Raw genomic sequence first — 144,179 nt, forward strand, 5'->3', positions numbered from 1 at the left:
ATAAAATAATTTTTAACTATCAGTGTGATAACTTTTTGTCTCAAACATTTTTGTTTTCTCTTAGATCATTTATTTTCTCGCATTTAATAAAGAAAAAAACTCTAGCTCCATAATGCACCTGCATGCCCCAAATATACGTCAGGCGCTCCTGCTTCCTGTGTTTCCTTTTTCATCCTATTTTCATATAATTATCTATGGCATTCTGTCCCTGTTTTTATGGTCGTCTGCCAGTTTATGTCATGCTTTTTCCTCATTGTACGCCTACATTTTGCCTCATTTTTGTATAAATTTGTATTTATAAAAGTAATAATACTGCTTTTTGTTTTTTACAAATCATCAGAAATACCTGCAGACTCATTTCAGTGAGGCTTGGTAATTAGCTGCATGAGTTTCTTGCTTTACGAAGTTCTGTATCATGATTGATCATTACGCTACGGGCTCTAGCAAAAACAGCATTTGTCCATGTATTTCTCCCACATATAATGTTTGGAATAAAAAATCAACAACAAAATATGAACTGACTTTAGTTACTTTAGCCTACTGATTTTTCAGTAACATTTCAAACTATCAATTGTTTTTTTTTTTTAACTGTTTGTTAACACGCCAAAACCTAGGCTATTTATTCAATTTACCTTCTTTGGTCATCATACTGAATTTTCCCGCTTGTAGGTCTACATTACTGCCACCCATGGGTGTATTAGAGGACCTGCCACCGGATGTATTTTCTTGCACTAAATGCAGAACTGCAATGCATTGTGTGTGATATCTACCTTTCTAAAGACTCAGTGGTTGATAAAAACCTTTTCAGTTCCAACCCTGTGTCCTTGTCCTAATTGTGGTTATTTGCCAAAAATGTCCCAAACGTTTTTACATGTCAAAATGTTCTTTTTACTTGTTTTTGTTCTCAGGTTTCATTGTTTATATTGTCCTAACTTTGTCTTTTAGCAGTAAAATACTGCTCCCAGTCTTGGAGATATGGGCCTACCGTTTTTGTGGTTGTACTGTTCTTGCGGAAAATATGTGTAATATGATGAACTACATTACATGGAATCGACATAGATGCATTTTCATTTTCGCTGTCTCATACACCCCCACAGGCAGCTTTGAGGTGTCAGTGAATGATAAGCTGGTCTACTCCAAGCTTAAGACGGGATCCTTTCCTAATCCTGATGAGGTTAGTGAGATAGATACGGTGTATCTGTATAGTAAGTGTCATGTTATTTACCTTTAGGCATAAAAAGATAACCGGTTATTTAAGCAAACATATAAAGAATATTCTGTTTAAATCTAGTTTTATGTGTGTGTGTGTGTGTGTGTATTCTTATGTCTGTGTGAAGCACATTTGTTAAGAAAAACTTGCTTTTTAAAGTGCCATTTAAATGAAATAAATTTTAACTTTAAGAGACTGCTGGTAATTTGCTTGTGTAAACACATTAGTTGACTTTCTTGACTTATATTTTAGTGCTCTTCAACATCTTCCTTCATTGATAATTAACTGTTCAAATCATAACTTAAGGTCATAACATTTGTATCTCAATAACAATATTATTAAATCTAGAAAACGTATTTTTTGGTATAAAAAGCAGTCAACCAATACTTTCCATGTTGAACTCAATTGCGTTCTTCACAGCAGTCCGTCATACTGTCAGGTATTTTGGTTTGGGCTCCACACCAAAATACTTTAGACAAACATTACATATGTGAGTTAGTTTTTGTTTCGATATTACAAAGTTTCTATTTTGCAACGGAAGTTTCTGTCTACCAAAGTGGTCTGTTCAGACAGTGAAACAGGGGAATACCAGGATCAAGTCTCCATGTTCACCCTTCTGGCTAATTGATGGGACAGTGGGACACACATGAATATAGAGAATACATAAATCAAAGTAAACCTATTTTATTTTATATTCCATAATAAACAAGTCTGCTGCCATGTCAGCACCTCTGTAAGGCTTTATAATATTTACCATGTTCATCTTAGTTTACAGCGTCAGCATGCTAACATTTACTAATTAGCACTAATCACAAAGTCGAGCTGAGGCTCATTCAGTTGTAAACTGAAGTCTTGGACAGACGAAATGTCAGAGGATCACCAAAGTGATTACAATTCATCCTGAGGGGAATGTGTGTAGCAAATTTCATAGCAATTTATCTATCAATTGTTAAGATATTTTAGTTTGTACCAAAGCTGGGGCTGACAGATATAATGCCATCCCCAGAGCTACACTGCATGGTTAAAAATAAGTCAACAGACAAGAAAAATAAACCTGAAACTAAACACTTCAAAAATGTTCTTTCAGGTGGTGGAATTGGTGAAGAAGAACATGGGCCAAGGAGGAAAAGCTGGGAAGACCACTATGTTTTAGAAGATGGAGGCTAAAACAACAGCTGTATTCACACTGGAAGAACAATGGTCTGTTTTTTTATGGCTGCTTATCTGAATACAAAATTGACTTCAAACATAAATTTAGTTTTAACATAATTATGGCCCAAAAGCAAAATTCCTTAAAGTCTCACTGTCATCCATGAGAAGATCTGACCATATATCTTCACTGTGAATACAGACAAAGATGAGAAGATGATGAGAGCAACTCTCAGGAGCCAGGCACTGATCTGCTCTTCTGTTTATGAATGTACACACTAAAAATGATGTAGTGGGTACACGATGTCTAGAAGCTTTTCAGCTGACTGGAGCCTGATGAACTACTTTCATCATGTCCGTCTGGCATTTAATCACAAATAAAACGTCTTAGAGCTGCATTTATTCAGGAATAGAACAATTAAGAAATATAACTCTTCACCTAGACACATATATATTTTCCATGATTACTTGTTCTCTGTTTGGACTCCAAAAGTGTAAGGTCCGGAAGATAATTAGGCACACATTTTTAAGAATAGTTTGGCATTTTTGGACATATGCTTCTTCGCTTTCTTGCCAAGAGTTGGCTAGAAAAGATCGATACCACTCTTACGTTTGCACGATGAATATGGAGCTATCGTCAGCTTAGCATAAAGACTGGAAACATAGGGGGAAACAGCTATCCTGGCTCTGTCCTGTCAACACAGTCCATCAACCAGCACCTTTCAAGCTCACTAATTAACTTGTTATTTCTAGTTTGTTTAATCTGTACAAAAACCAGAGCGTAAAAATGGCAGCATACATTGACTGGGGGTTATGTGCTGGACTATTTCTTGGCTTGGACCAGTAACTTCCTGGAATCTCCACTACTGGTCCAGGCTAAGAAATAGTCCGGTACATAACCTCTCTGTAAAATGTTGAATTGTAATTCTTATACTTATGGTTTTTGTACAGATCAAACAAGACATACAGTAGCATGTTAATTAGTCTGCTTTAGGTTCTAGGCGGGTTCTGTTATCTCTGGACATAGCCAGGCTAGCTGTTCCCCCAGTTTCCAGTCTTTATGCTAAGCTAAACTAACCAGCTACCGGTTGTAGCTGTGTATTTACCATCCAGACGTTAGATTGGTATGCGATCAATCATCTCAACCAACTCTGTGCAAGAAAGGAAATAAGCGCCTTTCCAAAAATGTTGAACTACTTTTTTAATTTTTGGATGATCAGACATAATGTGATACTAATTTCCCCCCTGATTTGGAAAGATATATTGAGCTTTTAATTTTTTCAAAGCACTTTCCATCAACATTAAGGTGTTCATACAACTATCAATGTCTGTATTTTAAGATTGAAATGTAAACTCTTAAATACTTCATGAACACAGACTCATTCTTTTTTAACTGCTCTATTTAATATCCATACCTGCCATACAAGTCTTATCTTTTTAAATATATAAACAGACAATCACCTGGATGGTGTTTTGCTAGGCACTGCCATCTCTGTTACTATCATAGCGTTATAGCAACTAAGATAAACATTAAATCCATGACAAATGCTACATATAAGATACAGCTTTTTTATGTTGTTATAATGCTGTCTAATTTGTGATCAATTCCAACAAAACAGCTTTTCCTAAAATGCAATAAAATATCACTAAAAAAAAACTTGACAATGGTCACACTTCTTATTTAACAGTGCCTCGTTGTAGAAGGCTACGCAGGTCTGTAGTCAAATTCCTGTGTGTGTGGTGATCTGTGCTGACAGTACCGGCCGCGTCACAGTGACTGACGCAATCAACCAACGATCAGCCAGACTTCCTCAACTGTTCCTGTTCCCTTGCTCCACTGTTTTCACCAGATAGAATTGCTATGGGATGGAAACACAAACCATCGCTTCCTGTTTTAACAAATTCCTATAATGTTAGTTAGGTTAATGTACCTAAAAAACTGTTCATATTTTATACTCTCATCATAGGTTTAAAAACTTGAATCTGCAAAGTAACTTTTAGGTGTTAAATAAAAGTAGTTGAGGAAAAAGTATAATATTTGCCAATTCACAGTTAATTTAGACTTTTCCTGGGGTTTGTTGACAGTTAACACATCAATCCGTTTATGGAATGAAACCATTAAAAGCACATGTTGTGGCTCTAAACTTTAGCTCTGTAAGCCCTCTAGATTGAGTTTCAAAGCAGTTACAGAGGACTGCTGTCCATGTAATCTCTGCACCATATAAGCCATAAAATAAACATAACAATAAGAGATTTGTCTGATGTTTACGACACTGTTAGGGTTTCCCCCGTAAAGAAAAAACTATCAACAGGAAACACACATTTCCACATCATAAGTTGCCATGGTTCTTGTTTTCACTACGCGGTGTGTTGTGACCGTAATGGAGACAATACTTTATGAGGGCGAGTGCATTCTGTGGGAAATGATCAGTTTCAGTACTCCAACTGAATAAAAATATGAACACATGGGCTCTTTGTCTGTGTAAGATAAGTCAGAGATGCAGAAACACTCACCTCATTGCAGCATCATGGCACACACACATTTGTAATAGACAATTTTGTGACTGAAATAAAATATGTCTTTAACCACTGTTGAACAGACAAATTATGTTTTGGAATATAAAATTACCTCATATTTAACAAACTTAAAGGTGTGACTTGAAGACCAAGATATATTTAAAAGAATAGATTAAGTAAAAATAACAATTACTCAGTGTTCTTCAGTACAAGTATAGAAGTATAAGCAGCACATAGTAAAACAATCTGAAAAGGGCCTTTTTGCCAACTATTACTGTGCAAGCAGGACATTGTAGCTGGTCCAAGTAAAACTAATATGTTTATCTTATCTGTTTGAATAATCTTCAAATTAGCTGTCAAATATATTTGGTAGGGTTAATATGCAATATTATGAAGTTAATGTAAAAATAAGTATATGGTGCTTTTATATATATATATCTTTTTATTTAAAGTACAGTACTTGAATAATTGTACTGTATTTAAAATGTAAAGTACTGTAGCTTAATGGCAGTGTTAATGTAGTTGTATAGCTTATTCAGCAAAAAATATTCCAAAGGTTAGGTCTTAGACAGCCTTTATGTTTAGGACTCTCTTGACTCAGTTAGGCGTAACCGGAGCACTGGGATGGTCAGAGGTGCACAGAGGCAGACAGCCAAACATTTCTTATTTATGACAATATGTCTGCACATGAAAGGAGGGCAGATCCTTTAGTATTCATATTCACCAACACACTCCTGACACAAGAACCTCAAACTCCATGATTGCTTCTTTTTTATTATAAAAAAAGTGACTAATAAATAGACAAACAATGTAAAAAAAAAAATCATGTTTAATAGATCTGTGTGTGTGTGTGGGGGGGGGGATGCCATAACAACTGTTTGTTCTAATAGCAACATGTATGAAGTCAGATTGGTCCCTGGTTGGTTTAGATTGATATGAGAAACATTTCACAAAATATCTAGCACCACTGAGCTGTCTTGAGCTCTTTATTCAGCTCTGATAACTCTTGTAAATCACAAGATTTCACATGAATCCAGGACAGACTTGAAAACAATGAAACAACTGAATTAGCTGCGGATCAGTTAGAAAAAGGGGCCACTGCTTACAGTTTCATTTCATATAAATATAATATATTAATTTATACATTGTACACTAGCTCTATACCACATACACAACTTAGGTAAACACATGAATAAAAAGGCAGCTGACAATTTTAAAATCAAAACCAAAAGCTGTGGGGAAATTGAAATGAAGTGTTTCAGCTGCACATTTGAAAATACAAAACTTGAAAGAGCAAGATGATTCTGTGCATAAACCTGTGCTTTAGTACTTAAATATGCAAATAGATATGCAAGCTGATGTCACTCACTCCAAAATTTCTGAAGGCATTGAGATCATTTTTACAATCTTAAGGAGCAAGTGACAAATCGTCAGTATTGATGTGTTTGTGTGTGTGTGTGTGTGTGTGTGTGTGTGTGTGTGGGTGGGGGGGTTGTATGTGCAAACATTCAGTTGAAATCTTGAAATCACAACCCTGAATTCACTACAGATTAAGCCTATATTTGCAGCACTGATGTTAGAATTCAAATGTCTACTTAATTGTGCCACATGGAATGAGAACTTTGGAGAGAATGTGTTTAGGATGTCGAGGGCTAGCTAGCGCACCAGGAGGAAGGTGAGTCCAGCGAGGCCCACACCAGCAGCAGCAAACAGTGCTGTCTTCATGGACGAGTCCTGACTTCCCTCTCTGGCACTGAGGGAGAATTTACAGAACCCCTCCTACGAGACAAAAACAAGCAATGGTTAGAAACTTTATGTACTAGCAAGAGAGAATTGATATGCTACTTCCAGATTTCTGCATATACTTTAGTTTTTACAAAACAAAAAATTGTTAGCTTCCAAAATGATTTCCAACTAACAGGGGAATGGCTGACGGCAATTATACAATACATTTTGGGAAATATGTCCAGTATACAGGCCAGAGTTTCTCCACAAACAGAAAATAGTTGAGCCATATCGGCAACTTTTCAAATATCCTGACAGTGCAGGACAGTTCTCCGGTAAGGAAAAAAATTCTGTCAAAAGTGTCAACATTAAGTTATAGAAAACTGGGAAAGTTTGGCTAGGTTACGAAGGAATGATTAAATTTGGTAATTTTAATCATGAACCAATTCCGGCTCTTTCTGCTCCATTAGCAAGACAATAAAAATGGGTCAACTACATGCTGTTGAGACCATCCAGCAGGTAGCTGTATACTTCTGCAACTTGTTTTCAGACTGAAAGCCACACATTCGTCCAGCGAGTGCACCTGCTCTCAGCTCCAGGTGTTCGCTGCTTTGCAGCTGCTTGTTTTTCTGGTCATACCATGCTGACTTTCAATATGACTAATGCCAAATTCAACACACAGAAACTTTGATTACAAAGTCCATCTGGCTGAGGTGGTTATGTGTCTGTTGACGCCAGCTGCCAGCTGAAGAAAGGAGGGGTGTGTGTGTGTGTGTGTGTGTGTGTGAGGGGGCCAGGTTGAGCCTATTCACAAAAGCAGACATTCAACTGTTTGGTTTGGTAAGGCTTCTGGGATCTTAGTCTAACCAACAGCCATCCTAACTATCCCTTCAAGGTTTTTCCAGTTAAATAAGCCCCAATGAGCAGGTTCAAAATGATCTTTGCCCTTTTGATTTCCACTGGTTAAACAAGTGTTTCCAGTCCAATGTTGCCTGACAACACAGCTTTATTTTCACCATTACAGAACACTTTGATAAAGCGGTTTGATTATGCCCTGAATTAACACCGCTGAGGGTTGTCTTGTTAGAGAATACACTCCCCACAATCTGGCTTATTGCTACTCTACAATTCATATAGTCAAAGCAGCCATACAAGACATCTGATGTCTCATTGCAAAGCAGTAAAGTCAAAAAAAAGGCTGTGTCTACATTAAGCCCCGGCCATTTCTTTAAGCTACGTTTACACTAACATCTGAAGTTTAACCTAAGCAGGAAGCAATCTTGATCCTAACAAACTAGGTGGTTTCCAATGCCAAAAGTCATCGCATCACTTTCATTCTGATGTCTTAATGGGATTTTTTTTTTACAGTTCCGTTTCTAAACTGGGCTAGTGCTCAAGATCCGATCAAAATACTTCTTATCTTCAATGTTTGTGGTGACTCAGTTCTACAGTCTTTCATGCAATAGTCATCAGTTTAGAAGCAGACATGTTGTTATAACCTACCCATCCGTCATTCTCCAGGAGCCAGTCTTTCTTCTCCTCTCCAAGGTAATCAGCTATGGTCTCTGCCAGTGCCCTGCAGTTTCCGGGATCCTGTCCCAGGTCCTGCCCCTGTCCAGAGTCCAGCCCCGGCTTCATGTCCTTTTGCTCCATCAGCTGTCTGGCCAGCACCCCAGTAAAGGTGAAAAGGGAAACAACCCTTCCCCAGTTCAAGTGTCCATCACCCACCAACTCCTCCATCACCTTCCTGAGGCTGGGGCAGGGGTCCGGCCCACAGTGCTTCAGGAAGGTCTGAGCGAGGGTGTGGAAGCGAGCCTGGTGCTGCGTTTCCATGTCGTGGGCCAGTAATCTCATGGCAGCGGCTGACTCGCTGGGAGGTGGCGGGGCTGGCCGTGGGCTTGTGCAGCACAGGGACAGGTAGTCCTCTGCAAGAGCCAGAGTCTCTTTCCACAGCCCGTACATTTTCTACCAGGAAAAAAAAGAAAAGGGATTTCACTTAAGGAGCCTGCTGACGTGTGAGGTGCAAGTCATGGTATTGCTACATAGAACCATAAATATGGTTTGTTAATGTGAGAGGAAAAAAGAATAACCAGTTCATGTCATGTCAACTAACCAGTACTTAAGACAACTGTGGACATGCTCATCATGATTTCATAGGAAAGTTGGCATTTGTTTGGCTTTTTTTACACGACCTAAACAGTTAGTTGATTATATTGTTTAATTTTCTCCCAAATGATTTGGTTACCCATAAGCTCTGCCTAGTTCATAGTAATTACCTTCCCTTGGAATAACGTAGTAATGGTATTCTCATATTACCACACTGGTCATCTTCAGCTTTGGAAAACTAAAAATGTTTTATATATATATATATATATATATATATATATATATATATATATATATATATCAATCAATCATAGCTCATCGGGAGCTTCTGAAGCCCGCTGTATAATTTCAGCCAGGTGTCAAAATCAACTTGACAAAGTAACGTTATGTTACCAATAGTTGAAGGTTTAAGGGGCTTTTACGCCGCCACCTCCAGTCATTTCTAATGAGAGATTTTGATCAAGGCACTAGCGGTATGATTCGAAGCGGTTGCCGCCCATGTGAACGCGCACAGTTTCTGCTCTGCCGGTAACCGCAAGGCGGCAATAACCGCTTTAAAAAAACGCTTTGCTTTTTTGGGGAACCGCTCTTGCAGGTAGGAGCCTGCGGCTGACGGTTGCCGCACGCCGGTGTGAAACCCGCTTGGCAGCTAACAGCAACGCTAGCAACAAAGTAACCTAGCTGGCTTATGAACGGCAAAGAAACTGCCTGTGAGAACGCTAGCTCTCGGTAATGCAAGCCGGATGATGCTGGAGGCTAAATACAGCTACTTTAACGTAATAGCCTATCAAACTGGTTGCTATAATACCACTGTAATATGAGAGCCGCATATAATTAATTATCCGTTTATTAGGGTGAAATTCAGACCAGTTGTCTAGCTAGCGTAGCCGGCTGCCTTTGCTCCGCTTACTAACCGTTGATCTGTCACCAGAGCAATGGAGGACACAAAGGACCATATTCACACAGGCTATGATGAGCTAGCTAGCTCAACTACGAGAGCCTCATCAGCACATTACGCCGCTGTATGTCATTTTACAAACACCTCTGTGTGGTAAGAGTTGTACATGTCCAAAGCACACACATAAGTAGATAAAATATTGTTTTACGCACGTAAAAGAAAGAAAAGCTTACCCTCCCAGCGATATCAGACTGCTCTCTGCAGAATACAAACAGCGGAAGGAGAACCTTGCTACAGTAACCGCTTCCCTTTAACTGGCTTCACATTTATCATCTGACTCCGCCTCCGCATTGGTTGTATGCATAAAAAACCCCTCAAAAGTCCCATCATATTACACCGAACCGTTACTTCTCCCACAATAAAGCGAAACACACACCCTGTCAATATAATCTATCATAGTAAAAACCAACGGGGTTGCAATAATTGAAGCTAAATTAAGTTATTGAAATGAATTGTCTTTGTCACAATGTTTTTGGATTTTAAAAGCATTCTAGTGTTGAAAAGGTCTACGGATAAATAATAAACATTAAAAGGCACATAAGTCATCCTTCTTTGGAATTCTTTATTTTAAATGAACTGAGGTAGGCTACATGCAATCAGTTTCTATAGGATATAGGCTGTCCACTGACAGGCCTCCACTGACAAACGCTCTATTTGGATTATGTTTGCACATATTTACCTACAAACTACAAAAAATGTCTGCGTAGATCAATCTATTTTCATTGTGAAAATAACTGTTCTGCGGGCGGGCTGTAAATTGAATAACCTTTAACTGGTCTTACTATAGTTGAATGGAATATATATATATAGGCTATAACAGCAAATGTTGACAATCAACTAATTCTCAGAAAAACTGCCCCTTAAAAACAACCAGCAACTCGCATTATATGTAAATTAAGTATTTCTGTATTTTGGGCCAATTTTACTTGTCACTCTTCTATTTCTACCATTTTATAGACCAAGTAATTCATTGATTACTCCAAAAGTTAATCAGCAAAGAATGTAAAACAAAGATATTGGTTGACTTTCATTACAGCAAAACTTAATAATATATTCTCACACAAAGCATGTTTATGTAGGCTAAATTCTTAGATGTCATCTTCATTTGCCCACTAGGTCTTAGTTTAAACAACAGGTTCCACTTCTGCTTTGAAAAGGACTCAGGATTTTAAATTTCATTCGTCACAAAATAGTCACACACCTTTTAGTCTCAGTGGTAACAAAATTTGTAAACTACACACACAGAAACCAGTTCAGTGATTAGTGTGAGGAAGTGAAAAATGCAGAGTTTGTAATCAAACTGACAGTCAAAGAAAATGGTTCAGAAGTGTGTCACATCTGCAGATATGTTTGGCCACTTCCTCTGCATGGTAATACCCTTCTGACCTCTCATCCATCAGTCTCTTTTCTCTTCCTGTCTTTCACCAACCTGTGTCTTTAACTTGCTGTTTCCCTCCGGGTGTTTCCCTTATTGAATTCCATGAAAAACCTTTATTCATGCTGAAGTTCAAATAAAAAAAATAGATAACAAGCAAGATGAAAAAAAAAGAGAAATACAAACTGTAATGTACAAATCCCCAGATGAGATGTTTTCTGAGATGAGCTGCTGGGAAACATTAATCTGATCATTTGAAACTGAGAATTACGTCTGTTTCAGGTGCGTGTGTGTGTGGGGGGGGGGGGGGGGGGGGGGCAGACTATAGGGATATGATTTAAATGTAGAGTTTTTTTTTCTACAATAAAAGGAACAGGGATGCTGCAGTTCTTATACTGAAGACTCATATCCTCCTGTGCAGTTATTCAGTTATCTTTGGTAGGAGTTCCTTTCACCGCAGTTAAGTAATGATTTAAAAGAAGTTCATATTCTCAAAACTCAGGAAATGTTGTGTGCTATGTAAAGTGAAGATGTTGATAAGGATGGCTGACCTTTGACTGTTGCTAGAAAAAAATAAGTAAGACGGACAACATCTGATCAATAATGTTTTGAGGAAGGACACACACTTGGAAGAGCAGAATGAAAACACAGATACATACAGTGTATTATCCCACTCACTGGAGAGGTACAAAATAGCATTAAGGAGCTTGAGAAATTGAGTAATATATTGAGGTAATATAAGGCCTACCACGCTTGTACACAGCTTTTTTTAAATAATAAACTTTAGAAATAATGTGTTGGTTTTTATTAACTCAAGTAAGTTTGAAGTCTACTAATAGATTTCTATAAATGGAAACCATTGGATGCCTTGAATGGTAAAAAAAAACGATCCAGATACCTAAAACACACCAGCATGGTGTGTAAATGGATGTTAGCTGCAATAAAATATACACATGTTTTGCAGTAAATATTATAAAACACGATATGTTTTCTTAAATTAAGCAAGTGACTCGAAATGCAAGTTAAAGCCAGATTTAATGGATGTTTTGGTTATTCATTGTTGGAGAGTTCATTGTTCAAAGGAATAACCAAGGTTTTAACAGACGGCAAGAGACAGAGAGCACAGGAAGAAAGGACATCTCTTGTTAGGTCTTGTGAGTAATCCTCATAAATTTAACTAATGCCCTTTTTTCATTTTGTGTTTGTATCTGTTACAGTTGTCATGTGAAAAGCCTAATTTTTAAATCAGAAAGCCATAAAGTGTCAGAGTATTTTTTTTTGTCTTGTCAAGGCTGTTTTTTTTAGCTTCTGAAAGGTGACACGTTGGAGGTTTTCACCCAACAGCGAGACACACGTGTTACAATCTACATCAGGCAGAAGGGAGCCCATGTTGCTGTTGATAAGAGCAACAACGCACCTCCAGACATTCCTGTTACAGGTACGATGCATTTTAAAGCCCCCTGGTGGCACAGTACTCTACTGTTTTTCTTGAGCACATTTAGTTTAATTTAATCTAATACAATAACATCAGGATAACAGTTATTCCTGGGATGTCTTATTAAGAATATTGTCTTTAAAGCACACACACACAGAACGGTCTGTGGAAATCAGTAACTCAAGACCATAATGACAGAATCATCAGGTCGCATCCTATTTACATTTCTCCCCTCCAAAGAAAAGAAGAAATGCAAATGTAAATTCTTGGGATTGAATCTAGGTCATCCTCAGTGACATGAGGTTGCAGTTGGATGCAGCCTGTGCTGCATACACCAAACATCCATTTATATTTTGTTCATGCAGAAATTATGTCAAGTTACCTTTATCTGATTTTGGCTCCACCTGCATGGAGGCCTCCAGAGAGGTTGTCAGAAATGGAATGAATAAAAAGGCAGAAGAAAAACCACATACACACAAAAAAATCTTTAAAATCTTCTTTATTTTTTCACAGTAAAATTATCTAAGTTGGTGAGGTTTATGTATATTAAAATAAGAAAAATCTGTGGCCACAATTAAGTTGTCTTCCTTTGTATAATCACAACAATATCTACCGTATGGCAGGCTGCCACTGTAACAATGACCACAGTGTGTGTATAGTATGATTCTGGACAAGTTTGGTCCCCACAGCTAAGGTAAACCATTGATTTTGTCTGGAGATTTACATGGCAGAGCAGACACATGCCACTTACAATTATTTCCCACCATATTAGCAATAACAATTCATTACACAATCAGTCATGAAGCTACTAATAAAGATTAAAACTCCTAACTTCTATTTGTTCAACAAACATCCATCCTACAGTCGATGAAACAATGAGATATTCTCAGTCAGAAGAGACATTTTAGGTTTTGTGCTTGTGTGTATTTGTTACACTGAAGGTTTGGATGTACACACACTTCTGCAGTAGGGTTGCTTTCCGGCACGTAGTCTTGGCAGTCGCATAGTGCTGGTGCTGTTGTCACTGGATTACAGCTGTGATATCAGCTCTAGGACCAAATCTGTATGAGAGAACCACCATTTGTATGCACAGGGTACTAGCTCAAGAACCTCAACATAAGTGTAAGAAAATAAATGCATTGTGTTAAAATTAAACCATTACAATCAGAGCATTTAGACTGCCTTCCTCATCCAGTCACAAGTAGGTAGCCCAACCTAATTATTTACAAATATTACTATGATCCCAACTGGACTGGAACCTTTTTGACAAAAAATCAGAATCACAATTCACATGTTAATATAAATATTAGTTTCAGTGTTATCTTCCCAAATTAATTTATTTAACACAGCCGTTGTGATGTGATTTCACGCATAAATAAGGTATAAACAAATGAGCAAAATGTTAAAGGCATGATGTACATGGAAACTCCGGCTCACCCGTAAGGTGTTGTCCCAGGAGGCCGAGCAGAGCGCTGTGCCGTCAGGTGACATTCTGACTCTGCTGACGCGATTCTCATGGCCAAACAGGATGGAGGCACGAGTTCCTTTCAAAACGTCCCACACATTGATGGTGTAGTCATTATAACCAGCGAACAGTAGGCGACCTGGGGGCGCGGGTTAGGAGGTGAGGAAGAGAAAGTAAATGAGAAAGAGGAAGTGGGGAATTTGGAGTAAGGGGAAGTAGAGAGTAGTCAAACAAAGGGTTGGTGATATTGAGAGACAGACCTTTTCCTTGAATTTCCTTGAATGATTAACTTTCCTAGTAGATGCTGATAGGTAATTGATATTATTTATTACACCAACTCCTCACCACTCAGAGAGAAGTCCAGTGTGGAAGCACCAAATATGACGCTGTCCTTCTGGTAGACAGCTACCTCACGGTCAGCTCGCAGATCATAGAAACGGCACTGAGGGACACCAATAAACACGCAAGAACACAGACAGGACACACAATGGTAATTTGACAAGAGCAATTTAGTCTAAAGTAGGCACTGATACAGTATAGCATAGCAATAGAGTCAGGGTTACTTTTTAGCTCGTCAGTACTCATTGCTGATATTTGTATGTATTTGTTTCTGTTGACATTGACAGGTGAGAGGTAGCCTACCAGTAAAAAGTTCAGACAATGACCTGTTTACTGAGATCTCCCCATCATCAAATTAGGACATGAAAGTGATTCAGAGTGAATAAATCAATTGACACATGTCGACACATGCACTGAGGACGTCAATTAAACAATCTTGCGCAGGACACATATTGACATGACCAGCAGACACATCACAACTAACTGATAAGATATGACGTGACTCACTGTGGCATCGTCTGAAGCAGAAGCAAATGCATCTCCACTGGGGTAGTATCTAAACACACAGAGGGAAGAATTAGAAGTGCTGCACCAAAGAGCATTCTATATGAAAGAAACTTGATTAATCATTTTTAAATAAGTGAATAAATCTGCTGCTTGTACAGCATCACAGTGCTGAAACTTGATCTTTGTGTCACTCTAATGCAGACGATAAACACATCTTCTCAATGTAAAACAAAAACCAGGTCTGACGCTGACCTATGTCTAGTGTTTTGGCATATTTTGCCAAACTAACTCATAAGTTGGTCCCATATTGCCATCCCGTTGTTTTATCATATTTAAAACATGATTTACAATAAGGGCCCTACCATCTCTCAATCATCAAAGACAAATATATTAAAGGGTAGCAGAGGGCCTCAGATGTCTCATTGACATTACGCATGTGTGCAGGCACATGTAGGTAAAATGCCCTAGTTCATGATGCATTTTAATGATCTAGGGTAAAATCATATCATTTAGGTCTCTATTTGATGTAGTAGCATAAGTGTGAAAACAGTTTTCCGTCATCTCTATCTCATCTCCCACTTACTTAATAAAAGAGACACTGTGAGACTTTAGTTTTTTTTATCAAACAGCTGAACTCACTTTACACAGTTGATATCAGACTCGTGGCTCTCAAAAGACTGAATGTTCTGTCCAGAGCGCATGTCCCATATGTTGGCCTTCTTATCACAGCCCTGATAACACGCATGCACACACACACAAAAAAAAGACCATCAGTTACAGGCTGGGTTTTGCCACAACCACATGAATTACAAACAGACAAACACACAGACAAACACTATCTTTCTCTCACCCCAGAGACAAAAGTGTTTCCAGTCTCAGATGGGGCGAGGTCCAGGGACAAAACATCAGCTGTGTGACCATGGAAACTCTGCAGCAGCTGCCCGCTCTCCACATCCCACAAGGCACATGTGCCGTCACCGCTGGAGGTCAGGATCTAGCAGACACATGCACACATACACATGCCCACACACATGCATACAAGATCACATGCATGCAAAAACATACATACAGAAAACACAAAACAATGTGAAAAGTTAACTCCATGACATGTACGTCAGGCGTATTTTGCAACGTTTTCAAAAACTTCATCTGATCTTGAAATGTATTCTCTTTTTAAAAACAGTAGAGTGTGATTTAATAAGGGATCTGTGGATACCAACCTACAGCTTAGAAGCTGTGCAAACACTGAACTGGCATCACAGAGGAACTTTGATGGGTTAAGATCATATGGTTAAGATAGTTAAACTCTATATTCTAATGGAACCTCCACAGCGACTGTGCTGAAGGTTGAAAATAGGCTGAGTTGGGTGTAATATGGCACTGATGGTGGTTGTAGAATTAAATAAATTGGATAGAAAGGTGATAATAAAAATTAGTCTCAAATGAGAACATTTTACAAGGAAAAAAACAAAACTGCAGGCTTTGATTACAATTTAAAGAAGTATTAGCCTTTTTTCTCTTACAAACACCTACACAATGCATGTTACAGTAAAGTTTTGTTATTTGTTTTCTACTTTAAGGGTTATGGTTAGCGACTTCGGCTACAGGCTTTAAGGAATTTAAGGAAAAAGTCCAAGTCATAAGTACCGGACATGTGTTCATTTTGTCCTCACTGGTATCTTAATAAAACAGAACAGCGTCATCAACAGCCTCTTTCCAAAGTCTCTTCTAAGGAAAAAGGTCCACAGAACTTTCTAACAGACAACTATCACTGTGTATCATGTAGTCACATACAAACAAGCACACAACATGCTAAAATGTCAGTGATTCCTCTGATGAAAAGATATTATTAGCACTTAGAGACACATGCAGCCATCAGAGATCCCTGCTGGCTAGTGGTTTAGAGAGCTCCTGCTGGATGACCTCAGGCACCAAAAACAAACCATATCCTGCACTGAGAGGTAGGCCTAGTTTCTACATGAATGCATTTATCAGGAAACCACAAACACAAACAAATGAAATAATAGTAAACACACTTCCTGAGATCTCAATGTTCAGTAGTTCAGAGCTTTGTGCTCTGAGGTCTAGTATGAAGGCTGTGAGTGTCACAGTGTGCTAATGTGCATGTATGTTTCTTTGTGTGCGAAATGCAGTATGAGAGACAAAGTCAAGGAGGAGCCATGCATGTGTGTGTCTTTGTGTTAAATGTTCTGCACTCGGGTCAGTGTACTCCACTCTTTCCTAGATAAAGGCCACTCAGTGTCTATTAATACACCCAGGGTAAAGGACCATTCCCCCCCCAGTCTCTTTTCTGCCCCCTCCACTGCCCTGCCATCCATCTCCCTGTCCTCTGTCATTGTGAATCCTCTGCCTTGCTGATGTCCAGAGACGAGTAAATTATTAAAGCTACATATCTCTGCCCTCTCCTTTTGATTCTGTCCCTAACCTTGCTTCTATCATGTCAGGGAGTCAAGTAAACCTTTGAATAGAGGTGCAATGCAAAATCATAAAACATTCTAATGATTCTAAAATACAGTATTTGAAATATATGCACAAAAAAATAATCATATTTTTTATGTTCAGATCATTTTGTCACCAGTATTGGATGGAGAGCAGACAATAGGAAATGTGAAAAAGTTTGTAGCTCGTTGGTCTAGGGGTATGATTCTCGCATCGGGTGTGAGCGGTCCGGGGCTCAAATCCCGGACGAGCCCTGCTGTGGCTTGTGTATTACTGGGACAGTAACTCCTAACTTTCACCAGTGGCATATCGGCTCCGCTGTGTGTTGGCTCTGTGCTTCTCCTCCTGTCAATAACCACCAGATCTGGGTTTGTTGCGGAATAACCATGACTGACAGCTGAAGTCACAAGATCTTGCAAATTCTTGTAGATATAATCACAAAACCAACAACAGTATGTTTCCATCATTGGGGTCTATTTTAATTTGAAAATGAACCGGACGTCTTAATTTATTTCTGTGCTTGACTTCCTGTCCTGCACTGCGTCCAGCAAAAATAGAAGCTCTGCGTCTCTGCTCCAGAGGGCTGCGGAATGCCGGAGCTGGGACGGAGTCAGAACGCAGCCGTTCCTCAGTCAGTGAAAACATTGACTTTAGTGGAAACCTAATTGGCTCTATTGGTTTTAACTGGTCTATCATTTGCACAGATTATATACTGCAAAAAGACAATCTTGATGCAAATATAAATGTAGATAAACTCCATATATTTGCAAGAAATTGGCAAAATAAAGCAGCTGTGGCAAACATTCACTAACAATTGCAACACTGTGAATAGCAGCCAGCAGCTGCTTCATCTCATTGCATTTACATTAAATTAAAATGCATTTGATCATTGATAATAGATTACAAAAGTTTCATCTATAAAATTGTCTAATTTCCAGTTTATCACAAGACATTAAACTAGTGCCCACCTGCATGTCAGAGCTGGTGAAGGTGCATCCTGATACATAGTTTGTGTGCATGGCAACAGACTTCTTCTTTGCAGACAAGTTCTCATTTTTGTCCAGAGACAGCGGGAACACTGAGCACTTGTTATCCAATCCACTTTTGGGAGGAGATACAAAAATGTCAGAGGTTAAATATGGGTTACTCACTATTTAAGATGAAATAGTAGATCATTATTACGCAGGGTTTAGGGCAAGGATATAACCCTAATTGATCCAGGCTGACAGAGAAATGAAAATGTATTGATTATAGGAAATTAATGTTTTCCTTGGTGTCAGATTCAGTATATTGAATAAAACATATTCCAAGTAGAATCTCATTTAGCCCCACTGAGCAATCGCAGTTGCAGTCACCAAACAGACAATTTTTACACAATTGAAGTAGCTATCATATGCAAAAAGATTTTTTATTATACAATTTTTAAATACATTAGTGTAAATTCATTAAAAAAAGCAACCAAGGTCATTATTTGTGTTTTTATAATAATATAATATCTCAAGACTAAATATAATTTATCTTTTATAATAGTAAAAACTTTTTATTAAAACAATTCCAAATATATAATTTCACTTGAAAGTGTTGTTGATTTTCTACTGTTGGAAAGAGTAGTAGTTTATTCAATCTGGGCAATAAAAATAGAAATTCTTTGTACTCACCCACATGCCACAGCACAACCTGAGGGAGCATAGGCACACGCCATAACCCATGTACATGGCAGGGCTACCCCATGTTCCTATACCACACACACACACACACACACACACGCACACACACACACGGAAGAAAAACATGAAAAGAGTGTTTGTTATTGGTGAGATACATTCTCTTTAATAAGCCTAAACCAACTATTCTCTTACACATATACACAAACAGCCACACAGCTGCAGAAAAACTCTATTAGTAGGGATTATGTTCAGTGTGGTCATGTCTGCTCCATCAAGAGGCATCATGGTCATCTAAGTGCTCTCACACACACATGCACACACATACACACACACACACACACACACACACACACACACACACACACACACACACACACAGACAGTCATTACAGGGGACAGATGGATAGATAATCTTTAAACGCATAAGTGATCATGTAGCACCATCTCTCTCAGAGGAGTGTGGCAGCAGAGGATGATCCCCCCACTCACTAAACACAAGTACTTATAGTGAAAACTGGGAAACCAAGCTTCTAGAAGTAAAAGTCACATTCATTTTTTTCCCAAAGAAGGGCAAAGTCTTGCATTTTGTTCTCTTCTGTTGTCCACGCAGCAACTGCTTGATAGAAATTAGAGCCTGAGTTTCTAGAACCTGTTACTTTATTTTTGGATTATAGATCAATTCCCAACTCTGGAATCTTCTCAATGTTTGCCACGTCTCATGGGTATTGTAGTATTTAGTATTCTCTGACATCTCAAACTGATGGAGAAATGATTTCCTTAGACATGAAGGTAAAACGAGATAATAAGATCATCATTCAATATGTTTCAGAGTGTGCACCCCATGTACCAAGGCTCAGTCCTTAACGCAGCGGCCGGGGTTAGATTCCTCCCCTGTGGCCCCTTGCTGCATGTCGCCTCCCCTCTCTCCACCTTTCCTATCTGAAGGACTTGTCGTGTAATCCCTGACAATGTTGTATACATTTGTATTTTATTCCTACTGTATTTTAATTTTGACAAATACATTAAATTAAACTCTTCTACAGCATATCCATATATTTTTTCTCATTTTGGCTCCTGTCATAAAGGTAAAATCAACAGAGGAATAGCAAAACTTTAATTTCGATAAAGAATTTTTTTGCATATTTAAGCCTTTAATTTATATCTAAAAATAGATTTAATTTTCATTTTCAAAAAAATCTAAAGCTTTTGATATTAGCCTCCTTAATTCATGGTAATAATTGGTAATTATCTTACATTTGCTGAAAAGCACCACACAGACCTCTACTTACCTTATTAAGAGTGAATGCATCCCAGACAATCACTTTGCCATCCTAGATCAGAAAAAAAGATCTGCATTACATAAAAAAAGTACACCAAAAACAAATTGAGTCCATATATTATAGGGCTACATAACATAAAATGAACACTGTCCTTATTACTACTGTGTGTGTGTGTGTGTGTGTGTGTGTGTGTGTGTGTGTGTGTGTGTGTGTGTGTGTGTGTGTGCGTGTGTGTGTGTGTGTGCAGAGTATACCTGTGAAGAGCTGACGAGACGACGTTTGTCTTTACACCAGTCCATACACAGCACCTTGTTCCCATGACCCTTCAGTACACGTCTGGTCTTTATGGAGAGAGGACCCAACACCTCAATCTTCTCGGCCACTTGGTTCACTGAGGTACGCACGCACGCACGCGCGCACGCGCGCACACACACACACACACACACACACACACACACACACACACACACACACACACAGTTTATGAGAACTGGCAGTAGGAATACTTCAATGTAAAAATACTCCATCACACTGAAGGTGTTTCATTCAAAATCTGACTTGATTAAAAGTACAGGAATGTCAATAACATAATGCAGTATCAAAACTAAGTAAAAGTAGGAAAAGCAACAGAATGGTGCCCGTCTATGTTATATGCTCATATATTGTTATTATTAGAGATGCTTATGCATGTAAGCAGCATTTCACATTTCATTGGTAGTTATAGCCTCCATCCGCAGCCTGACTGGAGATGGACATTTACAGAAAATAAGCACCAGCTCATCATCGTCTGAATCGTATTAAAAACTATTTTATGAAAATGTCCCGTCACAGTGGGCATCTCTTAACTTAGGTAACCGTTATAATGACATGTTGAAAAAAACGAGTAAAGGCTGGTAGGCTACAGCAGATGTAATAGTTGTTGTTTTTGTCCAGGACACTTACACTCTACGTCGCTTAGTTTTTTCCGCTCCTCTTCTAGCTTCTTCTTCAGACCGTCGCTCTCCCTCTTCAGACTCGCCACGGTTTCCCCTTCTTGGAGCCCCTGACAGGCCATCTTTGGGAGAAAAACAACAAAAACACTGAGGAGGGCGCGGAAGGGGAAGATAAACACGGGAGGAACTGGGGAAATGTGAGGTTACGGGACGGTTGTTCGGGTTTGGTAAAATGGTCCTCGAGCACGACCAGTAGTAGTGATGCTGCGCCACGCGTGCCCCAGCTCGCCCTCGTCTGTCAGCCCCCCCCCCCCCCCCCCCCCCCCCCCCCCCCCCCCCCCCCTTCATCGTCCACATTCAAATACACACAGGCACCACTGGCATTTAGACACGCTGACACTGGGGCAGCTTTTAGCCTTCCACATATATACCCGTAGTACAATTACTCTAAAAGAGCTCGAATGAGTCAAGAATAAACACCTGACCCTCAAGCTTTTCATAATAAAGCCTAAAAGTTACACACTCTTTCTGTCTCTTTAACTGCGCTGCAACGGATAGGTTTTTATGTAGCATGTCAAATCACACCAAATTGTGATTAGCAACTTTTACATCATGTTAAACAAAGGCATTGTGATTAACATAATCAATTAACCTATAGCCTAACACTTGTTTAAAACCATAGAGGCGTAGACACATGGGCTACCTCAAACAGAAAAGAACCCCTTTTCCCCCCAACAAATGTAAGCATATTTAACTTTAATTGGCTTAATTTCCCCGAGGGACCATTCATTAAATCAAATCTAAAAGGTATTTGACAGAGATGATACATTATAAAAGAGTTGAAGGCGATGTGTTAGAAGGTTTATCTGCTTGATGAGTTTCAATCAAATTACAATTACTATTTTACCTTACTTATATCATTGCAAAAAAAAGGTTTCAGTATTTTCCTTAGAAACACTTACAAGCAACTCAAATTATTTTAGGACAGTTTTTGGTGTCCAGTTAGTTGATGACGAAGAGCCATTGCTTAGGAGGGAGCTCAGTGGCATGCATCATGACTTCCTCTGTCTCTCTGTGTGTGTGTGTGTGTGTGTGTTATTGTGTGTGTGTGTGTGTATAAACTACGTTAATCCACTTGCATGTTAAAAGGTGCTGCTGAGTGGTGTGTCTCCAGTTAAACAGATGTTGCACAGAGTGTTAGTGTGATCCTCACAAATTCAAAGATACCATATGTATGTGGAAGCTTGGCAGCTGCCTCACAGATTACTGTTATTATCATATACTCTGTTCATAGATACACACAAAAGTAGGACACCCCTGTAACTTCAGGGCCACAGGGTTAAAACAGTTTGCTGACCTTTAAAGAGTTTGTAGGGATTCAATCTCTTTTTATTAGATAAATATCTTTTTAGAGCTACACTACTACATCCACTCAAAATAAAAATAAAAATAAAACTGATGGGGTGCCTGGATAGCTCAGTTGGGAGAGTGAGCCCACACATACAGAGGTTTACTCCTCAACGCAGCAGGCCTGGGTTCGACTCCAACCTGCAGCCCTTTGCTGCAGGTCATTCTCCCGTTTAAGCTATTCTGTCAAGAAAGGCCCAAAAAGTTTTTTGTTTTTTTTTAAGATTCTTTTGGGCATTTTTCAGCCTTTATTTTGACGGGACAGATGAAGACAACCAACTGAGCTATCTGGGCGCCCACAGTAAACTTAAAGAAAATAAATTAAACAAGCTGCTGACATGAAGACACTTTAATGATGAGAAACTGAAAGAAAAACATACCACTTCCACACAGAAGGAGCAGTAGTTTATGGGCTCAGTCTTAATGTAGATGTTCATAAGAGGACTTGCAAGCCCACAGCTCTCACAGGGGCCAAAAGTGGCCGCCACAAACGTCTGGTCACACATGGCTGCAGATGACCACCAACACGCCCTGTGGAAAACAGGAACACAAACATAAAAGTGTGTGTGTGTGTGGGTGTGTGTGTGTGTATATGTGTCAGAAGATAAGTAGTTGGTAATCTACTCCAGCCTGATCCTTCTCTGAGCTCCAGAGGAAAGGCCTACAGCACAGCTATTCTGGGAACTGCACACATAACAGAATAACACAGTATAAAACAAATTACAACTGAATGGAACCTTTCACATCACAAATCCTCATTTCAGAATGGTCAGAAAGCATGCAGATTCAGAAAACCACAACCTTATTTAGAGATTGAAGTTAATTATCATCACATGTTCACTCCTTCCATCAGTACTGATACACGGTGTACAGATTGTAGAATAAAATGTGTTATGGAAGCCATTTGAACTCAAACTAAGCATCAGTGGGCTGCTATTATGTTCATTTAAGCTTCATAGATGACTCAACAGTCAACTTAATTAATAATTAAACTTGTAACTTTGGCTGTTGTTGGAGTAATCGGGTTCTTTGGTACGGAACAAACCTTAAAATAGCATAAACTGAAAAGACTTACCACAATCAACCTCCATACAGGCTGGTTCATCACAAGTTATAAACTCTACGTTCTACACCAATTTCATAACTTGAACTCAAACGTAAAAACAAAACACTTCAACATCAGTTTGCAAAACATTATTTCCACAAAAAGCAGCCAGATCAATAATACAATCTTACCTCACAAGAGAATGTTTTTTCCTCTCTGTACAGCAGGTATTTGTCTCTGGAGAACTAAATTGAGTTTTCGAGTGAAGGGGATTGTCTGCGAGGGAACAGTAAGCTTCTTAGTGAAGTGTTTAAGCTGTGACTCCGCTCTGCTGCATGTCCACCTGCGAGGCCGGGAAAGTTAAATTTACAGTCTAATCCAGTACACATTGTAGATTTTAATATAAAAAAAAGTAAACTGCATGATGTAACATTACTGTACATTACCTCCTTGTAATATCAGTAATCAGATTTGTGAAATCTCGATCGAATGTAATCCATTACACGTAGCTCTGATTACCTATAATCTTTTAGTCTTGTGCAGCCTCCGAAAAAGCAATAAATGACAGCAAAAAATCAACATGACACTTCACTAATGCAGATTAATACTGTAGATTTGGTTTATTCATTGGCGTGACCTTTGTTAACATGACTGAACAAATCTCATTCTTAAAAAGTGAAAATAAATCCCCCCAGAGACACTCCAACAGTGCTGAATTCTTTTATTTGACTTTTACAGATTTGACAATTTATTCCAAGTTTCTTAGTTTCTTAACGGTGAACACATTCACTAAGCACAGCTACCAGAAACTACAAACAGTACAGTTTGTCAAATGTACACGTGGGTCAGAGAGGGAACATGTGGCACTGGCTTCAGCATGTTCACACCAGTACCAAAACAGCCGGGGTGATGATGTACTGTTTGTTCCATTTGAACAATATTTAAAATGGCACAATCAACGCTAGTGCTCATAAGAACTATGGTCATTTATAATGTCTACATTGTATCATACAACCAACTCTCTCCTAAATGTAAAAATGCAGAGTGAAGGAATGACACTTTCTCCCATTTGAGAGCCCAAGAGAAGCCCAGGGCAAAAAGACTTTGCAGCTCTGCTCAAGAATACGACCCAATGAATGAACGTGTTTTTTATCCTCGAAACTAGGCCAGCATACCCACTCCGCACTCCTCTCAATACATCAGTCCACAAGGATAGTCTGACCGAGTCTGAGATGGCTGGTACATCACCGACATTCCCAAGAGATAGTTTTAATAAAACAGCAAGAAAAATCACTGATTAAGTGAAGCGCCCACTCGCACAGGGAATCTTGGAGAGGGGCTTTATGGGTTGCAGTTCAGTAGAAAGGTGGGAGTCAAAAGAAAAAAACAAACCTTATCCATCTAGCATTTATCTGAATTCCACCGCAATGTCTTAAAAGTGCATTTGGACTAATGGCTAAACAGTGCAACCAGACTCCCATAGTTCTGGTTAACTTATGGCATTAAACATAACAATTTATCTTCATTTTACTGACAGAAAAATGCCACAATGTTGATTATGTGTTTTAAGTCTTTCAGATAGGAAATCATTCCGATAAGGCTTTGTCCAACAATGTGCAGCTTATATGATGATACACTTCATTAACATGTAGAAACATTCAAATGGTTAATTATTCCTTCAGTTACCGTTTTCCTTCCCACAGATATGTAGTCTTTACACAAACCATACTTTAACTATCTACTAATCCAAACTATAACAAAAGGTAGATTGTTGTCATGATGAGAGCATGTGGATATAAAATTATTCTCAAATACAGGTGCAACACAAAACAATTACACATACTGTCTCTTTACTCCACTTACGTTTTGTGTTGGTTTGTAGCTAGTTCCTGTCAGATGGAGAGTGTTCTGCTTAATGTGGCATTTAATGAGATTCTTCAATTGATAAAATATTTGTAATTTCTCTCTTTCTTCATCAGAGCAAGTTCACTGATACATCCCCAGCTCTCTGTACTGCAAAAACATTTTGATATATACTTCCTTACATTAATGGTTTAGACTTGTCTAGACTTGTTTAGATTTGTCAGTAACCCTAAACTTAACCCTGATGTAGAAAAAGCACAAACATAATTGTTGTTTTTCTGTAAAGGCCCATGTTGTGCTATCCTGGCCACTAAACAGGAAGGCATAGGGTGGAATTGGTCCACAAAGCTGCAGTTAGTGTAAGTGTGGGAATAACGCAGAAAACATTGTTGTAAAGCTAAACAGATTTGACACAAACTCGCCAAAACCAACTTAAAAAAACTTTTTCTGTCCATTCTGCTCAGTGATAAATGGCTTCACGGTGTAAATACCTTTGATACTTGACAAATGACAATACTGAAATAAATAAATCCACATTGATAATAGTAAAACAATTTCAATGCTCTGACTAGAGCTGTGACCAGAGAAGACATGTCGAGAGAGGAAAGCTGTAGGAGTGCAAAACTCCTGGTGATACAGCAGTAAGCAAAGTGTAATGTGTGAGTAAATATCTTTGTGTTTCCTGTGATTCTCAGCTCTGGTCACAGCTGTAAACAGTATAGACCTTGTACCTCTGAAATCTCTTTTGAATTAAAACCTGTGCTACACTTAATCTGCCAGACATGCAGGATAAAACACAATATTGCGACACATCAAAATGAAGACATGACCGAACAAGTAATTGTCTGTGTGGGCACTCCTTAAAACTATACTGCATAATTGACCTGATGTTGACATAAATAGCCTACAATGGAACTAAAACTAAAACTGTCCTTAAGAAGCTGTTTATGGAAAATGGTCCCATCCTTCATACGTATTGGATCTGTTTTCTGCAAAGAGAAAGCTTCTAATCTAAAAAAAAGGAGGGGGGGGACAGAGGTAAATGCAATAAATAAAATACAAGTTATATATTATTCATATTTATATATGTATAAATAATATAGTACAGACGATGAGTTCTGTCTTGGCTTGACTGTGTTCAGAGAGTAAAATGTCAACATACAGAGTGAAGCCTGGTCCAGATTACCTCAACATGGGGTTGGAGAGAGCTAATTTTAGCACGATATCACTCAGCTGGCATCTGACTGGGACTAAGAATTCACTTTGCCTATGAAATAGAGACCTCCCATACCAAGCTACACTACAGCGTATCAAGTTATTCCTCTTTGTGAGGACTCCAAACCTGCTTTTGGACCCGCTCCTGTGTATTGATCTGTACATTCTCACCGGAGAACAAGATGATGACAACAATGACTATCTTATCAGCTAGTTAAAACATAGAGACGGGAGTTGGGGTAAACAGGGTCAAGACCAGTAGTACAGAGCCAGGTGTTGATGGAGAGCGAGTACTGGAGGTGTTGATCTGCTCCTGTGGCTTCTCTAAAAGGCAGGCGTTTTTACAAGCAGTGGAACGATGATGCCGTTTTTCAGCCAGGTTTAAATCGGTGCCTTTTGTAAGAGAGAAGGTGCAAGTGAGTGTAGGCGTGCATGTGTATGTTCAGAGGATGTGAGTTTTGTACAGATGCAGGTTGAAAGTTCAGCATGTGGTTGGGATTGTGTTTAATTTTATGTGTCAATTTACAGGTTCAAACCAGGGATAGTCCTGACTTTGAATCTCTTTGAGATTTAAATCTTGACTTTTCAGTTAATTAATTTATTATAGTTCTTCAAATTGTGACGCTCTGAATTTTAAGGATTCAAACGCTGAAGGGGAATAATGATTTATCATTTGTTGCTGCTGGGGGGGGGCACAAGGTGGAGGTTGGGGGTGGGGCCTTGACCAACTGCCACTTTGCTTGTTTGAAAGCCATGATGTCACTCTCTCATGGGTGGGCCAAGTTCTCTGCGCGGGCAAAGCAGAGAAAGGAGAGGTAACCTTGCCCCTTATGACCTCATAAGGAGCAAGATTCCAGATCGGCCGATCTAAGCTTTCGTTTTCTCAAAGGCAGAGAAGGATAACCAGGGCTCGGTTGATACCTATCGCCATTTCTCTTCAAAAAAGAGGGACCTTCTCGGGGACTAGAGGCAGGCTGGGGGAACGCTTATATTGATGATTGAAATTTAGCAAGAATATCCAGCTCAATGTGCTTTACAAAAAAGCCTCTTGGACCGTTAAAGTTTGCCTAACTAGTGCCTAACTGTTTTCTCTGTTTAACATTGGTGGAGTAGTCATACTAGAAGCAATAGGTGTGAACCTGCGATATATACTGTATATATTCTTTATTTCTCTTGTGACGATTGTGTCGTAGAAAGTCTTTTGAGCCAGTGAGGGTCACATGACTTGCAATTCCAACTGTAGCCACTACATCAAAATAGCCGCAGGGCTCAGAGCCGTCTTGTGGGGCCTTGGTTTAGACACGGGTGAGGAACGACAGGTTGAGTGAGCTGGGGATCTGGATGGTTTCCAGGGCGAGGGAGGAAGGGTTGAATGGGAAAGTGACCGGGTAAATCATCTTGGTGTCCATCAACAACTGGGGACTCTCACAACGGTCTCGTAAGCGGGTCTGAATGGAAAAAGAAGAGAGCAAATAAGATGGAAATAATTAATATGCACTCAAATTTACTGTACCACATCTGACTGCTTTGCATTTCCCCCCCACCAGGAAGGCAGGCACCTCTTTTTTTTGTTCCTTTCATTCAAGTCACAATGTGCAGAATTTTTTAGATTCACTCTGATGGGATAAGCTGTTGTAATGTTTGGAAACCAGCGACTGCTTGGAAGGTAGAGGGTTGAAGTTACTTACTATCACATTTAAAGAAACCTAACCTTTGTGCTTCAGCTTGGAAGGTATTACTGTTTCAGGCGTTGTTTTCCAGGAGCATTTATTTCCTTATTGTTTCTACTGCATGGTAAATAAAACAGTATGTCCAGTATCTTGTATTGATACATGTGGAGTTAATTACCTGTATGGTTCGTATGAATGCAACAGATACTCTCTCCTCAAACTCGTTGACTGGAGTGTAGAGGTTCAGGACCTTCACGATCTGAAAGAGACAAAACACAGAGAGGTAATCCCAACATCGAACACATTTTACCTACAATGACTGGGTTCCCTCAGCTTTTAGACTGATTGAAGTTGAGGGAAAAAATATTTAAAAAGCTTGTTTCTTTGAATGTGGTGTGATAAATGACAGGAAAGTTTACCTGAGCAGTGGTGAGGGCCAGGCACATGGAGCAGATGGCCTCGGCGTCCTCGTCAGTCTTTTTCTTCACCTGCAGCAGCTGAGCGGCCTGGATCAGAGGCTCCAGAGTCTCCTTGGCTCCGCATGTCATCAGACCTTTGTCTCTGAGCCACTCCTCCAGCTGGCTCACATTGTACCTGCACACATACAGAAACCATCATAAGTTTAATGGTCACAACAACAAAAAAACAACAAAATGGAGGACAAATACCGTACATGAAGCAAACCAGCCACACTCTGGAGCAGAAACACAACCTACCTGATCTGCATGCCTTTGCTCCAGGAACACATGTCCTTGCGTAACAGCAGGTTGTTGAGAGTGACGGCTCCGATAATGTAGAACTGCTGCTTCACAACCTGCTTGATGAGCTCGGGGTCGGTGCCGTGCTGGCACATAGTGGAGTGGAAGGCGCTGAGCTGGCGCAGGATGGAGTCCAGGGTGTAGGTGCCCTCGTCAACGATACTAGATGTCCTCTTACGCAGACCTGTGGGCTTCACCCCCGACACGCCCTGGATGGTCTCGTGTTCCAGCATGCCAGAGACTGATCAGAACACACACATACTGTAAGTTTGCCAACAAGTATTTAAAGAATACCATCAATACTACAGTAGTACTAGCTTGTAGGAATGCACACCCACACCCACACACACCTATCATGGGCTGGAGGATGTTCTCCATGCACTTGATTAGCTGCTGGTAGATCTGGATGGCCAGGTCACTGATCACCTGTCTGTACTCTGCCAGGTCGAAGTTGGACAGAATGTGTTCATTCTGCCTCTGCGTGTTGTGCTTAATGAAGGCCTGAGACACACGGACACAGGCAGACATAGGGTGACAAAAAAATAAATCGACTAAAGACTTTGTATGTGTGAAGGATTGGAAATATTCTGTCTATCTTTATGTCTAACAATTCTATTAAAACACTTCTATGATATTGCATATTGTATTATTTTTTGTGCATTTGTAGGCCTTTAATGACAGGACAGCTGTAGAAATGAAAGGGGACAGAGAGAGGCAGCAAAGGAGTAAATCTCTATATATGGGCGCCCGCTCTACCAACGGAGCTACAGTATATGTGCGCCCACTTTTCTATTTTCTATCACTAGAAACACCATAAGCAATCAAAACAATGGTGTTTTTTTAAATAATACAAAAAAACAATCTCCAGGTAATTTAAACTTTACTTAATATTTTCTGTCCACTGTCCAACTAAATTGTCTAACAAACCCTATTTATGAATGTGTACATTTTTGAGTGAGACAGTGTCAGTCCCACCTCATCACCGCTGTATTGTTTCAGACAGTGTAAGAAGCGGCAGGTGTTAGACAGCCAGAAGGAGACCGTCTCAAAGTCGTCTCCTCGTTTCTGACAGAAAGAGGGAGAACAAATTGGAGTCACTTGGTTCACTGAGGTACCAACACACATGCACACGCACACGCACACGCACACACACACACACACGCAGACACACAAACACACAACAGTGTTTCCCACAGATAAGAAAGAAATTTGTATGTGTATGTGTGTGTGTGTGTGTGTGTGTGTAGAGTGACAAAGAGATGGAGCAGCGAAAGGAAATGCAGCTGAACGAATGCGTGTTTTAAATAGCGTTATAATAATAATAATAATAATAAATAAACTATAATAATAACGAAACGCAATGTGTGCAAATTAGTCTATGTGTGGGAAAGACCGCACACACGCGCGCACGCGCACACACGCACACGCACACACACACACACACACACACACACACACACACACACACACACACACACACACACACACAAAATACATACCTTGAGGATCTTCTTAATACTGTTGATGGTTGAGGTGAGCAGGGTGCGGACCTTCTGGTCATCGTTGACATAGTCTGCATGTCTCAGACACATGAACAGGATGTAGGCTGGCAGACCTGGGATCAGATTCACGGCTACACCTCGAGGCTTCAGCTCTGGAGAGACAAGAGGAGGAATCAGTTCAGTGATGGACTGAGGAGAACATTAGAAGAGAAGTTTCCACAGTCATACAAAGTAGGGGTGGGAATTGGTTTGCACTCAAAGGCCAACGATTCAATTCAATAAATAATCTCTTTAAAATTAATAGATTTTTGATGACTATTTTTGAACTAATTTTCCACCTGTTACTTGCTCTTCATAATTAGCTCTTACCGAGGATGAGGTTCTTGACCAGTTTGAGCTCATCCTCCTTCTTGTACTCTAGCATTCCTTGGAAATCTTTCTCCCTGCGGGGAATGTTGACCGGGTGAATCGGCTCGTCCACCATCTGTCCTGGAGACGTCTGTCCCTCGGTTTGACCCGCTGAGAGATACACAAAACATGACAGTCAGGCAATGTCTTGTACTGTAGCACTCAATCACACATATGCACAGAGTGTTAACCCTTTGCTGATTTCTCCCGTACCTCCCATCTCTCCGATCCTCTTGGAGTAAACCTTCAGCTGCTTCTTGAGCTTGCGGATAGTTCGGTCCTGCTTCTCCAGCTGCTCCATTAGATCCTAAAACAGGCCGCGGGTTTACATTGTATAGAGAATCAGAAAAAAAAGAAAAGAGAGAGAATAGTGAGGACAAATGGCAAGCCCCTGAGTTCTTAGAATGCTTTTCACCAGTGCTAAAAAAAACACTTTTGTAAATCAGTTGTTGGCTTTGCTTTTGTAAAAGTCTTGGAATCAAACAAACAAATAGAAGGGGGGAGGGGTGGGGGTTATATCAATATAAGAGTTGGTGTGCTGATTGTTTTTTCAGAGGAAGAGAAGTTACAGGACTCGCTGGCTGTTAGAAACAAGTAAAATGTGCAGAGCAGAGCCGCTGTGAGTTAGAAGACGCCGCGGTGGAGAGTTAGAGCGCTGTTTCATCCAAAACACAAAACCCCAGTTAGTTCTTACAAATGCAAACACTCATGCACGCACGCACGCACGCACGCACATGCGCACTCTCTCTTTCTCTCTCTCTACATACAACCATCCTTCGTAAAATGATGACTCGAGCCTCTCGGGATGCTGTGGGATCTTCAGCCAGGAGTTCCTGTCAGGTGACACCATCCACACAAATGAGTGTGTGTGTGTGTGAGACTGTTTCAGTTGTTTTATGCGTCGCCCAAGCGGGAATGAAACCCGCAACCCAAACTGCTTTAGTGACATAATATACGCTTAATTAACTGTAGATATAGTGAATTAGCTAAATGATCTACCATTTACCATTCTTTATTTCTCATTCATAAATGCTGGTTGCCCAGCAGAACAACACAGCACTTCCCTTAAACCTGAAATTTATCATATTTATTTAACATATATTTTTCTTATATGCCACCTGAATGAAGGACAATGATAAACATTAATCTTGCCATAGCTGAACAAATTAGAGATGGTGCCCAGAGTCTTTCTGCTGTTAAGAAATGATGATCAATGTGTCGTGTCACACTGTCCTTGCTGTCAGCATTTCCTAAAATGACAAACTGCTGCTTTAAATGAGCCATACCCAACAAAAAATCTATCTGATGGTGGCGAAGGAATAAAAAATAAGAACAAACAAAACATGTCATGTTGCCATTCCTGCCATTTTGTTATTTTCCGCTGCAGAAAGCTTTGCCGTTGGTACGGTGCAACAACAAGGCTCAAATTTAGCAAAAAAATACATTTTGATTATTATTTCTTCTTTTTTTTAAAGCAAATCTCTTGTAATACGGATCATGTATATTGTAACTTGAAATCTTGATGTTATGTTATAAACCTTTATTTGACAAATAATTAATACAATTAATGTTCAATTTGAGACAGAAATTCTAAATAAATGTAGGCTTAAAATCTCAGTTTTTTCCTATGGTGTGATTACTCCTACACTGATACACTAATACAATAAACACATTTATGTAACATATATTACTTTCTTTTTTTTTATTGTTGTTCTATTAACATTTTTAATTCTTAACCTCAATCTTATTATATTAAGATTATTACCTGTATGGGGCTAAGACACGAGTGATTAGCACTTTACATAAACTTAAGATTGAAGTTTAAGTTACAGCTTTCCTCAGCGTGTATGCATCTGTTTGTTGCAGCGTACCAAGTTCTCGTTGGTGAGCCGGGTGATCTCGTGTTGCAAACTGGCTTCGATTCGGGCCTCTGGGGGCAGCTGGAGGTTTTGGGCCAAGAGCTGCTGCTGACGGTTGTTCTCCTCCTTGACATTCTGCAGCTCGCCGCGCAACGACTCCACCTCGCTATCGTAACCTCTCCGCTGAGTCTGCAGCTGGTGCTCCAGTAACCTGGGGGGAGGCGGGGGAGAGACACACCACGGGGGGAAGAAGAAGGGAGGAGGTGTGCCAAAGATGAAACAAGGAAGGAGGGTGGATAAGAGATGAAAATGATGCAAAAGAAACGGGTATGTGACAGGTGAGAGGAAGTGAGGGAAGACAGGTAGAAGACGGAGTGAGATAGAAGAAAGAATGGGGAATATCAAGAGAAAGGGCATACATGGGAGGAGAGGAAAATAAATCAGCATTATAATTTGAGTAAAAGAACAAAAGAAATTGTGAGAGAATGAGGTTTTCACCACAGCGTGGTGAAGCACAATAGCAGCATGCTGTGCAGACACTAGTTTGGTCTCTTCACACTCTGTCATATAAATCATTTGGCAATTAGTTATTCAGTGAGACTTCAATCTATTAATACAACCGTAGCAGCAAGAACATTTTCCAAATCCCCCAAAATACAGGTTCTTCTCTCCATTTATATACATAATAGGATAAAAGCATTATATTGCAAATACTTTTTAAAGGAAGCTCTGCGATGAATATTGAGTTACATGAAGCAGTCAACATCATTATAAGTGAGTAAAACAGATTAGTGGCAGGATGAAGAGAAATCCTGCTGCACTATGTTATAAATAAAAATGTGTATAAATGAGTATACATTATGCAACATCTATGGGGACTTTTAAAATCATTATATTATTTCATTAAATAATGTTATAGTGCCCACCGCCCAGTAAAGGACTGTGTGGGAATAGTGTGACAATAACATATCTTCTGTTGTTGCAAAAATATTGATAGCACCCAAGCAGACTACTATGATGTATTACCTCCATAACACAACACCAATCCACTTATTTACTGCCAGCTAACCTCGTAGGGAAAATCTAATGAGTCCTGAGGCCATACGCATAAAACATAAAGTAGGATTAGAGTAGCACCTATGTAGCTTTTATCAAAATAATTTTGTTCCTAATTTAAAATGTTTTTTTTAGGCACTAAAACCAGCTGCTGAATCTGTAAAAGAAAGTGTAGTCAAAAACCAAGGACCCCTTAACTAAAAGAGAGACCGAGCAGAGACCCCTTACTACTAATATTGTAAAATATTTGTTGCATATTAACCCTCATGTTGTCCTGGGGTCAAATTTGACCCATTTCAAAGATTTTTTTAATATCAGAAATAAGAGCGGTCAAAATGTCAAACAAGGCAACAAAATGTTGAAAAAAAAAAAAAACTTGAAGTAAAACAATACAAAAGTTGAAAAAAACAACAAGAAAGGTAATAGTTTTCTTTTGAAATCAACAAAACCATGAGATAGGGACAATAAAAGTATTTTTTCATGTTGAGGGAAAGACAACACAAAGTTTAAACTGGGCCTACAATAAAGTGTAGGGCGGCCTAAAGCCATTACATATAATTTTAGTGCAGAGTACACTAAGTAATTAAAGTAATAATTGTCGGCATGATTTAAGAAATCATCTTTTAATGTTAACCATACATGTGGCACAGTGAATTCTTGTTAACTGTCTCTCTGTATGGCTATCTTAGTGTCCCTACCTTACCCATAGGCCAGTAAGCCATATTATCATTGGGGATTTATATTTGCTAATAATATGTTGGATTCATGTTAAGACATTTTTAAGTTTTGAAAAAACCATAAAATATAAACAATAATTTGGAGGCCCGCCTATAGTAACTCTCCGGACCCCTAGGGGTCCCAGACCCCCTGTTGAAGATCTCAGGTCTAGAGGACCCCATAAGTAACAACAACCAAATCACAAGCAGTCTTACAGGTCCTAAAACTGGCTAACTGGAAAAACTAAACTGAAAGATAGATGTGAGGGAAAACTAAAAAGGCTGATAAAGCGTGAGAGAGAGAAAAGAGGTGAAGAAAGAAAAACAGCAGAACACATCCTTTCCTGTGAAAAGGCAAATGTATCATGCTCAATAAAGACACTTGTGTTTAAAACACAGATACACCTGATGGTTTCCTTTAAGCCCTGATTAACCAGCCACAGCTCTCCGTCCTCATTCAGCTTATGGAAGTCTGGAGCGGCAGATCTGACCGACACACAACACAAAAGGAACATAAACAACACAACAACAAACAAAAAAATGCGGGATGGTTTGGGGAGAGGTGTGCAAGACAACAACAATATGCCTTCTTCTCTTTATCTGAAGTGTCTGCGTGAGTGCATGTAGAAACACTCTCCAAATTAAAACTAGATTATCTGGAGTTTGAGATGTACTGAATGGGACTTTGGAGGAGAACCTGCATCTATCTTCCTTTTTGTGGCACTTAATTTATTTGCTTTAACCATGGGACTTTTCACTAAAGTGGCGACTTTCTATGCCATTAGGATACAGACTGTGATGTAAAACTATGTGAAATTTTTTTTAGTTTCAAAACCAATTTCAATAATTCTTATCTTCCTCGGATTCAGGTTTTCTTTGTCATTGCACTGCTGACTGCTACAGTGGAGGAGCCCTCTGTTGTCTATCACGTGTAGCCCGCAGTGTAAATATTAAATGTAAATAAATATTCCCTACTCATGTCAGTGTTTGAGCAAAAAAGGTCACACGCAACAAAAGGGAGCAACATGGGGTAATAGAGGGATAAAGACAGTGATGCAGAGTGCAACTTTTTGGGCAACTCTGATACGTAACAATGTGCACTGACAACAAACAAAGTAAACAAGGGGCTCTCATGCAAGATTTATGCCAAACTCATTCAATAAAGCTGAGACAGGAGGCCTCCTACAACAACATCCAACCGTACACAAGGTCAGTGTGTGAGGAAGGTGTGTTGTAAATCTGTGTTAATAAAGGTGAAACTACAAGTGAAGATGACAGATGTATCTTTTAGCTTAGACATGTTCATGCTTTCATGCCGCACATTTTGTAAACACTGCACTGTAAGTATGAAATTCTGCAGCATCTCCAAAAACAGAGCGGAGCTGTTGAAACCACTGAATCTTTGCTTTAAGGGAAAGAAACTACCTTCAGTTTAAGAGACTCTGCTCTTGTTCATGCTGAACTATGAACTCCCATGCAGCTTATGTATCCTAAAACTTGACTCCAAAGCCAAAGACACACTCCTTGACTTCAAATACTGGTAGACACAGTTTGTTAGAGCACAAGTAAGAACTAAACTGTAGCTAGAGCTACATTACTCAACATGCTGTTAAGAGCAGAAAATGACACGCAAAGCTACCCAAGCTTTCATCAGCGCTACAACCTGCAGTAGAATGAGCTGTTTTAGCTTCAGTAATATCAGTCATCTGTAACATTTTCAACCCGGTGTGGCATGAGCTTGGCCATGCATGCTCTGTTCCATGATGCATAGGCCAGGTGTCATGGGTTACCTCAGCCTACTCAGGAGATCACTGACTTCCAGTGGTTTACGCATGAACCTAGGAGATCTGCACAGGACAAGGCAGTGTTCACAAACACGAATTTCTTGCACATACTGTATATCACAGTAAGATGAATAATGGTGCAAGAGCTCTATTAGATACAACATTTGGAAAAAAGATGGATGATTGTGTTGGGTGCTTGGAGTGAATTCAACACTGATGAATGTGAGAAGCTGGAGATTGGGGGGAGCAGAGGCTGTAGCAAAGTACCTGTTGGTGTCTTTGAGGCCTATGTAAGCTTGCTTGAGTTCACCAGCGTCCTTCAGTTTGGACACATCCTCAACATAGGCGGAAGGCTCGGTCATGGTCTCCTTTAGAAAAGGTAAACAAGAGGGACAAATGAGAAAGAGTAACACCACATTCAAAAGAGAGACCTGGCTCCTACAACTGCTTGCAGAGCTGCACCATGAACTATTTTCATACAGTTTAGGTGTATGAATGAAGACAAGTAATTCAATTATTCCATCAAATGGGAGTCCACACTGCTGTGGGCAGTCAGCATGCTTGTTGTTGACTCCCTGCCAGCATCACTTTAGCTGCTGGCTACGATTGTCCTTTTACTACTCATATATGACAATCATCAGCTTCAGTTGGAGCCTCAAACTCAAACAGTGACAAGCCATCAAGTGCAACAACAACAGCCCTATATCTACACGCAAACGTCAAATTACAGTGTTATCTTTTTCTAACTTTCAATAGTCAAGGGGTGCTGAGCATCAGATAATAAGCAGCAGGGGATTGAGGTGAACAAAATGTTTGAGCAGGGTTGTGGCTGATGTGTGACAGTTTGATATGAAGACAAGGCTCAATTCTGAATGAAGAGGGACAGAATCAGACAAACTGTTTATTTCTTTAGTGAGTCAACAGCAACATGAATAATTAAACGCCACCTACGTTTACTTTTAGTAGACACAAGCCACCACTGCCAAGCACTGAAGTAAGCCCCCTTGTCTATTTCACTACTTTTTCAAGCACTGCTTAAGAGTTGGATTATTAATCAAATATTCAAATGAACTTGAATATTATGTTCCATATTTAAATGTTGTGTTCTGAATGTGCATTTCAGGAATTGAGTGCCATCAATTTGTTGTGTTAACAGAAATCTACAGGCAACAATTTCATATTCAACTTGCAGTTTTACATTTGTAGTAACATCCATCCTTGGGTTGTGAACGTATTTCAGGTGTTCACAAGGACATATGTAAAATGGCCACTTAGCCGAACTCTCAGTGACTTTCAGTAAATTACACATAAATACATTTAGCCAGACAACGGACGAGACAGATGAGATAATCATACTCCTGCCTGCAGAGGACAGAGTGAGTATAAAAAGCCTCTTAATGTAAGAATGCTGATCTAGTGTATCCTCCGTGATTTTATGTCAGCTGTGCTTTGGGGCTTAATAAATTTGTCTTCCACATTGGACCATAATATGGTCCCCTGTGATGGTTCCAATGCAAGTTGTTGTCATACTTCAGAGGGTAATTCCACCCTCGGATGCTCTCACACCGATACATTCCATTAATTTAATTTTCGAAACATTTAAAGAGTCTTTGTTGTAACTACTTCCCTCAACCTGCTATGTTTACTTTAGTCCTGTAATTGAGTTATTGATTGCCCACATTTCCCAGAGAAGCTTGTTTCATTCAGTATGTGGAAGTGGAAAAACTAATATTGGTGGTGACAGAGAGGAGCAAGTTAAAGTAAAGCCTGTTAGAAATTACAATTTTCTACTTTTACAGAAATGAAGAAAGCCAAGTTTGGTACTGACACTAAAAAGCTGATGTTATGAAACCTTTTCTTTCAACAAACTCTCTATGGAACTCTATAATTGTGTTGGAACCTACTACGAGCTATATTTGGACAGCTGTTAGTGAAAAACGTATAAGTCCACCACTGAACAATAACTAGAAATAGAATTGTTTAAAGGGCCCATGACATGTTTTTTTTTGGATGCTTCTATATAGACCTTAGTGTTCCCTAACACCATATCTGAAGTCGCTTTCCCAAAAAATCTGCCTTGGTGTCATTTCTGAGTCTGTAGCTTTTGAGGAGGGCAAGGTGGTGGCTGGGGGTGTGGCCTTGACCAACTGACACTTTGCTTGTTGGAAAGCCATGATGTCTTTCTCTTTCTTAAGGGCAGGCCAAATTCTCTGGGTGGACAAAGCAGAGAAAAGTGAGGTCATAAGGAGCCAGATTCCAGATCGACCCATCTGAACAAGATTCCAGATCGGCCCATCTGAGCTTTCATTTTCTCAAAGGCAGAACAGGATACCCAGGACTCGGTTTACACCTATCACAATTTCTAGCAAGTGGGGGGCCATATGCAGGCTGGGGGGACGCATATTAATGTTAAAAAACCTCATTAAGTGAAATTTTCATGTCATGGGACCTTTAAGTATCTAAGAGTATATTTTAAATTTATTTTTCTAGCAGTGGCCGTACGAGCTGCACTTCTTTTCACACGTCTGCAGAGCAAACAGAGTGGACTGCTGCTATGATAACATAATGTTGATAGTTGGATCAGACTTCTTACATTAGAAGGTTTTACATGCAAACACTGGGACAAAAAGAGTCAAATACTTATGCGTTATGCTGTTTTTTAACTGTACCTTCTCATCCTGTGGGAAAGCATGGATGGAGGAGAGAAGGTGGAGACAGGAGAGTTAGACACACTGAAGGTGCAGTGAAAGAAAGCTACATACAGTGTGAAAAATGTGATTTAATAATAATATTGACCACAAAGTAACTAAATCAAGGAATGTTCAAGTCATGTTTTGCCATTAAGATGCAAATGAAACAGATTTTTAAACTGCTATAAGTTATTTATGATAACTTATTTATGACATAGTAAAAACAAATAATCTCAGATAAAGATCACTGGCAAAGTGATCTTTAGGCCATGATAGATTTGAACTGATCCCTTTGTCTTGTCAGGGGATATTGTGCTAAGAAATGAAACAAAACAAACAGAGAAGCAGACATGGGCGAAAACATAACACAGGTGTAAAGTGGATGCAAGCAAGAAGGGTACCATCCACCGAAATCTAGCTTCATTTTGTGAGAGAACAACAGCGCCGTGTGGAGCCTAAATGTTTATTTACATGCGGATGATTACAGGCTAAATACTAGGATTTCCAGGATCCTTGGATCTTTTCCAGTTGGGCAGTGGTGATGGATGTACTTTCCCTCTTTGAATACTGAGAAAACAGAGTGAGTAAAATCTTCCTCTACCTTGTGGTGCATGGCTTCCTTCTGGCTGACCAGCTGGGAGCGCAGGATCAGCACCTCCTCCTTCCGGACCTCCAGCTCCTCACAGGAGGCATTGAGCTGCTCCAAGACCACCTTGTAAGCCGGGGAGCCCGGGGCCCCGGCGCCTGTAGCTGCATTACCCAGCAGGCTTCGCCTAATCTCCACCAGGTCATGTTTCAGTTTCTTGTTCTCCGACTCCAGCTCCTGACGCTGAGAAGTGAAAAGATTCAGTGTCTGGGGTGGGGTCATCGTTATAATTACAAGTGGCAAATGAGGCTTTGAAGCTATGGCAGTAGTTACTGTTGTAAAAGACTTTGTCTGGCTTTGGATAAAGTCATTCTCTGAAACAGTGAGTGAAAATGTGCTCATGTGGGACCCCCTCAACAATGCTTTTATCCTAATGAACAAACTTCAATATATAGTGTAGTGTTACATTTTTACTTCATACTCCTCTGACAGATTACCTTAAGGGACTCGTACTCCAGCTCTGCCCCGCGAGCCTTTTTAAACTCAACGTCATCCTGAAACATGGAGCAAAACGTGTTGATGAAGAAGTGTTTGGGACAGTGTAAATGACATATGACGCAGTTCAGTTTGACACAGGGCCGAATAAGAACATGGCCTGATAAGAAGTTTGTTCTTGATCAATTTTTTCTGCGTAATAACCTATGTATCATCTAATGACACACTTATATAATGCACATACAAAATTATGTACAGCCCTCAATGATGAAAAGCCTCTTATTATATTTAGGGAGTCATGAAAAGTGTAAATAGGTAATCGTTTGTATTTACACTGGGCTGTTACATTTTTACGTATGTATATTACTGTTAGAAAACTTTTCATTAGGTACTACACGAGTATTACTGTATGTTTACAATCCTTTACCATGGGTTTTCACACTAGAATGAGGCTTATAACTTTTAATGTTTTATCCATTGTTAATAAAAGTGATGTATTTCAGAGTCCAGTGTGGGCGTCGGTACCCTGGCTCTAGCCCGTTGGAACTGGTCCTCTCGGTTTTCCAGTTCGTTGCGCAGCGACTGCTTTTCTTGCTCCAGTTCTGTGAGACGTTTCTGCAGCTTGAGGGTCAGCGAGGTGTCCATTCCTCGTGTCACATCCTGCAGAACAAAGAAATATTAGGACGGAGCACATGCCCTAGGAAAATTATTCAAATGGCAATGGTTATATGAAAGTCTAATTTAACGTCAGCAACTATTTTGTGACAGTAGAAACCATGTGTGAGAGACCAATTAAAGGGGTAAAGAGAAAAAACGGAACATTTAAAGTCTGACAATGCTGTAAGAGCCTTTTGTCTCGTTAGGATTACAAATTTGCCACGACGCCATGCCTCTTGACTTCTCTTCTTATTTAATGTGACCGTCCTTAATAAAAATAACATTCTTACTTCGGCAGCACGGGAACCTTCTTCCAATTCGGCGTACTCTGAGTTGTAGGTGTACTCTGATTCGTTGCTGCTGTGCGTAGAATCTGTTCTCCTGTGGCCAGGCTTGGACACGTTCTACAGATGAGAGAGAAAACAAGCCTTTTAAGTTTTTTTTAAACAACAGACTCCAGTTTAAAGTAGAGCGTCACTAAAATAAATAAATAAGGTAAACCTCTTATAAGTTTTGAATGGGTGTGTGCATGTGTTTCTCACCGAAGAAACCATCGCCTCCTTCAGGTCGTCATATTTCTCCTCGAGGCGGCGGTGTTCTGTCAGCAGATTCTGGTAGCGAGATCGCTCCTCGTTCAGATCCGTCTCCAGCTGCTGAGTCTTCTCTACAATAGCACGGGCCATTTTCTCTGACGGGACAAAACGTAAAGAAGACGCAGTTAAAAAAAAAACTAGAACATATGTGTATTAGGTCTGTCCATCAATTCAAATATGTAATTGTCCATAGTTAACTTGTAATTAATAAAAAAGATGTGTTCTAAATGTACTTAAAAATTATAGCTTTCGAAGTTTTAATGCTCTTAACACCATGGGAACGGATAAATATGCTTGACAAATCCTGTCTACAATATGCTCCAGAAAAACCTCAAAGGTACAGTATGTTTACAAAATATTCTGAAACATAACGTGGCAAAGTGGAGCCCATCACGCAACAGCAGATGGTCACATATGACCACATGACATAATATCCAGCATGGCCTGCCTTTGGCCAGGGGGAGGAGGGTTCTCTGCATCCGTTGTAAGATTGGCCAGCAAGTGGTTTTTGAGACTCAACCTACTCCGGTGGTAATGTAATTCACAAAGACAGTACGTGCAAATAACTTGAGTCTTGTCGAAAGAACTTGCCAATTCAAAAGGCAGACCTGCCAGAACTTTTGAATTTGCCATTCAAAAGACAGTTTTTATATCCAGTTTGTTTCTGTTAGTCATTCACAACATTACTGCTTCATTGCTTCCTGATTTCCCAAACTACGGAGTGGCTTAAGGCCCAAATCCAGGAACAAGCTTGCATTAATCACCTGTCAAAAACAAGCCAAATGCCATTTAGTCCCTGCATATTTAAGAGACTGCAGACATCTACGGCCGATATCCAACACTGGGCAACTCACAACAAAACAATCTAGATTGATAAATAACAATAAAGGTATAATGAAAAATATGTATTTCTGAATTGGGTGTGAACTATTTCTAAGTTTATTTTTGGTGAAACATGGATGATTTACACACATCTTAAACACAGCAGCACAGACATTCTATACTGATTGTAAAGATCAGACCAGTGGACACCCAAGATTAGTGTCACCAATTCAGTATCCAACCAAACATGAAATATAACCACAACCTCCCCTTCTGTTAAGAGTTAAACGTCAAGTTATGGCATTTAATAATGGTCAGAAAAGCGTTTTTGTTTTTTGCATACCAAAATAATGTCACAGTGAAGTTGACCTTTGACATTTTGGTTAGAAATTATGGCTGAAAACATTTTTGTTAGGTCACAAAAACCTTTGACCACCCAAATCTAATCAGTTCAGTTGAGTTTTTGCCAAATTTGAAGAATTTCCCTCTGGGTGTTCTTGAGAATGGGACAAATGGACAAACCGACAGACAACATAAAACCATTTTGCCTCCGGCCACGGCTGTTGCCAGCGCAAAGCCAGAAAAAAGAAAAAAAAGCTGTATGGTTTAAAAGATATTAACTATGGCTATATGTAAAACAGTATGTGGTTATGTATGCATACCTGTCATCTGCTGACTCTGTTCCTGAATCAACCTGTTCAAGTCGTCCTTCTCTTTCTTCAGGGAGCAATTCTGATCCTTCAGCTCCGAGACCATCTACACGCACACACACAATCTTTAAATCACTTTGTGTGAAGGAGCAGTGACTGTCAGCATCTTGATGATGTGAAATGAAGTCCATGTCACAACTAAATGTGACTGATCCGTATATTTTGCACATCCTAACGCATTACTGTAACTCCTAACTCTAAAAAGAAGTGCTTCTTTAAAAAAACCTCCTGGGTTATTTGAAGGCAAACTAGGACAAAATACTTGACAAAAACACTTGAATAATAAATAAAAAACACAGAATACACACTTACACAGTTCAGTGGCTACCTCACTGGCACACTACTCTATCACCTGTGCTCATCTGCCCCAGAGCAACACCGCCCTCTCAGCCCAACATGCACCCATCTCCACCTGGTTTGCTTTGGCTCATAAATTGGAGAAAATCTTTTTTCCTCTGCTGGCAAAAGTATTTTGTGAAAAAAAATTATATATATATATATATATAGTTCCAGGAAACTATAGGCGGTTGTTCTCATAGGGAGCAATATCTATTAAACTTAGTTTTAAACTAATAGGACTTCTGACAGCCACAGTTTCACTAAAACTTGAAAACTAAGGAAAGAAGACAGAGGAGGTTTTAGTTTTTTGAGTAAATAAAAAAAAAGTGAATTTTCCTTGAAATTCAAAACCTCCATATTATTCTCTAAAAAAGGTCCAAATATGCGATCAACATCCAAGGAAACAACTGCAAACTACAACCAAGAATAGGGAACCACATCTACTGTTCTACAGAAGACACGTAAGTCTACTGTATATTCACTGTGCATGGGGAGACGGAGGATCAGGACAAATACAGGAGAACGGACAGATACGGATGTGGATCCTGTCTTACTTTCTCCATTTCGTCCCTGTAGGTTTGTGCCCAGTCCTCGATGGTCTTCTTCTCCTTCTGTGTGGAACTCAGCTCCTTCCTTAGCTTCTCCAGCTGCTCCAGCAGCGAGGTCACCTGGTTGCCTTTGTTCTTGGCGTCCTCCTCCACCCCGCGCAGCCGGCTCAGCTCGCCACGCATCCGCTCCCTCTCTGCTGTGGAGGAAGTCTCCAGACTGACTAGCTTCTCGTTGATAGACCTGTTGTCCTTGCTCTGGAGGCATGCGACAGATCATATAACAGGGAAATTAAACATCCAAATGACAAAAGTGAATCAATACATAAAGCCACAAAAATTGAGAAAATAGGGTAACTCACCTGCTCGTCGATTCTCCTCTGCAGCTGCATGATCTTGTTCTCCATGCCTTTGTTGAGCTTCTTGAAGTGCTCCACTGAGCGAGCCTCGATCTTCAATTTCTTCAACTCGCGTCTGGCCTTCATCCTGCGGAAGCAGCACTGCAGGTACACGAGGGAGACAAGGCAGCGCTTGTACCAGCACCGAGCCAACCAGCCGCGAACGCGCTTCTGAATGATAACTGCATTGTGCTCCCGCACCAACTACAGACAGACGAAGAAACGGAAAAGGGGAAGCAGAGAGAAATAAGACCACATGTGAATATTATACACAGTCACAATTTTATTCCTTGTTTTTCTTCTTACGGGTTGTTTGTATAAGTAAGGCAGAATAGGTCAGTAACTTCATCACAAGTATCAGAGATGTTTTATTGATTTCTTTTTGCAGGTATGCAGGAGTCCTGAAGTTAAATTTAAAACATTTTAATACCTTTTTTAAGACCCTTTCCATATATTTTAAGACTTCATTGCCAATTCAAGAATTGACTCCCCTCTATGTCAGACCAGGTGAGTTTTAAATGTATAAAATTCCTCATTGAGCCAAAACCGCACAACATATGAGTTGGCAACAATGTCTGTGCTCCGGCGAGGTGCATTCGTGACACAAAATAAATTTACATTTGGTAACTGCAGTACTAGTTGTATATTATAGGTTGAGGAATAAATGATTGAACTGGATATTCAGCACGTCACAGTGTGTTTATCATCTCTCAGTGTTAAGTCCCTCGCGGCATTTGTTTGGACTGCTTACAGCCACAACACCTACATTTCCCTATTAGCTATGTAGCACCCATGTATAAAGGGACCTACAGTACTGTAAAAAGTAGCAGCAGTCAGTGGGTCAGTACATGTGTTATCCTTTTCAGATGACATCAAGTTAAGCACAATTCCATAAATAAACTACACAGAATCGCACTGACAACGCAAACTTAAGCATTCAACCTCTTTGGAAAAATATACATTTTGAAGCAAGCTACAAAATTGAACACATTGGCAAAAAGGTGTTTATGACTTTTTCATACTTTTTAAGGGCCTTCATTTTCACTGAATTGATTCTTAATAAGAAACAGACTTGTTAGGATGAGTATAGTTTTGAAAAAGGTTGTGCAATGTGTGTCTTACCCCCTGGTACTTCTGCCGGGCCATATAAGCTCTGAGGATGGTCTGCATGACCAGAGCAGCAGCCTGCTTCTGCTTGTAGCGTTTCCTCTCCATGTACATCCTCTGGTACTTCTGGATGATGGTGGCCGCCTGCGTGCGACGCATGAACTTGGCCAGGCTGAGGAGACCCGAGATTTAAACGTCTCAACTAACACCCATTTAAAATTTTAATCTAACTTTAGACCTTAGGTATTTCAGACTGACTTATTTAACTGCAATAATACTCAAAATAAACCATTTTACCCAGTATTATCTTATAAAACAAACTCATAATAGACCAAAAGGAGTCAAATGTCTTTGTGCAAATTATCTGTTTTAGTGGCTGAAGGGAGGTGCATATCATGTTCAACTGACTCACCAGCGAGCCTGGTATCCTCTGGTGAACCTCTGGATGGTGATGGCAGCGCTGCGCTTGCGCAGGTACTTCTTGCGCGCCAACCAGCAACGAATGGTTTTTTGGATGCGAATGCAGGCGACACGCAACTTGTCCGCCCTCAACTTCTCCAGGTAGGCAACCTGGCCGGCCCTGAAAAAGATCTTAGTCTTACCAAACTGGTACTTATCCTGGTCCTGAAGGAAGACAAAAGCAGAGATCAGGAGTTAAGACATGATTAAGTGCTCAAAAAGAGAAATGTAATATGTGTGGAACATTCGCTAGTTTTTTACAGAAAGAGGCAAAACAAAGGTAATGCAAAACTAAACGGAAATCAGATAACATGATAAAAGGGAATTCAAGATTTATATGCCATAAGCAATGGAAATCTTTCTATAACAATATTTTTTGCTTTTTAAGAAAAAAAGGAAAGGTAAAAACTCAGATAGTCTGACCTCCACCAGTTTCTCCAAAACGTTTCTGCAGGTCAACTTCTTGTCGGATAACACATCCTTCTGCTTCATCAGCACTCTGTAACGGCTGAAGAATTCCTGATACGTCCATCTGAGACACACACACATTTTTTTCTTTTAGGTTCTGCTCAAACTGTTTTTCAGGATTAGTATAAACTGCAGGTAAAAAGTTTGGGGTCACTTAGAAACTTCCATTGTAGACAGACTACCAGCTGAGAGCAGTTGCATTGTTTTTTTTTAACAGGGCATCAGTACTCAAATTACACTATGCAAAAGGGTTCTCCAATGTTTAGTCTAGTCAGTTTTTTAAAATATTAGATTATTAAACAGAATGTGCCTTTGGAACATTGGATGAATGGTTTCTGATAATGGGCAGTGTAGATATTGAATTAAAGATCAGCCACCCACTCAGCTGGTATTTTGTCTATAATGGAGATGCATTGAAATTTGTAAACCCAAACTTTTGACCGGTAGTATATACTAGTAACGCCAGGAAGCCAGACAAAACTCGACAGGGAGAAAGCTAATCACCTGTGCAAACTGAGTTAGGTTAGATAGAGACACTGATCAGATCAATGTGGTACTGAGCTGGCTGGCTGCATAACTTTAAGGATGTATTTCGACACAATGTATGTACAGCCTATTCTATTTTTGATTTTTAAGGTTATTTGTTGGACATTTTAAGTGCTTTATTTGACAGGACAGCTGAAGCCATGATGGATGAGAGAGAAGGAGGAATGACATGCAGCAAACGGCTGCAGGTCAGAGTCAAACTGGGCCCGCTGCGTTGAGGAGTAAACCTCTATGGGGATATATATGATATGATATATATGGCCCCTATATGGGCATTCCGCGTCACCAACTGAGCTATCCGTTCAATTTTCAATCAATTTGCGTCTTTCTTCTGCTCAAAAAACTTTAGAAAACATTTAAGGATACAACAAATATCAAACAAAGGAGAGTCTCTGGCAAACAGTAGAAGTGTTATTGGGATGCATCTGTACCTGGATGGGAAACCTGCGGCAGAGATGCGGATGGTTTCCAGGACACCACAGGCTCTGAGCTGCTGCACTGCACGTTTAGGATCAAACCTGCATACAACAAATAACCACAATCAATATGACTACAATGATTTACACCTGATCTAAGATGGTAGCGTAGAGAATGTGAACACATCTGGAGAACAGAAAACAAAAAAAAACTAAAAACAATCATATCATACAACAATTTACCTGAAAACATGCCTAAGAGTTTTTCATAAACAGAGAAGAGGAAGACTCACGAGAAGGCCAACTTGAAGTCATTGGGTTTGATGCAGCGGACATAGTGGGGAGTGGTTGCATTCAAAGTATCCATCAGCATTTGCAGAGAGTTACGAAACTACAAGAAAAGACCATAATCATCATCCTCATCATCCTAACCATTACTTCTTTAGTAGTTTCAAACTAGGCTAAGTGCATCTGTAAAATGGATCTTTATGATCACATTCTGCTGTTGTTTGTAGCATTATAATCCATATGAAGAAAAAAAACTTTTAAACAGAGATAATGTACTTCAATCTATAGATTGAATAAAAAAAGGATCCCTCATAACCTACTAAAAACTTAAGTTGTCTTTCTTTCCTGTTTTTTATGTAGCTGCAATTCACAACTGGCAGTAATAAAAACCATTGATAATGAATTCCGACAAAAAAAGGCATTGACAACACGCACTATATCTACCAAAATGCACTGGATCTGATCTCATTTTGTGAAATTAGATTTGAATGAGCACCTGTGTAAACACCAACACTGAGTATGCAGGTAACATAAAAAATAAACACTGGAAAGAGATATTAACCTGGCAGCCGACAGTCTTCTTGTGCTCCTTACTGCTCTTGTCACGACCCTTGTCAGGTTTGATGCTGAGGCGGGTCCGGCCTCCGGTGCCAGGGACCTGACCAGTAGGACTGGTGGCTTTCTCCTCGTCCTGGAACAGCTCCACCAGCAGGTCAAACTGGGAACAACAGCCCATTTACAGTCACGAACATGCAGGCAATATTGATTTACCGAAAAATAAGTTAACCACCATGCGTTTTATTCTGGACCTACTGTTAAATTAACCTTCAGACTAACAGTCTCTCCTTACAGTACATGGCATGCTTAAAGAATCTCTTACCTGTTGCATACAGACTTACCAAGCATGACAGCTTTCATTTTAGCCTTTATAATTTGAGCTGAGTGTTAAAATCCATTATGTTGATGACTTAATTTTTACAATGTATGAAGTAATCAACAAATCTAATCTAGTAATCCAATATAGGGACAGTTGACACAAAAGTTAATTTACCTCAACAGTTTCATACAAAGATCACTTGATAGTTTGAATAGATGAGTGAGGAAATGTTGCTTGATTTGTTTATTAGCGTTTGTTAAATTCGTTCATAGATAGTTATTATAATGTTTCTTAAAGCCAATGAAAACAATAAAATGTTAGGTTTTATCATATATGACAGTAGGCAGCGGCCATATATGATGCATGGCATTATTTTGCCATGGTGTTATGAGATAAATGGTATCATGTATGATGCACACAGACATCATTCATGTTACATATAACACTGAGGTTATATGAGGAGGATGTTTGTTATGTGCAGCTTCAGGTCCTCCTGATGTGCTCAAAGCGTTGCCATGCTGCTTCTCTCGCCAGCATCATTAAGCAGGACAGCCAAGGCCACAAAGGCTTTATGTGCCGCTCGCTCTCAGCATCATTCTGAAAAAATCCTTTATCCTTTATCATGTTTTAATGTTCTATCCCCCTTTCTCCTCCCAGAGTGCATTTAGTGCTCCCCATGCAGCAAACTACAGGCACACACAACTTCAATCTCGTCAGTTCCTTTAGAGTGATAACAACTCGGTGCCAGAGAGAGAGAGAGAAAGAGAGAGACAGGGAAAGAGAAAATAAAGTAAAATAAATGAAGAAAGAGCTACAGGCGGACCAGCGTTGTAAGAACGCCTCTGTTTACCTTCTGTTGGCAGGGAAGGGTTGTCATGATGAGGATAGAACCAAACACACATGGACAACATACGGAGACACAGTGAAAAAAGGAGACAATGACATTAAAAGGAAAGAAAACCCACAGTTCAAGTTCAAAATCATTTTGACCCCCACCAAAAACTATAACACACATCTACAATTCAAACTGAAAAGTAAATAAAGCCAGGCAGACTAACGATGAGGCTGAAATGGATGGAAGGAACGTGATGGAATGAAGATTTCTTCCCAGAACACTTTGGGATGCGTGTCCCCTGAGCTCTGAGCCTGCATGAAGTCTAAAGCATGTCTGTGGTTTGCAGACCGCCACACGGCGGAATTGTATCTGTTGTAATTCTGATCACAATCCTAAAATGTAATGCATTATGGGAAAGCTCTGCATTAGGCATTTCTCAAATGCACTCTATTGATTTGATCTGAAAGCAGATGCCGGCATGAATGCCTGTGTGTCTCGCAGGTCCAGATGCAGTTTTTAGCATTGCAGACATTTGGAGCCCTTACCATGCTGGGGTATTTAACTGCATACGCATGAAAGAAAGTTCCTGTTTTAGACAACCTGGGTTTTCTTTTCATAGTTTTTTGCCAATTGCTAAGATCTGAGATTTAAGTGACACTGCTAAAAAAAAAGGTTGATTACAAGCTCCGTGATCGATTACTGAATGTTTCCTAACCCAGTTTGTTGTAGTGATGTCGCCCAGTTCCCAGATGTCAAGCAATTACTTTGGCGAGTACAATTTGATCAATTTATCAATTCATTAGACTACAAAGAAGAAAACCTAAGTGTTACTGAACAAGAATTCTTCTCTGTTCAGTTAAGGGGAATCACAAAGACAGTACTTCTTTCATGCCTCATTGAGAGCATACTCTACATTCCTTCTTTTGTATTTCGCATATTAATGTGTTACTGTACATGGTGATGTAATAAAAACAGTAAGCAGCTTAATGTTTACAGAATACAATTTCAGTCATTTAGGACCTATTCTTTGTGGCGGAAGGTTGCGTACCAGATTTGGCTTGTATAAAAAATAAGAATTATGTTGAAGCAACATTTTACAGCTCTACTCCTCATAGGCCAATCAACTAGATGGAAAACATGGCCACTAGGGGTGTATGATTCAGAAAATGTCTCGATTCGATTTGATTCAGATTTTTAGGCTCACATCCATTTTTGATTCAAAAACAATACTTGATTAAAAAAAAGATTCAAAGAATGTAAATGTAGTTACTTTTCCCATGTATGTATGTATGTATGTATGTATGTATGTATGTATGTATGTATGTATGTATGTATGTATGTATGTATATATACACATTATTCATGTGGATTTATTCATTTAATATTTTAACAATAAATAAAAGTATCTATCTATCTATCTATCTATATATCATGTGATTGATGTAGACATACAATAAAAAATAAAAAAAGAAAATAAAAAAAAATATGAATTGATTTTTGGAATTCTATGGATCGATTTTGAATCATAGAGCTTGAATCAAGATTCAAATACAAATCAATTAATCAATTTTCCCACACAAAAGCACACACACACACACACACACACACACACACACACACACACACACACACACACACACACACACACACACACACACACACACACACACACACACACACACACACACATACTGTTTAATTCCAAATGTGTGAAGCTCACTGATTTTCATGGCAACAATAAGACTATACAGTGTGTGTGCGGGTGTGTATTTATGTTAAGTGATTGTGTTAAAGGCACACAGTACTTTAACCCTTACCTAAATCTGTTCTTGTTGAAGTCTATAAGAAAACAGTTGATGATCACTTCAAGCATTTTGAATAACGCACAATTTAGGCCCCATTCTACCCAACTGGGGTTTACACACAAAAACAAGACTAAAAAACACCCACAGTCAGGCTTCTCTGAAAGTCATTAAATACATATTTGGACAAGCTAGGAAATGTAATATGCAGCTAAAGAAAATGATAATAAAAAAAATATTCAAATATTATTCTAATGAATCACATTCATATTTTCCTCTGTGAGGCATGTTCAGCCAATGACCCAACTTACTGTGTGTGTGTGTGTGTGTGTGTGTGTGTGTGTGTAAGTTCAGATTTGTCTGTTATGTGTAAATACCATAAAACCTAAACCTTTCTGACTATAAATCTCCTGGATCGAGCATTTGTCATCACTTCTTGACGTCAACACTACCTCCACAAGGCCTGAAGAGGGCGCTGCTTCCATGAGCCTTCAGGTTAGACTTCCTCTCATAAAACAGTGGTCTAATTTTCACACAAAGACCAGGTGCAGCACCAGCTCTCCATGAGGCGTCTAGGCTTTGATCTCAGTGGATGCCACATAATGCTTTGAGTTGTACATTGATGTATTCAAATAGCTCTTTGCACATAAATCTTTTTAAGATCTGCTTTTAACTGATTGTGTCCATATCATTTATGTACTGTGTGTCTGCACTCCTCACCTTGCTGGCCTTCAGCACGTTTATCTGGTCTTCGTTCACTGTGTCCTTGTTCTTTTCCAGGAAACCTTCACACTGGTATTCCACCTGCTCGACAAAAACAGAGCATAATACCTTTAAGGGACATTTCACTGGAAATTATAGTTAACCTACTCTACCTTGCAGTTCTGTGTTCATAATCACATCACATCACTGCAGGTGTGTTAATACAAATAATCTGACCCAAAAAAACATGTGTATTCACACTGTCCTAATGCTTAGGGTACATAGATAACAACAAAAAATGTTTCATTGCCTTTTTCTCCTGTCAGAGTGCTTTTAGTGCTCCCCATGCAGCAAACAAAAGGCACACACAACCTCAATGTCCTTTTAGTTTAGTTAGGCTGGCTACACATTGGCTGCGTCGCGTAAGCAAAGAGTTTCTGTTGCGTGTCAGCTGCGTGAATTTTTCTATGTCCTACACCAGAAATATGTCTGACACGGCGCTGCTGCTGCTAGGTGATGTAAAGGGAGGGCTGTCTCGGGACACAGCGCCAACAGATTCAAACTCTAAAAAATGGGTAAATGGGCTGTCTTTTTATTTCCATAACATTAACAACTTTTTGTAGCTGTACAGAGCCTATATGGCAAGCCTACCTGATGTTTTTTTTTTTTAGGCCTACATTTATATCTGTATTGATGTCAAAACCTAGAGACTTTTAAACATCAATATGCGTTTTATTAATTAATGTATTCATATCAAAATGACATACAAACATCTTTTTTTGTTATTCTATTTAGCCTGGAAACGCTTCCAACACGCTCGTGTGTTGCGTGGAAAATAGGTGTTGGTTCTATTTCTAGTAGGCATGTGTTAGTTAGCGTGGCGCGAGCCGCGCGTGAGACGTGTGTATCACGCAGACAGCGTCTAAGCTCTAACCTGTTAACATGTGAGCCGAAATAAAAACGGACACTCCATGCAGCTGATACATACAGTGTGTAGCCAGACTTAGAATGATAATAACTCAGTGCCAAAGAGAGGGAGAGACAGGGAAAGAGGAAAGAGAAAAGGAGTTAAAGAGAGAGCTACAGGCGGACCAGCGTTTTAAGAACACATCTGTTTACCTCCTGTTGGCAGGGAAGGGTTGTCATGATGAGGACAGAACCAAACACACATGGACAACATACGGAGACACAGTGACAAAAAGATACAATGACATTAAAATGAAAGAAAACCCACAGTTAAAGTTCAAAATCATTTTGACCCCCACCAAAAACTATAACACACATCTACACTGCATTTCAAACTGAAAAGTAAATAAAACCAGGCAGACTAACGATGAGGCTGAAATAGATGGAAAAAAACGGGATGGAATGATGATTTTGTTCCAGAACACTTTGGGATGCATTTCCCCTGAGCTCTGAGCCTGCATGAAGTATAAAACATGTCTGTGGTTTGAAGGCCGCCACACGGTGGACTTGTTGTAATTTCAATCAAATTCCTGGACTGCAATGCATCATGGGAAAGCTCTATATCAAGCATTTCTTGAGTGCCCTGTATTGATTAGACCTGCAAGCAGACGTAGGCATGAATACGAGATTCCTTTGTGTCTCGCAAGTCCCAAGGCAGCTTTGAGCATTGCAGGTACTTGGAGCTATTTCATGGCTGGAATATTTAACTGCATACGCTTGAAATGAAGTTCCTGTTTTAGACAACCTGAGTTTTCTTTTCACAGTTTTTAGCCAATTGCTAAGATCTGGGATTTAAGTGACACTGCTAAAAAAAAGTGACAAGTGCATATTTTAAACAAACTTATTTGGGAGAAAAAACGAAGGCAAACGGTAAAATGTAAACGTTGATCATAGTTCTCTTGGTTTTGCGTCAAACTGAGGTTGCCAGTGATAGCTACAAGGCACACAGTAAAGCCTTGACAGTTGCTCAGGAACATACAATGATGCAAGTGTATTTAAATACAACAACATCCATCTTTGCAAATGTCTGGTCCAAAGTATCCCCAAGGATCCCATTTTATTATCAGTGGACCTCACGGAAAAGCCTGCTTTAGTCCTTGGCCCAGTTTATCTCTACCTGATAGTGAGGATCTAAAAAAAAACATTAAAAATAACACGCCATCACACAGCACCTTATTACACAATTGGAAACCTATTAAACTGGACTGGATTACACTAGTCAAACACACACACTCTACAGTTGCAGAACCAATTTCTTGTGTAAAAACAAAAATAACATTATTACATCCATCCATCCATACCATTCATCCTCCAGCAAAGCTAAAAAATAACTCCAGCACTGCAGCAGCTGCTGCAGCCAATCTGTGTTGTTTGTGTAACTAAAAAAAAAGGCTTTTCTAGCCAAAAAATAGAATGTCAAACTTCCAAAATAATGAATTTTACTAATCTCATATAATAACAAACACTATGCCAACATAAAGCAAACACATCAGTCAAGCCCACCTTGTCAGCAAAATGTTGAATGATGAAGGCGCGGTTGGACATGCGTGGCTTCTCGAAGAGGGAGCAGGTCTTTAGGTGGGTGTTGTAGAGTTTCTGAGCCCACGAATCATCCGAGCCTTTGGGCATCTGGTATAGAAAGGGAGAAGCAAAGTGGAAACCATCAGTAAGAAAACGTACATGTAACCATCTGCTTAAAAATACACAGAGAGACAAAGAACTGATCATTTCAAGCAATCTAAGGTATCGAGTTATTAGATTGGATTACAAGTGTCTTTTTAGTTTCACACAGTGCAATGCAAAATCTTTACTGATATTTCTTTGCCAAGAAGTCAAACGAAATGTCGATTTTGTGTTTGCTATAGGCTGCAATTATGTGAGCAATGTGGACCACCTCAAATGTCAACAACTTGTAAAATGACCTCGCAGTGGAACCACAGAGAGATAAGTCCACAGCATTGTTAGTGAACTGGCTTAGCTGTGAAAGTGTAGATGGTACTGATATGAGCACCGCCTTTACACTGCCTGCAACCTTAACATTAAATGGAATATTTAATAATAAATTCAACCAAAGCTTAGCTCAACATCTGTGTGAAGTGTGAGACGTTTATCCACAACCCACAAGCCTCTGATCAATACTCAGCACTTTACTTCTCCTGCTTGTTTACATTTTTGAGCAAGATTTTATTCCACTAACAGTAGTCATAACTCATCAAATCTCATGTTTATGTGTGCTTAGCTTGTGTGCTAATGCAGACTTTTGTTAAAGATGCTTTGTGGTAATGTCTGAAGTTTTAACATGGACTCTAACATTTCTTTGTAGAAAAAATGCCTTGGTTACTTTGTTTCAAGCCATTCTAGTGTGGTTTAAAAGACTTGCAGGAAGACTCAATTTGTGCCAGTTCTCATTAATATTCAACGAGCTAAGCTGCTTGACTCCGACTGGCTAACAGCTAACCAATGAGAGCCTGGCTTTCAGCATCCTTTACCCAGTGCAACTGGGTGAGCTCATGAAATGTAATGAGTTCAGGCAACATGATGTCAGACTGACCAGTTTTTTTTTTTTTTGTTTGTTTTTGGCCTAATTTCTCCACTTATTTCTTTTTAGTGGCTGGAGCTGACCGAGGAGGTAGCAGTTAATTCTCACAATTACGACATAACACAAACACATATGGACCTAACATATTTCGAAAAACGAAAGTAAAAACAATTTTGTGTGACAGGCACCTTTAAAAGACAGATCTATGATTAGAAGACTTATGATTAGTCATATTTTTTATTTTTGTCCAAGAAAAGCAGGATAAAATGTGTTCTTTTGGACAGAGCTTTGAAAAAGATCAGCATAAACAGTAAGCTGCTTCAAATAGTGACCAAGGAGTAAAATCTTGTTCTGTCTGTCGTGTGATGGAAACAATTCTATCATCCTAAGTGTATTTTAATAATGGGGACATACCAGAAAAGTAAATGCAATATAAACTATTTAAAAAATTGTTTAGTAGGCTAGATAAAAAAGTACCTTGCACTCCTCGTCTAACAGGTCCAGGATGCCCATCTTGGCTTCTATGAGGTTGATGCAGGGCTGATTGTCGTAGAAGTCAATCAGAGTCCAGGGGATCTGCTCCTTCATGTACTCCTCTTGCTCCAGCTTGAACACATGCTGCACAAAAACACAGGTTTAGATTTAGCTGTATACTTGCATCAAAAAATTATAACTGTTTCCCATCTGTAAATACAAAGTTCAATCCAACAGGTAAAACACATGCTGCCCACCATGTTGAACTGCTGCTGGAGTTTCTCATTAGCGTAGTTGATACAGAACTGCTCAAAGCTGTTGATCTCAAATGTCTCAAACCTTGAGAGGAAGAACAGAGTAGTCATGCTGCTTGTACGGTGCTGAGGAAGGTCAGTGTAATTCACTGTATTTAGCCATGATGCAGACGTACCCGTAGATGTCGAGGACCCCGATGAAGGAGTGCTGTTTGATATTGGTGATTAGGGCTTTGTTAACATGCTCCACAATCCAGTTAAAAAGCTTGGCGTAGATGTGTTTGGCAAGCGCATCACGGGCGTTGGTGGCCTGCAGGCAGGGGAGGGTCTTGACATAGGTCTCCGTGGCTGTCTTCAGCTTCCTGTGGCACAGCCACTGAGTCATGTCCTGATACGTCACGCCTACCAACTCGCAGAATGCCGTCAGGTGGCGATTGTTGGGCTGCAGAGAAAAGAGGAGATTTTAATTCGTGGATTATATTTTGTGTTAAAAAAAAACATTATATATTTATATGTTTCAACTTGTCTGACAATTAGGACTGGAGTATAAATATTATCCTCACAGGAATGAGGCTGCTGTCTGAGTCTTTGTCCTTTATCTCCACGTTTCCCAGATGAAGAATAGCAGCCAAAACCTGGAACAATCCCATCTGATAGGACTCATTAATACCTGCAAGACACACACACACACACACACACACACACACAGAAACAGACACACGCGCAAACACACAAAGAGAGATTTACAATGTGTACATTTTCCCGACACATATGAATGTGTATTTATTTTTGCATGTGAGGGTGTGCATGTTACCGAGCAATGTGAAGGCATTGCGAGTTGTGGACAGCTCCTTGGTGTCGTCCACACCCTGGATGACGGGGCTGCGGCCCTGCCTGGTGTACAAAAAGTCGTTTGCACTGCCTGGGTGGAGAAACAGAGAGGCCAAATACATTGGACCTTGTGTAATTTGGGTACAAATGTGCTATTACAGCATCTCCCTTTATCATGCAAAGCTGCATTGGAAATGTACATGTATCTGACTTAAAATTTAGATTTATTTTTGTAAACCTTTAGTTTCTACTTAGTTATGAGGCACTGTCTGTTATATTCACACATTGTGACCTCAGTGGACCATAATCACAATTTTGCAGATGGTTAAGGTTTATTAAAAAAAAGTTGAATCCAGAACACTTTTGTGTAAGAATGATGTTAGCTCAACTTTCCCACAATCAGTTTCTTTAAACACACTTTACACAGAGTTAAGGCATGGCCTGTTGCCTGGCAATGAGAGGCCCTGACACGAATGTGACAACCACTCCATTTACTGAGCAAGGAAGTCAGCAGGAAAAGACAGCAGCTGTGTGTGTGTGAGTGTGTGTGTGTTTGTGTGTGTGTGTGTGTGTGTCCAATGACTAGGATGACCAGGTGCAGGTCCACAGTGGGAGTGCTCTGTGTGAGGGCCTGTTCAGAGTTTTTTATATGCAGATTGTATTCTGAGCTGTATCAGTTCCAGTAGATGTTGGAGGTAAAAGCGGTTCTTATTTACTGCAGATTAAACTTTAATTTTTTGTTTGGTTAAGCCAAACCAAAGCAGCTAAACACAATTCTCTTACAATAACTTACTCGGTGTTCACTATTGGTTCTGAATAGCTGTTGCTAATGTAAGTGCTCTAGGTTAGATCATATACACAGTACAGTATGTGTCTGAGTGTTGCTCACTGAAAAATAAAAAATTATGAGTTCCTGGGCGCCCGGATAACTCAGTTGGAGCGGACGCCCATTTATAGAGGTTTACTCCTTGACGCAGCAGGCCCGGGTTCGACTTCAACTTGCAAACCTGTGCTGCATGTCATTCCCAACTCTCTCTCCCCATTTATTTATTCAGCTGTCCTGTCAATAAAAGCCTAAAAATGCCCCAAAAAATATTTACAAAAATAATTATGAGTTCCTTCCAATGCAAGAAAGTGAACGGATTTTTAAACTATTGTTTTTGTAATTGCTTATGGTGTAACCAGTTAAGCCAGTCACATTAGGGTGTGAAGCTCTGAGCGTGCGTGCGTGCGTGTGTGTGTGTATGTATGTGTGTGTGTGTGTGTGTGGTGGATATATGAGACTTACTCAGCTTCAGAGTCTTGAACTCAGGCAGATGGGATGATGCACAGAGCTGATAGAAAATATGATAATTTCTTTCCTCGTCCGCCTAGAAGAAAGCATAAAGATCGTATGTGAGGGAAATGCTACATGTACACCTATGCTCAATTCATTCGAATATATCACATGAAGAACTATATGATCTAAACTTTTATTGAACGTGTTAATGCGGGGAACATCACGTTTGTCTGCGTCACTGTATATACATATGTGCTTTACAATTATACAGTTTTGACAGCTGGAACATCTGGAATGGAACAGTTGGTAATTTAGTGCCTTGCATATCAACAGATGTTATTGAATTAGATGATAATATTACATGTATATTTTTTACACTCACATTTCACCAGACATACCAGAAAGCAAACAAATAATGTGGCTCACCACCCGTGCATGCTTTGGCATAAATACTACAACTGGCAAATAACTGTGCACACGCACAAACACACACGAGGAATGAGAATGTTGGCAGAACACGCAATCACCTTCCTCCTCACATTTTTCACATGCTTGACTCCATTACCGCCCATCTTTAGGTGTGTGTGTGTGTCTGTGTGCAAAGTTAAAATATCCTTCCTACACTGTCCTACTGGCAAGCACAAAACAGCAAACACACCCACTGAATTTACAATAAAGTTGTAGAAGTGAAAAAGCAAGTAAACTTTATACAAATGAATAAAACTTGAAGACAAATTATCAAATATTAAGTTATAAGATTATAAAAAGTCCAAGAAAACTATTTTTAAATTGTTATGCTTGTTAAACATGTGCACTGATTTTGCCTCTCTCAGACTTTGGTTTGAGTGGAGAGAGGGGAAAAAGATATCTAAAGACAAGTTCTAGACAAGTAACGGACACAAATGAAATCATTGCTTGGGCAAGAGTGTCTTTCACAATGAAGAGAGAGAAACAGGGGGAGAGGAAAGGAGTGCCACACTATAACCCGGGGTGACGGATGGATTGTATGCTTGTTTCCTCCTACTTGTCTTTGTTGAGAAGTAAATTATTGCCGCAAACTTCTTCAGCGCTAGAGGACATTCATTGTTGGTTGAGTTATACTGGTGGACTGACTGCTTGTGTGTGTTTGTGTTGCATGCACACTTTCATGCTTGGGAGGATTTTAAACATAGCAAGAGCACTGAAATCTTCAAAAGGGAGAACATTTTGACCAGGGTTAGCATTATTGTTGAATTGTAAAGGTTTGACACATGCGACATCCTTACAGTTAGTGAGAGCTGATGCCTTTTGAATGAGAGGTAAAAAATCCAATTATATAAAAACATACATTTTTGCATTTTTTGCCTTTATTTGATAATGAAAATATGCCTAAAATTGGTGACGTAGTAGCTCAGAGGTCAGACATGCACCATCCCACAGTGAGACATCTAACTCATTCTATTCAGAGAACCAGGGTTACACATTGTTTGTTTTTGCGCATGTTGCCAGCCAGTAGAGTTTGATACTTCACCATATGACACAAGGCAAAGTATTTGCTGTTTGTGTGTATATGCATGTGTGCGTGCAGCAACACATGAGTCATGTTTAGGCCAATGGAGGCCAATTAACAACTGAGTCGTGGTTCAAGTGGGCTTGTAGCTGTGTGTGTTTAGGTGCGTGTGTTGTAATTACAAATGTAACAAATGTGTAATTACAAATTTGGGAGCGAGTCTACCTTTTTATTGTGACATTTTAAGATTGGGGTGCCGAACACACACAACAATAAATATTATACAAATAAAAAGTTTACATCAATTTAAAGGTAGTTTTATTTTAATGTTTGAAGCGGTTATAAGATTCCAGAATAATATTATTCCTGATAGGTTTTTCCCAGTATTTTTCAACTAGGCAGTAAGCTGTTACTTATAGACTTTGCCTACCATGAGATCATTTTATTGCCAGCCAACAAACTCTAAATGTGTTAAATTATGGTTGTAGCACACACCTTTAATGTCCTGGAAACAAGCTAAAGTAGTGTAGTCATGCTATAAGGCTATGACAAATCACAGATGCTACTTCAGGAAATTCTCTTTTGCCTGTAACCTTGTAAGACAGTGTAAGGTCAGCTAAAGAACTGAGTGCAGAACAACAGGACCGTTTAGCAGGAACAAAATTTGCTCTAAGGAATCCAGTTAAAATGATTGAAGGACACATCAATGCCTCCTGGACATTTGGCTGTGCTTAACAAAAGATTGACTTGAACTAAAGCTTAAAAATATATAATGTAGAGAAATGTAAAATTGTAAAAAAGTCAACTTAGAGCATGGGCTGAGGCTGCAAAGAGTGCCAGTCAATTAAATATCCACACAAGTGGGGCGCCTGGGTGGCTCGCCTGGTGGAGCGTGCGCCCCATGTACAAAGGCTTGGTCCTCACCACAGTGGCTGCAGGTTTGGTTTCGGCCTGCAACCCTTTGCTGCATGTCATACCCCCACTCTCTCCTGTTTAAAAAATCTAAGCTATCCTGTCAAATAAAGGCCTAAAAACGGCACCAAAAAAAGTACAAACTTGAGTGTGCGTTTGAGCGCTCACCTGAAACACCACTCGTGATTTCTCCAGCAGATATGTTCTCATGTTGGCACCGATGATACGGTAGCGGGTGTCAAAGCCGATCTCGATGTATTTCCCAAAGCGACTGCTGTTGTCGTTTCGGGTTGTCTTTGCATTTCCAATGGCCTAAGAAAAACAAATTGCAAAAAGAGAGACCACTTATGATGTTGGTAAGTGTTTCAATTTAAATAAAGCAGATGGTGCAGCAGTACATTTCTATTTCAACGCCATTTGACTAAATCTAGTATGCACAAATAGTAGCTACAATTGTCCCAGGATACCAAAACAGCGGAGTGAAACATCATTTTTCCTAAGGTTACTGATACTCTCGTGAAGCAGAAAGTACAAGGAGGCAACAAAGTACCTGTTTTTAGGATGAAAACATACGGGGCAAATATGGCTCAAGCATTTTGGGAAATACGCTTATTTACTTTCTTATTCAATTTCTTTCCAAGAGTTAAATCTTCAGATTGATACCACTCTCATATCTGTGCAGCTGGTTAGCTTTGCTTAGCACAAAGACTGGAAACAGGGGGAAACAGCTAGCCTGGCTCTTAAAGTACTATACATCTGATCTTAAAACTAGTACGGCAGAACATTGAAAACTATGTTTAAAAACATGAATCCCTGCTGAGCTTATGAGAAAATAAATCAACTGAAGTCAGCAGCCTTAGGTCAATATACTGGATTTATTAATGGCCCTAAAAGGAATTGTCAGGCGGGGCTACCTACAAACACACACAAACACATCCCAGCTATACAACCAGTCGGCTTGAACCGAGTTAAGTCGTGTGCCAGCCCGGAGGGCTCTTGCTGAGTTAAGGCCAAACACAGAGTCTTTCACTGCAGACAAGGAGTCTTTCAGCAGAGCAGGTATGCCCGTCTCTGCCTGCATCAAGCAAACCTGTATAAACACCACACACACAAACACTCTCCTTCTCATGTACACGCAGGTTTTGTAATGTCAAAAAGGCTGATGCAACCATCTAGTCTGCATCCAGGGTTAGAGGCTGACATCATCACTGCGATGAAAGAAAGCTTTATATTCATTGTGTCAGCTTGTCTCTGATTGGCTTGAGGTGAAAGTGATGGCTGTTGGGACGAGAGGGATGTTAGCAGAGTGGTTGGAAAGGAATGGACAGAGTGGCAAGAGGAGGGGGAGGAGGGGTGACATATGGGCACCAGGGAGCTCGCCAACCCCCCCTGTCCTTATGACTCTACAGGAAGAAATACAAAACACACACACACACACACACACAAACCCACACACACACACACACACACTTAAGAATAAGAACTGTGCAGCAGAGAGCAGAGGCACTGAAGGGAAGGGAATAAGTAAAAGCCAGTGGAAAAGAGAGAGCTAAGAGATGAGAAGGACAAACAGAAGGACATTCAGCCATTATCATCCATATTTAAGCTAAGTGTGTAAACATCCTAAATGGGCAAGGGAAACAAACGTCTATACACACATTTTTTCCAGTCCTTCACACCCACAAACCTTGACCTGAAATGTACACCTTTTTTAGTATACAGGTGGCACAGGAATGCATTAAGTGAGTTCACGGTGGAAAAATCTATGAGTAAGTCTAGATAGTGATTCTGCATCTAATGAGGTATGTTAGAAAACAAAACGCTCGCAAAAGCTTTAAAATATGGTTATAATTTCATATTCATTCAGTGGGAAACAGTTTCTATTTTAAGATACAACTGGAAGTGATCCAAGGACTTTCTCAACAGGCAGCCTGCAGTTCTCACCTCCATGATAGGGTTGGAAGCCAAGACTTTCTGCTCTACGTTGGCCTCGCTGGTGGAGCCGCTGACGGTAGCAAAGTATCTCATGGCGTATTTGGCTGATACCGTCTTTCCTGCTCCGGACTCTCCACTTACAATGATCGACTGGTTCCTCTCATCCCTGATACATTGAACAATAAAAAAAACATAAGGAAACTGTCTACATATATCACATTTTAGTGTGCTTCTAAAGGATTGAGGCCTTCTGGAAAAAAGAAGTTAAGTACTGGAAAAAAAAGTGTTTTTAATGTTATTTTAATCAATGATGTTGAAGATAGGGCTAGAGGTTAAGGTTGATGATGTGTACTGATCCTGTGAAGTTTAATAACTAGAGTGTGACACAAACAATGACAGAGTTTGGACTTGGGCTGATAGACGCTAGTCTCAGATGCTATTATCAACAAACATTTTCAGTGCCTGCAGGCAGAGCAGGTGCTAACACACCTTATTGAAGCAGCACTGACTCGTCCTACTGAGCCTCCCAGTGGCTGTCAATTTCCTCCGATGGCTTCTATCGCATCCCTAATCCTTCAATTTCATCTGTCTTTCTTGGATTTTTTTTGTCTTATACTGTAAAGTGTTTGGGAGGTTTCTTTGTCTTCCTGTGTCAGGGGCCATTGTTGTTGTGGGCATGTGACGCCTATTGAGATAGTCTAGGTCAAACTGGGCTATAGAACTGGGCCCAAGTAGATCTGAGAGAGAGCCCCACACACTGGACACTGTTTTAAAGCAGGCTCTCTAACTTCTTAATGTCTGTGTGTATGTGTGTGTGTATAAATGTGTCTTGTATATCTTGGCATTTGTATACTCTTCACTGATTGTTTTTGCACTTGCAGTGACTTGTTTCACTATTACGTACGTCATTTTTATGTAATGCACATTGGGTTGCATTTTATTATGTATGAAATGTGCTACATAAATAAAGTTGACTTAAATGTACTTGGTCTTAAACATTTAATTGATTTACTGATGGCTTATGAGCCCTGCTAGTATGGAATGACGTTTAATTCAATATTTAAAAAAATGAATAAATACATAAATAAATGTATTCATGAAAAATATGCCTTTGAAATACATGAAATCATGAAATAAATAAATGAGGCAATAAATACATAAATAATTAAATATTCAAATGAAAATGAATCAATAGGATAATTAATATATTTATTGAACTAACTGATGCAATTTCATATGAATATTTACCTCTATATAATTATTTATGTATGTATTGCCTCATTTATTTATTTCATGATGTATTTCAAAGGCATAGTTATTTATTTAACATTAAATAAATCAGCATTCCATATACTGGGGCTCTGTTGGTCATTGCCAGGTTTTGGCTGGTGACAAAAGGTGGCCGGGCCTTAAAACCCCCTGACTGAAACTATCTTTCCACTGAGATTCAACAGGCTACATCTGTAACGTCTTATTCATTTTGAAGCCCAAGACTGCATACATGGAGTATGCCCACAGTGCTATGTTATGCTGACTACAGCCAGCCTCAACTAAAACTGCCCTGCATTCGGGAAGGAAGCAAGGAGGGAGATCTGAGTAAACTTGCTATACAACAGCCTTAGTATTCATGTGTATGTTAATGCCCTAAACAACCAGAGACGGTCTAAAGTGATCTACTGGTTGGCGTTTGGCAGAAAAAAGCAGTGTGTGTATGATTTTAAGAGCAAGGAAGGGAGAGAGGGTGAGACCACCACAAGCCTATTTCTGGCTCAGCTTTGACCTACAAAACCAAAAGAGAGAGGGAGGCCTGCGCAACAAGGAGACTTCATACTCAGGTAACACACACACACACACACACACACACACACACACACACCTTGCCATCTGTTTGTAAGCCTCCTCTGCCACAGCGAAGATATGTGGGTCCATGTCTCCCATGTTCTGACCGCTGTAGGCATTGATGATGTCTGTCCCGTAGATTCCCAGAGTCTCATACGGGTTGATGGCCACCAGAACAATTCCTACAGAGCACAGAGGGAAAGTATGACACAGGTGAAACAGGTGAAACACTGAGATGCTTCTTTCAAAAACAAGGTTGAGAATTGTAATTTATATACAGCATGTTGTTCATTACCCAGTGTGTATTATCAAAATTGAATGTGTTAGGGCCCACATTGTTCTTAATATGTTAGATAGAAAGTAAAAAGGGATGTTGTATAGTACATGTGCATATGGCTTGCATACAATCTGTCACATTAACCTAATTCTATATTTGTAGAAAAAACAAAACTTAAAAATAAAAATATAGTGCAAGTGGGAATTTGAGGGATTAAAAAACAAAATGACCATTTGACTGAAAAAACCTAGATTATCACTATATGAAACTAATGTCATACCTAGTATTTATGCTCTTTAATGAAGACTAGCTGCAAACAACACTTAATACACACAATACAATAGTATAGTGATATTTATATATATATATATATATATATATGTTTACAGCTAATAAGGGACACATTGTATCAATTAGTGTAAACACAATAAATGATGCTTGAATTGTTGTATAAATACAATAGAGGATATTGAAAGTCACAGACACCAAGGCAGTGCTTAACTAATAAACCGTAAATAATCATCCACTTTGAAACATTCAGCTGACTAGCATGCCATAATAAGTACTAAAAGATAAATGGGGTATCTATTGTTTTCAGTGACTAAGCTGAGGAAATCAATGACACTGTACAACTGTATTGGACAATCTTAATTTCACAGATTGATTGTGAAGTGTTTTCATGTTGTTTGATCACACAGACATAGCATGTACAGCATGTGTTAAAGTGCCACCTACCGCAGTAAGTGTAGATGAGCTTGGAGTCGATGAAGCGGACTTTGAGGTTGTGCAGCACGGCTGGCTCGTGGAGGTAGCTGAGTGCCGTGAGGTCATTCTCGCCCACCAAGATGTCGGGGTTTCGCAGGTAAGGCAGGTTCTTCGTCTTGGGGTCCAGCTTGTGCTCAATGCTCTAAAGATAACCAGGAGAGTTATAACACAGTTACATTTAAAACAAAAGATGTTGGATGAGAATTGCAAATATGAAAGTGAACCATATTAAGATCGTATTACTTATTGTACATATTAAGATATTAATACCCTTATCCAGCAGCAACATCATGTTTAACACCCGGGTCTTCAACAGATCATATATCAACATGTAAACTCACATGAAAACCTACTCAATCCAAGGGCTGAAACTTTTTTTTAATGATTTTAGCCAACATTTGCTAAGCACCAATAAAGTAAGTAAGATACGTAATGTGACTTACATGTAATGTGAAATTACAGTTGTATTGCAGAGTATATATATTTATATATACTATATAATTTGACTGTAATGTGTTGATTTCTCAAAAGCAAGATCAGTCTGCTTTCTTTGTTTATACTTTCCAGATGATGAGAGAGAAACATGCCTTTTTCATTGCTAAAACATTAGCCTAAATCGAGTGCAAAATCCATTCAGGGCGTTCTTCTGGACGCTCCTTTACATGTTTAGTTGTTGCAGGTTTTCAGGTCGGTTGCCTGTAGCTGACTAACAGTGGAGTGCCCATTGTTTAATCAAAGACAGAGGTCCACTCCCATTAAAATTATTCTTACAGTTTTTCATGCATATGTTCTCAAAAATATCATGAGACAGGCTACTGATTTGGCATGGCTGTAGAACAAAACCACCAGTCAGTTGTGTTTCCAGCTTGTTGCCGTCACGCTGTGTGGAAAAAAAATGTATATGCCTTTTAAATGGATCTGTTTCTCTTGCTGATGTGTGTTTAATAAGTATAGTTGATTCTGTTACTGGAAGTCTCTTAGCAGACAACATCAGGAAAGAATTCGATAATCGGAGTGCTTGACTGACTAATTATGTGTCTTTGATCATATTCAGCAGCAGCGATCTACTAAAACAGAGAGAAATCAGAGGCTGCACAATCATCTAAATGTGTTATTTTTATTTATTTTTAAATTGAAATTGTGTAGAATTTTAATGTGCACATGAATTAGCAGCAAAACCCACAATGAGAGTCATTGCTGCATCATTCCATAAAAAAAACTGCAAAAACGTGTAAATGCCTTATTTCATTATTGAAAGAAACCATTTTATTGCGGGGGCTTGAATTTTTCCCCTTCCTCTTTGAAAAATTGATGCTTAAAACTTTTGCTGCTGTAAGCCTACTGATGCAAGCTATGTGATATTTAGCTACGCAAATAACCTTGACAGCTTAAAACATAACAAAAATCCTCTGTTTTCCACTGTGCTCATGTCTTAACTTTCCACCCAATGTCATTGAAAACTGTTTATTTAACAACCAGGACCAGAAACATATAGTAACCAAGTCAATGGTGCAAGCTACACTACATGTACATATGTGATTAAATTATAAAGAGAAATATGGCAAATGGTCTTGCCAGTAGCATGCTTTCATTAACAAGAGTACTGTGTGCTGTAAGCGGTTTGTATTCTAAACTGAGGAATTAAATGTACTGCCATACATTTGAAATGCTCCCTGGGGCATCTTTGCAAGCAGGTCTCATTTGTAGAAAGTGCTAACGCTGAAACCAATAACCACTAATGAGACCCAGCACTCTGAAGTGTCTTTGAGGCAGAGAGAGAGAGAGAGAGAGAGAGAGAGAGAGAGAGAGACAGAGAGAGAGAGAGAGAGAGAGAGAGAGACAGAGGACGCAACAAAAAGAGCTGAGAAGAGGAAAAAAATAAATAAAGAGAGAAGGATTTCTCTGCATTGAGCCTCACCGTTCCATCCTCCAACATGAGCTGCAGGGAGGCGTCGCCATTTTTGAAGTCCTTGGTCAGCTCAGCCGACTTCCACACCTCCTCTGCATCGGGTATCCAAACCCGAGCACACTGAGGGAGAAAAAAAATTAAGAAAGGTAAATAAACACGTGTCATAACATGAGAGGAATACAAATTATACCAAGAGCCAGGGTTGCTGACATTTTACATTGCCATCTAAAGCCCATCTTTATTTAAGACTTTGATGCCTTCTTTAAATTTTGATTTAGTATATACGCAGCTGACAGCTTTGTCATATCTCGGTTTACCATGGACCGGGTTCGAGCAGGATGTCTGGAGCTGTGGTGTCCTTTCGCCGTGACTCGGATGGATCCTAAAGTGCCGTTGCCATTGAACCGGGACAAATAAAAGATTTCACTGATATGTGACTAAATTTGAGGAGGCCCTGTGCAATAAACCAACATCACAAGGTTTTTCAAATCGGCTTAAGTCATTATTATTATTATTATTATTATTTGGAGATACTTATATTATACAAGTTTGCCCCATCTTCAACTAAAATCCCCCAAAAAGGGCCGACAAAACACTGGGTTCTATGTTTTCAGTCATGAGCTCATGGCTCGTAATGATCAGTTAAGTTGTGGGAACAAAATGAGGCAACCCTAACCCTAACAAATAGAGACTCCTAATATTTATTTTTTACAATATTGTGTGGCCTTAAATCACACACACACACACACACACACACACACAAAAAGTTCACTATAATAGTGTTTTAGGCCTTACAGACTTGTAACCGGAGGCAATCAGCTGATCACAGACGTGGAAAAACAGTGATGAACACTGGCAGTCACATGGCTGAAGAATCTAGCGCTAGCAAGCACACACGCACACACACACACACGCACACACACACGCACACGCACACACGCACGCACGCACGCACAAGCCTTACTTCTAATGGTGTAAGAGTTTGCTGGATGACTTTAAAACCCCAGACAGATGAGGTTACTAAAGTGAGGACATAAGTCGGGGGTCAAACAACATAGAGGTTGTTCCTACAGTACATTTGATATTACACGGGGGGGGGGGGATGGGAGGACATTAATAGGTCTAAGAGGTTCAACATAGAAGTTATTTGCAGCTGTATCATACAAATAAATAGTTTAAAAAATCATACATTGTGATTTCTGGATTTTTTTTTTTAATTATGTCTGTCTCAGTGGACATGCACCTACGATGAGAATTTCAGACCCCTCCATGATTTCTAAGTGGGAGAACTTGCAAAGTAGCAGGGTGTTCAAATACTTATTTTCCTCACTGTATGTGTCGGTCTTGTGCTGGATCCATCACCACGTCACAAATATAGTTTTTTACTCTTTAAATGAGATAAGATTAAATATACTCCTGGTCTTCTTGTCTTTGTCTCATCTTTGTCATATTTGTCTGTTAGTGTCTATTAAGGACACAAGTAGAAAGACTAAAAGAAACCCACATTCACACACACATTACCACAAATCCCGTGATGGGATTTAGACATTAAAACCTTTGAGTGTTATAATCTCAACATGAATGGGGATTTCCACTTCGCTAAGACTCATTTATTTTAAATACTTGGTAAATATGAACACACACAGTCAACTATTAATACAGGAGTATCTGAATGGCACTTTTAATACTTCTTCAGAACTTTGGGCTTTTTTTTTTTACATAAACTGCACATAAACTCTCAAAGACGCGAGAGAGAAAGACCTCATTGTAGAAGAGCACAACGGGAGAGATCCTGATAAATTTGGTCTGCTATTTCACTACCGATCATCTGAATCATGACATCATTGTCACACAAACCCCGGGCCTCCCTCTCTCCCTCTGTCTGTCTCTCGCTCCCCATATTAAAAGTCCCATGGCATGACAATTTCACTTTATGAGGATTTTTTTTAAACATTAATATGAGTTCCTCTAGCCTGCCTAGGCTGCCCTGGGTATCCTGCTCCGCCTTTGAGAAAATAAAAGCTCAGATGGACCAATCTGGAATATTCCCTATATGTCATCATAAGGGGAAAGGTTAGGCCTACCTCCCCGTTCTCTGCTTTGCCTGCTGAGAGAATTTAGCCCGCCCATGAGAAAGAGAGAGACATCCTGGCTTGCATAAGAGAAAAGCATGGCAGTTGGTCAAGGCCACACCGCCACCCTCCACCTAGCCCCTTCTCTCTCATCCTCAATAGCATTTAAAGGTACAGACACAGAAATGTCATGTCCTAAGGAAAGCTTATTTTTTATGACAGCTGCGCCAACACAATGAGCGTCATTGTTTGCAGCAGGTACTACAAATAGGACCTGCTCATTTGTTAGAGTTCGTTTTTATCTCATGCAATTTTATGGCTGGTAGAAAATATTTTAGATGGTACTTTTTCAGTGTACCAGCTATTGGCAATCAGACAAAAAAGTTCATTTTAGACCTTGATTAACTTTCAACAAATTAAATCAAATCTATATGTCATTTGTGAACAAAGAGCTTTACTGGATGTGTTCAAAGTGTTAAACAAGTGTTTTTTCTTTGAAACTCCACCCCCACAAACCCCCAGGTTGTCCCATTTATTTCTTTTCTAGAATCCTTTTTTCTCATAACCACTGCAAGAACACCAAACTGTGTGATCAGTGTTGTTAAATAGTATGCGTTACATAAACCAATGTGTCCCTGAGCAAGACACTTAACCCCTAGTTGCTTCAGAGGTGTGCGACCTCTGATATATAGCAACTGTAAGTCGCTTTGGATAAAAGCCCCAGTTAAATGACATGTAGTGTAAAAATGCCGTGACGTTTAGGCCTTTGAGTGACACATTAAAAAAATTATATATAAAATTATAAAAAAATGTTTTGATAAAACACCCTTAAATTTGTTATTGTTTTCAAGAATTGTGACCAATATACAGTTTGTACGTGAGAAATTGTACATTTAAGAAATAAACTTGTTAGTAACCTGTTGGACTGTGTAATGGTGACATTGTGTCAGGAGAATTGTATTTTAAATGGTAGTGATGTTTCTAAAGATATAAAATACGTCAGGCTTCAAATTTAGAAAAATGTACCTAAAACTTAGACTGGGTAAACCCCGCCCACTGTGCCGGCAACTGGATTTTGCCCAACAGCTCGGCCTGGACGTTTCATCCTCCAGCTTCAGTTCACAATTTTGCGGGAACCAATCACAAACCAGCTTATCTACCTTGGAAGCTATTGGCAGGCTTGCAATGATGACGAGAGAGAAGCAACCAATCAGCTTCTTGTTAACATTCAACATAGCGGCGGCCACCGAACGCCACAAAGCGCAGCTGAGCGCAGCAACCCATTGATGGCAATGTCGCTTCTACGTCACCCGGATCATTTGTCTGATTGGTTGAAGGACTATTATGCATACAGAGTCATTTGAACTCCGCCCATTGGTCACGTTTCTTGTGCAGAGAAAATACAGAGCAGACTCCCCAGACCAACTCTCAATCATAAAGCTATTGGGCTTGGATTGATCTGGTGATAGCCAGACTACCGAAAAGGGACTTAAAGTGGAAACAAAATAGGTAATACTGTGTTAAATGTTCAACTTCAGGCACACCTCTGTTCCTGCCTCTCTCCAATTCAACCATTTTGTTAATGTTTTCAACTTTTTGGTCCCTACTGGAGACCATCCTAGCAGCCAGCCTCCTAGCAACAAGGAAGAGAGACAGTGAGGAAGAGATGTGGAGAATAATGTAGAGAGAGAGAGAGAGGGAGGAGGCCAGAGGCTAAAAATAGCAACAGCGAGTTTTGAGCAGCATCACACCTCACGGACATATCCCTGCACTACTGAGCACACTTCCTGATTCTCATAATCATCACCATCACACACGTTTCACATGTCAGTAGGTGTCAAGTCAAATTATCCTGAATTAATTAACGTTGAAATATGCTGATGCACACGCACACACATACACACACACACACACACACACACACACACACACACACACACACATACGAGTATTGGACGAACAGACAGAGCACTACAATGCAGCTGCAGAGGCAATGAATTATATTTATAGAGCAACAAATTCCCCTGGGTTCAGAAAACAGAGGAGAGATGAAGGACAAAACTCAACTACACATGCACACTGACAGACATGTTTCAAGGACATTATCCTCCACAATAAAACACTAGCTGGAAAAAAGGAAAGTGTGAAAGCTTGAGAGAAAAACGTGAGTAGTCAGAACCTGTCCATCTTCCTTACAGAGGAATGGTAAGTTAAGGGCAGCAGACGAAGAGAGAGAGAGAAAAAGAGAGACGGTAACAACACAGGATCAAAAGACGTCAGAGCACCTGTGATGTCAGAAATCACATGACTAAAGTGTCTCTGCATTGAACTTGCCCCACATATTGCTGCATGCATGAGTGTACACACTCTGCCGATGATCTCCTGCTGCTGTGTTTGTATCTGCCATTTCCTGTTCTTCTTCTTTACCTCAGGGCACTGGCTGTGGTAACACTGATGTGAGGGTCACATGCTGTCTATGTGATGTATGTTGCTTTTTTCAGATAATATTTGGGCATTTTAGGCCTTAGTTTTAAAGGACAGCTGAAGACATGAAAGGGGAAAGAGAGGAGGAATGACATACAGCAAAGGGCCGCAGGTCGGAATCCCGTGGTTGCTGCATTGAGGATTTAACCTCTATACATGTGAACGTGCTCTATCAGGTGAGCTACCCAGGCGCCCATGTGTGTTTTGCTTTTAAAGGTGCAAAACCCAAGAAGGACAGGGAGCATAAAAAAAAAAGGTTAGCAGTGAAACTAAAAAAGTAGATAATACGAATTGAATACAACAACGCCACACCTTCTTCTGCCATTTGCATCCAGTCAGTAACAAATGCACTCATTTGAAATGAAAGGTGACATATCCAATGTATTCAGTGTGATCCAGCCCTGAGCATACGTATAATTGATTTTCTTCAACTCCAGAAAAAAGGCAGTGAAGATCCAGTCAAGTGACATCTGATTTGGTTGTTGCACTAGATTAAAGGGGTACCCTAACACTTTAGCATTGGACTTCCATATGGTTAATTAATTCATACGTAAGAGAAAGATTATTGAAGAACGGTCAAAATTTAAGCAGCATTGGCGGAGATATCCTGACTTTAAGTCCTTAGTCCTAAACAACTGGCTCCTACATTTCCTATAGCCTAATAAAACTGGAAACATCGTTTGTATTTTCATTTGAAACAGTGATACAATAGAGTTTATATTCTCTTTCAAAATGCGGGATAATAAAACAATTACTTGATACTACTGGAATTACAACAATGTATATGAGATTAGGATACTATTCAAGTCATAAGGGATTCCCATTGAGTGTACTATGGTGTACTATTTACCAATAACAGGAAATGGCAGCTAGCTCCTGAAAGTGTTGAGAGTAGCAGCCATACAGCACGATGGCCGATGGACCTAGAGCAGATAACAGGCTTGAAATCATAAGAACTGTGCTTGGTCTTTTTTCACCCGGCTCATCCTCACTGCTAACAATAACTTAACATCCTTTTACTGTCTGCTTTGACAATGATGGAAAATTATATGCAAATGATGTGCTGTATAATAATAATACATTTTATTTAAAGGCGCCTTTCTTGTCACTCAAGGATGCCAAAGACCCCTGTCCATAATCCATAATATGGATTTTTGTAAACAGGATATTGGGAATGTCATAATGCCTGGCTGGCAATGATGTTGTTATTCTATGCTACAGTTTTTGACATAAAAAAAGATCTAAGAAAATCAAAGTGTAGAAAAAAAACAAACATGAACAACATGCATCATGTGGATCATATTGAAGGACAACCATGATCTAGCAACACCAGTGTTCTTGTAGCAATGTACTGTGTTTCTGACACATCCATTATTTAAAGATAGATATTTCTTTTATATCAAATAATTAACTAGTCTACCCTTTCCCCTCACAGGAGCTAACAGCAGATCAGTTTACCGTAGGGAAAGGCTGCTCTTGAAGGCTGGTCTGATAATCCTGGTTTAACTGAGACAAAAGGATCAGGGCTGATTATGATAATTAAACACCAGCTAATCTCATTTCAGTCAACTACACCGAGATTTCATTACATTGACATATGGCAACAGGTTGCCACTGAACTGCTAACACGATGATAAAAGCTTCTACTTTTCTTAATTCTTGTCCTAAACCACACACAGAAACACAGGTATGGATGTTTTGCCATTAATAAAGACTCTGAATTAAACAGACAGTTGCCGTGGTATGCAAAAAAGTCTTTTGCTCACATATTCTAAGAAAAGCAGTCAATGGAGTCCCAGACTGCAGAAGCCTCGTCACAATAATTATGATTCTGGATTAAACCCATTTCATCCAAAACTGTGTGTTTTCATAGATGAAGTTAGCTCATTTTGGCAGATGCCGTGAAAGTCCTGTTGGTCTATTTGGTTCCCTTTTTAAGTATTTAAGCATTATCTGGCAACGCCGCTAGAGTTGAGATCAGCCGGGGTCAGGAGGGGTTACCATAGTTACACGTCTCCAACTGGCTCATAGGAAGTGAAGTTGAAAATCACTCTTTTGTTCTGTTCGTGCCCTTTAAACTGTATAGAAGACTGTGAGGCATTAAGTGATGGGCACATCATAAGAATGAATCGAGTAAACATAGATTAAAACCTGAAGACATATGACAACCCGGTCTGGCAGAGACAACTACCTAGACGGCTGCCATGCTATGCAAAAAAAGTGTTTTGCTCACATTTTCTCAGCAAAGCATTCAATGGAGTCCCAGACTGCAGAAGCTTCGTCACATGATGCCACTCATGTGAGAATCTGCTGTTTTTCTGCTCAGCTGGGCAGACACAGCATGAAGCCAAGATACAGAGATCTCAGTGCTGGTGGAGGCTTTGGCTGGAAAGAAACTGGGATTGTTTCGCAACACCCGATGGTGCTCCCTAACTAGACCCTTGGCACAAATAGCGTGCCAATGTCCAGTGAAAGATCAGGCTCCCTTACTAAGACGCTGTGACGATGCCCAGTATCTAATCCCGTTAGTTTAGTCAGTGCTGACTCTTGGAGAAGTGTAGTTCCCTTATGTCAGAGCAGGAGAATCAGTGCCCAGCTGTGCTTTTGCTTTATGTTTATACCAGATCATGGACTTGGAAGAGACAGTGGTGTTGTCTATGTGATACGCACGCAGTATACCCACAAGGAAAGCTCCAGGATTTCCATATACAAACTTAAAAATGCTCAATGACACGCAACAGCATACTTCGCATTATATTTTTTATATATTTTGAATTGTCATGTGTTATTCTTCTTGAAAAAGGCTAAATAAAAAGGTATTTCATTTCATAAATTGGTGCATAAAAGTGTATGCGAATACAGGAAAGGAAGTCGTTGATGCTCACAACTAGACTACACCCCTGGAAAGACATAAAAAAACTAAAAAACTGAAAATGGTGCGACGCTAAGCTAACCAGCTCATCAGAAACACTATTTTTATTATTGACTAAAAATGTCCTCCCCTTGCTGCTACATACAACAGTCAACATGTTGGGAAATTATTTATATGGCCTGTAAATCTATCAATTATAATTCAAAAGGAAAACATATTACTTCTCCATCTAGTCACATAGGTTGTATTCTAGACTGTAAACCCAGAAATGCAGCCCTGTACCTTTGTAACGTTGGGACAAACTAAATCCAGTGATTACATTTTGATCTGAATCAACAAATGGCATTCAGATATCAAAACACAGCTCTAGATTACATGTAATTTGTTGCTACTCTGGAGTTATTCCCTCCCTAACGATTTCACTGACATAACTAGGCTGGGAAGGATGTGTCCAGACCGGGGCTCCATGTTGCACATCAAAGAGCTTGCTGATCATTTATCAAAAAACATCATGTAGCTAAAAAGAGAAGGCAACTTCTCCTTCAACAGATCAGACAGTTTAATTTGATTGAAAGTTGATTCAAACAATTTCACAAGATCTTTTTAGGCTAGGCCTATGTTTCTACTTGATCAATGAATGGAGGTATGAGGTGAAAATTGAAAGCTTAAAAGAAGCAAAAAACTTACTTGGACAAACATATACTCCAACTCCCGGTTCATGTTCATCTTGTCTCTCTATCAAGTCTGTAGCTCATGCTGTGAGTCTGGTTTTCTGGGTGCCTCCAGCCAAACGCGCCACAAGACCAGACACTAAAAGATTGAGCACTGAACTCCAGAGCTCACTGGTGGATGAAACCTACCCGGTGAGTCTGCAGACACAGGCAGTGTTTACCGACGCCCCCCAAATTTCCTTGCCCTGTGACAGATGACTGGCCATCCCTACTGCCTAGCAGACATCCCGGCTTCCTTTCTCCGTCACATGATTTGGGGGGGGGGGGGGGGGGGGGGGGGGGGGGGGGGGGGGGGGGGGGGGGGGCAGACAGACTCTCAGAGGGAGAAAAACTGACTTTCCTTCCTACAAACAGGGCTCAACCGTAGTCTTGTTCCTAAACGCTGGATTAAAAGTGTCCTCTTGTTTTAGATTAGCACTATTTAGTAAAATACAAACATTAATCCGTAGTTCTCTAAGCATGTTGTATATTTATGTATGTGTTGTTCAACATTTAATTGACTTTAAGATGCCAGCTGAAAATTGAAACAAAGTGTTGAAATAAGATGCTAAAGGTTTGTTTCCTCAAATCATTGCAAGAAATAATTGTTGCACCGTCACAGTGAACATAACAGTCAGTCATTATGCCTCCCCCCCCCCGTACATATCTGCCCTTGGTGTGTTTGTCTGTGTTGGACAACACTGCAATGGCTACATGCCAGAGAATACAACATGACACAATTACTTTAACTAGGTTATCTCCGTAATCTAATGCACATGCTCTCTCAAATAGAGCTGGGCAGAAAGAAAATGAGCCACTGATATTTGCGCATGTAAAATTTTGCCACCTGATGGAGTTAAGGTACGGTAATCGGATGGTTGAGATATTTGAGTCCGGACCAAAGCGATTGACCAACATTGCCTCCAATAGAGCCATGCTATTATCGTGCCAAAAGATGAGGGATATGGGTAAATCAGAAATGATCACAGAAAAGAAACGTTAAATCACAATATACCACTGCTGCACCACTTTTTAATGGTTGGAAACATTCAAGCATGCTGTTTGAAACACCCATTGACAAGTGATGCGCCGGGTGTTCTCCTTTTCATCAGCTGTTGATGACAATACTCTCTCCCTCACAATCACTGAGTGGCGTGGGGCCATAGTGGTCAACCTGCTGCAAAGTTTCAACTTACCTCTGTTTTCTGACCCACATCATTCTACCCTCAAGGCTCAATCCTTGGACCTCTTCTTTTTATCATTTATACAAACAACCACTGCAATAATATAAAAAATGCAAACTATCCTTGCTATGCTGATGACAGTGTTCTCTATTGTTCTTGATCCACATTAGGTCAAGCAATCACAAATTTACAGTCCGCTGTTAACATCTTGCAACTTAATCTGGCTACTTTAAAATTGGTTCTAAACTCTTAAAAAAAACTAAAGTCATGACTTTCACTCTGGGAAAATCTAATAAAAACAATGTCCCAACCATTTGTACACTTTCTGGTAAAGAAAATGAAGAAGTGTCACATTACAAATACTTGGGTATTACCATTGACATTGTATGTCCAAGATTTAGTTAAAAAAACTGAAATTGAGTTTGTTTTTTTCTTTAGAATCAAGTCCTGTTTATCAATTGAAGCGAAAAAACAACTTGTAAATGCAACATTCTTGTCTGTCTTGGATATAGTGATATTTTATACAAGCATTCAACCTCCCAGTGTCTTCCTGCTTTGGACACTGTGTTTCATGGAGCCTTGAGATTTATCACAAACTTAAAATCTCTCACTCATCACTGTTTGCAGTATTCTCGGGTCGGGTGGTTTTCCCTCTTCATTCGGCGTTGGATGCACTGGCATCTTTTTATTTATAGGGCAGTATTAGGACTTCTTCCTCCTTATCTGAACACTTACATCCTCCAGAGGTCTGTAGGGACATATCACCTGCGCTCACAGGATCTGTTTTTATTGACAGTCCCTAAAGCCTGCACTGACTTTGGCAAAAAGGCTTTTAATTTTGCAACACCATCTGCATGGAATCAGCTTCAGAATGAACTGCAGTTGAAGGAGTTGGTCTCACTTTGTTCTTTTAAAGGCTTGTTAAAGGACCTTGCAGAAGGGCAGTCTGTATGTCACTGTTTTTAAATTGATTTAGGATCCAGGTATTTTATGATGAAATTGTCGTTTGAAGATTGAGTGAAAGTGTGTTTATGTATTTATCTGTAAGTGTCTCTGTGTCTATTTGAAACCTTGCCGCTGCCACTTGCCAGGACACTCTTGTAAAAGAGATTTTTAATCTCAAGGAGTTTTTTATCCTTGTTAAATAAAGGTTTGAATGAATGAATCATTCCTTTGCTGCCAGCATTTCAAGTGTTTTTGCCTGTTGAAAACAGAATAATGGCACATGTGTAACAGTAGGAGTAAAGACTCCTGAATGCACCACACACAATGCATGAATGCAGAATACATTGTATGAATGATTCCTGATTTCTGAAAACATGTATATTGTATGTTATACTGATAAGTTATTCAAAGATTGTGTAATGTATTAAAAATTTAATTCTCTTACCGTATAGTCACATCATTTAAAAGTGTGTTTTGTAATACACAGTAGAGCTCGGCATTATATCAATATTATTTTGATATCGTGATATGAGACTTGATATCGTCTATGATTTTGGATATCGTAATATCGTGATTTGCCAAAAGGGGTGTCTCTTACTGGTTTTAAAGGCTGGATTACAGTAAAGTGATGTACTTTTCTGAACTTACCAAACTGTTCAATTATTTGCTTTTTCTCCCACTTATTATGTCCACAATACTGATGATTGTTTGTCTAAAATCTAATTGTAAAGATATTTTGTTAAAGCACCAATTGTCAACCTTAGAATATCCCCGCAATATTGATATCAAGGTATTGGGTCAAGAATATTGTGATATCTGATTTTCTCCTTATTGTCCAGCCCTAGCTCACAGGCAAGAAACCATTATAGAATCGTGATTTAACTGATGCTTCCCACCCCTGCTTTTTCTAGAATACTAGTATATTATATATTATACTATAGTATATATTGGTATATTATATAGTCTGGATAGACTACAGTTCATTTTTAGCATAATCGCTGATGTGTGTTGCCGTTGTCTAACTCCGTTATCTTTCGGGAAACAACAACAAACTTGGAGCTAGCAAGCTACAAGCTGAAAATGGCAAGTTTTAAAGAACATTTGGATCGTGCAACAAGGCAGGTCCGATTGGTTCTTTCAATGATGTAAAGATTTACAAAAGTAAAAAAAATATCTACTATCCAACTGGGACATCTAACTGTTGGAACTGATTGGCTGAGATTTGCCACTGACAAAGTACATACAGTGCTACACTGGTAAGAGCAAACTATGTTTAACCATGTACCCAGCTAATTTAACAGTTAACTTCCGTTAATATTGTATGTGAAGTTTTCTTTTGTGGGGTGCAAATCTTCTCTATCAAAACAAGTTCCTTCCTAAGACCATTTTGCAGAAGCACCATCTTAGCTTAGCGCCGCCCAAGACAATTGTGATTGGTCTAAAAAAATGCAAAAAGCCAGAGTGTTTTTTTCCCCTATCCAGGAGTGTATTAGTAGAGGAGCCAGACCTTACTCCGCAGCACTTTGAGAAAGGTTCGGCAATGGGAGACTAGTAGTAGAGTAATAAAACAGCTTTCTGGTATTGTCTTTTTAATAAAAGTCCAAATGGCTCAGTTTTCCACAGTAGGTTACCTCTGTTCCCCTGTGTTCCCCTTATCTGATCCTTCCTTATCTCCCCTTGAATTGGAACAAAATAAAAACCACTGTCCTGAACATGGTGAGCATAGTTCATTACTGCCTCACTGCTGTGGATTGACAGCCAACCACAGCCTTGCTAAAGTCACTGACACATACAGAGCAAGGTTGTCTGACCTGCAATTGGAGGCAATGCTCTGTATCTTCTACACTGTAAGCTCACAGGGAAATCTGCAGAAGCAGTAGTTCTTGTCTCAGTTAAGCTTCATGAATCGATGCCCAGTCTAGTATATATAAAAAGATGCTCTTGTTGCAGCAGAGCAAAATGCTTGCGTATTTTTGCAACTCTAGGTAGTGCATTGAATAGCCTTTCCATCTCTGAGTCATCTAATGGGAGCGCCGCCTCACTTCCTTTTCCATGACAATATCCTCCCTCTCTTCCATCTCTGCTTCTAGAACACAGCACTGTTTCATTCACATTCGCCACCTCTTGCTAGGTTTCATCCTGATTTGTTTCACTTTGCTACATCTAATAAAACAAACAGATTGCATATTTTTGGTTTAAAACTTTAGCTTTGTCCAGGTCCACCAACTCACAATATCTGCCTTCACCTCTCTGTATACTGGAGGTCAGGTCAGACAGGAGCCAAACGTAGATTGGAGCACAATCGGATGCTGTGTGTGTGTGTATGAGTGTGTGTGTGTCTATGTTTGGATATGTTAAACAAGCAGCTCAGAGCTACTCAAAACACTTCTATAAAGCTTATCCATACACAAAAAGGGCTAAGTATTTTCCAACCCTGTGTTGGAAAAGTAAGTAACAGAGAGGCTCTGACATCAGAGGTGGACTTCAAAAGCAGACTGTACCATTCAAAACAGAACAGGACTTTGTTTCCCAGTCACACTGACACTACATTCAATGTTTCCCCTACTCCTTTGCAATTAAAACCAGATTCCTATGGAAACCGTTTCCTATGGTATAAGACTACAAGCCAAATCCTGCTGGCAGAGGAAACTAATTAAGCAGCCTCAGCCACAATCTACTAAGTTCTCACCTAGGTGCTGTTTAACCAGACCCAACACATTAATAGAATAGTTGCTGAAAGATTGTGAAAGCAAGCAGCAACCCTTATTTGTCTTGATGTAAAATGCAATGTGATATCATACTGCATGTAAGACCAGCATATTCATTTAAAGCCGCCTCCACTACTGAAAAGATGCGTTTTCCTGTAGCAACATTCAAACCTATCTATAACATGTCAGAAAAATATTAAATATTTACATTATAAGAAGCTGAATCTCATTAATTTTGATTTTCTATGAAAAATGATCGGCAAATAATTTCATCACTAAACAAAACAAGACACGTTTTGTGTGGCCCTCTCCTTAACGATCAGAGGTCAGGATCAGCTACAGAACAGCCAAGGAGACAGCAGGGACACAAACATTTCAGCAGAGTCTCTTTTGATTCAAAAGCACCGTCTTTGGCGACTTGTCCAACACACTTAAGAGGGAACACATTTCTATCAACACAAGGGCTCCAACTGAAAGTAGAACGGTTTAAATTACAAATACACAGCAGTGCTGCTGTTCTGTGCGGATTTTAAAACGGAATTTCAATAGCAATCATCATCATGATCGCACACACTGTCACGTTTCCTCAGCACCACGAAGCTGAAAACACCAGCTGTCAAAGTAGGGGGGTGGGTGACTCATCTTCTCCCTCACACACACAATTTCTTATTTTGGTTTCACATTTGCAAAGAACAAATACGGCAACAGCACTTATGATCTCGTGAGTCCTCCTTAGCAGCAGTGTCATATTCTTTTCAGTGAGCATCTGAAGCTGTAAAGCTGGAGTGCTGCTCCAGGGCCTCTACTAGTAACATCCTGGATGCTAAAGGATGCTAAACCGTCCGGATGCAGCTGCCATCGCAGCATCTCAGCGGTACCCAACCTGCAGGACTCGGTTCACAACCAAAAGATCCGAGTCATACATCTAAGACCCAGGCCCACATCAAAATAAAACACTAACACGGGGCCACGTAGATGCACAGGTTTGAGCAAACGCCAACTGTTATGGTTTAAAATACCAGTAGGTAAAACCAGAGCCTCCATATATAATGGCACCGCCTTTGCATCATCCCAACCCCTCTAACCACCAGAGGGGATATGATGTATATGAAGGCCCGGGACAATAAAGCTATCTTGTTCAGGGGAACAAACAAGGTCACAAAAGACAAAACAATATTAATAAAAAGTGATTTTGAATGATGTAGCTACGTATATGAAGAGGACAACTGTGGGGACACCAACGATTCTGCCGCATCTTTAACGTTATGTTTTTGTCAGCTGCTGCACCCATTTCAGCGCTGAACTGACATCTATATTTAAACACTAAAAACACATCTCACTGCGTGTCAGACCAGCAGGTTTTTTTGTGGTTTCAACATCATTTTCATTCATTTAACCAACACCAAGTGTGCTGTTATAAATACACATTCTTTTCCGCAGTGAAATTTTAACTGTCAGCATGTTTACAGGGTGAACATCTTGAAAATGTGATGCCACTTAGCATGACGCTAAACCTGCGACTATGATTGATTTATCTAGCGTTAGCCGACATGCTAGCACCGAGTTGAATACATATAAATATATGCTTGTTTTACCTTTGTGTACAGCTCCGACGCTGCCATGACGGTTACACACGCTATGTCCTTTCTCCAATCTGGGCTAAAACTCCGGCAGATCTCCGCTGCGCATGGAACTCGGGCTGTGTTTCCATGTAGAGGAGGAAGAAATCCTTTGTTGCTGCTGCAGGGACTCAAGGGGAAGATGTGTCTGTTATCGCCATGATAACCAACCTGGAAAGCTCAAAGCTTCTTAGGTTTCGGTGTCTCACTTTGCATTCTGGGTACGATGGATGAAATGATTCAGGCAACCGGGGAGGACTGTCACCGCGTGGAAAACTGCGCCCCCCGCTGGCCACGAGATGAACATACACCAACAAAATAATTTTTGGTGCGCCTGAAATCCTAGAAACTGAATGGTTTCGGAAGGACAACTCTACATCTTTTTTTTTTTTTCACATCGTTTCATTGTAAATATACTTAGTTTTCCGTGGCTGTCTTACATGGCTGCAAACTCCACCCTCTCCTAAATATATCAAATGATTGAACTATACTACTATTTGTTGTTATTTGAATAAGATACGGTAATAATAATATGCAAACTAATATTTTTGTTCATTTTGCAATTGTATTTGATATATGTCCATGCTGGGATAGCATTATTTGCAATTAATTACTTCATGTATGTGTGTACAAACATAAACATTTGCATTTATTTATGCACTGAATAGACAACTGAAATTTCCTTATACATACTTCCTAAACATAAGGCAACATAACACACAAACACAGCAATTAAACATTTGTCCAAAACTATTTTATTTACAAAACAAAATGGCAGAGTAACTGAAGGACAGCCATAAACATGCGCAGCTCAGACTGACGTTGTGCTAGCTTTGATTTAACACAGGTTAACTTCATCCAGTCTAGAGAAGCAGTTTACATGGCCAAGGACATTTTTAAAATAAACGTCTTTAACTGATGAGTATAGAAGCTTTTCCCAAGTCTGAACACAATTCCCAACATTATTTATTCCTTGCCAAGAGCTTCAAGTAAAAAAAATGTTATACCATACAGGACACTAGACTGGTCCTTACTGACAGAAACCTATCTTTTAGGTCCCATATATTCCTCTACCTCATCTGCTAGCATGGTTATGTTCCTGTGTCAGACTGTTTCATAATCAGATGCTGAAATGAATGGCCGACCACAAATAAAATACAAACTTTCAACATTTCAGTTGAACAACGTTTTCAAACTGAAGCAACAGCTCATCCTCTTTCACTCTTTGTTTCAACATGTCTTGAACGCATTATCTGCATGATCACCCAGTGCTTATACGCTGCACCTGAGCATTTCACCATGTGTAAATGTCTGTGTTCAGTACACCTTGATACATTTAAAATGGAGCTCAGTGAGGTTCACCTTCGGGAGCCCCTGCAACACACATGCAGTTGTATATCACACTCTGGCCTTCGTTGTGTGGTCCTTTAGTACAGCTTCCTTCCATGGCTCACAATCAAAGTGTAAACAACACTGAGCTTGGCCTCTGGATTACTATAATCAGTAAATCACAAGCATATTGACAGCATAATTTCGAATAAGGACATACAGTGAATGATACAAATCTGACATAAAACATTGTAAAATGCTGATATCTGCCTCTGTGCCAAACAAAAGGACACACACACACACACACACACACACACACACACACACACACACACACACACACACACACACACACACACACACACACACACACACACACACACACACACACACACACACACACACTTAGATGACCATAGTAAAGCCCTCTAAACACGTAAGGGCTGCTCGCCACTCTCTTTAACCAGTAAAAACTGTGGTATCAGTCGTCCATTAGTTGCAGACAGGCGTCACAAATCGCTCATCACACTCACACTTGGATGTCCTGTCTTTCAGCATATCTTACATTGAAGTAAAGAGAAAATAAAAAGGAAACATGGAAAAGTAAGAATAAACTAACAGAAGGGCAATCAGTTTAGAGAAGTAGTGGGGGGGGAAACAAGGAAGGAGGCAGTAGATGAGGCCAGATGGCGTGAAAACAAAATTAAACAGGATTTGAAGGTATCAGCTAGCCAGTTTGCTAGGTGCGGGACCCTGGGGAGGGGGTACAGGCAGGGGACAGGTACTGTGAGGGGTGGGAGAGGTAATGTTACAGCTCTGAGATGTGAGTGGAGAGGGTCAGAGCGGGGAGGTGCTCCAGGGGACTGTTGAGGCTGTGAGTGCATCAGCCTGCAAGTTTACTGGCCACTAGAGAAGGTTTCCTCTGGGGCAGGTCCTGGGGGGTGGGGATGTGGTCCCCTGTGATCTCAGTCTTCTCCGGCGCAGCTGTCGGCAACTGCTTGTTCTTTATCTTGGCTTTAGCCATGTTGTAGTCTCCAGAGTCAAAGTACTTTTGCTGTAGAGAGACATAAGATTCACATCTTAAAGTGTGACCTATGAAAAATGAACACTTCAATCATTGCAAAAATAAATGAACTATTTTGAGTATGCAACATACACAGATTTACCGATTTCAATAAAATAGTACATTGCTTAAATCAATTTTAAAAGACTAATTTATTTTAGGCAGATGATAAAGAGAGCAAATGCCTAAAATAGTGATCTTTTTTTAAGGATACCCTGTGGAGTTTTTCAGCACCAGTAGTGCTATGCACTGGAGCAGCGTTTTTATGAGTAGGTCCTCATTTTTCTGTAGGAGGCACACGCACAAACAAGCATGCGTGCCACGTGATTCGATAATTTTTCAGTTGGTTCTGTTATCCTGCTCACTGACAGTTGGTAGAGGTAGTCTGGCTCAACGGATGAACATTGCTGGAATAAAGCCTTACATCTGGCACAGGATGTCTCTCCCCTCTCGTAATCTCTGCTATTGTGGCTGAAATGTAAATAAAGAAAATATTATTTGTGTTGTGATGCCCCGTCCTAAGCCGCCTGCCTGTCTTGTTCTGCAGGTACTAGGAGTGGGCGGGTAGGTGAAGCTGGGACGGTTGTCTGTACCAGGCCATCAGGGCGTGGTTTACAGAAGGCAAAACGGACTGCCCTCCTGGGAATGTTATTAGGCTTCGAGATGAACTGCGCCTGCATGTAAAGTGGACCAGAGCAGCTGGCAGCAGCCAGGGCAGTGACAAAAATCTGCGGTAAAGTCGGACAGTTTCCAGTCGATTCCTGCAGCCTTTAGGCTGAACAGGAAGTGACATAACCCCTGTGATCCGATTAAGATGGACACAAATCAAACCGGCATGCAACGGGCAGCAATTGCCGTGACCGATTCTGCGCAGACATGGCTCATCTTGAACAAGCCTTTTCTCTCAGCTGGGCCTTCTGCATCCATCTGAACGTTTTGTCCTTTGTTTCGTTTTCTACGAAATACAACACACCATACATTCACCCATCTACATGCTGCAAACCCGACTGATGTCTTTCACAGTAACATATTCCACCATTAAGCTTATATTTAGTAAGGTTGTGTTAATATGTCTAGTTAGTTTAAATGAACAACTTTTTGACTTATCTTGTGTGTGACCTCCCTTATGTTGCCGGCCTTAAGCCAGGTGGTAAGAGTGTTTTAGTTTTTTTTTTATTAATTTAATTGCAGATTATTCCACCGATTACTTAATCTAACAAAATGTCCAAAAAGGATGGCAAGTGCGCGTCAGAAAATATTCCAGAAACCTAAAGTGATAACTTCAAATTGCCTGTTTACTTTGGCCAGCAAAGAGGCTGCAAACTGTTGTAATGTTTTTTCCTAATTTCTCTTTGATAAATTAAGTGTTTACCACAATGGTCCACATGTCTATATATGTATAATCAATCATTCCAGCATACCAATATTATATCTTAAAATATATGGAGACAGTGTAATTATACACTCATGCTTACTTGAAACTGTCAGCAGGTGATGATTCAACGTTAGTCATTTGAGACTGTAGTTTGTGGTGTTGTTGATTTGTGTTGTGGTGTTTCTACAATGTTGGTTCTCAGTGATATAAATGCTATACTGCGGAAACCTCCAAAAAAGTGGACCTTGAGTTAATATTAATTTGGCAAACTGCTTTAGTTTAGGTACCATATCAAATGGAAACTGAATGTAAGTGCACTGCTACAAACAAAACATGACAATAGGTTTTAGAGACTAACTAAGCAAACTAAAAGTTTTGCAGAAAAAAAAAAGAGGAAATAACTCACCCCTTTCTGGAGCCGTTTGCGAAGCAGGTCAGAGCCCCCAGGTTTATTTCCTAAATTTGGGTATCTGGCCTTCAGTTTAGCCTCCTCTGACTTCTCAGGATTGATCACGTTGTCCGGAATCTGCTGAAAACAAGGAGAAGCATAAGGCATTCAAAGTTGGGGGAAACGTTATGCTCACATGCAGCGCCGCAAGAGCATTCTCCAGGCTACACTGAAACTATTCTCAGATGATGGCATGGCATAGAGAAAATCAGAATCAGCTTTAATGGATAAGTGAGTGTGAATACATAATTACAGGGGATTTGACTCTGGCTTTTATTGCTCTTAAAGTAAACAGACAAAAATAGACACAGCTAACAACAAATACAACGCTGAACAAGGTTAACTAGTTAACGTATACAGACATTTGATAACACTGTTGGATAAGAACCAAGCAATAGTTGTTAACTGCCTATTTCTAATAAAACTGGTTAAAACAACGTTAGCACCGAAGTAACGTTAATTAGATTTAAATATTCACCTGCCAGGGACAGTGTAAAACTAAAATTTGCTAGCTACAGGTTCAAATTACCGCTACTGCGTTTAATTGCGATCTGATTTCCAAAGTGACATAGCTGAACATAAAAGGAAATATTGGCTTTTGTTTTCTCGACAACAGTAGCCTCACAAAAGAGTAAAACGTAGACACCGTAGAGCTAACATGTTAACATGCTAACATGTCCCAACAGTTGAGTGGGTTGGAAAATTGGTTGGATTTGCAGTTAGCTAGCTAGCTAATGTGCTGTAACCGTAAAACACGGCAACAGTTTGTTGACAGTTGGGACAATAAGCTAGGTACCAAGCTAGCAGCACACGAAACGTCGGTAACGTTAGCTAAAGTTGAATACAATGACATTAGCTAACGGTACTATAACTAGCTAACGTTGGGCTTCAGGCCAGAGTAACGTTACTGCAATCTGTTGTTGCGCTCTAACGTCAACACATCCATGGTTACGCAAAGCTAACGTTAGCAGCTAAGCTAACTGTTACCCATTTTCCAGTGTGTGTGAATGTCATGATTTCGCTCGCCTAGCTTAGCATTTGCTAACAGAAGCTAGCGTCATCTCTTGACATTCACACAGACCATCCGAAACATTCATTATATTAGCAACCGAAACGGCTGGCCACCTAACCGTTAACGTAGCTAGCTTGTCGTTACGAAGTTTGACAGATAAAAATATAGCTGCATAGCTAGCTATCTAGCTCTATCAAGGGCTTCGCTAGTCGCCGGCTTCGGTTGTCATGTCAACAATAACGAGCGCGGATGAAGAAGCTAACGTTCAGCTATAAAACGTAGCATTAGCTATCTATGGCAAAGTCAGTGGTGCTGCAGCATAGATGTGGTGCTACAGCTGCTGCTAAACTGCTAACATTACCTTCTCGTCCACTGTTGTGATCTCGGTCGTCTGTGTTTCTTCGTTCTCCCCCGACATTTCTATGTTATCGTGACCTAAGACAAGAGAGATTGTTCAATAATTGAACAAGTGATCCACAAATCCCCTGCTCTTACTTTCCGTAACCATACGAGTCCTATCGAGCTCGCACTCCGCACAAGCAGCTATTACGTCACATGCGGAGACACCATGCGCGCCCACGTTCGGGCACTCCTGTAGTGCACATAGTCAGATTTTTTTTTTCTACCAGGCATACAGAACGATCAGCTGACGCATGTGCTGTAACACAAATCCTGATTGCAGAAAGATAATCCTTAGATCTTGAGGATGATTAATGCTGCACTGATGACCACAGTGTAGTTCAAGTTATGTGTTCCCTAACTGTTTTATTTATATTGTTCATTTGTTATTGCTCGCCGTTACCGTTTTTGGTCTTCTTTTAAGATCCCAATGACCATAATTGCAATTGCAGCTTTGTATGCCAAACTGACAGCAGTGCTCACCTACTTTTGTCAGCTGTTGTAGATTGCTGTGTGAAGTCTTGATGAGTGTGAAGTATGGCTGCTTTTAAGCTGCACCTCCCAGTAGTCAGGTTACATGCTGTGCTATGCAGAGACTACTATTCCTCTAAATATTCTTAAAACACTTTTGGGGGATGCAGTTTTGTCAAGTAAGCTTTTCCCCTCACATTTAAGCATACTATTTTGGACAAAACATTGTCATCTATAAGCATTTGCTACTGTAAAACATACTTTTTATGATGAACATTACTCCCACTTGCCATCATTGTTGGTCCACTTGTGTTAATTATGATAAAACCTATAACAATGTTGTAACTGTTATTAACATATGACCTATAGACAAAGGTGTCACTGGTAACATGCCTCACAACAGAAATAATATTGAGTCTTTGTTTACCAAAATGCTTCATGTAAGAATGTAGCTTTGCATTTAGAAATGTTATTTTTGTTGAAATACTCCCATGATTTCAAGTTTCAAGTTCTTTATTGTCATATAAAGATGTATCCATAAGATATTTCTGACTGGTATGTCATTTCAAAAACAACAGCTGAGCCACAGCTTTGTCGTTTTTGATCATATTGAGCAGTTTAGGAGAAGCAAAAATCTGTTGTGTTTTGTACCTTTCATTCCAGGATGTGACAGTATGGAGATGTAGTGGTCAGAAAAAACAATGGGGAAAAATAATAAACACAAAGAGACAGAGCATCTCTCAAGATTGCTTTAGCAGAGGTATAGTTTTTTTTTTCTTCAGATTTGAATATTAATGTCAAAAATACATACTATGATATACAGTTTGCACTACATCATCTTAGCATGACAGACGTCACAGGTAGTAACTGAAAATATTAATTTAAATATTAAATAAACCAATGGTAAGTAAACTAAAAGTGAATGTGTAAACACTAAACTAAGGTTACTCTTTCTATTGCGACACTTCCAATAAAGTGGTTCTGTAACAGTACAAAAGTATTAGAATATTACTATTTTCTGTTTCATTTCCAGTTATGAGAAAACAAATCCACAGTGCTCTTCTGATGTTCTGCTGTGATGACCACCCACGTTTTCTTCCAAAGGTGCTCCCTCTGCTCCGAGCTCACAGGAGAATCACAGGGTCAAAGGTAAATTCACTTTCAGTTCAATAAATCTAATCTTTTAGGATTTGAAACAAAATCTTTTACCATTAACTGGGCCTTGTATTGCATTTATGATGAAACTGAGGTTGAAAATGACTTCATTATGTTGAGTACAAGTCCAATCAAGATTTTTAATTTTAGTAAAAAGAGTCAAGTAGCCTAAACTTTGCTGAAATAATTTAAGTGTCTAACTTCTTCTGTAGATGATCACTGGTCTCTACTCTCCTGCCAGACGCTGGAGGGGATACACACAACAGCATGACAAAGATTGACCGATTATATCTGGTAAGGCCTTCTTAACCAGGAGAACAGGATCTGACACATACTCTACAACCATAACCTTTGACCCAACCTCTTTAATCCAGGGTTGTGCACTTAACAAAGAACATCATCTCTGGCGAGTCTCCCAGGCTCTTGGCCCCACCTTGTCAGTTCTGGGGTGACAGAAGGGATGAAACTTGAGATTTTGGGCACATGCCAGGTAAGTCCTGTTGACTGCAGTCCTTAAATTGCTTCTCTTTTAGGAGCCATTTATCTAGCCATGGGCTGCATAAGAGTCTATCGCTGGCATCACGGTGTGATTGAAGCTTCGGTGGTCGCCTGCCGGGTGGAGGAGGGAGGGAGTCAGGCCTCAGCAGCGTGGAGAGAATGGTGGGTCAATAGGGGATTCTGTGGTGGACTGGAGCTCATAGGCAGCTCCACTGTCCACCTCCATGGACTTCCTGGAAAACAGCAGACGGATGTCTCTATGGAGGTAGATCTTTCCAGACTTAGAACTCTGGAACCTGGTCAAAATAGGTGAGGAAGATAAAAGACAGAGAAGATAAATAATAGAGGGGAAACACCCCCCCTATAGAATATATAATTTAGTTTAGTGTGCACCAAAAATGACATAATGATAGCCAACTTACCTCAGATGAACGAGGTAGCGCAAGGTGCGTCCCTGGCCGAGGGGCTTCCTGCTGGTATGATTGTTTGTGTCACGGCGGACGGGAACAGAGAAGGTCCTCTGGCGAAGGAAGGTCTGGTGTCCAGCAGGCATGGCTCGTAGGTCGTACATCACAACAAACATCTTTACCACTGTCTTGTTGGGATTAAATAAGGTCTGAAAGGTATAACCAGAGAGCATAAGATGATTTAGACCACTTTCTGACTCTTTGTGGCCTGACTTTATCAGTCTATAACAAGAAAAAACCTTACAGGCTGTGAAAGATACATCGAAATGAAAACCACACTGTGCATATCATCCTTATAATGTATATAGAGGAAAATGGCTTTCAAATTCAGAAGTGTAAGCGAAAACATGCCCAAATTAGATGACTCTTTAACCACTAGGGGGTGTCCCTTTTCTTTAATCACTTGGTGTGATTTTTACCCCAGCCATGTGTACACAATGAAGCAGATGTTTAACAGAAGTACAAATTCATTCATAGATTCATACATCTATAATTTGTACAAAAAAAAACAACTATGGGGTTTCTTTACCACTTGAATGGTTCCTGATGGAGGTACACGGTAGCCCCTTTTGCCCAGGGACTCCAGGTTGATCACACCCTGTAAAAACACATTGGGACCACTGAATGTCACAAGCAGGCACACAAAGGTAATACACAGTTGAGCTCATACACACGTAAGAGGACAGTTGCAGCTTTCAGGCCAAGGCTTAGTCAGACAGGCTAGCAAAAACATAATTATTGATTGTATAACTAAAAAACTAAAACATCTCACCATATATGGTGAGGGAGCATTGTCGTCGGATACACTGTAGAATGACACCTCGACAGGCAAGGTCAGGTGACTAGGGCAGAAGGACCCGCTCGCTCCAACTTCTGCTGTGAAACCCTCCACTAACCCTAAAGGTTCTAGGCGGTAGTTCAGCACACACTCCTAGGGAAACACAATTTAATATCTTAATGTCATTTAATTTTTGTTTAAGTTGATAATTGAATTATGCAGATAAAAAACAGAATGAGAGAAAGTATGCTATTCTCAAACATGACGAATGGAAGACATGATTCTGAGTGCGTTTGTGTGTTATACCTCAAAGTTTCCCAGCAGACTGAGACTGGCAGGTGGAGCGCTGGCAATGAACAGCTGCTGTGACTCATCTATGTACCCCTCTTTCTTAAGACACACCCTGAAGCGTTAAAACACACACACACTTGATCAACTTGTTTTCAAGGCGACGTGTTTGAAAGAACATCTTCAGATGTTTACATGACAAGGATTCCTGGTATGTCTGAATAGACCTGCAATCAGGGCAAGATCAAATGATCTCAGACTGAATTCCATTTGTGTGTAACAAAGGAAACAAAATCTCAAAACGTTGGTAACTCTGAAGGAATGATAAAATCATGTATGGGTATGACATGTACTGGCATGACAATGGCTTTTACCAGCCACAGCCAAATTGACCAGAATTTGTCTAGTGGCTAAAATTAACTTTACACCCTGACAGACAAACTTTTTTGTGAAAACATTTTATTTTAATTAACCCTGATGGTCAAACTTTAAAACATCTGGTTTGTGCAGGTGGTGCCATGAAGCCGGTTCAGTTGTTGCTGCCATTTTGAGCAGAATGTGTGATTCTAGATGCAGCCGCAGTACAGAGAGCTTCAGCAGGTGGCAGCTTGAGAGGAGTAGTCAGCAGAACCGGGACCTAAACTCACCACCCAGAACAACACTCATTTTCTGATCTCTTAACCAGGGATGCACTGAATCCAGGATTCGGCCGAATAATGGGCTTTTTGACAGGTTTCGGCAGAACCTTAGAATTCTTTTCCCATCGAACCAAACCCTTTGCTGGTTGACGTAATGACGCCGCCGTTGATTACGGGAAGGTGTACGTACGTGTAGTGCTCAATGCAGTAGACTGTGAGAAAGTGAAAATGGAACTTGTGAGTAGAAAAAAGTACTGTTTGGCAGTACTTTCAGTCAAAAGAAGGCGTTTCAAGTCAAGCTACATGTTCAATTTGCAATGCTGTCTCGTGGTGGCAAGAACCCTAAACAACACACAACATGGCCGCTGTTAAAACATTTGTGTGTGAAACATCCGTAAGAATATGAGTTGTGGATGAATGAATTTACAGACAAGTTCAGGTATGGCAAAGGAAGGACAGTCCCAGTTGTTTACTTCATTCATGTGTTTACTGTGTTAATGGACTGATGGTTGGAGTAGGATTCGGTGTTCGGTGTCGGCAGAATCTTAACCAGTGGATTTGGTATTCGGCCAAACCCCCCAAAAATCTGGATTCGGTGCATCCCTACTCTTAACACACTGACAATAACAACATATCAAAACCAGATTGCCTTATTGGCACTCACATATAGTAACAGCTGAAATGTTGCATTGTGAGAAAAACACGTTTTAAAATGATAATGCATAGCGTGAGTAACTTTATCCAGATGGCACTATCATAAACAGATGGTGTGGGAGGTGGCTGCAAAACAAACACAACTCTTTCTCCAACTGTTACTACCATGGCATTAAACATGTCAAGTATCCTAACCTTATCCCCATGGACAAGTGGAAGAGTCATGAGTAAGAGTCTGGTAACTATAGTAAGACAAATGCCACTTGAGAAAATGTGTACCTTTTCCCAGAGGCCCAAGGCAAACCCTTGCAGCCAACCAGAGAGGTGTCCAGGTGAAAATAGCCCGTTTGATTCTTCCTCTGAGGAACCTGCATCACACACACACACACAGGACATGGACATGATTAACACAGAGCAACTGGCATAGTATCCAAGTTTAGAGCTTGGAGGACAAGATATCCGTTTCTTTTTTAAAGTATAAGACTCTTAAATAGAAATTTACAAGCATATGTTTGAGTTTTTAATGACAGGAAAAATAAATTTAACATCTCTCACTAAAACTATATTATCAAAATAGTTTCATCTATTGTAAACAAAAATAAAATAATGCATCATGAAGATACTCTGATTTCATCATATTAGCATGATTATATCTTGAGCAATCTGTATCATGATATGTACAGTATGTCAAAATACAGTATGTGTAGGGTTTCAGTGTGTGAGCGAGACCAATAGGAAGGCAGGAAACTGTGATGATCTGGGAGTGTGGCAATCTGAAAAACTTAATGAAACAGCCACATGATAAGGCAGGGATGATTAACGTGACTCATCTGTTGATGTGTGTGTGTTTCTGTGTGTACATTAACCTCTGCAAACAACTCAGCGGACAGGAAACAGCAATAAAAACAGCTGCAAGATATTTTAAAGTCTCTTGACAACAAACATTCACAGGCCCACTTCTTACACTTGTTAAAGTAATCTGAGTAATTCTTCAGATGGCTTGAAATAAAGGGTAGGTAGTGTGATGTTATGACAAACACAACTGCATGGACAATGACTGAGTCAGTGAGTGTTTGTGACTGTGAGCCTCTAGGTAGAAAGTTTTATCTCAACATTAATCACTGGGAAGATGAGAGTGTGTTTCTTACAGGGCTGGAGAGCAGAGGCAGGCCAGTACATGGGTGGAAGGCCTTGGTCGCCGTGGCGTCTAATGAGTGGCGATTCTGTTTCTTACAGCTGTTGCAGGGGCGCAGCGGGGAGGGGCTGTGAGCTCTCTGGAGCACAGAGATGGACAGAGATTTGGACAGTTATCAAACTAAATAATCTGTTCTCATATATCATACGCCGTCTGGAGTACCACCTGCTCCCAGTAAAACACGCAATAAAACTAAGCAGTGTCTAAATGAGGAGGTCCATTCCAGTTTGACATGTTACATTTGAAAACATGTTTTGACTGTAGTTACACAATTAATTGCAAACCGTAGTTTAGAATATGCCTTAAAATATTAGCATTTTGGGCTACTGCAAGTAGCTGGTTGTCTTTGCTTGGCACAAACACTGAAAATAGCAGACTAAAAGAAATCCCTGCTCCCAGACACAAAAATGTCCCTTTGTAAAAAGATTATTTTGTAAAGAGTTAACAAACAAGATGTTACATTATTTTTCTGAGCTTTAGGGATGGGGAGGAATCAGAGGATTTCAGACAGAGCCAGGCCAGCTTTTTCACCGTTTCCAGTCTTTGTGCTAAGCTAACTGGCTGCTGGCTGTAGCTTCATATTTACAGACATGAGAGTGGTATCCGTCTTCTCTTAACTAAATACAGCAAATATGCATATTTGCTAAAATGGTGAACAATTTGTTTTGTTAATGATGCAGTTGAAACGCGCCTCTTTTAAACCGGGCATGACAAACAAAAAATTAGTAAATTGTCTATCACTCGAAGGTTTATGGGCAAAAATAACCCTTTAAAATGTCCTTACCAGGACAGTAGAAGGGGGGGTCATGTCCGGAGTCAGGTCTGGAATGGAGGTGTTAGAGCACCCAGACAACGAAGGTGCCTGGTTCTCATCCTGCAGGGCAGAGGCCTGGGCTGATGCACAGGACTGCATCTGGGACTGAAGCTGAGGCTGAGGCTTGCTGTGGTTGTGGCTTATGTTACAGTTCATTGCTGGGCTACCATCATTGCAAGTCCAACTAAAGATCTGGGCATTCCTTGGGCTGTTCTCAAGGACAGTGGAGGCCGATTGGGCTTCATGGCTGCTGGGTGTCCGGACTCCAAGCTTTTCCTGTGGGGGAGTTCGTAAACAGTGACCAGCCTGGGCATAGGACTGGCCTTTGAATGAGGGTTCTTCAAGTGTAAAGTAAGCACCATTTTGGGCCCGGGGAGAATGGCATTCGGCCCCCGGATCTACCTGGGGCTTTTCTGTGCAAACGGGCGGGTGTGTGGCAGCGGTGCGACTGCTGCCTTTGTGAGGTTCATGGCTGGGTATGTGGCCATTGGTGGCAGTGTGTGAGGCTTGTGGGATGTGTGTGGTGTGTGAGTATGTGCGGACCGTGTGTGTGACTGTTGTTGTGTGTGTGTGGTGCAGATGGCTGCCGCTCCTGCTATGCCTTGGGGACAGAGAGGGGACAGACAGTCTCTCCTGGATGAGTCTAGTTATGTCTTGCACTGCCTGGGCAATCAGGGAGCTGTCTCTCTCCCTGTCTTTTTCCCTGTCTTTTTCCTTTTCCTTCTCTCTCTTCCTCTCTCCATTCCTCTCATCCTCTCTGTCTCTTATCTCAGTCATTTTCAGCTTCCTACATGCTGCAGGTTTAGGGGAGGAGCTCTCCCGTTTGTTAAAAGAAGGGTCAGTCACAGGTGTGTTGAAGGGGCTGGACCACACACGGCCCACCGACTCATAGGGTGGTACCTCTGGCTCTTTGGTCTTACTGGCAGTTATGTCATCATGGTTACTGCCCCACATGGCTTTGGGAGGGTTGTCAGAAGCAAAAAGGCCGGGAGGGAGTGGCGGTGCCGTGGGGTCACAGAAATTGAGCCTCTGTGCGATGCGGGCAATAACTTCCTGTCTCTCCTGCAGTAGGGAGCCAATCAGGGGGTTTGTCTCGGTTGCAGCCCTTGGGGAGGGGCAACGGGGTGGTTCGGCCAAGGAAAAGTTCTTAAAAGCTCTCAGTGGCTCAGGGATGGGCGCCTTTGACCTATCATTGCTGTTAGTCCCAGAACCATAGTCCTCCACTTGTGTCGGGTCAGATGAACCATTAAGAGCCGAGTAAAGCCACTTCCCAGCTTTACTTGTGGCAAGTGGAGAGGGGGAATGGGAGTGGGAGCGGGAGGGCGTGGGGGAGTGCGAGGACCTGTGGTACAGTGGGGAGCCCTGACATTGCGGGATGTTGACCTGCGGAAGTTCTCCATTCAGATACGTGTGGTCCTCACCAGGCTCCTGGCTCTTCTTGCTGTAAGGAGGGGGGACAGCAGTGTGGGGAAGGCTATTAATGGGGATGTTGTTGATGGGGAGATTAGAAATGGGTAATCCATTGAGCAGAAGGCCAGACATGGAGTTGGAGCTCTTGCTGTACATGTTAGAGTTGTGAAGGAGGTTGTCTTTGCTGGGGTCCTGGCTCTTTTTGTGGGTGGCCAGGCCTCCATGGCTGTTGAGGTTTGGGTTGAGACTGGGGGTCTTGCTGTAAAGTGGTGGCAGACCTGTGTGGATGCTGCAGGCCAGAGTGGGGTACGTGGGTTGGCGGGGGAGAGACTGGACGCGAACCTGCAGTGCAACACTCTGGGATACATTGGGGACTGGGAAAATGTGTTCTGAGGGCGGCTGGGAAAACTGCCACACCAACTCCTCATCAGCAGCACTGATCCTGTTTGACAGACAGTGAGAGAGCTTTAATTAAGACGCCATTGTTAACTTTAACATCTCAATATATCAAGGAATCGTCTGAGCCTTTAGAGATACCGTTTTAATTCATCTGACTCAATTTTCAAAACAGCACACAAGGTTAACACCTTATATATACATTTGAAAAGAATACCACATTAGAAGTTTTCTGTAGCTGTGATAATCTGGTCCAACAGCCTTAGTGAAAAGTCTTAAGACCACCAGTGTCAAAGCCTTCAGTGTGTTATTCAGAGTATTATGTCTGACCTGTACAGGATGTTTCTCGGGACAATACCATGGGAGGCGCTGAGCCAGGCGCTGAGCTGGGAGAAGAAAACGTAGGATCGAACAGCCAACAGCAGGGTCTTCTCCTCAATGAAACGATCACCGCTTCTATTAAAAACACAGTTAAAAAGAGGTGGAAATGTGCCAGTATGTCAGGTTAATAAGAAAACAGTGTTCCCTGTGCCTGCACGTCAGTAAGAAAGCGGGCCAATTTGTAAGGCTAATGAACCCTCTGAGTGCCAAGCCAATTAGTTTTATAATTATTTTATCACGTATTATATTTTGAGTCTTGTCATTTTATTTAATTTAAGAAACGTCAAAACCTGCACTGAATTTATTATGAATGCATTAAACACAAAAAAGTGGTGATTTCACAGCTCTTGTGAAGGTTTATATGATTTTTGGGGGCTAAATGTGTTTCAGAAATAGCAATATATAGAAGTATAATATAGTAATGTATCTAAAATTGCGTGACATCTACTACTGTTTCAGTTTAGGTATTTTCAACCTCTATTTTTTTGCATTTTGTTGTACTTCAACAAAAGGTAAAAATAGAGGTATTTGAAGTCATATCAAAGTAAGAAGGGTGTGTTAAGGCATTAGTTGGGGAAACAATCAAGATAACCACAGCAATGGATGATGGGAGGAGGCAGCAACCTTGGAAATACAACATACAACATCCCCTATTTCCCTTGTAAACAGACTCTTAACTTAATGTTGGTGAGTAACTGTAGTCTCCTTTGTGTCCATATAGCTATACAAGATCATGTGTGTATATAGTGTGTGTGTGTGTGTGTGTGTGTGTGTGTGTGTGTGTGTGTGTGTGTGTGTGTGTGTGTGTGTGTGTGTGTGTATATATATATATATATATATATATATATATATATATATATATATATATGTATATATATATATATTTTTTTTATTATTATTATAAAACTATACTATTACTATGTTATATTATATATTACTTACTGTCTTGGAACTGACTGCAGGGTCCATCTCTCCAGCAGCAGAGCATCTTGCTTGATGACCGGGTCACTGATGGGGTCACTTGGGGGGCACTCATCCCCATAGCAACAGTCTGGCAGGAGCATGACCTCGATCATGATGGGGATGCTGTTCCTCCAAAGCAGGACAACCTCCGAATGGGTTTGCCTTGCCTGCCGACACTGAAAACAAACACACACATACACACACACACCCACGGACAAAGGTGTGGGGTTAGTGTTCATTAGTGAATGTCAACACCAGGACCTTTAAATTTAGGGGCAAATCAGATGGACCCAAAGAGAGCATCACTTAGAACAGAATTTCTCAGTGATTTTATTTACTGCAGGCCACATCTCAGTTTTATATATATATATAAATAAACCTATATGGTGTATTAAATGTACCATAAAATACAATCATTCCTAATATCTTAACAACAAACAATGTTTCAAATAAGCATCCCATTTCATAAGTGGGCCTCAGTTAACGCTCATCATTTTAGTTATGCAAATGTAGCAACAACAACTTTGAGTAAAATGAGAAGAGACTGCCTCCTGTTCACAAAGACATGAGAGGCTGTGTGCAAGATGTGTGTGTACCTGGGGCAGTTTGTCGCTGCATTCGTGCTTGTGAAGAGGCGGCATGGCTGACTGGGCTGGTGGACAGTGCAGCCCCTCGGTTCTACCCTTCACAGAATATTCTGGTGTCCTTCCTTCTGTGATGAGCAGGGTCAGGAACACCAGGAACTCCTCCGCATCATACTCAAAAAACTCCTCGGTTGCATCTAGGCAAGGAAGAGAAACAGATGGTCAGCATATCTTTTCAAATCACTTCACATCTAAACAGAAAAACCAGGAACTAATTGGAGGAAAGTAACAAGTAAACTACTTATTTGCCTATGCGGTGAGCCTGTGACAGATACCGGAGGAGATGGAAAATGCCATCAGTGAGCCACCTGTATTGACATGATAAGCACATGAATGCCTGAATGTTTTTTCCTAAGCAGGTACAGTATGTCTATTTAACTTTGGCAGGAAAGACTTGTTTAGAGAAGGGGTGTGGGGGAAGGCAGCAAATGACACAACTTCAGAGGCATAAATTTAGAACTCCCACGTCAGCTAAGCAGAGGCGTGAAGCCACACACTGTCTACTCCCTCACTTATACAGCACACACTTGTGCATTAAAAGATAGACAAAACTGACAGTGACGTCATTTACACTCATTGACAAAACATTTGCAAACAAATACTCGACAACATGACAACAGTATAAAGTGGAGTCAAGCTGCACCCCCCGGTGCTCCACTAACTTTGCCAGGGTGGGATAGGGCGGGGTTGACAAAGTGTCTACTAGGACCTGGCAGAACAGAGAGCTGAGTCAACCTTTAACCATTCAGGAATAGGCTTTCCTTCTGAATCCACAGCAAGACTCTGCTGTTCAATTGTCCTTTTATGTGAAAGCAGATAGACGACAACAAGCACAAGTAATAATCTGCTGGCTGTCGCATTCAAATTAAAGCTCATGCTGAGCCACTCTGCTGTGCACCAATATTTACAATAACTAATTTTATAGCAGTTTTTACAAAGGCCCATCTTGGCCTGGCAGGAGAAAAACTGACGACCTGTGGCTCGTCAGATCTTATTAACACAATTAACTAAATCATGGTCTGTTTGGGTTGTAATTGAAGCTTAGATCTAAAGTAGGGATGGGCCTATTTTTAGCAGACGGTTGAAGAGCCTGTCTTAGCGCCCTAACTCCCGTGCTCCCTCCAGAGAAAACTCAGAGAATTCCGCAGGTCAGCTGATATACAGCAGTTCTGAAAATCACAGCTTTCTTTCTTTACAGCACACAAGCAAAAACAATGTCGTACATAAGGTGCCTGCCCTACAATCTCAATCTCTCCTCCTGTCTTCATTTAAATTAAATTCAAACAAATAGTAGGTCACAGTTACGTGGATACCTTTTATGTTTTAATCATTTTTGAGGATGTCAGGTCCTCATAAGGCTAGAAATATAAAATACACACACCCTGTCCTCCTCCCACCAGAGCCAGGCTGGCTTGAATAGAGTCCCTCTCAGCTGGCTCTGCAGAAGTGTGAGCTACGAGCGGCTGTTGTATGTGTATTGCAGTCAGCCAACCAGTCACGCACATTCCTCTCAGGGAACTCCTCCTACATGCCTCTGAGCTGCTGCTGCACGTGGAGAGAGGCGCAGTCCAACACAAAACATGAGGAGGGAGGGGGGATGAGGGAGGGGGGTTGTAGGCTGAATGACTGCAGGGTGAAAGAGATGGAGGCTATGTTCAGGGACAATCTCCTTTTCTTCATGGGGTAGAATCGGAAAAGCTTGAACAAAGGCAGCAAGAGACCAACAGTTAGAGAGGAAAGGGAGCCATAGACAGACCAGAGGGAGGAATATATGACAAAGGTCACAGAGTCCATCACCTTTACATGATGGTTGGCTTGAATGCACTGAAAATATAGCAGTGTGTTGCAGTTGATATATATTCCTAGTCCGCACTGGGAGAGGCTCCCGTTCCTGGTCCTATCAGGGGATTTGGGCTAAAGGTGACACTCCATGAAAGAGGCAAGGAGCAATAGAGAAAGGAAGCATGGATAGCTTAAAGGGGGAGGTAAAAGAGTGATTAGGGGAGCAGCGGAAAACAGCATCAGAGCGGGGAGTTCAACATATACTCTCCCTTCAACACATAAACACACTGCACACACAGACAAATGTACACACAGAGTCCTAGTCATGTGTGTGCAGTGGGTGTCAAATTGCTGCTTCCTAAGAAAGGCTAACCCAGGAATACTTGCCTAGAGCACATATAACAAAAACACATATGAAGGCAGTGATAAATAGGCACCATCTTCAGACATATGAACACACTGAAAACAGGCACACACACACAAAGTGCAGAACAAAGGACTAGTAATGGAGGCTTTGGTTAAGGAGCCCTGCCCATAGATGAGAGCCGTCATTCTTTAGGGCGTGATTGAATAAAACACACACACACACACACACACACACACACACACACACACACACACACACACACACACACACACACACACACACACACACACACACACACACACACACACACACACACACACACACACACACACACACACACACACACACACACACACACACACACACACACACACACACACACACACACACACACACACACACACACACACAAAATCAGGATTCAAGACATAAAAGGCAGATAAGTAGGAAACCTTTCCATAGACATTAAAAGAGAGAGATGCATTCAAAATGCAGAAGCACTTTTACAGAATTGAGAGCTAGTTTTGTCCTTTTTCAACAACTTGAAGTTATCAATACAAACATTCTGATTGTAATATTTAAGAAAAAAAAGTGTTATTTCACCTTGACGCAGGAATCAGAGTCCATTCACTTTCCTCTGTAATGTTTTTAATCCATACTTTTGGAACAAACAGTTAATGTAATTTAGGATTTATGTAACAATCTGGATTGTTTAGCAATCATTAAGCCTCACAAGAAGGGTTCAATGTTCACTCCTGATTTCTGCTTTTTGTCCCCTCCTCCTCTCTTTCCCATGGATCCGTGACCAATCCAATCACACCTCTCCATCTCTTGAAAATATGGCTCTCATCAATCTATATTTGTACTATTTGAATACATGTGCAACTTGCGTATTTTCTCTCTTTCTCCCATTTGTTTTGAGCCTTGGGTCTCTTTGTCTGCACTGCTTGTACATGATGTAATTTAGTCTGTTTCTAGTCAAACCCAGTGGTAACTCTACTGGGCCCATGCATTCAGTTAGAGAAGTACCATAGCAACTTCTAAGAATGCTTGAGAAATGCAAACAGAAAAAAACATTTAAATCAGAAAAAATAATCAGGTTTAGTTCCGCTGTTTAAGGGGCTTTGCTGATACATCCTGCACTTTACGAACCCAAACCCAAGTATATAACAGACAATGAAACATTGATTTGTGTCTTTTTCATGTGCGTGTGACCACTCTCCTCCATCTCTCAATAATGTGTGATGTGAATTATGTAACAGGTCGAATTTAAGTCCAGGCGTCTTATTTTTAGACCTGTGACCTGCCACAAAGTGCAGCAGGAGTCCCACAAACAGGCACACACACACACACACACACACACACACACACACACACACACACACACACACACACACACACACACACACACACACACACACACACACACACACACACACACACACACACACACACACACACACACACACACACACACACACACACACACACACACACACACACACCTCAGCTGTCTCTGTGTCCTTTGGCCAACAGTTTAGTATAGGTCATGTGGGATGGAAAAAGGCCTAGAGGACAAGAGTGGAGTGGTCAGCCTTGGTAGCAGTCACAGTGTTCAGAGTAAACACAGCATGGTACACATTGACACACACTTCGGAGTGATTTATCATTACCTAAAACCTGTCAGAGAGGTGACTGAAGAAGTCTTACATGCCAATTCCTGGTGTTTATGACAGTGATGGTGATTCTGAAGCTTGTAAGTTAAATACATTTTGCTGGATTAAATGTTCACATTTTGCACGCAGTATGCAGCGTGTCTGTTGACAGAGGGACAGATGGGAAGATGGAGAGAAGGAGAGAGAGTGGCACAAAGTGGGAGACAGACACAAACATTCGTATGATCTGACCCATTAATCTGTGTACTGTGGCCACACAATCACTGCATGGTTGGCCCTCTTTCTATAGCAAAAGCTGCTCTGCTTTCTGCACATACACTCAAACATTCAACCACATATACTCACAGCAAACTGAAATACTGTGCAAGTAGCCATATGAGAAAAAACACCTCCTCTGTGAATGAAGCAGAGAAAACAGCTAGACTCTTGCTAGTCTTTCTTCATTAGCGATGTGCCTGTGTTGGGGGACTGGAGAGACAAAAGCCAGCAGCAGAGGAGAAAAGCAAGAGTCACAGATCAAAGTCTCAGCAGGAACACAACACTGTTGATCAAAGACTAAGTGTAACACACAGACATATCAGATAAAATAGCCTACTACAGGGCAGCAACCATGGATAGACAAAACATATGGGAAAGAGAAAAGGTCTACACACATGTGATATACAAATATACAAGCCTAAAAATCAAATTAATTTAAAGGTGTGAAAAAAATAAACAATTTAAAGAATGGCTAGTACACTTGCAACTGCTTCGGTCCAGTTCAAACAGTGGGCAAGATTGGCTGTGAAAGTAAATAAATAACTTGGCAAGATACTAAAGCCCCTAACTGCTCCACTGGGGATGAGTCCATTTTCAAAAGATGAAAACATGACAAAACTAAGAGAACTAAGATAACTGGATCAATTCCTTAATTAAAGACAATGTAGCAAGGACCTAAAATGCTAACTTTATGTCTTTGTTCAAAACCATTTGGGGGTTTGAAGTTGATATGATTTATTTAAGACATTTGAGGCTGTGAGTAAAGAGGCATTTTAAGGCAGCTTCAGCGTACCAGTGGCAGCAATCTTCTGAGCTTGCTGACGTGTGTCAGCTTAACACACAATGATATCTGGCTCTTTCTAAATGGAACTAAACAGTAAAAGATTCAACCTTCCCAACTGCAAATTCCTCATTCTGATCAGGAACAGCACCAAATTTCCTCATTGGGAAACAACTCGGTGCAAACACTTGCAAATCGCACGATTGTGGTGTTGTAATAATGACCTGACTTTGAATCATGCATGGACATGCATCCATATGTAATGTACATATGGTACAACAGGGCAACGTAATGTTGCTGCTGCAATTTGTCTTTTTTTTTTAAGATTATTTTTTGGGGCTTTTCCGCCTTTAATTTTTTTGACCGGACAGCTAGGTGAGAAAGGGAAGAGAGAGGGGAAAGACATGCAGGAAATTGTCACCGTTTGGATTCTAACCCTTGACCTCTGTGTCGAGGCATACAACTCAAAGTACATGTGCGCCTGCTCTACCCGCTGAGCCAACCCGGCCACGGAGCTGCAATTTTGATTCATACCTCTACGCAAAGTCTTTCAACGATTCTGCCATATTTGCATCAACAGGAATATCAGTTGCAACAAACAAAGCACTTCTCATCTCTGACACTTCCCTTCATTGTGCATAGGTATAAACAAAAGCTAAATTTAACACCAGTTCCTATTATTATTCTGTTGTGGAAGACTTTGTTGGATGAAGAGTCAAACGCATTTAAATGTATGAATGTTCATACAGTTTTACCATAATTTGAGCATCAACAAAAGTAACCACAAAAAACAATAAAACAAAGCTGATGCAATAAAGCTGCATAACAGTGTATTATCATTGGCTTAGGAAGATTAGATGGTAAGTTCCAAAATGTAAGACTCTCATCAAGAATTGTGCAGCTCTCACACACACATTCTTTAGGGCATCGTGATTGAATAGAACATTCCTATCATATCACACACACACACACACACACACACACACACACATTTCCATGCTAAATCTCTTCACTGCAGCCCCCGGGGAGATAAGTATAGACACATCTTTGTAGCTCTCCTTTTTAGTTTCTTTTTCCTTTTTCTCTGATTTTAAAAGAGTAGATTCTTACAATCAATTATGAGAGGATGTGATGGTGTCTGCCAGCATCGATCATATTAAAAAAAAAAAAGCTCATGCGGTAAATGCCTGAAGACATACACTATAAATATACACATATACTATTTTACAATAACAAATATTGCAAAAACTATAAGAACCAGCCAGTTATTTGCTTAAATGCTGACTTATATGTCTTACTGAGCTCTTTTGATTTCTACGTACTAGTTGGTAGGCTAAGCTAACCCTTCCCAAAGCCTAGCACAAATAGCTGATGGATTATATCAAAACAGAAGAAGCCCCCCTAAAATCCACCTAGCTGGGCTTCTGAAGGCTACCTGGTGCCCCCATCTAGCTATCCCAAGACTATGAAAAGCACATAGCCCGTTTAAAAGTAATAAAATGCTTGTAATAAAAGTAGCAAAGCAGGTGGCAGATTTAAAATGTCAGCAGCTCTGGTCACTGTTTTTTGCCACCATGGGAATTGCAATGCAATGCCGTCTTTCCTATTTCACAGCTAGTTCTGCAGTGTGACTATATTTGGAGAACAGCTGCTCTGCAAGACTAACTAAACTGCATTTCCTTTCCCTATACATCTAAAGGATTACAACTGCTTGCTCATAGAAGATGAGTGTGGTTCCAAATATATATCCTGAAATATGTACAACAATAAAACTCCAGGCCTAAAAAGACAAAGCTAAAGCCACTGACACACCAACCAAGACAGCCGACCCTCTGCAGAAAAGGCAGTTGGACTTATCAGACTCTCCGAGTGGAGATGTGTTACGATGAGACGTTATACATCTCCATAACAGCAGGCGGTGCTAATGTGTATTGTCGCCCAAAAATGAAAACTGGCAGCTGACTGGACAAACATGTCACGTGGGTCTGGTTTATCTGGAAATTCAAACCCAGCCTGTCATGGCGGCTTGTTCAGAATACGATCTCATATTTTACTAAATTAGTTCACCAAAACGTGTTTCTGAAAACAGTTTAAGCAAGAAATGGGCCATGCAGTTGCTGAATCAGTCTTCATTTCATCGACAAAGGTCCGTTTAAAAGATTTAAGTCAGATTTTGAAAGACTCTATTCACGCTCATCCCACTCAACGTTTCCGTGTTAGCACTCTACCAATCAGATTGGTCATTTGAGTCTGACTGCCAGCAGTGCCCGCCTTCCGAATGAGCATGTCGGGTCGGCCAAAAATAAGGTCGCCGGCCCCTCCAACGGACGATGGCATGGAACACACCAAACAGACTCAAGTCACCGACCTCGCCAGACTGTCCGACGGACAATTATTAAGTTAGTGTGTCACGGGCTTAAAGCTACATCAGAGCAAGCATTTAACCCTCAGCATGTACTGTATCCATCCATGCACTCTATACGTACATATGTGTGTATGTTTGAGGCAAACTGTACAATAATACAATTTGGTGCATAAAGAACAGCCAACTCTATTACGTTCTAAATATTCATTGTCATAACTTCATCTGCTATTCAGGATATGTAGTGCTTCTGTAACACTGTTTTAAGAAATTCAAGTGATATGGTACCTACAGATTCCCACAATAGATGAGTTTTTTTATACAAGCATATTGTTTGTTTTTATCAGATTTCATGGTAACATCTAGTCATTTTCCGCCAATCTTCTGTACACTGTATTTACAACTTGGGTTCAAATTCTAATAGTTCTGAGGTAATATGACTACCGCTCTTGTCTAATCTTTTCATCTTCCTCATAATGGTTTTAAAAGACAGTCGACATTTTTGAGAACAGACCAAGGAGAAGTCTTGCGGTGTCCGTTTTTGACAGCTGTCTAGCAATGGTGTAGTCATGACTTTAAGTCATATTGTGTTGTAACTTCCTATGTCAAAAACATGTGGGCCAACTAAAAATAAGAAGCTTAAAACCATACGCGATCTCAACACCTGAGTTATTCTCAGTGAAAAAAGACATTCTAGATAATTTCAAAATAAAAAATAATTACAACTTTGCTAAGTACAGTATGTCTGAGGAAAACATTAACCCCACAAGCTACTGCAAAAGCACAAGAGTTAATAGACTATCAAAATGGCAGAGATTCGGACATAACATTTAGCTAATATGCTGAGTACATTTGTAGATTTAAACAAAACATCCACTTATAATGCACTTATGTGGGTGTTAAATGTTTCAATATTGCTAATTTTCCAGTGAAAGTTGAAACTGCGGTACCAATTAGAAACAATTTACTGAGCGTTGTGGCAAAGCACTACAGCCCACTTGTCCCTTTTAAGTCCCAATATAGAAGGAGTTTTTGCAGTAAAGGAAAGGGGATACGTGGCCTCAGTGATTTCTCTCCTGACTGACTGACCTGGGACAACAGGAGAACGGTGATCAACGATCACAACTGTTCACCAGGGAAGAAAAGGGGATACAAGTGTTACCAAGGCAACAGAGACATTGTGTTAAACATTCCTGTCACGGTGATTGAACAGTGTGTGTAAGAATGAGCTGCACTAATATGCGTCTTTGTATGACAGTGAGTTACAGCTCGACAAGAAAGTGTTTCAAGACAATTAATGCTCCTGTTGTGCTTGGGAGTGCATGTGTGACATGAATATACAGCACAACTGTTTTGTGTTAAAGCATGTCTGTTGTTCTCTGAGTGTATACCATGTCCTTGTGTTGTACACAGAGACTGCCCATTGTGTGTCTCTTAAGACTTTCTGGTTGTGTCTCTTTCGCTTTCTGGTTGTGTTATTGTAAGCATTTCTCACTCTTTTATCTTTTGTTCTCCTTCCTTGTTGGAAAGCAGGTGAGGATTGTTGCTAAATTAAAATGGTAATAACAGGGTCAGCTGTGTTTCCATAGTGTTTCACAACATGAATCACACATCACTGCCAGATCACCTTTCCTGTTTTGTCTGCCTTGTGTTACAACATTAAAAACACTGGAAGTGGTGGCGAAGTCGGCCCAGAAACTGGCATCTTTTTGTCAAAAGACTTTAAAGAATGGTAGGGATTACTGGTAAGGAAGAGCTAATTCAGATTCAGTTTGATGGGCCCAAATGAATCACATTTGTTTTAATTTACTTCTAACAAACGTGACATTTTAATTTCTAATTTTAAATTGGCTGTCAGCATATGTCACTCGTCAACGGCCTTTGTCTGTCAATCACTACTTAGTACCAGAAAGTTTTGATATAGTCAGGGTTCTCATAACCTTTCCAGCTTCCTCCCACTAGACTAACTGAAGTGTTTCTTCATAGATTATTGTGGACTTTAGGTCTATAGTGTGTGTGTGTGTGTGTGTGTGTGTGTGTGTGTGTGTGTGTCTCTCTCTCTCTCCCACTCTGCAACACAGAGGGGTAGATTCACAACGCACGTAGCAACAAGCCCTGATTGGCTAAGAGACGTTAGTTCAGTTCCAGCTGAGGAGAACCCTTCTTCTGTTTTGTGAACTCAGCTGCTATTATTCTCCCACTACACAACACACACACACACTCAACCCAGACTGACACACCACCTTGCTCTCTCTCTCTCTCTCACACACCCATCATTGTCAGCCATGAAGAAAGCTGTTGTTTAGAAGCTGAGCAACTTGAATTCTAGTGAAGTCACATGGTAAACAAGCTCTGAGCCTCTGGAAAAAAGTTTTCATCATGAGGCATAAGCACTTAACAGACAAAACTCATCTCAGCTCTGTCTGAGCTAGGACCTGATTTAAGACAGCTGTGTGCTATGTCTATTAATTAGTACTTCTTTCACTTGGTTGTTGATGTCTTTGTCTCTCTTCTCCATGCACCTTTCTGGTAAGAGTTTACAAGACAACTTTATAACACACGTAAAGGTTTACAAGACATATTTCTGTACATTTTTGGTACATAGCTATTGGGCAAAATATATTTCTTTTGAAATCAGGTATGTGGCATTAGTAGTTCATGCAGTTTAAACTCACACTTACTGCAATAAACATTTGTTGAGTTCATGCACCAAAATCCCCCTTAAGCCACTTGTGCTGTTCCAACTTCTTACAGTATTAGGTCATTTCTGTATGATGAAAGCACCAGTAACAACATCATGGTTAGGTAACCATGGTTGAAGGAAAACACACTGTGCCAGCTGATTTCAGTGAGAAGCACACATTTACTTAAACTGGTTTAAGATTGGTAAAACCAGCTGGTAAAGCATGGTAAAATCAGCTGGTATATCATTTGAATCAGACCAAAACCTGCATATTCTCTGGCAGCTCCTGATCACAAAAGGTGTAAATGGAAATCTCAGACCTGCTCAAGCATTCTAGGTAAGGGATGAGATACCAGTATGCACTCTTTATCTTCAACAACCATAGCAACTGGAGTCCTTGATAAGCTACTTAAATCCCCTATTATTCAGATGAGTGGCTTGGTGGCTAAAAGAGGAAGAGTGGTTGCACTGGGCAGCTTCAAGGTGTGAATACATTAGGCTGAGTAAATGTCAAGCAGAGTGAAGCTTTAAAAAAAAGTTTGTATGCTGTAAACTTTCAAGAGATTTAAAAAAGAACTATGAATCCTCAATGTGGTAAGCATACTTGTTGCTAAAAGGGACTAAAGTGTGTAACATTTACTTGTTCATAACAATTCATCAAACTACTCTCCTAATCTGCCTCTCATCTTTCCTGAAATGACAGAAAAATGATCTTCAGATGCAGTGACCTAAGGTTTGTTAAAGCCCCCACAGTGCATTCTCTCACCTTACTCGCACATATTGTAGCTAGGGCACCTAAGCCCTTGTTATTCAGGCAAGAGTGGTCCTTTGCAAACTCATTGTCTAACGAACACCTGTTATGCAACATGGAGTCGAGTGAGAACAGCAGTATTGGTCAAGGTGGGCAAAGTGGGAATTACTAAAATAGAAGATAATAGAGCCAGTCTCCAGAACCCAGTACTGCTTAAAATAGGCTGAACAATGTATACTATATGGAGAAAAATATTTTATAGAAAGGCCACAAAGCAGTGAATGCACATTTTAACAGTATTTACAATATTGGCAAGAAGGCAAAAACAACATCAAGGTTTCTTTATTAGAATGACATTTTCAAAATGATATTTCATTCTAGAAAATGTTACTCTGTGTGCCACTTCATTTAACTGTGTGCATGGACGGGGTCTCCTTGAACAATTCTTATCTCCATAATGGCAACATCTGTCACTTAATCTTTACTATAACAGTTTAAATTTCAGCAAGCTGAATGATGGTATCTACAGGACACTAGGGCAGTAAGACACAATAGCCTTTCTTTGTAACCAAAGCCACCCTGTTCAACATAAATGAACGGGCATTTGACCTCTCCAGTGCCAGACTGATCTCATGAAATGGCGTACATGTGTGACACGGCAATTCATATGCCATTGTTGGCGTGTCATCAACACGCATACCAGCTTTTTAGCGTGTTTATCACGCTGTTTGGCCTCCATTGACTTACATTACCTTTGATAGCGTGTGAATTCATGCCGTAGTGGGTAGTATGAAAGGGTAAAAAATCTGGTGGTGGATGGGTAAAACACAGGGCTTTCACCCAGGAGACCAGGTTTTTCTAAACCCAACCGCGTGTCACGTTTCCTAAACTCAACCATCGCTTTCTTCGCGCGATAACACGGCAAGTGGCGTGTATGTTTACGTCCGCTGTATACAGTGTGGACATACACGCGGACAGCTCAAAATGCGTACGGACAACAAAAGTTAGCGAAAAAAGAAAGAAAACTTGAGAAAATTGGCGTGTATATTTACGCCTTCAATTTCTACAAAGGGGAATCCGAATCAAGTGGCCCGACCAGTGTAGCTCGTAGGGCCACATGACAAGGCACATCGAGGTGGTTAGTGACTGGAATGAAACGCTTGGGTAAAGAAGCACAAGGCCAAGTCTAAAGTTGGCTAGGAAAAGGAAACCCTCACCTAATTCTTGTACTGAATGATTAATCTGCCATTAAAAGGCCATCAAACAGCTCTTGTTCACTTTCTCTCCATTAGGTTGCTTCTCACCTTTCATTACTATATTATACTTAATGTATTTATTGTATAGAACCTTCTATTGTCAGGACTTGCTAAACTCAAAGTTAAAACTCATTGACCCCGAGTTCAAAAACAGCATTTATTAATAGCATGTTTCCACATCAAAAACGCTGCTACTAAAAAAAAAAACAGCTGCGTAAAAGGGAAAACAAATTAAGCCAGTTTACCAGTACAGACCAGTTGTCCAAAGAAGCCTGAAAGTGATGAGACAATGGAGAAAAGGAAAGGTGATAGTTGTGATGAGTCTCAAATTAACTTAACCTCACTCTTGTTAATAAACAATGTGCTTAATGCCTCCACAGTGAGCCCCTGAGGTACTTTTAGTCCGCAACAGCACATTGTCAGCATGGGAACAGAGACCGGTGAGATGTGTGTTGTGTTTCGAACTGGTGTAGGGTTGGGCAATATGACAATATATATCAGCAAAAGTATGTGAAAATGTGTAACGTTGGCGCCCGGGTAGCTCAGTTAGTAGAGCAGGCATCCATATATAGAGGTTTACTCCTCAACGCAGTGGGCCCGGGTTCGACTAAGACCTGCGGCCCTTTGCTGCATGTTGTTCCCCCTCTCTGTCCTTTCATTTCTTCAGCTGTCCTGTCAAATAAAGTATAATATACATAATATATTTTGCTATATTGTTTCTTAATAAAAATGAGAAAATACTCTTTTTGTTTTTTTTCATTTGTCAAGTATTTAATTCACACAGGAGTGAACAAAAATAGGCTTTACCATGTGGTTATTTTGTGTAGATTATTACAAAGGAGGTCGGGTTTTCGGTTTGGTTTGTCTGTTTGTCTAAGGTTTTTCGGTAGCATGGCTCTTCACAGAGTTCAAACAAGCTCCATTTCTTCACGCATTTGTGAAGCTCAATTGCAGCGGAGCGTTCTCCTATGGTCTGAAAGAAAACTGAGGATCACTGACCCCACAAAGACGGACGTCTATGTGCAATGTATAAGAAAAAAAATGCAGTAGACGTCTTTTGCCATGTTGATTTAGCTGTGGAGCTTATTGGCTCTGGCGGAGGTCTGCAATGCCCGGGAGCCATTCTAATTTATGTATTGAATGCTATCTTGTAATATACATCGTTATCAATATATGAAATTACCTATAGCGAGATAGAAGATTTACTCTGGTGTATGAGACTGATTTATGTGCAGACTTGCAAAACACTCCTTGCAACCAAAGATGTGTGGTGCCTGCTAACAGACCTTAAAAGCTTAATAGGGGTCAAGCCCCTTCAGAGTCAGACTGTCTGTCAATAGCAACTTTAACCAGTTTTGGGTAATCTGTAACTGACAAGGGACTAGTTTCTTTATTAATTTAAAAGGAATTTTGTTGCTGTTGTGCTCTAGCAACACTACCGACAGCCAAGGGTTTAATGTCTTCATCCAGCAATCAATATAAGTGTTCTGCTAAATCTGCCAGGCCCTGCTATTGGCCTACCTATTTCATTCTTGTGTTTTTGATAAGTCAACCAAGCTCTATTTCTGTCAATATGCTTTTTGTCAAGATATTATCAGCAGATGGTGGTGGTGGAGGTGTTATATGCTGGGGTGTTACAGTAGCTATAGTCTATGCGATGTGATTTGGAGGACAGGAGAGAAAAAGGGAGGGGAGAGAAAGGATAGGATAGGTAAAAAAAGACCAGTGAAGTGGGGAAAGTTGTTTCAAGTTCAGATAGATGCACAATTGCCTGTACAAGGTCTTTCCTCCTTACAAACTTGCAGAATAGAAACAATCACAAATTTGCTTCTGTGCAAATACTGCTGAAAGTAAAAAAGAAAAAGCTGTCATTTTGGTTTCTTAGTTAATAAAATAACAGAAATGGTCGAAGTATGACAAAGAATACTAGAAACATTAATGCCAGGCATGAGTGCTTTTTCTTTGTATGTTGTTTCTGAGCAAGGCGAGCTAGCCCCAGATAACTTGCACTGATCTACTTATCTTACACCAGGTGGGACACTAGGAAATAATAGTTCATGAAGAGGAAGTCCCTAAACTACAAGTTAGCACTTTAAACATTTTAGCTACTTCATTCAGAACCACATATGATGAGACACAAATCAAATGTATAACCAAAGACACACTGAATATGTCTCAGAAAGACAGAAATAAAGAGTGAAAGTTGAATACGCAGAAAGAGGCAGACATTGTACACACCACAACGCCACCCTTACCAGGAGAAAACCACCAGGTCCAGATGGTTTTTCCTGTTCCTGCAGAGCTGACTGCTGGTTGGCTATGAGGAGCCACGGGGGCAGGAAGATGTGACGCACACATACAATGACATCACTGGCTCTGTGACACCCTGGCAGCAGAAATGCAACCCATGCTGCTACGTTCAGCTTTAGCCAGTCCAACACTAAGTCTGCATGGTGTATTTTTGTGTGTCCGTAGAGCTTGTTAACACTGAGCCTTAATACAAAGTAGCTGTACTAAATACCCCTGGTTTTATGTTGGGTGTATGTGGCTATAGCTCACTATGACTTGTATTAACTAAGCATTAGCATATCTATATTTATATGGTAACAGTGCACTTGTGTACCTGATAAATGGTTGGCGTGCTAAATAAAATATTCCAGCATTATGCAAGAGCACTATTGGACAGGAAGGACTGTCTATTTGATCCCATATAGCGGCTAGGCCACTTACAGTCAAATCTGTCACAACAGCATTGATTTAGGCTGGGGGTCAGGATTGTAATTCACATCTGAATGACTACCCAGTATTGGTATTCATTGCAAAAGGCAGCTCTAAATCTCGCTGTACAATGGGGAGTCCAATATCCATGTTCAGTACAGCTGGGTCAGCAAATGGCAGTGGTGTTGTATTGAAAAGGCAATAAGGTGATGATACACTTATGTTGGCTTAAACTAGTTGATGAAATAAATACATAATGTAAAAATGTGTATGCGTAGACACACATTATCCTTAGCTGACCGCAATCAAATGCAAAGTTATGGTTTTCAATGTATGTTGTGTTTAAATCCAAATGCCATACATGTGATGAAAAATAACTGGATGTGTTTTGGAATTTAAAAAAAACAACACTACCAACCAGTGCTAGTTGTGATGTAGCTAAAAATCGTAAGAAGAGAGACCTAGAAAATAAATTAGTTGATCAAGACAGGGGAAAACATTATGGAGCATATGTTACGGCTGCCTCCTGCTATGGGGTAAATCATTGCAGAGGAGGAAAAGAAAACACAGGAGTAGACAGGTGCTGTACAGAACAACAACCGCGTATGTCGCTTTGTTATCTGGGCCTCTCGTCAGTGAGAGTGTATACTCTGATCCGCTGGCATGTGGCTGGGACATCTCAGGGCAGCTGTAATCTGGCTGAGCGCACAGCAGAAGGCAGGCAGTGGAGTAAATTGGGTGAGGGGGGTTGGCTAACTTGTATTCAACTCCTCCTTAAAGGACTAATGAGTCCAAACAGGAAGCACCATCATACAAACACACAAAATAACATTGCATAGAGCAGGAACACAATGCTAAGGATTGTAAGGGTTGTTTAATGTGTGTCTGAAAGGAGGATAGAAGTAAATCTGTGGTTGAGGGCATAATGGAGGAAGCACTCAGACAACATTATTAGCTTATTGCTCATACAGTTCCACATCTGACTTCATACGACCATCAAATGTTTGCATGTCTTTTTGTTTGTAATGCCCCTTCAGTGATTTGGTAATGAAGAAGACCGCAGTTGAGCAAAAACAGCCTATTTTTATAGTGGAAACAATTCCAATGTGGTTTGTGGATCAAACTTTGCCCTTTCTACATGTGGTAATGGGAACACACTAAAACAAAATGAGGTCTTTAAGGATACAAATAAAACACAGCGTTGCCACAGTTCAGCTGAAACAGTTTGAATCCTGCTATGACGAGCCATGTTTTCCCCAACTGGTGTGGACAGGTCCCGGGTTGTCCATAGCTGCGCTTTACTGGACCTGTTAAAGCCGTAAGTTGAGCCACATGGTTCAACAGAGCAGCACGTTTTAGGGCCAATAGTGATTGGTTTGCATACTTATTGCTACACTCATTCTCTCCTCAAACACACACACACACACACACACACACACACAATTCTGACTCACATCTCAACTCACAGAAAAACAAGTGGGTCAGATGACTCTGGTTAGGCCCCTGAGCAGAACATAAGTGATCCTCTTCTTCTGTTATAACAAAAGCATGGCCCACAAAGAGACGCTGCATAAACATGAAGAAAACGCTGAAGTCTAAATTCTTTGTTTTCATCATGAGCTTGAGACTGATCCTGCTTGTTTTGGATACCAATTATGATGCAGGGTTCCCAACTGAAAACAGTGCTTCTTTTTGTTTTATAGTTTTAAATATGTATTCCTTATGGTATCAAACCAACAAGGATCATCCTTTCATGTCTAAGATAATATAAAGCTGTAAAAAGACAAATTTTTAAGTGTATGCATGTAAGGACATTCTTCCAGAAACGTTACTGTTACACATCTGTATAATCGTGTTCTTCTAGAAGTTTATGAAATGGTGTTGCTACAGTGCTGACTAAGAAACTTAATTTTGATTGGTCACATCAGCCTGATATTGGATCTATTTATTTAGGTCAACATCAGCAACGATACGGAATCAATATGTTGGATTTAATGAACACCAGTTCCGGAGAAGTTCTATGAGAAAATGTTTGGTACTTTTATATTATAGTATTATTATATAATTTGTCAAGAATTTAATTTACACATGAGTATACAAAAAATAGGCTTGACTGTGTGGTTGTTTGATATGGACTATTTATTTATTGAATGATCAGAAAACATCATATATAGTGATATCGTTTTCAAGATATGAAATTACCTACAGTACATCGCCAAATTACCAACCCTACCTGAGGTTACAACCAAACTACTATGTTGTCTGACTGACCTGGGTGTCTGTGTTGTTCATTCCAAAGGTTCCCGTTTCTGCCCGTAGAGACAAGCCGGAGTTCTTTAACTCAAACAGGGTCAGCAGTGTTTCCAAATGTCTCCGTTTTAGGTGCTTGGAAATGCGTGAGTAGCATGGATGCGATTCAGAAACGTAGCTAAACATGTGTTTTTAAACTAAAATGTTTTAGTGTGGATGTAGCCTGAATCACCTAATTACCCATCCAAAGCCTTGGCTGGACTTTTCATATCCATCTGACCAGAAGGTTACAGCCTGTGTTGTTTGTTGCAGGAGTGTTAGTGTTAGATGCACATGTCTGGACATGTTCAACACTCCCATTCAAACTCAATATAGTTTGGCTCTCCTAGGAACCCTCAATCTAGCATCAGAGCAGTGAAATTGCCTGTTCTGTGCTCAACTTGACTTGCTGTGGTCCAGGTTACTGAATAAACAGCCTCTTTCACCACTGCAGTCCCGTTCTGAGAGAAGCGAGAGCAAAATAAGGAAGGCGTGTGGGCTATAAGCAACCTGGTATCTCCACCACAAGAACAGCACAGCATGTGCAAAATAACAATAGCTCCATCGTGACTGCCAGTCAAACAGGGAGTTACTGCTGTAGAACCATCCTGACATGGTGACAACAATCCATGAAGGGTGGATAACAAGCTTGCTGTAGTAATATGCATTTTAGTCTTTTTGTCTGATACAAGGCAAGCATACAGTGTTTTGGTTTAAAATCATTTCAATATCCCCAAATTGGAATCATTATCCCTCAAACAATACTTCAACATACAACAGACGTGTTGCTGCTCACAGTTGACCCAGCATGCTGTGCTGCATTATTAGGCTATGACTGCAGTGTACAGTGTCAGTCAGTGTGCCCTTTACTCTGAGCTGTCACATCACACAGATGTCTGGGTCAGTGCTTCTATTTTAAGCCTGAGGATCCTACGATCAAGACAAGGCAAAGCTAGGGTTAAAAGTCTAGGCCCATATAGGGCACGTGTTTACTGTGTGTTTTGGAGTCCCGTTACCAGCATATTGTGCTCTAAAAATCCCACTCAGGCCATTCAGCAGTCTGACTGCAGTTTCAAAACCCAAACTATCCCTGATTTACTGCAGCAAATCTCATCATGTCAGAGAACAGTGGCTCTTCACTGCTTACAAGTATGGTGCTATTGTGTTGTTGACAATGGATCAAGTCCGTTGTTGCCCTGGATCACAAACCAAAGTGAATGATTTAGCGTAAAAAATGCAGGACCTTATAAGATGATGTAATTGTGCCATGGCACAGATAAGCCTGAGATAACCTTTTCAAATGAATGTAATTATAAAATTAGCCTAATCACACTGAAACCAACAAGGGTGTCCCCTCTGTCCCTGTTTCACCTCTTGCTGCAGATACAGCGACATGTAAACAGGTTGAAGAGCATACTGCAGGAGCCTGCTTTTCACAACAGGGTGGATGTCAAGAACATTTTGCAGCAGCCCTTGGCAAGAGACTGCCAAAACAAGAGCTACTGGAAAAGGGAACAGCATTTGGAATGAGAGGCTCTCGCAGATATATGTTGATGCTAAATGAAAACGTTGATGCTAAATGAAATAGAGAAAGGAAACAACTGCCATTTGTGTTCACTTCCAAAACTGGAGCAGTAAATGTGTGTACACGTCCTCATTGGGGTCAGGCTTTGTTAATTCACATAACCAGTGACTAGGGTGGCCAGCTGTTACATAAGTTCCTGGCCTGGTTCTTCTCTCAGGGGAAGGGGTACAGTCAGTCCACTTAAGCTGGAAATGCACAGCTTGCACACACACTGATCATCAATTCTACTCTACATGTGTCTGTGTCTGTAGTGCTTCACATACCTCGCTCCGACTTCATGTTGTCCAGTGTCATCAGGTTGCCTTCAGGGTCTCTTGCAGGTCTCTTGCTCAGTCGTTTCTTTTTCTATCACACACAGCCTTGGCAGCAACACACCGGTGTCTGGAACCCCAAATCCTCTGTGACTTAGACCTGCTGTATTAGCTAAGCAATAATATCAGCTTTGATGCCTGTGTGTTGGTGCCAGCTGTCCTCTACCCAACAACAAAGCATTGCTTTGTTAGCATGCTACTGTAGGCTTCCATCGAGTCGCACTGTATTGTCCAACTGACTAACACAAAGACAGCTGATAGCCCGTTACAGTTAGCGTTAGGTAATGGAGTTGTCAGTCTGCTTACTGGCGAGTAACCAATCTAACTACTAGCATTTAACTAGCAAGCTGGCTACTCATACAACTCGTCTCAAATTCCGCCACCTGAACCATAGTTACGTCGCGATGCATTTCTGTGTCCTCTTTCCTGTAACATCGGCTCCTCACAACGACACTCTGCTAAAACCGAAGGGGTTGCTAACTCAGCAGTGTTAGCTAGCTAGATAGCAAACACAACTACCGTTAAGTAACTTAATCGTCACGGTTTAGTTAAGCGTCCACTGGTGACGACGACCTCCCAAACATCCCAACCCCCAATGTAGCGCAGGTAGCCACAGCTCAGCTGCAAAGACCGATTCCGATGACAGACGGTCTCGGTATTATTATTATTTTTGCTACGACGATAATATTCAGCGCATCATTTGTCTCACGAAATATAAACCAGTTATATCAGACGGATATGGTCCACTTTCTATCCATCCACATCCTTTGAACCGTCGCCATCTATTTAACGTTAGAAACGCAACTGTGCGGACTTCCTTTGCGAACTTTTCAAACCAACAACAAATAGTTAGACTCTACTCCAACGCTTCGTAACAGAGGGCAACGTTTCCCACAAGCGTTTACTCAGTAGTAGATGCTAATTTAAGGGCCAGTTGACTACTAACACTAAAAGGTCGATAATGGTATTATTCAGACGAAATGCAGATGAAAGGAACAGTGAGTCCTCCTCAGTCGTGATGCTTACAGTCTGCCTCCCCTCCTCACTTCCCTCCCCACCGCTTGTCAAAACAGATCAGTGCAGCTCCAGTCACGTGTCCCAACAACAGCCCCAGTCGTCACTTCCCTCCCTACCAACCTCGCACGAACTCGCAGCCATAGCAACCACGAAGTTAAAATTTGTTAGGAAGACGCGCAGATGAAAACAAGCTTAAAAATAAAACGCCGGACCTTATTATATTCATTTACAGTTCTGTAACATAACTGACAATGAACGTCTGAATAGCGAAACGGGACAAACAAGAGATGGGTTGCTCTCTGTAAGCTGATTGGTCAGGGGAAATCGGTGCGCGTTCACGTGCGCACATGAGGGTTGTTTTTTCCCTAGTCGTGAACATTTTGTTCTGGCTTGATTGTATGAAGCCAAAGATCGCATGTTAAGGTAATGAAGTTATATTTTGTAGTACAAAGTCTTTACTTACTGAGAAAAAGCCGAGACAAGTTCCTGGCAAATGTATTAGATATTAACTTTGGAATGTTTTGCTTGTGTATTATATAGCCATTCCAAAGAAATTAACTGTCTTATATTTGTCCCTTGTTATGATGTTAAACATGAAAGAGCAATTGGGTTTTCAATAATAGTAAGGTCATATTAAAGAGAAAAAGCTGTGGGTTGTAACTTACAGAATCAAAAATCCAAACCATAGCAGGCCAATATTAAGCCCAAATCAGAGATGTTAAACATGAGTTTATGGCTAAGAAATGTGCCAGATATATGGGACATTAAATATCCAAATCAGAATAATTGGCCAGAATAATTGGCCAATCATTGTAGTGACTAATGCCCTTTGACAAAAAATAGGCCTAGCCTACATTTTTCAAAAACCAAAGTAAATTTAAGTTGAAAGTAAACTTTAACATGTGAAGTGAAGTTAGATTGAAAAAGAAGCAGATCTAGATCGTTTGGTTCTGCTTACTCTATGAAAAATGCAGGATGTGGTCCTTTGTCATTTTGGTATAGACAAAAAGAAGGACAGAGGGAGAGCTCTTTGTTTTTTAATCTTTTCTCTGCTTAAACCTCTTGGAACAAAGGCAAAGGCCAAAATCAGGACACTAGAATCTGCTTCACAAATCTGTTTGACAGCTGCCGTTGCACTTTGTGTGTTATTGGTGTTGGCTACACACAGATAGACTCTGCAGAGTGGAACTGAGTTTGGGGACAAAACATTATTATAATATTTTGGATAGTCTAGAGAAAAGCAAAAACGACTATCACGGTACCAGAGACAAGTGACCCATAAAAAGGGTCATACCAATCGCAATAGCAACGCAAACATACCAGTTTAAGGGAGCAATGTTTGCAAAGTTAGTCTACAGTCACTGATTTACACCAAAATTATGTTTAATTGAAAATCCCTGTTGTTTAACATTGTGGTTCCAACACGGTGTGATGAGACACATGAAGCCTTATCAGCCTGTCTGAGATTCTGCACATGACAAGACCAACTTATGTAAAAAACGATGTGGTGTCCTATTAAGGATTTAGCTTGGAAACAGCTGAGGGGTGTTGGCGGGTCAGGGGTTAAAGGCACTGTGTTAGAGCCATTGTTCAGTTGTTGTCAAAGGGCTTAAACATTTGTAGGTGTGTTCCTGAATGGTTAACAACAGTATTGACAACAGACCAACATGACATGGTAGGTTAAAGGGCAATTCTACAATATAATGTTTGTCCAAATCAGTTTTAAAGGTCCAATAATTTCTCCCATCTAGCGTTGAGATCATGTCTCACAATCAATTCTCTCGCGCCGTGTAGTTCAAAGTACATATTACGGCTAAGGTAGACTTCATGCTTCAAAAAGACATTCTTTTGCTCTTTTCAATATTCCTTTTCCTTTTTTGGGTGAAGAAGAAGACCCCTAGGCCAGAAATTTGGATTTTGAATACATGTGGTCCTCCATGTTTCCTTCTTCAAACTTGCCGGGGCCGGGAAGCGATGATACCCATTAGCAGATTAGCAGCACCTGTGAGTTTATCATGTGACAGTGAAAATCCAAAAGGCGCAGCAATATGTCCCGTATGTCCTTTTCCGGCTAACGTATTTCAAGATGGCACATACACATGGAGCGACAAGCCCAGTTCTAGCAAATGGAAATGTAAAATTTCAAGCCAATAGAAAACTTGGAATTGATGGTGGTGGTAAATATTCACAACACAACACATTTGTGAACAGGCAACATCAATTTTGATAACAAACAACAAAACACGTTACACACTGGACCTTTAAGTTACTAAATTAAGTTTTCTCTTTAAGATAGAACATAAATATTGTGAATTTAGTCCTCTCTGGTGGATTTGCCTTGCAAACGTTGATGTAGGAAGAATCAGCCATTGCTAACTTTCATTCTAATTTTAAAAATGACATACACTTTTTACAGTAACTTACTGTAATTCTAATTTACAGTACTTAACTATATATTACTTCTACAGTAACACTTAGTCATTTTTTTAATTTAAACTAAACATAGCTTATTGGTGCCAAATTAAATACAGTAACATATTTCAGTTTTCAAAAATACAGTAAATCTTGGTATACATTGTTGGACGTCAGCCAAAATTCCCATAATGCATTGAAAACTAAAGTAAAATTCTATAAACTGTTTAACAGTATTTAACTGTGTAGCATGCAGTAATTAACTGATATATCTAACAATGTACACTGTTAGACATATCAGTGAATTACTTGGTGTGTAGCAGATTTTTAAAGATCAGACACTTTGAGTTTGTATTGGTGCCCAAAACTGTAATTGGGTTCTGTTTCATTGTTGATCTGCTACTTGCCAATCACAGCCCAACCTGTCAGAAGGTGTTTTATTTTTTGAAATCTGTGAAGGGAAAGCTGACTTTTGAAGTTGTGGTTTGCAGTGGGCTGCAAAGGCCTGCACCACAGTTAGGACTATAGTCTGTGTTTTATGATATCATTTAGAGAGACATTAAAAACAGTCGCAACTCCTGGAAAACTATGACAACACCCTTGCTGATTTTAAAGAGATATGGTGACATTTTCCTATTCACAGATGGAAGAGCTGTGCCATATAAAACACTTGGATTCAATACCTGCATGCATAGTGCACAGTGTTCAGTGTTCATTGAAACATTTATTCAAGTATTGATGCTCTGATTTCAATTGTGAGGAGACTGTTGTCTGTGGATGTTGATTTAAAAAAGGTTCCTAAAATAGTTAGATTAGTGGGTTTAAATGATACCTTAGCGTATTTGTTTATTGTGGGAATGTTGGCAAATGCAAACAAAGAAGTTCTTGTGTTTGGAAAATTCCATGTCATATCCCCATCTAGTGGCAGCATACTAGTAATTCAACAACTAAAAAGAAAAAATACTACAGTAGTTGTATTAATTATTCTGTCAATACAGCATACATACAGTACAAATGACAAAGGAAAAGAGGGGAAGAAGAGGGCAGGGCCAGGGCAGCTCCACTACCTCCAAGGGACTGAAAGACAAAAAAGAGAGTAAACATGTTCAGTACACCTTGCCCCATTCAAAAAGGCTAAAAAACGTACACACACACAGACATACACGTACACACATGTACGCACGCACACATGTTCACAGACAAACACAGAATGGTTTATTGATTTGTAAAAAGTAACAAAAGCTTCAGAATGATTTAGCTTTGCACAAAAGGTGGATGACTGTAAAATGAAATAATACGTTCTTGTTCACAAATGCAAAATTTTCATAAAGAAGGCTCAGAATAACTCATTGAGGATTTTACAGCTTTGTAAAAACCTACTTTTGCAGGTTGAGCCACACTTTGAATACATTCACCTGGGACTGTGCATGGTGCATATTAAAATGTTTATTGCAAAATTAGCTATTTAAATATTAACCCCTCAGTCCACAAGTTAAAAATCAGTTGCGTGACCTTTACAAGACACTGTAGTCTGTAATTATTGATTGTTTTAAGCAACTAAATATAATTTATATGTAGCATTTATAAGTAAAGATGTGATGGAAATACATGGATTTAAGATATTTACAGTTAGACAAGTTCATATTTTTTTAAAGATGGGTGACCCTGGCACAAATGAACCCGACAGCATGTATGATATATCCACTGATATTCTGAAACTACTTGTCATGCAGATTCCCCTCCAAGACAGCATCATATGCTTGCTTGTCTTGTCCTCCGATTCTTTATCTAATTTGATGTTCTATTGATTCAATTTGCCTGTCTGAGGTAAGAAAAAGACAAAACAAAACGCAACGCCACCAAAATGTAATAAAATAATAATAACAAGAGCCAGGATTCAGAAGCTGGAAATACCAACAGTTTATTTTCTACTTTTTGTGACTACAGAAATGTTGAAACTTTTTGAACACTGAAAAAAGCTGGATGACATCATCACTTGCTTCTCAATTTTCTTTTTTTCTTTTTTCATTTGCTTAGCAATCACAACAGATGATATTGCACGGCACTGAGAAAGCAGTAGCAAAGCCTGGGAAACAGCAATGACAAATCAAGTCATGAGACATGGAGTTATACATCTGAGAGTAATACTGTCAGTATTGCCTCTCTGGCACACACACACACACACACACACACACACACACACACACACACACACACACACACACACTAAAGAAGCATTGTGAGTTGAGAAGGATGTCAAAAGAAAGAGATCAAGGTCGACAAGCGCACAAGGCTGAAGAGAGCAATGAGATTTCATTTGGAAATCCAAGTACAAGATGAACTACTACTGTAATCTACTTCTAAATGTCTATGACAACAAATATGCTTGTTTATCAAAACCCTTCAAGCATCTTTGTATATGAATAGCTGGAGGACACCCCTCTGCGGGTGAGAAACTAGTTCCCCAGCGTAAGAGATCCAGATGATTGTCTTAGGCGCCGCAGTATTGTTTTGAGACTTGTAGCCAAGCTACCAATCATATAGGAACTCCTTATGAACAAAATTAATAACAGAAAATGTGAAAATGGGGTAACAAAGAACCACACTGCATCATCCATTCCCTCTTTAACACAGGCCTTCATGACTGTTATATTAACACCTGTACTTTGGTAAAAAAAAAACTGCTTAACATGCAAATACTGTGCTGTCTGCATGACAGAGAGGACGCAGTACTAACAGTAAGGCCTCTGACAACCCAAGGGAGTCAAACCTACTGTTGGGATATGCACCTATCAGCCACACACATGCATACACACCAGCAGTGCATACTGATTTCAACAATAGACAAACACACAGTAAAGAAACACATGCAAATGAGCACACAGACAAAACTTACATACCTCAGCAGCACTTGACATTTGAGTTGCACACACTCGCCCTCATCCACAGGCAGATAAATAAATGAGCAGGTGATCGTCCCCATACACACTCACACACTGATTCCTTGGTAAGTTTCTTTGCAGTTTTATTAGACTTTGCTCATAGTCATTACACGAGTACGTACCAAAAGAACAGATACTAGATGGAGCGAGGCGGCAATGCCACAGCAATAAAAACAGACCCGGCTCCGTGGCACAGCCCCTGGCAGACCGGCTGCCCAGCCTCCACTCCACCTCACTCTGTGCATGAGACAGCAAAGTGAGCGGGACTTGCAGCCCTCGTTTCAAATGCTTCCGATTGTACATTGAACAGGAGATTCCCAACATGGTAGAGTAAGCTTGTCTACACAGCCCTACGCCTTCTACATTCTATACCCGTGCGAATGGCAAATCAAAACTCAACAAGTCTACCTCACAAATTCCAGTGCTTTTCAACATTATACATATTTTTTTCCAATTTTTGGTTTGTTTTAAAAATCTTTGGATGTGCAGTAATACCCATAACCGTTTTTTTTAAAAAGTCAAAATAATATTAAAAACACATACACGTACACACTGCTTTTTGCCAGCTGTTCAACAATAGCTCCTGTATAACTTTGTATGCCTTGGCAAATCAACTGTCTGGGTTTCTGGCAGTGTTTAAAACACATTGAAATGCCGGCTAGGATTTAGCTGAAGAAGAATACAAACTACTCCTTTTTATATCTAAGCATGGGAAATAAGGCTGTAACATAAAACTGTCTTTTTTGTTTGTTTGTTTTTCAAAAACCTACTATATACAAATCTAGAGTTTCTACAAATGCATAAATTAAAGCAGTGGTTAACCATTACAAAAATGCAATTAAATTAAAATCACAACACGGAAGTAGAGAAATGGAAAATATGAACACAATATCACAGCAGTTGGTTTTACCCTGTAAAAGCAATAGTCTACCATCATAATATTGGCATAACCCAATGTCTGATAAAAAATACGCTTCTCCCTCCATCCCTTAAGTTTCAAACATCAACCCTGAAACGTGTCCTCCGTGACTTGAAACAGAGCACTCCTGCCAAAAAAAACAACAACTTCAAAATAGATAATCATACAGCTTTTTGAAGTAACAATAACACTTACCACACGAGTGGAGTTCTGCCTTACTCTCAGATAGAATTCTCAATGCAGAACTCAAAGGAATTATTACTATGAGGTATTCAGAGACATTGGTAAAGACATGCACGGCCAGAGTGCTGAACCTTCCCACACACAGCTGAGAGACAAGGAAGGTTAGGGTAAGGAGGGATGGAGGGGTTAAAGGGGGCAGGGGAGAGGAGAAACAAAGACCTTTGGTTTAATCTGTAGAAGTGGACAAGAGAAATTCCTTTGGTATGTTATCATTGCATGGTTGCGCTGGCGAAAGCACCACGGTGTGATTTAAAAAAAAAAAAAACTTTTCCTTGTTTCTTCAGTAGTGGCCCTTCTACAGGCTGAGGTATTCACAGAGTCAAAGGTGAGAGGTCAACAGCGGTATAACACTTTGGTTCAAGCAAGGCACTCGTCCTGGGAGTTTTAGAAAGATTGCAACACGTCTGCTTCTACTTTCAGGAACATGTCTGCCTATAGTTGAGTCAACAATTCTCCCCATGGCTATGTCAGCTTGTCTGCCTATTATCATGCAAAGACGTCTGACCTATTTGGTGGATCAATATTCTCAACCTATAGATACACACTAAGAGGGAGGGCCGAGTAGAAAAAAAGCTGCAAAAAAAGACACTCCAGCGGGGTACTCCCACACATTCACATAGGTTGTTTTGAAATTAATCGTATTAAATTCAATTTTTTGTGTAGCCACAATGTCAGCTTTTACATTTTGTGGTAGAAATTAATAATGTGGTACTGCTACCAAGGACAAAGAAAGACTGATCACATGGCTAGAGAGTCCTCTGTACCCCGCAGGCACCTACATGGCCGCTTGTGTGTATCTATGGCTAGATCAGCATATCTGCCTATAGCTACATCAGCATGACTATCTATGGAGCTGTAATCAGAGCACAGATGAAGCAAGAGCACACATAGCAGGGGTGCATGGGTTGAGTGCAGGAGAAAGGGGAGAGGAAAGGAAGAGACAGAGAAAGGAGGCGGGGGAAGGGGAGGCATACAACATCTTTTTTAACACCACTCATAGAGGCCGTGCAATGAGAAAAAATCTTTGGTTATCTTTGGTATCATCAAAGTGATAGAAATCACGTATGGAACTTGAGTGAGGTAGCATCTTTGGTTCACACTATAAAACATCAGCAGGTCTTGACACATTTTTGTTTCTTGTCTTCTTTTAGTTTTTTCTTTCAGAGGTGAAGAAGCAGCTCTCTCTTGCCTCTCCTTCAGCACTTGTTCTGATGAATGTAGAGCTGCTAACCCTGGCCATGAGGAGGATGACGGCATATATTTAATGACAGGCTGCCCTGGGCCAGCTCTGTGTAGTGCTTTCCTCCTAGTGCTGAAATGCATAGCTTACCAGGAGAGCGGAGGCAGGATGGGTGGGGTGAGGGCTCTGGGCATTGGCAACAGGCAGGGTGGGGTGCTTTTGTATTCAGGTGACGAGGTGACATTGCTGTGTAAGTGCCTGAAAGGGATTTGAACGTTTATATCATCCCCTCCACCCAAGATCTTTGATGAGGAGATAAAATCAAATATGTATGAAGCACACAGGGATGCTGATGCTTATTATTAGAGTGGTGACACAGTTTGTCCTAAAAAAACACCCATCAGAGGCTTTCTGTCTCTCTCGCTGTGTCAAGAACACACTGCATGAGAGCCAGCTTTTGTTTTCACATTTACATAGAAAACACACGACTGAATGGATAAGTCTTTGTTTGCCAGCTGCTAGTATTTGAACACATGAGCTTGAGCAAGATCCGGAGAAATTAACTAAACAGAATGACGGGAAAGTATGTTTCTGTAATGATTCACTTTCACAATGATCATTTGCAGGAACATTCTCTAGACTCTGTGAAGTTACAGGCCGAACTGGAACATTTAGATTGATTCAAAAAAGGCATCTATAAGGCAAATGTTAATAGTTGATTTTCAGGGTTGTGTCATATAATATTTCCACCTGCAAGGAACATATGACACAAAATGGTGTATGGAACTAAAGATGTGACATTCTTTTCTTTGTGACGCCTAACTAACAGTCTGTCTCAGGAGGTAAGGGAGGAAATGAGGTACAAACAGTTTTAGGCCACTATCAGCTACAAAAAATACTCTTTGGTCAAATTACGTCATATCAGGTTCTGAAGTGGATTTTTTTCTAAACTGCATGAGAGGCTTCAGGGTGAAGAAGGCTTTGGTTTCTCTTGTTTGAATTATTCAACGCTTCAGCATGTTGGAAGAAAGCACTACCATGTGGGTTTTTGGTTTGGGGTTCTTGGTTTGGTTCAGGGTTGGGATATTTGGTTTTGGGTTAGCAGTCTACGCACGGGCATCTCCCCGTCTGTCTGGAATGCTTGATAGAAAGACAGAGAGCTGGACAGGCAGACAGACAGTCAGACAGTCCACCGCCACTGTTTCAAACAAGGTCGCACAACAATCCAGTCGCTCCTGTAGGATTTTTTTGTCTTTAAAGTTGATTGGCCAATCCCACCGGAGCTCCACATTCTTTCTGTTTTTTAAGGGTGTGGACAGCTGCAGAACAGACTGCCAATAGGCTGATTAAACCTCCATTTAGGGACCCATCATTAAAACCAACCAGTCAGATTAAAGATAAGGATGGTGAATGATAGATTGATACTGGGTGGGGAGGTGTGGGGTGTAGTAAAGCTAGAGACCAGTGACATTAAGTGTGTGTGAAGGGGGGTAAACTATAGTCTTTTTGCAGTATGTTACACGTAAATGTGTTGCTGAAAGAAACATTTCAAAGCAGGTCAAACAAGAAGTCTTTGGTTTGTTTTTTCATCTTTGGATACTATAAATATCAATATAGTACAGGTTTAAGGGCAAAACGTTGCTTCAAGGTCTTTTTATGTTTCTCTTTGTTTCTCTTAAGTTTTAAAGCTTTTCCACCGAGGTTGAGTCAGTCCATGAGTTGGTCAAATCAGTCTTTCTTCAGGCTTTGGTGCAGGCGTTGGGGCCAGAGTTGGCTGGGTGACCGGAGCCATCGTCCACCCACTTATCTAGGCTCCGGCGACGTGCGTTCATAAAGAAGTTGCTGACCGTGGCCAGCTCGAGGCCCAGCTGCTGGGCGATGGTGATCTGTAGCTCTTTGGATGGACGCTTGTTCTCCTTGAAGATGGCGTGGAGCGTCCGCCGCTGCACATCTGTGAACACCAGCCGGGGCTTCTTAGACACACTCCCCCGCTCACTTCTGCCGTGGTCCTGTTCCTTACGCTTACATGCTGTGGAGGATTCAGGAAAGAGACAAGCAGAAGGAGAGAGTTGGTATATGAGAAAGGCCAGAATATACTTGATACTGCATGACAATCCTCTCTCCATCCCACCTCCACCTTGGATTTAAAAAAGGTCCTGAAAAAATCCATTGACCAACCCATGAATGATCTCAGTTGTTCTCCACCATACCAGCTCAACATATAAGTTTGTTTTCATTTTAACAGGGGGATACATTGATATGACTATTTAAAGTCAATACCAATATCAGATAATTTCCAATCCATTTTTAACCAACAGTTTTCAACAAACATTCATTTTTAACTTACGTGAATTTGGATTGTTTAGGTGAGAGTCCAAAACAGGTTGAGCTTGTGATGCTTATATCAATATTCATTTTTTACTTTAAGACATCAACATATGCCTATGTTATATTGCTAATATAACAGTTGTTTCAAGTAATATCCTTGAAACAAACACTAACTTCCACAATCCACCAAAAGTCTTGTTTTTAAATTGTCATTGTGTCATGAAGAACCAAATTGGATCAAGTTTGTAATGCATCATGCATCTCTTCAACCTCATCAAAATTGCAATAGCAAGAGCTTTAAAAGGGGATGAATGGTCCTCCTCTCTGGTTTATCTTGTGTTCATTCGTAAAACTATAACTACAAAACGGCAGTTATAGGCAGTTGTAGGTTTCACAGTACTCTAATATTATGGTAGAAAACATGTTGTCAGAGTCATTCAAAAAGTACGACACAAGTTATCTGTGTTTCTGTGTAGGAGAACCCCTCTTATGAGATTGTATCTGGTGCATGAGAAATAATAGCGGAATGAAATCCATCGGCATGATGTCCAGTTGTGGAGGAGAGCAGACAGACAGGAAGCCTGTCAGCCGGGTGACAACGGGTGCTGTCCGCGGTGCTGAAAACAACGGCGCGCCTAATGCCCAGGCTGCATTTGTTCAAAAATGAACTACAGCTTCTAATATTGAAGAGAAAAACTTGGTAATCCGTTTGACAGCAAATCAAACATTCCTTCAACTGATGTCGTTGGTATTAAATGTTGCTTCTTTTAGTAAAAGCCCTGCAGCCTGCAGTCATCCAAATTTAGGTTCATCGGTGAGCAGTGACCAGGAGGGGGCAGAAGTTGGCTGCTGGAGCAAGGCCTAACATGGACTCACTGGGGTAATGAATGAAGGGTATATTCTAACCACAAAGCAATTCCTTAGCCAGTGCTGAATACATTCGCGAAATGCACCAGGTGAATAATAACATTTGATATAGAAAAACTCAAATCACAGTAATGAACGATTAAATAAACCAATGAAATACAGATTATAGAAACATGCATAGAGACGAACTGCCCAAAAAATATTTCAATTGCGTCACTGCACTGTAAAACGAGCAACAATTCAATATTACACTAGTCATTTGTGATAAACTGGCTTATTACTTTTGATATCTAAACTATGTTATTGTCTTCCAAATAATGCAAGTGTAAAGTAAGAGCAAACAGTAAGCCTAAGATTCATAAAAAAGAGAGATCACAATAAACACATAATTCCAGTTGAAGCTGATTTTGCCAATCCCATTGTGACCTAATTTTAGAACACACACACTTTCAGGTGTGTAGTAAAGTACAGTGCAGCCACCTACCCGCATGACAATAAACTGGAGTATAATTGTGAGTTTAAGTAGCCCAGTGTCTCCAGTGCTGGTAAATATTAACAGAGAGCCGGAGCTCCTCGTGTAAGGGGTGCTATAAATCAGCAGCAGTGAAGGCCATTCAGACAGCAGGAGCCAGCACGGAGCGGCCCGGCCCGGCACAGGAGGCCCGGGCAGAGAGACAGCTTTCCCAGGACCAGGGGGACATAACAGCGGCCTCCTTATCACACTAATCACACACCCACTAATCATACACACACACACACACACACACACACACACACACACACACACACACACACACACACACACACACACACAAACACACAGACAGACAGACACACACACACACACACACACACACACATACACACACACACACACTGCTCCCGGCTAATCATTACAAACACACAGATAACTGCACACACTACAGACACGGTGCGACGATAGTCCTGAATTTCATAATCTATAGCCCGAGACAAAAGCAAACAGACCTCTGTGCAGCAAATACTGCAAATATATTCAACCCTCTAACTGGTCTTACTTACAACACCAGATTGAGCTCTAAGTTCTAAAATCATGAATTTTGTCCTGTGCCAAATGTGCCAAACCTCTTCTACTATTCTATTATATTCTACTCTATTTAATTTTATTCTATTCAAGCAAAATCAGATGGGTAATTGAATACGTGGGAACGGGAGGGAAGACCCTAGATTAATTTCAGAAGCCCAAAATCAATAAGTAGATATCACATCTATTTCAGATCAGGATCACATATCGTTCACATAGAAACGAACGGATCAATATAATGTCGCGAAGCCAATTCTCTCGAAATTAATTTAGAGGTTGACTGTTAACGATTTCTTTTCTCCATTATCTTTTTTTGTGTGTGGCATTTTTCAACAAAAAACTACAGTTTTTTGTTTTGGGTTTTTGCTCTAGAGAGGCTTTGCCATTTTCTATTAATGTTTTTTCTTATAAGAAGAGATGGACCGAGACAGGCCGTGATATGCGCAAGGAAAGAAAAGGCAAAAATAATGTACTGAAATGTAACTGAAGCAGGCCTGAAGCAGGCATTCATTTCCCCAGAACAGCCAGTATGAATTCCCTTGTTTTAAAAATATTAAAACCATCATAAATACTTACAGAAACAGATTTTCGTCAGAATTTAGGTTGATCACACTTATTATCAATGGCAATCAAATACAAAAAACAGCTTTCAAAAGTTGAATGGGCCTTTTGTCCCATATGCGAAAGTCAGTGATAAAGTCTCATTTTCAACACACACACACACACACACACATACACACACACACACACTCGCACACACGCACACACACAGTCAGTCACACACACACACACACACACACACACACACACACACACACACACACACACACACACACACAAACACGAGCATGCACTCACACACCCACTTTCCATGTGGCTGCAGCCTCGCTTTTGAAAAATCTTAAAACGTTCATTTGTAGGTCATTGATTTGGCTTATTAACGTTAAAAAATCCATTGTGTTTGTGTGAACGCGCACAGGCGATTTGGGCCTCCATGCGTGCCCTAATTGACTTGTACGTACCTCAGGGACAAATTAATACAGAGGTCTATCAGTTAATTAGAGAAACCTCAGTCAAGTCAGAGTTAGTTTACGAACAAAACATAAACGCATATTGTCTATTCTACTTAACTTTATTGTATTCTGAAATGAAGGCCTACAATTCTAACAAAGTAACGGCAAAAAGCTTAACTTGACATTTAAATTTAGTTTGCACTCTAAAGAACACGTGCAGACAGACTTTTCTCTTTCTCTGTTTACACCAAGAGCAACACCAAAAAGGCTGATCAGTTGCATCTACACCAAAATACACACATTCCTAACGATTTCTGGGCGAAGGATCAGTTTACGCACAGAGTCCAGCGGTCGATATTTTGAGGTAAAATGACATGAGCACTTGTTTCACACAACCCAAAAATCAGTGTAGAGACAGAAAAGGAATGCGTATTGATATCAGGCAACTCGTTTTGGGAGCATCCGCTTGGTGAAGCACTTTTCAGGCCTATTGTTTTTATCACACAGTAAAATTGTACTACTTGACTATCCAACAGTTCTCTCCTACAGAAATTAGGCTCCAATTTGGTGGCAGTGTCTAAAGAAACCAGGTACGTCGATTCACCAAACCCACGCATGGCCTAGTTCTGCTTGTATCTAAAACCATTTGACTTACAGCATCTTTCTTATAAAGGCTTAATTTGTTGAGACAAGTGGAGGCATGATGTCATAGCTATATGCTATTTTTATAAAGAACAGAGGAACGTTTGTCCTGAATGCTACACTCATGGGATTTTACATTACACTTCCATTTGTTGGATAATGTTTAGTTTTCTCTCTCTATAATGAAAACTCAGCTGTTTGTCCCCACCCCACTTCCCCCACTGCTTAATATAAGGTAGCATTCGGGTCTGATGGTCCTCTGTTCTGACGTAACGCCCCCGTTCGAGCGTCTGTTTCTCTCAGCAACACATTCACAAGATGAAAACAAAAAGTTGTTTTTACCGAGGCTTCGCTCACCTGCGAGCCTGAGCGCACTCATGCGTTGGAACTCAGGCTCCTGCAGCCATTTCCACATGCGGCGGAAGGTCTCTCTACCGGACTTGAGCTTGGACCAGGGTTTGGGGTTTCTTAGCAGATCGGACAGGGTCCCCTGGGACCTGCACAGGACCCGCTGGGCAAAGATGGCCTGAGGGATGCTGTAGCGTTTCAGCTCCGTGGTGATCCTTTGCGCCACCTCTTTGGTATTCACCTCCTCCATCTGGCCCCCAGAAACACCTCCCTCACCACCGCCCCCTTGCTGCCCTGGCCCGGAGGCCTGCTCCCGGCTGTTCCCTAGCCCCTGGCCATGCCCCTGCGCGCCAAGGTGTGCGTGCGGGTGGTGGTGGAGGCCGTTGATTTGTACCATGCCCGCCGAGGAGCTCATGTGCTGCTCCGTGTGTCTACCGAGCATGGCCGGGTGGTGAGCCTCAAACCCGCTGGGGGTGAGCATCTTCTCACCAGGCATGGCGGCACCGGGGTGAGCGTAGGGAGGGATACCGGCTTGGGACGTGTGTATGCTGGCCAGACCGGAACCAGACAACGGGGAGAGGCTCTGGCCCATGCAGGGATCTTTGTGATGATATGCGGGATACAGACTGTTCATAGGCGCCAGACTCCGGTCCTCTCGCATTAACGTGAAGCTGCCGCTGACATTTCCGGGGATCCTCTGGTGGGGATGATGGTGAGGATGATGGGGATGGTGGTGGTGGTGGTGGTGGTGATGATGGGGAGGAAACTTGTCGGACACGGTGGAGATGGGGGGTAAGGGCTGCAGGGGGGTTAGGGTGGTGTAAGTGCTGCTTGCACTCATGCCAGGGGGGGCTTCACACATGCTGATGGCTGGATGCAGGTGTCCGTGGTGTCCGTGGTGATAGTCTCCGCTGTCCAGGAGGGTTGCCATGCCCATGGCGCGGTGGCTTAGACCCCGGGGGCTCGGACGGGCATGCGGACTGTGGCCACTCAGCAGCTCCCCGTGACCGGCCACGGACTCATGGCTCACTCCGTGCATGTCGCCAATATTCTCCATCGAGAGCTGTGCGTTCATGATCCGGGCAGCGCTCCGGACAAACCATCTATCTGATTTACCGCAGTTAGCTGGCGTCCAGAAGTCCTCACCTCCAGTAAAGTTCAATTTTCTATTGTTGCTTTTTCTTCTTCTTGCAGCAGCCTCCTTTGCTCTATGTCCTTTTATTCACAAATATTCTCCTACCTCTGACGCTGTTTTGTAGAATGAAAACTTCTTCTCCGAATCCTTGATTTCCCCTTGATTTTTGTTGTTTTTTAAAATGATTATTATTTTTTTTAAATTCCCTTTATAATTCAAGCCCCCCCACCGCCAACCAGCTGTCCTTGCGCTCCGGTCGGATGCCGCGCCATCTCTATAGTTGTGTGTCTCCAGCCCCTCTTCCACCGCAGCACAGATCATTGTCTACACATGCGCACTGTGAACACCCATCTCCTCCCATACTCTCTCTCTCTTTCTCACATGGGGCGCACGCTCTTACTGGGTGAGCTAGAGTCCGCCCTCTCTCAAACACACCCGTAAACACACCGCCTCATTGCGCTGACGTCAGCGACCTTTTAAGGCAGGGAGATATCAAACCACCTGCTATTCTCCCCAATAACCCATATCGAGCCTTTACTGATGTTAGAAATGCAAATAAACGGTATCTAAAAAAGAATTCAACGAAACGAACCATGGAAAGTAACTTTATGCAGCACCTAATGTTTTATAGACAATAGTTATTTAGAAAATGTTTAATTCATTAAGGCTATAATGAGGCTTTATTTCCAGTCCTCCTTAAATTACTAAGTGCAAATGAAGTAAACTTCCGGGTTCATTTAGAGTTGAATTTTTAACTAGTGAAGTCTGTGATTCAACAGCTCCAAACCTTCAATAAAACACACAAAAAAACTGAAAAAAGGTTCAAAAAATAAAACACTACGATTTTAATTAGCAGTCAAAGGCTACCAACACATCTATGTATACACATCTATGTATGTTACATCCTATGTATGAGGCTAGACATAGCCCCATTCTTCCAGCCTACTTCAGCTATACCCCCCCCCCCCCCCCTGACAAATATGTGGCGGTTTAACCAAACGAAGAAGACTGTAGTACCTTCTCTTTTGAGGGAAAATGAGCAGATGTGTCTATTGTTCGACCATTAGGCTTAACGAACCAAGCCCAGCAGTATGTATACGTGTGTGTGTGCGTGTGTGTGTGTGTATGTGTCTTGTCCTATTTGGAGATGGACACATGAACATTCAATTTAACTTTGAGAATCATTTAAATATAACACTATAACACCTACATACACAGTAACTTTACAAATAAAACACCAACATGTTATTTTATCAAATAAGAGAACTTTTATTTTCGCCCACAAACAACTTGCAAATAATCCAAAATCACACATACACTTAGACGCACTCTCAGCTTCCCATAGAATCCAAGGCCATGGAGGAAATGGCATGCTGACACATAACATGACTGTTATCACCGAGTTGTTGTAGTGCATGCTGCACGAGTGTCAAACTCCCTAAACCTGCAGTCAGATAAAAGCCGGCCCCTGCTTTCATGTCAGGGACCGTTTAGCCTAATAGAGCGGTAGCGCAGGGCGTCCTCAGCCGGCCGAGGTGACAGCTTGCAGCGGTCAGTGTCCTGCTGGACCGCCCGCTGAATGAGGGACATGTCAAAGGTGACGCTTCAAGACTCCCAAAGCCAACATCTGCGGGGGGACAGATTAACCTTTCAGACTTTTCCCTGTCCTAGACCTGCTAGGGGCCCCGCATCTGTCAGGGTCCCCACAATAGACCCAGCCCTCGGTTGAACGAGTTAAGTAAAAGAAAAGAAAAAAAGAGAAGAAGTTAAACTGTCTCTGATGTGAAGTCAATGTCAACGGCGTGTGTGTGACGTGTGTCGAGACAAAAGGACACTAATTCCTCGAAGTGTGGCTGTCCAACCGTGTAGCCCTGTGGACATAATAGACTTTAGAGACAGGCAACAGCGAAACAAAAACACTTGGGATGTTGCATTTTCATTTTAAATCAGGCAGCCCATCAAGCTCATATATCTGCACTTTAATTTGATTTGAATTTAATCCAATTTTTATATTCTATGAAGCCTAAAGCTTGATCTTATTCTATACAATTAAATAACTCTAATTATTAGGACTGTTTTATTTTAAAGTGTAGGATAATTTATTCGGTTTTTATTATGCTGGACATCCGCACAGAGGCAGTTACAAGATGTAGAAACAGAGAAAAAGGATGTTTGGCCTTACATGGCAGCAAACCTCATCTACACATTCTCTTTGGGATCGATAGGCTCCTGCCATGTCTGCGCGAGCTATGTGTTTATGTGTGTTGGCTCTCTATGGCCATTGTGCCGAGATATACCTGGTCTCACGAGCCGGTGACATTTGCTTTGCAGAGAACATAAAGGACATGGTTTTCTGAGGACTTCTGAAAGAAGATACATTTCAAGCGGGATTCAATTCAATTAGTAAAAAATAAAGCAGAGGCACGGACCAACAAGTAGCCCTGGTGCCTCACAGATATACAGACATGTGCGGATGTGGATATGCAGACGAGTTTGAAAAAAATAGATTCTTTCATTTTATGAAAAAGTAAAGTCCGTGCCAGAGCAAAGGGAGGCCATGCAATGGGCACCTGAAGGCAGTCTGTCAATTACTTACAGGTTTGGCACTGATTACTAATCAGGGGCCTCATTCCCGTGAAGCCCACAGCAGCATTTCCGAGCAGAAACAATATAATGCCTCGCAGAGAGGACCGTGGATCAATATTTCGACAGCTCTGCAAAGTGACACAGCGTTGCAAGCGTTATAAATGTTCAAAAGACAATTACAGCTTGTTTGGAAATAAGGCATTGTCAAATGACATCTGGTGAAACCAAACTTGTATAAATGAGGCTACTTGAGTTTGGTCAATATGGTAATTTATGGCGGATGAACCAATATGATATAAGGGCGCATGCCTTTTAAAAAATCACGTTGCTCTTGTTTCATTGTTTTCAACCCTTTCATGGATTTATTTCCTCACCTTATAAGCAAATATTTTTTTTTTTACCCTGCTCAAATCCTCCCCTAAAATCAAGAATGTTAGTGGATAGTACTAGTCTGTTAAAAGTTGAAATATTTAACAACATAAACTCTTTTCTAAGCTCTTTTCTAAAAATGTGCATTGCAGTGTTTGTGGCTGGCCTTTACAGCATATTTAAAGTACAGGCCTTGGAAACACACCACACCGCGCCAATCAATACTGAATAACATTATAATTCCTGGAGGAACTCAGGCCACGGCCTTTGATTTATTAGAATAAACAAACCTGAAAATATACATTTTTATACACAAGCCTCTGTGGCATTTTTGACGTTTATATGTGTTATACATTTTTATTTATTGTAAGGCTTTTATTTAATTTAAATTATCAACCGAGTCATATCTTAAAGAAAAAAACATTAGTGTAATATATGAAATTACTATTCGTATCATTAGTACTATAATGCATTTTACTTTGTTCTGAGGCTGAAAACTGAGTAAAAAATATGCAACTATAAATAAAAAGAAATCATCATCTCTTCTCCATGCACTGACAACCAGTTAGCAGGCGACAAGCCAAGATTAAAAGCTAAAGAAGGATCATGTTCTCTTTTAACATTTACAAAAGAAACTGGTTTAGGTTTTTAAGTGAAAACACGTGAGTAACGTCACCAAACATTAACCAGTAGCCTAACAAATAAACCGCAGTTATAAAAATAAAACCGCTCACATGATCTCCCCCTTGATAAAGGAATTCCTTTCTTTTTATTTGTTCCTTTTTTCTTTTTAATATTTTCCTATTTAAAATGCCATCATGGCCGAGCAGCAGATGCCGGACCTGCTGCCTTGCTCAGGGGTAAATCAACTGCCTCTTCCCTCGTGTTATTCCGCGTCACTTGCTCTGATTCGTGCGCTCATGTGAAATTAATAAGGCATCACTTTACATTAAGGTGTCCATATGCCGCCCAATTACTCCCTGTAACTTTAGTGAGACTCCAATTAGGACAACAAAACCGTGTTAACGATAGCCAAACCAGCCCCACTGCGATGCTCTAAATCCGCACTTCAAATCCAAATGACTTCTTACTCCAACAGACGGTAGACTCACAAGCATCTACAATCCATTTGGGGAAATTAAAGAAGCGTCTTCCAAATGTCTCGTGAGATTGCTAGAAATGTAGTTTAATGTTTTATTTTGAAAGGCCAATCCAATCTAATCGAATAATAATAAATCCCATGTTTTTTATGTATTTTTTTCCGTTTTAGCAAAATGAATGATCAGGATTATGATAGAAGTAACTTGCCTTTGCAAAATATATGATATTTTCTAAATTTACAGGAATTATTGGCTCTGGCTAAATTAATCACTAATATGGTAACTGATGAAAGAACAATTTCCACGATAGCACATGTTCTCTAAGATGTGGGCTACACATTTCTTTAAAGCAATACAAAGTCCCAGTCATTACCTCCCTGAATAAATATTTCCTGATTTAGAAAGGATTATCCTCTCGCATGTTAATTAGGATTTTTTTTCAGCATTAAATGATAGGCCTATGTACATTTCTTCCACCTGACCACAACGAGAGGCATGTTTTCCCAATACATCTCAGTCTTTCCCTCTAAATGGACAACCTGCTTACCTCTCAAGAGAAACTTTCAGAGAAATGCTTTAACAATGCGATTAATTTTATTTTACATAACAGGACAATCTGAGACTGAGATCTATAAGTGTATGCGCATGCACAAGTGCATATAGCTACAGCTGTAGTTGATCGTGTATATGATGATTCACCTGTTACCAGCTGTAATTTCGCTGTTCTTGCTTACGGACAACTGTTAGCGAACATGCCGGCATTTAAAGTGGACTACCACAAATGGACTTTATAGACAGAGCTGCATTATGCAGATAATCGATCAGTGAGTTTTTTTAAATATTGCCCACTGTGGACCTGACGCTGCATCATTATCACATTATTTAATGAAACCGAATCTTTAATTAATGAATCTCTCCTCCAGTAACAACTTTGGCCACGAACTGAGGCGAGCATGCAGATATCACAGGCCAGGTTGGCATGTAATCGCAGCTGCTCTGAGTGTGTGTGCACATGCATCAGCTTGCGTCAGACTTGGACGGCATTCTCTTGTCCACGTCTCTTCTCAACGGGGTGCCAGGATGCAAAATAACTGCATTCAAACTCCTCTTCTTCTGAGCCACACACACACACACACACACACACACACACACACACACACACACACACGCACTGTAGTCCCCGAATTTACCGCAGGATTCCATTCTGTCATGCGCCTCCCAGCTCACTCCCATACAGCATCGCACAGAACGTCAGATGTTGAACATCAATGTACATAAACTCTTAATCTTCAACATACGACTCGCAAAAAACAGAGGATGCGCTCGCATTTGCGCGTCTGCTTCGTGTGTGTTTTTCCCGTCCCACCCTCTCCCTCGTCCTCCTCCTCTGGGTCCTCCGGCTTATTCCAGCTTTTCTCCAGAGCTGCCAGAGTCCCATATCCTGACCGAGGTAAACATCCTTAGCCGCTGCATGCATCTCCGTTTCCAAACGCAAATCATCCGTCCCGCAAAAACCCCTCCGTTTTCCTGCTCCGGTGCCGTGCTTCTCTCCGTGCTTTACTCAAGGCAGGCGCATTTGAATAGCTGGCCGGCGTTGTTATGGATCCGTGCGCACTGAAAGAGAATCAGTATGCAAATTGTTTCAGTATCAATCGAAAGGTTCGATCCGCCTGAGCGTCAGCCCCTTTGGCACGAGAGGCTCCTTTGCTGCATAAATGTTTATAATGACCATTAGCTCACACACAGAGCGATGAGAGAATGTACTGGACTGTTATTGAGATGTAGTCTAACAAAACTATTATTTTTCTTTATAAAATGTAAATTTAGGGATGTGGGGTAAGTAGATGGCGCATCAATGACTCAGAGTCAGCTGAGCTTTTTTTATTTGTGAAATAAAACCACACACACAATAATACAGTATATCATATGAGTAGCAATAAACGACTTATGTGCCGCAATAACTATTTAATCTGTATTTGTCTGTAATTGAGGTTATGTATGCATTTAATAAGTATAAATACCCCTTTGAATTTTCCACAAAAACTGAAGAATGAAATCACATTTTTCATTTTAATATTACACATTTTACAATAAAAAACAGGGGGTCACCACTTGAAATGATTCATTGGACGTTGAGTAATGTGACATAACCAATGTGTTAGTCAGTCAAGGATTTGATGCACAGTATAGGCTGTCACATTTTCAAGCATGGTTCTTTCTGTTTGTCATAATCTGATGATCATTAAAAAGCACCAGTGTAACACTGCTGCTGATAAACACTGCAGAAAAAAAGCACATTAGTGATGGTGAATGGAGAAAGGAAACGAGTGAAGGTAAAATAAGTGATGGGGTGATATATTTGCAAGCAGTAGGGAGAAGTGTATCAGGGGGAAAAAGATGAAACACATAGAAAGTGGAGTAAAGCTGAAGACCGGAGTGGATCGGAGAGTTATAGTCAATCAAGAGCAGGACATTGAAGATGAAGGAAAAGAGAGGAAGGGCAGCAAGAGGTGAAAGGAAAGACTGTGGCAAGGGCAGGGGGAAGGAGAGCGTGGTCAGTAGGAGATAAAGCATGGAGTCCGTTATCCATCTGTTCCAGGGTTAGAGTTGACCAGCTGAGGGGGTCGGGGGTCAAGGGTTGGCGACCCCTTGGCCCGAGGGCTTCATGGTCTGTGCGCTGGCAGGTACACTCTGGGGACAGGCTTATAAGGTATATGAAAAGGTAGATGCTTTCCTTCTAAGGTTCTTGTTTAGCACAGACTATCCAGCTCAAGTGAAGATATACTAACTTGCATTCTTTTGAATTAATTCTAAAGTTTGATTGTTGGTTCACACCATTTGAAATGGTCTGCTGCAGTCCAAAGCTTATTTTTAAAATTATTTTTGATACAGACATTGCTCAATATTTCCAATGTTATTGACACACAACGTCACCACAAGATTTATTTAGCTTGTGGCTGTTCTGGAGCTTTAGATCAAAATTGGCAGATGGAGATATCATGTCATTGTAGATTTCAATTTTGAGCTTTAAGGATTTCTTGTTTATATTTGCTTGTATATGTACAGTACAGACTATTTGAATATGTCAGATGATAATATCAGGAGAGGAAATTCAAGTATGTTATTGTTGTTTTAATTGGAGGGATTTGAAATGCAATTTATTGTATGTTGGTTATGGCAGAGTAATTGAATGTGTTTCTACCTATATACTTTATTTGCATGCAGCCATTGACCTCTACAATTGGCTAGGTTAAAAATTGAACAAAAAGTTCCAATGCTCTTCTGTCTGTTTATATTTCTAGTTGTCAGAACTTGATAAAATTAGGAGAAAATTATTTCTTTAATATCTGGATTTCATAGGTGTGTTTAATCATTAAGTTTGCATGAAGCTACAAGGAAAAGTAATATTTTATGAAAGCTAATTCTAAAATAAACAAAGGATGTTTTCCCTGATTTTACACAGGCACAGTGCCCAGACAAATCTATGGATGGGGCTGAATGTGCGCGGATGAACATTAACAAATTAATTTTATTAGGCTTACATAAGCCTGAGCCTACTCGCTGTCCTGTATTGTAACTGCATGTAGCTTATGTGCAGAGGTCAGTAGCTTACTGTAACTGAGTGTGTGAGCTGGTGGGGCACTCTATCAGTTGGGGCTCTGTGGGATATGGGTACTAGGTATACTAAAATTCATCAGGCAGCCAATAGTTTTTCCCAAAATTCTTTTTATATCTAAGCTTTTAAAAAACTCAGGCCCTTCCAGAATCTTACATTCCCAGTCATTACCTGGGTTTAGTATATGCAACATGTAGTGTCCCATGAAGCTGAAATGCTCAGACGTGGATATCCCTGTTTAAACTTTAATATTGCTCCAACAGGAGTGTCCCTCTTGATCAATCGAGATCCTCTCAGCCACTTCCACTATAGGAAGTGTCATATTTAACAACTCGCTTCCATCTGTTAAAAGTGATGTGTTCGCAGTGCACAGTGTGTGCAGATTTAACAAGGCGCTCTGTGGTAAGGTCAAGGAATTCTGTCCTTTACTTGTGCCTGAAAATCTATATCTCGAAAAGGGGAAGGATTATATATTTTATGTCAACAAGTGACTGTCCTCTCCTTTGTGTGTCTGTGTCAATGGCCGTGAGCGGCTTACCATTGTGCACAATAGATCTTCACCACTATGTGTGTGAAACTATGAGTGTTGGTGTGTAGAGTCAGTGCAGGTGATTGCCATGGATGAGTTTGTGTATGTTCATCATTAATCATGCATGGCATAGTGATTACAGTAAACACACTAGTGTGTTTCTGCGTTGTGTGTGTGTGTGTGTTTGGGAGTTGTGTGGGGGGGCTGGCGGAGGGATTAGTAGGGAAAGTTGCTGGGGTAAGGACAATGATAGCTGCATCTAAAAGAGGATTACACGGGTTCCCCCTGTCATCATGTACCTGCCATTATGGGATTACGGATGCCACTTCCACCTTCTCCATTCAACACTGCAGTGCAGGGCAAAGCTTCCAAAATGCCGCCACACTCATAGAGCCTCAAAGGCTCTACAAAGGAGGGGATATGGGTGGTCCTGTTTAGGTCAACAGGTAGAGTACAAAGGCTGCCTGTTGGAGTTTGACTGTAACCCACTGTTCTAATCCAAGATAAGACTACATGCACTTGTGGTGTGTGGATAAAAAAAAAATTCATACATCATGTTTGGTGAACGGTGAACATCTTGAAGTCATAGCCATAGATGCAACAACTAGTCAGTAATAAAAATCACAATTTAAACCCACAGTTTGCACACACACACACACACACACACACACACACACACACACACACACACACACACACACACACACACACACACACACACACACACACACACACACACACACACACACACACACACAAAGAGTTGTTGCCATCTCCGGGTCTGAGGGGCCTCCATCACTCCCAGCAGGATACTCGGGCAAATCTAATTGCAGGTAAATGTACAGTGCTTCTCTCTGTGGCTCCTGTGTGGAGAAGATGGGAGGAGAGGCCCAGCGACATGGTTAGTATTGGTCGGGATGACTGATTGGCCCTGCCCTAACTACATTAGACTGTGGAGAAGTGGCTGGTTCTCTTTCCCTCCCCCATGCACACCACTGCTGCTGCTCTGCTCCCTCCCAGCCCTCCGCTTCTTCAGAGACGGCAAAGGTGGGCATCTTTGGTAGTAGCCCAACCATCTTTGCTAGTAGCCGAACCAAAGTTCAAAGTGGCTTTGGTTGGGTGTGACCTGTCTCCGCCGTGGATCCCTGGGTATCATCCTCCTACAGAGAAGACCACCGTTGATTGGAGCATTTTAGCAGGCTGTTTGACTGGAAATAGTCCAGGCCAACTTGAGGGCTCTGCCATCTAAGATCTGATCAGAGGTTATTAGCAGTAAAGAGCCACTGTGGATGAGGGGAGGAGAGACATAATTTACAGGGTCAGAGCCTGGCCGTGTGGATTTAGCTGGGCAGTGCACACACACAGAAAAACACACACGAGGCCACGAGCACACACACTGGACAGTAAAGGGCGGCTCATTACTCAGTGAGAGCTCAGGTTTCCAGCCTAGACCTCTCCATTAGACCCCCAGTTAGAGAGAAATGAATGGTTGTAGCTTCTCCGCACTCATAAACCATCCAACCATCCACAGCAGGAGAAAATGAGATACAAGTAAAAGGAGGGAGGGGATCTTGGAGGTAGTGTGTGTGTGTGTGTGCACAAGAGAGAGTGGAGAGGTCCTCTGGGTCTTTGAGATGGAAATGTCCAGCTGGCTGGCCGTCTGCTGCCTGAACCCTGAGCTCAGGGTCAAAAACCAGGTCCCCCAACCAACCGGCCACTGACCAACACGCACACATACAGTATCCACACACAAACACTCTCAATATCCACACATGTTCATACCATGCTTGTGTTTGTATGTGTGTGTTTATGTGTGTGCTTTAAAAGGGAAGGAGTGTGCACTCTGATGTGTGTTTGTAATTGATCATTTAATCTGGCTGACATCATAATCCCTGACGCGTGTTTAACTAACTGGCTGACCGGAGAAGGAGCAGAAGGGCTGAGTAATTATCTCATTGGATACATTAATAACGAAGCATCACTCACTGTTACCTCGGCTCTAACGGGCCTGAATCAATCCCAGCAAAGTGTGTTTATGTGTGTGAGAGAGCTAAAGAGAGAGTGTGCATTTGTGCATTTGTGTGTATACATTCTTGTGTATTAACATGCATTTTCAAGGAAACTGCATCGATGCGTTGCACCTCGAAGCAGAGTGTCAGCCATCACACAGCCCAACGTGCAGCAGGAGCAAGCTAAAATGGAGACGGGCGCATGTGTGTGTCGGCTTCTGTGTATCTGCAGTATTACATCGGTGTATGGATTTGTAGGAAAGCCAAATTGCGTAAAGAACGAACCACAAATCAACAATATTGGAGGAGAAACAATCAAAGAAATCAATCGAAAGATGAGAATATGAAAAGGATATGCGGTGCGCATCAAGGCACAGGCATATTGTTTTGTTTCAAACCGAAGTGCACATTCAAAGCCAATTGTCCAAAGGACGGACATCCACACAAACAGCAATCAAATTAAATGGCAGTTGAAACAAAGAGAGGCGGACCTGCGTACATGTGTCCTTGTGTTTGTGTGGGAGTCTGTGTGTGTGTGTGCACACGCGCGTTGGGGTCTTAGGAAAATTATTACTATTGATTTAAGGCAGAGAAACGTGGAAATGGTACCAGATGGGACATTTAGCTGTGAGTGGCTTGGGATGAGACAAGTCATCCTCGAAAGGCCAGAGCAGAGAGATGCAGCAAATGCACATCAAAGCACCAAATGCTGTCCAGACCTTCCCTCAGGATGAATTCACAGTTCACCATCAAACTCTGAGGTATTATAACTTGTGTGCATGGAAATTTTACCTTGTAAATTGGATTCAAGATGTCAGAATTTGCTGAAATGCAACTTAAAAGGGATTTATGTTTAGT

The 144,179-nt window shown here is 40.6% G+C and overlaps 6 protein-coding genes and 1 long non-coding RNA gene across 23 annotated transcripts in view; 1 reads left to right on the forward strand and 6 right to left on the reverse strand.

Annotated features, from left to right (window-relative positions):
• Window positions 1-4,007, forward strand: part of LOC117945375 — a 5,316-nt gene extending 1,309 nt beyond the window's left edge. Inside the window, exons 4-5 of the long non-coding RNA XR_004656788.1 lie at window positions 1,098-1,174; window positions 2,298-4,007. This is a non-coding gene — a long non-coding RNA (uncharacterized LOC117945375). The remainder of the gene's footprint in view (window positions 1-1,097; window positions 1,175-2,297) is intronic.
• A 2,430-nt stretch (window positions 4,008-6,437) lies between these two features.
• Window positions 6,438-9,959, reverse strand: bcl2l10 (BCL2 like 10). Its single transcript, XM_034872824.1, has 3 exons — window positions 9,839-9,959; window positions 8,105-8,566; window positions 6,438-6,655 (listed from the first exon to the last, which is right to left on the reverse strand). The coding sequence occupies exons 2-3, from the start codon at window positions 8,561-8,563 to the stop codon at window positions 6,533-6,535; spliced, it is 582 nt and encodes a 193-aa protein (XP_034728715.1). The 5' UTR covers window positions 8,564-8,566; window positions 9,839-9,959; the 3' UTR covers window positions 6,438-6,532.
• A 3,002-nt stretch (window positions 9,960-12,961) lies between these two features.
• Window positions 12,962-23,925, reverse strand: gnb5b (guanine nucleotide binding protein (G protein), beta 5b). The gene is made up of 13 exons (XM_034874090.1): window positions 23,769-23,925; window positions 22,913-23,063; window positions 21,136-21,247; window positions 20,448-20,584; window positions 20,203-20,244; window positions 18,905-18,981; window positions 18,215-18,347; window positions 15,637-15,780; window positions 15,426-15,517; window positions 14,787-14,835; window positions 14,286-14,382; window positions 13,913-14,079; window positions 12,962-13,536 (listed from the first exon to the last, which is right to left on the reverse strand). Exons 2-13 carry the CDS (start codon window positions 23,036-23,038, stop codon window positions 13,525-13,527), a joined length of 1,188 nt encoding a protein of 395 aa, XP_034729981.1. The 5' UTR covers window positions 23,039-23,063; window positions 23,769-23,925; the 3' UTR covers window positions 12,962-13,524.
• Window positions 23,926-27,789: 3,864 nt separating this feature from the next.
• On the reverse strand, window positions 27,790-82,053 carry myo5aa (myosin VAa). 14 transcript variants are annotated; one of them, XM_034873971.1, is made up of 44 exons: window positions 81,783-82,053; window positions 67,222-67,332; window positions 65,274-65,445; window positions 64,299-64,443; window positions 62,432-62,588; window positions 60,656-60,799; window positions 58,096-58,177; window positions 56,791-56,898; window positions 56,540-56,646; window positions 56,153-56,418; window positions 55,980-56,061; window positions 55,726-55,866; window positions 54,213-54,338; window positions 51,762-51,848; window positions 49,255-49,257; window positions 48,090-48,245; window positions 47,533-47,630; window positions 47,255-47,341; window positions 46,233-46,341; window positions 45,763-45,974; window positions 45,366-45,522; window positions 44,208-44,447; window positions 43,855-44,103; window positions 42,914-43,007; window positions 41,379-41,524; window positions 41,127-41,240; window positions 40,705-40,839; window positions 40,182-40,238; window positions 39,700-39,927; window positions 39,078-39,086; window positions 36,676-36,776; window positions 36,415-36,471; window positions 35,030-35,110; window positions 32,865-33,063; window positions 31,761-31,826; window positions 31,207-31,300; window positions 30,955-31,104; window positions 30,583-30,737; window positions 30,059-30,148; window positions 29,434-29,584; window positions 29,042-29,324; window positions 28,745-28,919; window positions 28,504-28,584; window positions 27,790-28,103 (listed from the first exon to the last, which is right to left on the reverse strand). In XM_034873971.1, the coding sequence occupies exons 1-44, from the start codon at window positions 81,807-81,809 to the stop codon at window positions 27,951-27,953; spliced, it is 5,685 nt and encodes a 1,894-aa protein (XP_034729862.1). In that variant the 5' UTR covers window positions 81,810-82,053; the 3' UTR covers window positions 27,790-27,950. The 14 variants fall into 14 exon arrangements, with proteins under 14 accessions (XP_034729862.1, XP_034729827.1, XP_034729820.1 ...); XM_034873936.1 differs by lacking the exon at window positions 81,783-82,053 and adding an exon at window positions 75,328-75,483 and having other exon boundaries at window positions 51,762-51,845; XM_034873929.1 differs by lacking the exon at window positions 81,783-82,053 and adding an exon at window positions 75,328-75,483.
• A 1,469-nt stretch (window positions 82,054-83,522) lies between these two features.
• On the reverse strand, window positions 83,523-87,646 carry LOC117946180 (cAMP-regulated phosphoprotein 19-A-like). 2 transcript variants are annotated; one of them, XM_034874113.1, is made up of 3 exons: window positions 87,395-87,646; window positions 85,980-86,099; window positions 83,523-84,189 (listed from the first exon to the last, which is right to left on the reverse strand). In XM_034874113.1, the coding sequence occupies exons 1-3, from the start codon at window positions 87,449-87,451 to the stop codon at window positions 84,019-84,021; spliced, it is 348 nt and encodes a 115-aa protein (XP_034730004.1). In that variant the 5' UTR covers window positions 87,452-87,646; the 3' UTR covers window positions 83,523-84,018. The 2 variants fall into 2 exon arrangements, with proteins under 2 accessions (XP_034730004.1, XP_034729995.1); XM_034874104.1 differs by having other exon boundaries at window positions 85,980-86,102; window positions 87,395-87,609.
• A 757-nt stretch (window positions 87,647-88,403) lies between these two features.
• On the reverse strand, window positions 88,404-118,290 carry fam214a (family with sequence similarity 214 member A). Of its 2 annotated transcripts, none has more exons than XM_034874060.1 (12): window positions 116,956-118,290; window positions 98,137-98,321; window positions 97,520-97,716; window positions 96,527-96,652; window positions 94,361-96,242; window positions 93,530-93,655; window positions 92,661-92,749; window positions 91,108-91,204; window positions 90,796-90,954; window positions 90,553-90,621; window positions 89,979-90,172; window positions 88,404-89,852 (listed from the first exon to the last, which is right to left on the reverse strand). In XM_034874060.1, the coding sequence occupies exons 1-12, from the start codon at window positions 116,984-116,986 to the stop codon at window positions 89,699-89,701; spliced, it is 3,309 nt and encodes a 1,102-aa protein (XP_034729951.1). In that variant the 5' UTR covers window positions 116,987-118,290; the 3' UTR covers window positions 88,404-89,698. The 2 variants fall into 2 exon arrangements, with proteins under 2 accessions (XP_034729951.1, XP_034729943.1); XM_034874052.1 differs by lacking the exon at window positions 116,956-118,290 and adding an exon at window positions 99,566-99,704.
• Window positions 118,291-122,323: 4,033 nt separating this feature from the next.
• Window positions 122,324-133,461, reverse strand: onecut1 (one cut homeobox 1). 2 transcript variants are annotated; one of them, XM_034874079.1, is made up of 2 exons: window positions 131,987-133,461; window positions 122,324-127,745 (listed from the first exon to the last, which is right to left on the reverse strand). In XM_034874079.1, exons 1-2 carry the CDS (start codon window positions 133,050-133,052, stop codon window positions 127,456-127,458), a joined length of 1,356 nt encoding a protein of 451 aa, XP_034729970.1. In that variant the 5' UTR covers window positions 133,053-133,461; the 3' UTR covers window positions 122,324-127,455. The 2 variants fall into 2 exon arrangements, with proteins under 2 accessions (XP_034729970.1, XP_034729964.1); XM_034874073.1 differs by having other exon boundaries at window positions 131,972-133,461.
• Between the last annotated feature and the right edge of the window lie 10,718 nt (window positions 133,462-144,179).

The sequence above is a fragment of the Etheostoma cragini genome, chromosome 1 (genome assembly GCF_013103735.1).
Source record: "Etheostoma cragini isolate CJK2018 chromosome 1, CSU_Ecrag_1.0, whole genome shotgun sequence".
Classification (NCBI taxonomy): Eukaryota; Metazoa; Chordata; class Actinopteri; order Perciformes; family Percidae; genus Etheostoma; species Etheostoma cragini.

Coding starts and splice junctions, on each gene's coding strand:
- myo5aa (XM_034873929.1), bottom strand. CDS start 75,366: ATGAACATGAACCGGGAGTTGGAGTATATGTTTGTCCAA. Junction 56,062..56,152: donor GGGGTCCTCGACATCTACGG/GTACGTCTGCAT, acceptor CTTCCTCTCAAG/GTTTGAGACATTTGAGATCA. Junction 29,585..30,058: donor AACAATACAGCGGTGATGAG/GTGGGACTGACA, acceptor CGTGTGTCTCAG/GCCTTCATTAAGCACAACAC.
- gnb5b (XM_034874090.1), bottom strand. CDS start 23,038: ATGTGTGACCAGACGTTTGTGGCGGCCACTTTTGGCCCCTGTGAGAGC. Junction 18,348..18,904: donor GGTTGTGCTGTGGCATGTGG/GTGAGTACAAAG, acceptor TCCTCCCAAAAG/TGGATTGGATAACAAGTGCT. Junction 14,836..15,425: donor TCTGATATCAACTGTGTAAA/GTGAGTTCAGCT, acceptor CTGTGTGTTTAG/ATACTACCCCAGTGGAGATG.
- bcl2l10 (XM_034872824.1), bottom strand. CDS start 8,563: ATGTACGGGCTGTGGAAAGAGACTCTGGCTCTTGCAGAGGACTACCTG. Junction 6,656..8,104: donor TCCTGGAGAATGACGGATGG/GTAGGTTATAAC, acceptor TTTGTCTCGTAG/GAGGGGTTCTGTAAATTCTC.
- onecut1 (XM_034874073.1), bottom strand. CDS start 133,052: ATGAACGCACAGCTCTCGATGGAGAATATTGGCGACATGCACGGAGTG. Junction 127,746..131,971: donor CGCAGGTGAGCGAAGCCTCG/GTAAAAACAACT, acceptor AATCCTCCACAG/CATGTAAGCGTAAGGAACAG.
- LOC117946180 (XM_034874104.1), bottom strand. CDS start 87,451: ATGTCGGGGGAGAACGAAGAAACACAGACGACCGAGATCACAACAGTG. Junction 86,103..87,394: donor TCACAACAGTGGACGAGAAG/GTAATGTTAGCA, acceptor CCTTGTTTTCAG/CAGATTCCGGACAACGTGAT. Junction 84,190..85,979: donor GCAAACGGCTCCAGAAAGGG/GTGAGTTATTTC, acceptor GTCTCTCTACAG/CAAAAGTACTTTGACTCTGG.
- fam214a (XM_034874052.1), bottom strand. CDS start 99,689: ATGTGCGTGACTGGTTGGCTGACTGCAATACACATACAACAGCCGCTC. Junction 98,322..99,565: donor TCTGGTGGGAGGAGGACAGG/GTGTGTGTATTT, acceptor TTCCTTGCCTAG/ATGCAACCGAGGAGTTTTTT. Junction 93,656..94,360: donor CCCCCCCTTCTACTGTCCTG/GTAAGGACATTT, acceptor TCTGTGCTCCAG/AGAGCTCACAGCCCCTCCCC.